This window comes from Acomys minous, assembly GCF_964271855.1.
Source record: "Acomys minous genome assembly, chromosome: 8".
NCBI classification, from domain to species: domain Eukaryota; kingdom Metazoa; phylum Chordata; class Mammalia; order Rodentia; family Muridae; genus Acomys; species Acomys minous.
In genome coordinates, this window is record NC_140489.1 from 14,544,747 (window position 1) to 14,666,642 (window position 121,896).

The following is a 121,896-nucleotide window of genomic DNA, read 5'->3' on the forward strand; positions in this document are numbered from 1 at the left end:
TGTTAGGTGCTGAAGCCCTAACAATGCCATTCCCCTTGCGCAAATCACAATCGGCTGTCTCTGGTTACAGTTTCTCTATTTATCAAAGGAACTTCACGGGCTGTGGAGATGGCCCCGCGACCCCGAGAAGTAGCTGCTTCACAAGCAAGAGGACCTGAGTTCGAATCTCCACTACCCTTGTTAAGAAAAAAAGAACTAGGTGTGGCGGCACATGCTTGTAACCTCAGTACTGTGGTGGAGAGTTGGAAACAGGAGGATCCTGGAGCTCATTGGCCAGCTAGCCAATAAGATCCAAGTTCAGCAAGGTGGCAGTGCCTCAAAAAGTAAGCTGGAGGGCATCCAATGAAGACACTGAATGTCCAACTCTGGCCTCCACCCACATGCACCCACAATGTATACACACACACACACACATATACACACACACCTACATATACACACACACCTACATATGCATATGCTGGCAGAGCCCTGGGTACCTGGGTACCTCTCTCTCTCTGGCCTGTGGGATGCTGTTGTGTGGTGAATGATAAGGAGCTCTGAGCACTGTCTCCGTGCTCTCCTTTCAGTTACTTGGGCTTGAGAGGCGGTTTTAATAAAATACTGGAGAGACGGCTCAGAGGTTAAGAGCACAGTCTGCTCTTCCAGAGGTCCTGAGTTCAACTCCCAGCAACTACATGGTCGCTCACAACCATGTACAACGTGATCTGATGCCCTCTTCTGACCTGCAGATGTACACACAGGTAGAGCACTATATAATAAATAATCATCATCATCATCATCTTTTTAAACATTCTGATTGCATTTCTTGCCTTAAGTTTTTGAGAGAAATGCTTGCCCGTTTTATGAAGTTTTAAAATGCTTACATGATTTGGTGGCTAAAGATAGGAGCGACAGGCACCATACTGCCCAAATGTAAACATCAGAAGTCCTTGGTGTGGACACTGCTGCAAGATCCCAGAGTTTGGAGGGACGAGAGGGAATTCAGTTGAGAAGGAAACCGAGGCTCAGCGGCCATGTGGTTGAGTGGGGATAGAGCTTTATGTGGGGGCACACACCTGCAATCCTAGTACCTGGGAGGTGGGAGCAGGAGAATCAGATGTTCACACCTCGCTTCAGTTAGGTAGCAAGTTCAAGGCCAGCCTGGGCTACGTGAGCCCCTGTCTTGTAAAACAACAGACACTTAGAGGCTAAACATAGGCCCACGGTGCTCCCTGCCAACCCACTTCTCAGCCTGCCTCCATCTCACAGCAGTTGTGCACCCCACTAAGAACACAGTGGACATGCCATCCCTCTCGTTTCCGAAGGTGTAGGATCCCCGGGTGTCAGGCATCGCCTGCCATATCTCTGTGCTGTGTGTGTGTGTGTGTGTGTGTGTGTGTGTGTGTGTGTGTGTGTGACCCACCATCTTGTGATGTAGCTGTGGGCATTCATCATCATCAGGGAAAGAAAAGGAAGCCTTAGGGAGATAAATCACAGTGTTCACTCCTTAAACCAAAGCCAATCTCCACAAATCATGGAGCATGCATCCCAGTGGGTCATCTTCTGAAAAACAAAACAAAACAAAACAAAACAAAATGGCTCTGAAGTTTCAAGAGGAGCTATTTAAGTCAGGGTGTCCATCTACCTGGCATTGATCAGCTCCTCCCATCCAGGACCTTGTAGGAAGGGTTAGAGACAGATCAAGGGATCTTCCCTAGCTGGTTTGTTAGTAGACAGATGCCTACCAAGTGCCTACTGTATGTCAGGCATCACTAGAGACAGAAACAGAAAGACAAGACAGGGCAAACATGGACCTTCATGCAGCCATGTGACACTGCTGTGACAATTAGCATAAGTTTACTGGCTTACAATGTAATGACTGTATTACTGCACAGTTTCTGCTGGACAGAAGTCTAGCACTCAGCTGAGGTCAAGTGTCACAGGGGCCGTGTTCCTTTCCTGGAGCTGGGGGGAGAAATTCAATTTTTATGTGCTCTCTGGTTGGCCTATTTTACCTCCTTTGGGGTTGCAAGACTGAGGTTTCTATTCCTTGCTATCAGGGATGGGTAATTTCCTTAGGTCCTCCACACCACACACACACACACACACACACACACACACACACACACACACATGAGTGATAAATCAAAATAGCCACAGCAAGATACCAAAATGTGTGATGGGAAAGGATGTACACAGGACAGTGGTGGAGTTTGTGGCAAACTAGAGAGTACAAACCAAGATGTTCAGAGCTATGTTTTTAAAAAAACCAACCAAACAAACAAACAAAAAATGGGCCAAACAAAATGTGTGTGAAGGCAGATATAACCAGGAGGCTTAGAATTCTCAACAAAATGAAAATTGTACTAGGTGCATGCTGCTGAACTATAAGAAAAAATGGGGCCTACAAGTGACTTCATCAAAAACACGTCACTTACTTACACTAAGCCTTGGTGAAGGAACACAGCACCAAGAGGAGGAGAGGTGCTGTAGTCAGAGTGTAAGCAAATGGGTGCAGAACACAGAGCTGCCATGCGTGCTGTGCAGCGGGCAGGAGCACAGGGCTCTGGCTGTAGCTAGGGCATAGAGGATCAGAAAGCTTCGCTGTTGAGAGAACAGTGGTGCCCACTGCAATACTCCCTGGGTCCATGCATCATGGGTGGGCAGGGCAGGTCCATGCTGGCAGCCTCAGACCAACCAGAGATCCAGTCCATGTTTCCTTGGGAGGAGCTGAGAGGAGTGTGGCCAGAATGGCAGGGAAGACCTTGCTGCCTCTGTGTGCAGTAGATGGTCTGAGCCCCAAATCAGGCGCGAGGTTGGAGGAGCTGGTCTCCTGGGGACCCGCACACCTGCTTTCCCCCACCTCACCCAACAAATATTCCCCTTAAAGCTCTACTTCTGTTACTTGAATTCTTGACACTCAGGGAAAACATTCATTTTTAAAAAAATCATAGTAAATCCTGCAACCCACTCAGGTGGCTGGGCAGTGCCCACGGAGAAGGGGCCACCTCCTAAGTAAGAGAGGAGGCTAGTCCCATTGCCCTCCTGACACAAGTTCCTCACATCTGAAGAACAATGGCCTGGGGCTGTTACTTTCCAGGCCTGTCTTTTTCCCTAGTTCTAATATTAACTAATTAAAAGACCCAAAGACCCAGGAACCCAGGGACCCAGAGACTTAGGGACCCAGGGACCCAGGGACCCAGAGCTTTTAGGGGCAGCTGGTGCCTGATCAGAAACTGCACCAAGAGTCTAGATTCCAGAACAAACAGTAGGATAGAGATTCAGGTACCAAGTACGGGGAGATAGAACCCTCAGCTTAGAAAGACAAAGTGAGGACAAATGACTTATTTATGTGATGTCTAAAGTTTTACCTGCAAGTTAGACATCTGCAACTTCCTAGTAACTGGGTATCATGGAGAACCTAGGAGGGACTGAGCCAAGTTCCTTCTCTTGGGCTCACCAGTTAGGCAAACACTGTCCACACACCCTTGCTGAGCCTTAAGAAGCATGAGGCACAGGTACCATGTGTTACACTAGTGGAAATCCCTCTGCACAGAAACACAAGGAATGAACAAAAAAGGTTCCCTCCGAGATCTAGTAAGGAGGGGTTACATGCGCTGAATGGCTAATGTTCCAGCCCCTGACAGGATTATCTTGATTTCACAAGATGCTCTCATGAGGTAGGTGTCTGGAAGTCTGAGATCAAAGGTCACTGTCCTGAGGGCCACTTGCCTGGTGAGTGGTAGGTAATTGTCCAAGCTAAACAGAGAGAGTGGGTTTCTTCAACAAATGGTGCTGGGAAGGTTGGATGTCCACACGTAGAAAATGACAGGATAGCAACATCTATCACCCTGCACAAAAACAACTCCAAATGGATCAAAGACTTCAGTGTGAAACATGAAATGCTGAAGAAACTGCTAGAAGAAAACATAGGCAGTACTGTACAGGGGTGAGTATGGGAAAGGACTTTCTGGAGAGGCCTCCATTCACTCTGGGATTAAGAACAACAGTGACAAATGGGACCCTGTAAGATGGAAACGCTCCTGTCAGTGGTGGAAGCAATCAACAGGGTGAAAGAGAAACCCGCAGACTGGAAGAGGAGCTTTGCCAACTCTACGTCTTACAGAGGATTAATATCCAGAATATATAAAGGACTAGAAAAATCAATCAAGAAAACAAATGACCAAACTAAAAAAACGGGCTGTAGAAGAGTTCTCAAAAAAAAAAAAAAATGGCTAAAAAATATCTCAAAAAGTCCACAACATCCTTAGCAATTAGAAAGAAGAACATTAAGACTTCTTTGAGATTTCCCCCTACCCCTGTCAGAATGGCTAAAAGCAAGAAAACAATTGACAACAAATGCTGACAAAGATGTAGGGAAAGGGGACCCTCATTCATTACCAATGGCTTTGCAAATGGATGTTGCCACTACGGAAATCAGTGTGGAAAATCCTCAAAATGCTCATGGTAGGTTTGCTACACGCCCCAGCAATACCTTGACATAGGCCAAAAGGGCTCAGCATCCACCCCATAGATCTTTTCTCCTCCATGTTCATTCTTTCTCCGTTCATGAAAGCTAGAAAGTGGAAACAAGCTAACCGTCCACCTGACAAGCACGGGGAGATTCATCTCCCCCATGTTTGCATCTGAGTCATGCGGGACTCCATCTGAGCGCAAGGTTGTTGTGAACTAAGCGACAGAATGCCCTGTCACTGTGTCACGGGTGCTCTGGGGGCCCCTGCCCTCCCCCCCAACCCCGACGCTCCTCCCCCGCTCCCCTCCCCCCCAACTTCATTCCACTCCCTGGAGCTCCTGTAATGTACGGCTTCAATAGCCACAGCCACAAAGGGGAGGTGGGCACCTCCATTACCCTCCTCTCCAACCCCACCTCCCATATATCTCTGCTGAGGTCTCTAGCCACACCCTTTCTTGTTATCCTGGATTTCCATCTAGAGGGGTCCCCACCACTCTTGGAACGCTTGCTTTCCTACCGATCTGTCAATGTGTCAGCGGAGGGCTGTGATTTCCCTATCACCATCCAGCCCACCCTTGGAACAGTGCTGGAACTACGGAGCTCACACAGTGATTCCCTAAGATGAACAGATGATGAACAGATGGCTGAGGATGAATGAACTCAACAGAGCCAAGCAAGTCTGGTCCCATGCAATTCCAGGGATGACCAACAGAGGGTGCTCTTCTCTGAGATTGACAAAACAATGAGTGGCCTGTGGCTTTTGGTATGCCCTATTTAATGCTACCAATGAGCTCCTGGCATGACTGTGGCACTGTAACAGGCACCATTTGGGCTGGGGAAAAAAATAGTTTCTTCATTTTGAAGATGGAAGTGCAAGTCCACTAAGATACTAAATGGTGTAACTCCATAGAGTTACATCAGAGTCTTTACTCAGGCATTAAAGGAGGGAGTCACACTAGCCTGGAAATCCCAGTTCCACGCTCATTTGTCTAATACCCTGGACAAGAGTCTCAACTCTTACTCATACATTCACTCTATTCACCTTGTGCTAGAGCTAAAAACCAAGTCCTTGTCCTTAGATACCTTAGTGTTGAAAGAAGGTAGAGAAAACACACACACACACACACACACACACACACACACACACACACTAAAACAACAACAAACCCACCAAGACATCTTGGGGACCATCGGATGACACAGGAGCACAGAGGAGGACCACCTACACCATTCCCAGGCTGGGGTCAGGAACATTCCCATGAAGAGGCAGCTTCACACTACATCTACAAGGACAAATAAATGGCCAGGTGTGGTGACAGTCCCAGCAAGAGGACAAGGAGGTTTGGAGCATGTGTCCCACCACAGACTTGCATGGGGCAGGTTCAGAGGAAAGCCTTCATGCAAAATATCTTCAGGCTTCGATTGATGCTACGATGTACCATGACTAAAAGCAAGTTCATCATTAAAGGAAGTCAGAACAGGAGTCCAAACAGGGCAGAGCCCTGGAGGCAGGAGTCAATGCAGAGGCAATGGAAGGGTGGTGCTGCTTACTGGCTTGCTCCTCATGGCTTGCTCAGCCTGCTTTTCTGTAGAACCCAGGACCACCAATCAGAGGATGGCACCGCCCACAATGGGCTGAGCATTCTCCCATCAATCTAATTAAGAAGATGACTTCCAGGGTTACCTACATCCAGATAGAGAGGAATTTTTTCACTCCTCTCAGACGTCTCCTCTCAGACGACTTTAACGTGTGTTAAGATGATGATGATGTTGATAAAACTATCCAGCACACAGGGCCAGCCATCTCAGGGATTTGTATGACGAGAGGCGTCGCTTGGTTGCAGGTGATGAAGGATAATTTTAATCAGAGGCATGGCGAGGCCAAGTTTGAGTGTGTGTGTGTGTGTGCGTGCGCGCGTGCCAGAGTTCAACACTGGGTGTTTCTTCAATCATTGTCCACTTTATTCTTTGAGACAGAGTTTCTCACGGAACCTAGAGCTGTTTTAGCTAGACAGTGAGTCCTGGGGCTATGCCATCTCTGTCCCCCAGTACCAGGGTTACAGAAGCATGTTACCCTACCTAACTGAGGTGTGTGGAAATTAGGGGTTCAAACCGGGATCCTTGTGCTTGCAACAACAGCTACTTTACCCCCTCAGCCATCTCTTCCACCTACACTTGAATTTTAAAAGGGCACTTTGTCACCCTCATAGAACACAGGCAGAGAAAGCTGAAGGCAAGACTACATAAGATCCTCACTGAGTTGCAGTTTTCTTAATTAGTGTGTAGCTTTGACTTTCAGCTTCCTCTGAGTTGAAACATTGTACTAGATTCAGGACCTATACAAAACTTACAAGACCCAGGAAGCTCCTGAAACTTACATGATCCACAAGGCCCTTCCCCAAGGCTGTATAAGCCCCGGTAGTTGCTATGAGAGAGTACTCTCCCATCCAGCTGCCTTCAAGTCCTGCCGGGAGCTCTAGGGAAGTAGGTTTCCTGAGCCACCATCTATGCTGGGGTGGGCTTTCCCAGGACACAGCTGCCTCTGAGCTAACCATGCTACAGTAAACAGCCTCTATAAACCCATTATATGCTAAGATAGACTCGGGCGGAACAGTTTCTTCCGTTTGTCATCACTGTCCAACAGATGTTTGCTCATTTCTATCTCCCCAGGAGAAGTCACACAATACCTGATGCATCAGAAGGAGGGGGAAAGTGGCTTCTAGGGTCCCTTTGGATGCAAAATCCTACTTTCTGCAGCTAGAGATAGATTTTGTCCTTCAGAATGGCTAGAGGTTACTACACTCACACCAGCATGGGGGAGGGGGGGGCCCAGAAAGCTGGGGATCTAAAAATACCAGCATATAACTGTCAGCCTGTCACTCTCTTCTTCTGGATGCCTGACGTGGTGTCTTTGTCAATCTCCAACTCCAGTTCAGGGGTGACCACGGGAGATGATCCTGTGAGTGTCACTCACCCAGCTTGACAGCTATTCTGCTGGGACAGCTCTGACACAGCCCCTGATGGCCGTGAGAGGTGACTCTGAGACAGACACTTGGTCCTGGTTTTCCAGAAAGAGCGTGTTTTGGGCTACCTCCGGAAACAGAGCTGGCCTGGAGGGAACCTGCCTTCCTCTAATGCTCAGGAAAAGGATTTAGGAAGAAATTTTTCTGCTCTCCATCCCTTCTAAGGAAACTCTGATCCCTGAACCACTGCTCAGGGGTGACCTTGACAGTCCTCCCAGCTCGGTCTGATTCAGATGCTAACCCCATCTAGAAACACCCAGTGCAATGTTCGGCCAAATGTCTGGGCACCCTGTGGCCCAACCAAGTTGACTCACAGAATGGCTCATCACAACACAGTACACGGCATTTTTTGAGCTCAGCTGTTTCTTCTCTTTTCCTGCATGCATATGAGAAGGCTGGTCATTTCAGCAGAGCCACAGGGGGTTTGTCAATTGTCTTTGGCTGCATTTATGTTCAAGGACAGCAGAAACGGGGAGCCAAGGTGGTAAAGCCATGAAGGAACCAGGCCCCTTAAGGACCCCCATTAAAGCCAAAGTCTGGGAAAATGTAAAAGTCAGTCTACTCAGTCCTCCCTTAAAGACCCCCATTAAGGCCAAAGCATGTACATTTCTAGAGGGTCCAGCTTGAACCAAGGACAGACAGCTATCAGATCACTGTATGTGTGTGGCAGGGACAGGAAAAACCTTGAAGAGTCCAACTTGACTCAAGGTTTCAGTCTGTGCTCAGGGTCCAGCTTGACTCAAGGACAACCAGCTGTGTTTAAATTTTCCACTACCCCTCCCCAACTAAAAAATTTCCTAAACACCCCCTGTGACTGCTTCATCCAATCTTTTCCATAGGTTAACTTGCCCGTCCACCCATTATCCAACCACCAAACGCCAAGACTTGCAACTCCCTGCTTGCAGCTTTTCTGCCCAAATGCCAACCAATCACATACTGTAAAACTCATTTCTTTGTCTAAAACCTATAAAAGGCCTGTGCAGCTTGAAAGAGCTGGGCAGACCCCATCACGATGGCTCAATAAATTCCTATTCCTATGCATTTGCATTGACAATGGACTCTGTCTCTTAGTGGGGACTCCGGGAATAGACTAGAGATCTCTCTAGAGGTCTCAGTCTTACAGCCAAGAGTGTTTTAGAACCAGAAATTCCATACAGACAGCTCCTGGCTCAGGTTGGTCTATGTCAACAGTTATTTGGAGGAGCCACAATGATCAAGACCATAATATGCCTGGCCCAGTAGAATACCAGCTGAAGAATGGTCCCCAAAGCATCCGTCCCATGCAGGATGGATCTGCCAGAGAGCACATGGGATGTGGCTTTGCCTCTCCCTGGGCTTCAACATTCTCATTTGAGGATGTTGAGGACCGTTGTAAATGGAGCCCACCTAGAAACTAAAGACAAGTACCCCCAGTCCCTGAACCTCAGTTTCCTACTAGAAAACAATGTTTCTAGGCATTGAGGCTAGAGAGTTGAAAATGCTCATGAAACAGTGTCAGCAGATGGTCAGTGCCTGCGATATGTACCCACCGATGTTCAGTGCCCGTGACAGGTACCCACAGATGCTCAATGCCTGTGACAGGTACTCACAGATGTTCATTGCTCATAACAGGTACCCACAGAACTTCCAGGTGCTGCTTTACTCAAAAGCTCATTTACATACTAAGAGGGAATTATCCAAGGGATCCTATGAACAGGGGCTGCATGGAAGATTGGAGAAACAGCAACAAAGAAAGTATAACTCAAAGAGTCTCCTCTCAAGGCAAACAAGGCAGGACCAGCCAGAGTGATGCCTAAATGGTAGGTATGACAGGTGCCATGAAGTCCAGAGGAAGAATGCCAACTGCAGGTTGCAGCTGTGTGATGAGCATACTTTTTTAAAATGCCTTTTAGACATATAGAAATATCTAAGTCAGAAACCCTACTAGACCCAAGGCTGCACCTGATAACCAGAGCTAGTGACATCACTTACTCAAGATAGCCAGGCACAAGACTGAGAAAGCGAACTCCATGACACCCACTTGACAGGATAGATGCCAAGACCAAGAGCAATGAGTGCATCGCTCTTTGCCTCTTTAGGATCGCAGGAGGCATCGGAGAGACGCCCCTTTGATCTGCCCTGCAGCTGGAGAGTCTCCCCCAGGGTCCTGACCCTTGAATCAGGGGCTACTATGAGAGATGGGACCCAGCCTTTGGCTAAGATACACCATCCAGATGACCAGCTCTGGGGAGATAAGCTTAGGTCAGTAGTTAGGAACCTGGAGTGTGAAGACCCTCAGCATAATAAAATAAAACCTGTGTTATACCAACTATGAGTACCTACCTTCTTCCTCATGACAAGCTGGGTGGCAGGCAAGGTCTCCCAGAAACAGTGGCTCTGGGCAGGATTATCACTGAATACGAAGAGGGTTATGGCCGGCTGGCAGCGTGTAGAGTTGAGTGCTAACTGTCTGTCCTCTTTCTCCTTTCACTGGTGTAGAGGTAGCTAAGTCTTTCTTTCATGGTGCTGGACCTCTGATTCCTAATGAACCCCCAGGGCCCTCTGAGGTTCACAGGAATGCCTAGGTGTGTCCAGGGTCAAACTGCTATCATGGAAATTTCTGGTAACTTGGAGAATGAAGAGCTAAGGGCACAAGAAGAGCTGCTCCCTCTGCTGTCCAGAAAGCACCCTGATACATTCAAAGACACAGAAATGTGAGAAAAGTTAGTGTCACACTGGAGGGACTAGAATGGATATTTGACAAACATCTGGAGAGAAAAGACTGTTAAGTGTAATAGTAATAGAAAAGAAGAGGTCCGAACAGCAGGTGGAGCCCAGTAAAATGTAAATCTTCTGCCCTACGCTGGGAGGGAGGAGCAACCAATAGGACGCTACTTGCAGTCAGGCACTATGGCACATACCTGCAAATCCAGCACACAGGAGGCTCTGGCAGGAGGATTGTTTGAGTCCAGAGATGTCTTAGGCACCGTTCTAGTGCTGTGAAGAGACACCATGACCAAGGCAGCTCTTATAAAAAGAAAGCATCTACTTGGGGGCTTGCTTACAGTGGTAGAGGGTTAGTGCATTATCATTTCGGCAGCATGCAGACAGACACGGTGCTGGAGAAGTAGCTGCCAGGCATGGTGGCACACGCCTTTAAGCCCAGTGCTTGGGAGGCAGAGGCAGGCAGATCTCTGTGAGTTCGAGGGTAGCCTGGTCTACAAAGTGAATCCAGGACAGCCAAGGCCACACAGAGGAACCTGGTCTCGAAAAATAACAAACAAACAAAGAATTCTACATGCTGATCTGCACACAGCAGGAAAAGGGAGCCGCTGGGCCTGACATGGGCATTTAAACCTCAGAGCCAAAGGCCAATGGCACCCTTTCTCCAATTAGGCCACACCTCCTAATCCTTATCATCTTTCCAGATAGTTCCACTCCCTGGAGACTAAACATTAAAAAAGATGAGCCTATGGGGGCAGTTCTTATTTAAACTATCACAAGGAGTTCAAGGCTACTAAGGTCATGGAGTGAGACCTCATATTAAAAACAAAGGCCCTGGAACAAAGAGGCAAAACCCTTTATTCTATAAATAATTCATATGGAAGAGGCTGAGATGTTTAATTGATCAAGTGACTCCCACATAAGAATGAGAACCTGAGGTGATTGTAAACCCAATACTGGGGAGGCCAAAACAAGCAGATCCCTGGGCCTTGGTGGCCAGGCAGTCTAGCTGAACCAGTGACCTCTATGCTCAGGAAGAAACCTTGTCTCAAAACAGAAGGTGGGGAGCCTCTGAGGAAGGGCCCTCAGGGCTCACCTATGACCTCTACAGGAGAATGCACACAGGAACATGGCCATGCCATGAATCCCCAGACACACAGTGAATTCATACAGATCAATAAAAAAACAAAACCATTGAACTTCCAGAGTTATTTCAGACAATTTCTCAAAATAAGGAAAGAAAGGAAGGAAGGATGGAAAGGAGGGAGGGAGGGAAAAAGAAAAGAGGCACGAATAGGGAGACGTGTGTGAAAATGTACCCCTCACACCTAGTGGGGCTGTCACAAATGGCCTGTCCCTGGGCTGGCAAATATGGAGCTGTGTTGTTTCTCTGCTGGCCTGTTGGAGGAGCATTGTATTAGAGTCTTTGGATTAGCACATCTAAAATTGAGGGTTTTAGATGGCAAGCAATTGGCCTAACCAACTGTTCCTCTGACGGCCAGAGGGTGTGTGTTAAGAAGGCAGTAGGGTCCTCCTGACATGACCCATGAATTCCTTCACACATTCCGCCATCATTTATTGAGTATCTACCACATGGAAGGTGTAACACAGGCTCTGTGGAGGCAGAAAAGTGGGACAGTGTCCCAGTCCTGCGTTCTCATTAGAATGTTTTACAAAGAGGGGCTGGGAAAGTGGCTCAGCAGGGAAAGTGCTTGTACACACTTTACAATACGTTCAGATCCCCAGAACTCATGCGAAAGCCTGCCATGGTGGTGTGTGTGTGTGTGTGTCTGCGATCCCAGCACTGAGAGAGAGGGATTACAAGAGTATCATAGGATGCTCGCTGGCCAGCCAGTCTTACCAAAATGGGTGTTCCAGGTTCAGTGAGAGACTCCCAACTCAAAGCTAAGGTAGAAAGTGGTAAAGGACACTTGGTGTACATCTCTGACCTTTGTGTGAGCATGCACGGGAGAGCATACATACACACATCACACACAGACACCACGTTAAAAGGAAGAAAATGTTCTATGAAGAATGCTTTGTGGGGGATCCTGGAAGAGGCGGAGACATTGATCTTGCCAAGCCAGTGGTAACTGGAGCTGCGCCTCTCTGAACTTTAGGATGAACACATTCCTAGGGGATATTCACCTGATAAAAAATAATAATAATAATTTGCCCTGCAGCCCCAGGAGGCCAGTGACCTGGATTCTTGACATGATCTTTCTTTCTGGATGTGGTCTAGCCATTGGGCCGTCCACGTGGGCAAACAGTAGGAATCCTAGGAATCCTAGCATGTTGCATTGGAATGTCTTCACAAGCTATGGCATTGTGGACTGTGAAAGAGAGTCTGTGGCTGGGGGTGCCAGGCTCCTCTCAAAGCTGCCCTTCTCCTAACACTCTAGAATGTGTCGGGTCCTTTTGGGCCTCCATTTGGACATGAGCTGCACCTCATGGAACTCAGGTGCACCTACAGCCTTGACTATTCCAAGAGGCCACTATTCCACGTTTCCTTCAGCACTTACAGAATTCTAAAGATCTCATGGCTGATTTTTGTCTGATTCATATATTGCTTAATTTGGATTTTTTTTTTTGTACCCTGGAACAGATGGCTGTCTCCATTCAATCATGATCCACAGGCTCTGACTGAAAGCAGCTGGCTTGGGGGATAGATGGCAATTCATTTCCCACATGTCAAAATAAGCCACGAGGAAAGGTATTCAGATGTGGGGAACACGGTTTGTTCCATTTAGTTTGTAACCTTAGAGTTAAGGGCTTGTTGATCTTTCTGTTGTTGTTTCCCCCTCGGGCTCTTAGTAGGACTGCACTGTGATCCTTACAGACCTTAAGCAGCCCGGGGAGGAGGGAAAAGTGCCTATGCCTGAGCCACTGGTGGAGTGGCCAGGTATGTGCACCAGACCAGCTTCCCAGGGCTGGGGAGCAGCTGGCAGCCGGACCGTGGGGCCACACCAGTTATGCTGGCCTGAGAAGCAGATTCATTACTCTTGGAAATTGCTCTTGCAGCTTGGCGGCAGTGGTAGTGGCAACACATGCCTTTAATCCCAGCGCTCAGGAGGCAGAGCCAGGTGGAGCACTGTGAAGTTCAAGGCCAGCCTGGTAACAGAGCTAGTTCCAAGACAGGCAAGGCTACACAGGGAAACCCAGTCTTAAAAAAATAAAACAGAGATAAACAAACAAACAAAAACAAGAGAGAGAGAGAGAGAGAGAGAGAGAGAGAGAGAGAGAGATTGCTCTTGTTTCTGTACTTGTATTATTTGTGCATATGTGTTGGTGTTCGTGTCTGTATTTGTACCTGTGGGTGCATATTTATGATGTGTGCACATGTGGGGTCCAGAATTTTACTTAGGAGTGTCTTTGTTTGCTTGGTTTCCAGGGTCTCTCCCTGAATCTAGAGCTTACCAATTCATCTAGATTGGCGGGTCAGCAATCGTCGGGTATCTTTCTGTCTCCACCTCCCCAGCACCAGGGTCACAGGAGCGCTGTGCTACACCTGCCTTTTGTACGGGTCATGGGGACCTGAACTCAGATCCTCACGCTTGCACGGCAAGCACTTTACCCACTGAGCCACGTCTCCAGCCCTTCATCTTCACTTTTCATCCTTTTGTGTTGCTTTATGGATGACATGGTAGGTCACATGTCCAAGATCACCAATTGGTTCTGGTGTAGGCCTGCCTCACAGCTCAAACCCTGCATTTCATCTCAGGAGCCCATCTGTCACCACCTGCATCACTTGGGCACTAGGGAGGGGACATAAAGGCCACCTTCAGTTCCCAGCTTGTGTCTATGCTGACTCTGCTTTTGGCTACGATCCTCAGTGACTGGTGCAGTCCTGGGCTTAAGACATTCAGCAGATCTTTCACCTGCTTTGCTACAACACTGAGTCTTTGTTCGGTTCCTTGTTCCAGGACACAAGGACCTGGGAGCCCTCTGGGGGGTACCTTCTAAACCCTCACATCACCAGACTCCTCTTGGAAGCTTCTTTTCCCAGGCCTGGAAACAGCAGGCACCCAGAAGCCTGCCTGTGCTCTGTGTGCCAGGTGCACTGTGTAACTTGTCACTGTTTCACGACCCTTGTCATCCCTCGGTGTGATGGTGTGACTGTGGGCCTGCCACTGTTTCTTTGTATGCAAAACAGGTATGACATTAGGATGACACGTATCAAATGTTCCGAGCATTGACTATTACTTAGGTTCTCGGGAGTGTTTGGGGGCAAGCAGCTTCTTTAGCTCTGGTGATTTACTGCCTGGAGTTCCGTGGCATAAGGTTCTGAACAATGAACAAGAAATGCCACCATTGGTCAAATTGCTGGGTGGGGGAAAGGCCTCAGTAACAGCTGCAGGTATATTGACGTTTCCGCCTCTTCAAATGATAAGATGGTCTTAGGGACTGGTGACATCGAGACTCCTCCAGAGCGGAGGGGCTGCATCGTCCCCTAATGCTGTCCCCGGCAGCAGAAATGGTGTTGTTCCATCCCTCCTTTCCTGGGAAGCACCTGTGCTCGGGTCATGGCGGCACATGCTCACTGGACCTGGTGCCATCCCTCAGGTGGATGGCCTGGTTGCCTGATAATCCTGTCAGGGTCTCAGATCCTTTCCAAGTCTCTCCCAAGGGTGTCTCTCTCTGGCCTTTCCTGCCTCATTTACTGTTTAATATCCCCAGCCTTGGCATCACCATAGTAATGACTTCGTAAATAGCAACAATATAGTTGGTGCTCTAGCTGAGATCTGGCCAACTGCTTCCCTCATATTCTCTCCCCTGGGCAGCCTGTCAACTTTGAGGCAGGGAGAGGGGTGGGGTGGGGATGAGGGGGGTTGGAAGGTTGGGGGTGGTGGTAGATGTCATGGTCCCTTCATATGACCTTGGGTACAATGGTACACAGTGGGTTCTCAGCAAGCCCCTACTGAGTGAGTGAATAAACACACACACACACACACGCACACGCACACGCACACGCACACGCACACGCACACACACACACACACACAGCACAGAACCAGGCCCCACGGCTTTCGATCCCCCAGCTGGTAGCATGGGTCTTCCTCCTTCTGGTGGGTTCCCCTTTACAGGGAGACAGAAAGGCTTCGGGGATACACTGTCACACCACACTTCTGGTATTGTCCCTGGAAGCTTCTGTGGAATAAAACGAGGGAGCAGGGGAGACAATGCTAGTGTCTCGGAGTCTCTGGCTGCTAAAAAGGTACTGTGATGAGTAGACAGCACTGTTGATTGGACTGGATTTAGAATTACCATGGAAACTCACCTCAGGTGATTCTGTATGGGTGTTTCCAGAAAGGTCTGAGACAGCAAGACCCAGTATCCTGTGGGCTGAGGTCTTAGGCTAAAGAAAACAGGAAACAGGAAGTCAGATGGGCAGCAGCATTCATCTCTCTGCTTCCGGCTCTGGATACAATGTGACCAGCTATCCATGGCTCTTGCCACCGTTCTTCCCCACCAGGATGGACCCAAAATAAACTCTGCCTTTTAGAAACTGTTTTTCTTACAGCAGTGAGAAAATTAACTAGTTAATTAATGCACCTTTCCTGCTCCCCTCCTACAGAGTCTGTAGCAGTTTGAACAGAATTGCCCCCATTGGCTCACATACTTGAATGCTTGGTCACTAGGGAGTGGCACTGCTTGACTGGGGTTGGGAGGTGTGGCCTTGTTGGAGGGGGACTGGCCTTTTCACAGAAAATGTGTCTTTGGGGGTGGGCTCTGGGGCTTCAAAGGCTCAAGCCAGACCGTGTCTCTTTCTTCCTGCTGCCTTTGAATCCAGATGTAGAATTCTTAGCTACCATGTCTGCCTATCTGCTGCCATGTTCTCTGCCATGATGCTAATGAACTAAACCCCTGAAACTGTAAAAGTTTCTATAAAAACTTTTCTGTGTTAAAAAAAAAAAAAGCCCCAGTTAAATGCTTTCTTTCTTTGATAAGAGCAGCCATGGACATGGTGTCTCATGCTGGCCTTCCTGCTTAGGTGGAAGGGTGTTGTGGGAGCCCAGAAACCACACAGCTGTGAGGTGAGACAGTGCCCCAATGGGAGGGCATCCTGGGACACAGTAACCAAGGAACCACACACCTCTGAGAAGAAGCCTCCACAACAGAGGGATCCCCAGCTGAGCCGAGAAGCTCAGGAGCCTCAGCTCTGCTCCACTTGTTCGTTTCTTCGGTCTTCTCTCCTTTGCTCCTCGGCTTCTTCCGATGAAAGAGTCACACCAGGCAGCAAATCTCACAAAAGAAATTTACTTGGAGGATCCAGGGAGTGGAGGGACAAAGCCAGGAGTGGCCACCTAGGCTCCCAGGAGAAGGCAGCAGAGAACTGAGCGGACACAGCCTTTATATAGGATTTTTTTTTTTTTAGGTGGCAGAGCTTTCTAGGGCAGAGATTTCCAGGGTGAGGATTGGTGGGATTTCAAGTACTGAGTTTAGGAGAGCTCGGGGATTGGTGGGGTTTCCTGCTCAGGAATTGGTGGCCTTTTGTTCAGACTTCTCACCTAAAATTAGCATATCTAGGAAGGGTCCTGTTAAAAAGCTGGAGATGACCTTTGTGATAGTTACAGCGGATGGAAACTCTGTTATGAGAGTTAGGGAGGTCGGGGGCGGGGATGGGGTGGGGGGGGGTCTGGCTGCTGGAGCTCCTGGGGTGGGGAGCTTGACCACTCCCCTGCCTTGAGGATTTACAAAGTATACAAAGTTTACAAAGGGAGTCCATGGCCCGGAAGCCTTTCCTTGTGGCTTGAATGGACATGAATAGCCAACACAGAGTCTCAGAGGTCAATTCTGGGGACATGCACTAATCACTGTCATCAGTTTACCTCTTACGACTGACATATTTGGAGACCAGAGAAAGCAAAACATTTCTTCAAGAGCAAACAGCTTGACACCACAGCCAGCACCAGGACCCAAGCGCTCCAATTCCTAAAGTCATCATCTCTGTGTCCTTGATCTGGACGCGAGGTAACCATGGTTACCTCGTTTCACAGGGGGAACTTCAAGGAAGATTTCACAATGCCTCTCCCATCCCATCTCTGCCATGTCCTACAGCGGGGATTACCTTCCTGTTTTGACTCTCCTTGGAACTTTTCTTAAACCTCACAGCCAGGCTTTAAGGAAAGCAATGACTTTTTTCCTGGGACACCCTGAATTTCTATTCCGCACTGTCTTTTCACACTCTCTCAAGTCCCAGCTTGAGCAGCAGGGACTTGGCTGCAGAAGCCAGAGTTCTGTTGGATCCACTCCCTGCTTCATCTGGTGTGTGAGTTCAGTGAGTATGGAAGGCCCAGGATGATGGATAGGCACTGTGCGGGTTCCAGCTGGTGCCAGCGGAGCGCTCTGCCTCATCATCAGGGCAGCCCGGTTCCTGGCCAGGAAGAGGTTAGCAGAGTGGTTTTATGACCCAACTCCACAGAAAGTCATTTGAGGGTCTGATTTGCTTCAGGCAAGCAGGAAGAGATTAAATAAGCAAATGAATGTGACAGCATTTTCTAAACTGTAAAGTGGTTGCGAAAGCAGTTTTCTTAACTGTAAAGTGTTATGTAAACGTGGCTGAGACGGGGGAATGGGAGCCAGGAGAGGATGCTGCCTGATGCCGGGGTGTGGTGAGGACCAATGGAAACACAACCCTGGTATTCATGGCTTCGGGCTGCTCACTCTGGCCAGGGAAGCCACTTCAGAACTTGGTGTGGCATGTGCTGCCCTACTGGGTGACCAGTGCTGGAAGGGAGTGAGGGTCACAGAGGGAGGTCTCCAACTCTGCCTTCCTCAAAAGCTGCCTCTACATGAACTAAGGCGAGTGCAGAAAACCCCTGTAGACAGAGTGACTGCTGAGGCTCTCACCAGACAGAGCAGTTTGATAAAAGTGCTTGATGATTTCTCTCCTCAGTGAGCGCTACCAGTGATTTCATGACTGCGTTTATTTGCCAAAACTCACGTACACGTGGCAAATTTACTGTGGGTAATCCATATTTCAATAAAGCTCATTTTGATGGCACAGGGACAAATATCTAGGGATACTCTGGTGGGTGTTAAATGGTGGTGACTTTGGGGTACATTTAACCTAATACTTCCCTAGTATTGTGTCAGAGGGGGGATGTTATTTCCTTGTTCACCATTAGGTTCAAGGTTGAGGCCCCAGTGTACTAGAAACTGCCCTTGCTAAGAAGCATTGACTCTTCGCCTGGGCCCACAAGGAACTCAAAGAAGATGAGCAGCATGCATCAGGCTAGGGAGGCAGGCAGCTTGCATGCTCTTCCACAGACCGGAACTGGACCCTAGCATCCATGTGGGGTGGCTCATAACAGCCTGTAACACACAACATCCTGTAACTCCTGGTCCAAGAGATCTGCTGCCCTCTTTTGGACTCTTCAGGGACCTGCCCTCCTGTGTGTGCATTTGCACATTTACACAGGCACACACAACTGAAGCTAATCCTTAAAAAAGAAAAAGAAAAAGAAACAAAGAAAGAAAGAAAGCCTGGTACCTGTCTTCATTCTGAATGCCTCATATTTTTGGTGTTTTCTTTTTTGTTGTTGTTTTTTGTTTTTTTGTTTTTGTTTTTGTTCAGACTCTGAATGGGCCTCTCATAGCTTAGGGAGTGTTTCTCTACCCTAGTGCACACACCTCAAGTATAAAGGCATGAGGTAAGCCATTGTCCTAAACCTGCCACCACCTTGGGGTCCAGGAGCAGAACCCCACAGAACACATGCCCGTAGATGGGACAGTTGTCCGTGACAGTGAGGCTGCACCCTGGAACATGTTACCATTTTCTAAGAACCACATTTTCCTTCAAGCAAGGGCAGCAGGGATGCCTGTGCCTACCCCACAGAACGGGGACCAGAGATGAGACTATGACCAGCCAGACCACATTGACTGCTTCATCACAGTCACTTTCCCCTTGCTCCAGTTCTTCCTCTATTTAAGCCTCAAGATCAGTACCCCAAAGGCAGACTTGGGGGATCCCTGTACCTACACTGACTCTGCTGCCGCCACTAAAGAAAGAGTGCAATTAATGTAGTCCCCTATGCCTCTTAATCCTGTCTATGTGAAGGAAGTTGCTAATGGCCTTTCTACTCTCCTTTACTCAAAGTCTCCCAGGCCCTGAAGTGACTTATTTGTTGTCAATGCAGAAAAACAAACCAGGTGTAGTCACACAATCTCCTCCAATCTTTATCTTGAGAGATTGCCTACAAACTGAAGCCCTGTTCCTCCAGCAAATGAAGGCTGCCTGGGAAGGTGCTCTTGGAAGGATCCAGAGTTCTGTCATATTATAGATCCTGGAGTTAGTTGCCAAGCCTGGGTGATTCTGGGGTTTAATTTCAATAAATCCGCTTCCTGGAGGACATAGTCCTCCACATCTGGTGTGTAACATCTTGGTGTTCTGTCCACCTCTTCCGGACAAGGAAGGGGTTACCATGGTTCCCAGGGTTCCACCTACTTCTTTCGAACAGGGAAGGGGCTACCACAGTTGAGCTATACTCACATATCACAGCCTTTTCATGAGAAGGAATTTGGCACTCGCTGCCTTCCAAGTCCTGTCACTTACCCAGACAACAGCTATTGAGTGACCCGGTTTCCAGTTTTGTTTTTGGTTTTGGTTTTTTTTTTTTTTTGAGTCTTCTTTTTAAAACATGGGGGATGTGAACACCAGCACCTAGGGCAGCGGTGAGCATCCAGTGAGGTTACTGAGAGCCAAGAGCTTGGACATCTGTACTAATGAGCCATGCCTGTGACCGTGTGACAGGGCCTTTATTACACAAATACACACACACAGACACACACATGCAGGGATCCAAGCTGTCGACCCAGCATCTGCCCACCTGGCACCTCACAGAGCCTCTAGGGTGGATAGGTGAAGGCATGGCTTTGTTGGACTCCACCCACAAGTGTAGTGAGGACTCGGTGTGGGCACTGGCGCCAAAGAGAATTCACTCCCAGCTCAAGCTCTCACTTCCCAGGTGTGTGAGAAAATCACTTCACTTCTACTCACCTGAAAAGTGAAGAAGACAAGTGAGGCTGATAATGAACCTGCTTTGTAGGGTACTGATGGGGACCAACTGAACACAATTTACAAATCCAAGCCCATCCCTGGCATTCACTATGTATGATCAGACATGGTAATGTCCACCCATCCATACCATAGCACATAGTGTAGTCATCATCCCCGGGCTGGCCAGGTGTCCCAAGAACTGCCTGTCAAAGTCCAGCCTCCTTCCTAACCCTTGGACCACTTAGCACTTTATGCATTTAGTTACACACACACACACACACACACACACACACACACACACACACACAGACACAGCCAACATGGCACACATGGTTATAAGTGTTACCCCTATGCTGGATAGTTTTATATCAACAAACACAAGCTAGAGTTATCTGAAACGAGTGAGCCTCAATTGAGAAAATGTCTCCATAAGACCCGACTGTAAGGCATTTTCTTAATTAGTGATTGATAGGGGAGGGCCCAGCCCTTTGTGGGTGGAACCATCCCTGGGCTGGTGGTCCCAGGTTCTGTAAGAAAGCAAGCTGAACAAGCCATGGGGGAGCAAGCCAGTGAGCAGCACTCCTCCATGGCCTCTGCCTCAGCTCCTGCCTCCAGGCTCCTGCCCTGCTTGAGTTCCTGTCCTGATGTCCTTTGGTGATAAACAGTGATGTGGAAGCATAAGACCAATAAACCCTCTCCTCCCCTAGTTGTTTGGTCATGGTGTTTTACCACAGCGATAGTGACCCTAACTAAGACACCACAAGGTCTGTGTGTGGAAGGTCTGGTGCACAGATAGTGGAGAGAATGAGAGGAGACTGGACCATAAGGGCCTTGGTTCCACCGAGGAGTAAGATAGAGCCTCGTTGGAGGAAGCAGGTCATCTGGGTCCTGCCTTTGAAGAGGCATAGCTGTTCTTAATCCCAGCTCCTTTTTCTTCTCCCCTTGACCCCTTGCTTCCTAGCTACCATGAGGCAAGCAGCTTTCCTCAGCCATGTCCTCCTGTGAGGCTCTGCCTCACCATAGGCTGACAGAAGGCAAGAGTATCCACCCCACTTACCCCACTCGTCCCAGCTCCCAAAAGGTCCAGCCATCCATCTTTTCATTCACTTGTTCAACATCCAGAGCATACCATCACGTCCTCCAAGCCAGGCTCTGAGCCAGGAAGTGTGTGGGGGGGGGGGGGCGGGGGGAACAGGGTCACAGAGGCAAATCAGTCCCATTTTGCAACCCTGGTAGAGTGCAGTGGCCTCACTCTAGAGCTGTCTGTGAGGCAGCACGGGGGGCACAATTTCTTCCAGAGAGGCCATGTTCTACTTGAACTTTAAATGCAGGTACAGGGGTGGGGGGATGGGGGGATACTTCCCAAACAGAGGGGAGGGGAGGAGCAGACAGAGGGAAAGCTGGAGAGAGCGCACCAGTTAAGAGCACTGCCTTTCCAGAGAGCCTGGGTTCATGTCCCAGCACCCAACATGGCGTCTCAGAACTATCTCTAACTCCAGTTTCCAGGGAATCCAATGACCCCCCCTTCTGTCTTCTGTGGGTGCTGCAGGCACATGGCACATACACATGTATGCAGGAAAACACTCATATACATATAAATAAAAATATTTTCACAAACGACAGAGGTAAGCCCAAGCATGGAGGTAAAACCACAGTGAATTGTAGGAGGAGCAAATGTACTGACCCGGGGCTTTGTGGAGAGAGAAGGACTTCACAATCTGTTCAGGCCTGACAGCTGAGCCCATGCCAGGCTCTGCAAAGCCCCGGATTCTGCGTGAGCCTCTCATACGCTACAGGAGGGCCACTGAAGGTGTTTGAGCCAGGGGTGTGTGAAAATAGAAGCAGTTCCCAGGAAAGTACTCACAGCAAGGAGGAATGTTGGAGTGGCAGTAAGGCAGGGAGGACAAGAAGCCTCTAGAAGGTGACAGGGCAGCAGCCTCCAGTCACTTGTCATGTGGTCATCCCAGAAATGGCTTGTGAAGTCCCTGGGTCGAGCAGCAGCTGTATCTGTGACTAGGATGCTGGACTCTTCCTGGGCCTCCATTTCTCCACATAGGAATGGCTGTCAGGCTCAGGGATTATGCCAAGCCCCGTGCACAGGCTTCTCCTGCTGCCTTGTGGTGTCTTCTATGGCCTCCAGGAAGCACTTTCTTGCACCTCGCTCTGCCAAGCTATCCCTTCTCGGATAAGATTAAAATACGAGGGCGGCCTTTCCCAAGCTCCTGTAGTTACCTACTGAGAACAGAGGCAGACACTTCCAGGTCATGTGGACATGCCTAGAAGATACTAGCTTAGAAACTGAACACCACACAAACAGCAACATCCTTTGAAAGAGTGATTCTCTAGACAAAAGGAACCAAACGTGCAAATGGGGGGGGGGGGAGGGCGGAAAGGTGTTCATGTATTGAACATTTGTTTTGTGGCTAAGGTCTTTAATGGCCTTCAGTTAACCTTCTAAGGATCCTGCGAATTACGTACTTGAACTCTCATGGTTCCCCAAAACTAGGCATTTCAATGACACACTGAGCTGGCACCACACACAGATGACCCTTAATTCTGGGTTCTTCCTGCCACACCTCACCTTGGAGTCACACTGGCCTTCGCTGTGAGCTAGCACCCATCACCTCTAGGGACTTGAGGTGACCTCTACATCTCTGAGGGTCCTCGGCATGATAGCTGCCCTCAGCTCAAGGGCTACTGTGGCAACGTGATTCGGGGAGGAAATACGCATTAGTGTGTCCCCTCTATCATCTATCCCTGAAGAAAAGACAAATTATTAAATGTGCCCTGTGTAACCTTCCGGACCTTGGTGGTTCTGGAACAATTAAACCTTTTTGTGGCAAGAGTTACCCTGGAGACAAGTGAAAAGAAATTGAATGTAGAAATGGAAGGGGAAAGAGATTTCTAGGAGGTGGGGGCTGGGATGAGAGGTCATCAGTGCTGGTCAGAGGGATGGTCATTTCCCAGAAGGCTAAGTCAACAGTCTTTAAATAGAAACACACAAGGGCAAGGCCAGAAAACACCTGGAGTATTCAATGAAATGAAGCGTGCTCTCTCTCTCTCTCTCTCTCTCTCTCTCTCTCTCTCTCTCTCTCTCTCTCTCTCTCTGTGTGTGTGTGTGTGTGTGTGTGTGTGTGCGCACATGTATGATGCACAACATCTGTCTTGTCTGTATACACCAACACTCTCTCATAAAGGTACTTCCTGGGCTGGGGAGATGACACAACCAGCAACATGGCTGCCTTGCAGGCATGAGGACCTGCATCCCCACAGCTGGGCACAGTGGTCTGTGCCTCTGATAATCTCAAGGCCCAGGAGGCAGAAGCAGGAAGTTTCCTGGGGTTTGCTGGCCAGCTGGCCTAGCATAATCTGTAAGGACCAGATTCAATGAGAGACCCTGTTTGGAGAAAAAAAAAAGTGCAGAGTGATAAAGGAAGACACCAGACTCTGTGCCCTGGCCTCCACAGACACGCACACACACACGTAACTACTCACCTGCACACACTAATGCACGTCTACACAGGCGTCCCTGACGGATGCATGTCCATACGGGCGTCCCTGGTGGCTCTATTCTCTCTCCCCTGCCCTGTCAACAGGAGCTTTTGGAAGTAGTCATGGCCAACATTTGATTCACTCCATTTTCACACATGGCCACTGTGATTTGAAAGGAAAGGAAATTACTGACTTAGTAACTGACACATGCCGGGCAGGTGCTTGTTGCCTGCCCTTGCAGCCTCATTTAATTCTTATTGTGACGCCTACATTCACTCTCACTGTCCTGGCCATAGCAGTGAGGGAACTGACCCAAAGCACACAGCAGCTTCCAAATGGGGAAGCCTGGACCCTACACTTGTCTCTGACAGACGGACACCAGAGTTCCTAGCACACTCAGGCAACTCAGCGGACAATTGCTCAGAATGTAACAGGGATGGTAGAGCAGGCACAGCACTGACCGGAAGCCTAGGCAGAATATTCACTGAGACTTGAGGGGACTCAAATGACAAACCAGGCAAAAGATTAGGCTGAAGAAAAGGATGAGATTGGGTTGCCTGTAGAGGTGGGAGTAGAATTTTGAAGTCCAGCTGGGCATGGCAGCAGCACGTGCCTTTAATTCCAGTACTCAGGAAGCAGAGGCAGGCTGATCTCTGAGTTTGAGACCAGCCTGGTCTATGAATCTAGGACAGCCAGGGCTATCACACAAAGAAAATATGTCTTGAAAACAGACCAATCAACAAACAAAAAATAAAAAATAAAAATAAAAAAAGAAAGATAAGAAGGAAAGAACTTTAAAAACCATCTAGAGGGAGATGAAGTAGCAGGTAGAGAAAAAGAAAAAAATTTAAAAGACAGAACCCCCCCCCCCCCAGAGCACAAAAGAGATGCGTTCAGTTAGCTGGAACTTGGGTGCGTGAGTGGAAGACAGGAAGTGACTCTGGAAATGAAATTGCTTGCCAACATTGAAGGGCAAAGGAAGGGCAGACGTGTAGCCTTCCGTGGAGAGGTAGGCACAGAGACTGCCTAACTGCTGCCGAGCAAAGGGTTGTGAGGGGACTTCCCTGAGGAGAAAGGAGGGATGAGCCATGTCAGAGACAAACAGAAAGAGTTAAGACTGCAGCGGCCTCTTTTCTGAGTCACAGCAGGTGTATGGAAGAGGGAAAAGACCCGGACCAGGGCAGGGGGAATGCAAGGGCCTTAGGCTCTATTGAGTTGAGTTTGAGGTGACCCTAAGGCATCCAGGGAGGGTGTCCTCTGGGTGTCCATGCTGAGCATCGGAAAGGCTGGTGTAGCACCTTCCAAACACCTGTCTGCAGACCCAGAGTCTGCCCCAGAATTACCCCTGCAACTCCTTAGCCTTCTGTCTGCCCATTAACCTTCCATCCAAGGACCCGTTGTGTCTTCATCGGGGAGACTTTCCCATTTAAAGGTTGTGAGTTCTGGTGTTTTCTACCCTGTGCAGCCCTCCCGTCTTCTCATACTTTGCTATTAGAGAGACCTCACCTGCATTCTCTTCTACCTAACCTCTCCACCCCTGTCCCTGTCCCACTGTCTCCGAGGAAATCACTGCATCCTGAGTGCACACCCTGCCCTCTTCTCTGTTCGTAGGTCTTGCTGTGACAGTTCATTCCACGGTCAGCTTTACTGGAGTGAAAAACTATCTAGGAGACACATCCCTGAGTACGTCTCCGAGGGCACATCCAGACGGATTTAGCTGAGGAAAGAAGAGGCACGCTCAATGTGGAGAGCGTTATCGCATGGGCTAGGGGCTCAGAGCTAATAAAAGGGGGGAATGGAGAAAGCAAGCTGAGCGCCCACATTCCTCTGTCTGCTTCCCGACAGTAGGACAAAATGCTGTCCCAGCTGCATCACGCTCCTGCCACCATGCCTTCCTGCCATGCTGCCATCCTCAAACCAGGGGACAAAGTCCATTCTTCCCTCCTTATGTTGTCGTCTCCACCGTGTATTTCATCACAATGTGAAAAGTAGCTAATATAATAATATAGTAATTATTTTATTTGATATAATCGAATTTTGTTGACTTACATGGTATTAATTATATTATATTGTAATAGCAAATACAACTCAATTATATTGAAATATCATGGCTTTATTTGACCGAATTTACCAAGAAATCATGGTCTTGCCTCATCTGGGTGCCCCACATGATTAGCAAAACCTCTTACTCATTCATCTGCAGATTTCTTTATAACTCTGTCTTCACTCTTCCTGCCCCATGGGTCGTTTCCACTTCTGGCTGCATCTTCACCCTCCCCACGTCAGCTGGCTCCAGGCTTCGATCTCCTCACTTCAGCTGCCCTCTACCCTCACCTGTTTTTCTCCCTGCCATTTATCAGAAGCACTCCTCAGTGCCAGTCACTGGCTTCCATCTCCTCAGCTCGTTGAAAATAGACATTACCCATATGGCCTCCCTAGAACTGCTTGTAGGAAGGTCATGGGGGACTTCCTAGGAACCGTCCATGGCATACTTTGCCTGTGCCTCATCAGTCTGTGCCTGTCTCTTACACTTCTCTATGACTGGGCCTTCCTTAAGTGCCATTCCGTGGCCTTTATTACACTGAAGCTTCTGGGTTTTCTTAAACCACTTTCGTTCTGCCCAGGATTCCTCATGGGCTCCTCCTCCTTTATCAGCCCCTAGTGTGTTATTCTCTGGCATGCTATCCTCGGGACATGGCTCTTCTGTCTTTATGCATACCCTTGCGTAGGTGTTCTTATATTGTTCAAATCACCATGTCACTAAAGACACTATCAGTAACTAGTACACTGTCTGCAAGACGGATTCAAAGATGTCAGCCTGCCTGATCCTCCACCTGGATACCTTCCACATGGGCGCCTCTCCACCTGGACACCTTTCTCGTGGGCATCCCTCCACCTGGGCACCCTTACATCTGGACACTCTACCACCTAGATACCCCTCCACATGGACACTCCTCTACCTGGGCACTCCTCTGCCTACACACTCCTCTACCTGGGCACCCTGCCACCTGGGCTCTCCTCTACCTGGGCACCCCACCACCTGGGCACTCCTCCACTTAGACACTCCTTCAATTGGACATCAATCCACCTGTATACTCCTCTAACTGGAAACCAGTCCACCTGGACACTCCTCCACTTGCCACTCCTCCACCTGGACACTCCTCCACCTGGACACTCCTCCACCTGGGCACTCCTCCACCTGGGCACTCCTCCACTTGCCACTCCTCCACCTGGACACTCCTCCACCTGTACACTCCTCCACTTGCCACTCCTCCACCTGGACACTCCTCCACCTGGGCACTCCTCCACTTGCCACTCCTCCACCTGGACACTCCTCCACTTGCCACTCCTCCACCTGGACACTCCTCCACCTGGGCACTCCTCCACCTGGGCACTCCTCCACTTGCCACTCCTCCACCTGTGCTCTCCTCCACCTGGGCACTCCTCCACCTGGGCTCTCCTCCACCTGGGCACTCCTCCACCTGGGCACTCCTCCACCTAGACACTCCTCCAACTGGACACCAATCCACCTGGACACTCCTCTAACTGGACACCAGTTCACTTGGACACTCCTCCACCTGGACACTCCTCCACCTGCACACTTCTCCACCTGGACACTCCTCCACCTGGACACTCCTCCACCTGGACACTCCTCCACCTGGACACTCCTCCACCTGGACACTCTTCCACCTGGACACTCCTCCACCTGGGCACTCCTCCACCTGCACACTTCTCCACCTGGACACTCCTCCACCTGCACACTTTTCCACCTGGACACTCCTCCACCTGCACACTTCTCCACCTGGACACTCCTCCACCTGGACACTCCTCCACCTGGACACTCCTCCACCTGGACACTCCTCCACCTGGACACTCCTCCACCTGGGCACTCCTCCACCTGCACACTTCTCCACCTGGACACTCCTCCACCTGCACACTTTTCCACCTGGACACTCTTCCACCTGGACACTCCTCCATCTGGGCACTCCTCCATCTGGCAATCCTCCTTCTGGGCACTCCTCCACCTGGACACTCCTCCACCTGGACACTCCTCCACCGGACACCTAACTGGTTTCTCAAGCTCAGCATGTATCTTACTTGGCATTACCACCTACCTGGTGGCACTTAGAAATCATCCTTAATTCTTCCTCCTCTTATTAATTACACCAAATGGATCCCCAGATTCTGATTATTTGACCTAAATATCTCTGAAGTCATTTCCTTCATCTGTACCCAACATTCCCTAGTGTTTGAGGCGTCCTTAACACTTTCTCCTGGATTCCTGTCGCCCTTGTCCCATCACTTCCTGCATTCAGCCTTGTCTCCTTCATGGCCTCCTCCCTGTGGAATTTAAATCTGTCAAAGACTACACTGCCTATGCGTTGTATTTGCCAAGGAGGTGTTTAGGGACTGGCTTTTCCTGGGATTAATTTTCTAAGACACATTTCAGAACTCATTAGTCTGCAGGCTAGAGTCAGAGCTCCAGAGAGCAAGCATTGAAGGGCCAAATGCTGCTGCTAAAGTCTGAATGTTAAATGTCTGCCCAAGGCTTCTGTGCTAAAGCGTGGCCCCTAACGTGGTGTTACTGGGAGGTGGTGAGGCCCTTAGGCAGCGGGCCTAGACCAGTGGCTCTCAGCCTTCCCAATGTTGATACCCTCTAATACAGTTCTTCATGTTGTAGTGACCTCCAACCATAAAGCTATGTTCATTGCTGCTTCATAGCTATAATTTTGTAAATTTGTTACAAATCATAAGTGTCTGTGTTTTGTGGTGGTCTTGGATGACCCCTGTGAAAGGGTCATTTGGCCCCCAAAGGGGTCTCAACCCACCAATTGAGAACCACTGGCCTAAGGTGGAGGTCTTTAGGTCATAGAGGATGTGTCCTTGAGGGAGACCATGCCATTTCACTTTCGCTCCCCGTCTCACCATGAAGTGACTAGTTCTGTTCTTCTCTGAGCCCCTCCCCCCACCATGATGTACTACCTCATCACAGGAATCACGAGCCCAAAGGAGCCTCTTCTCTTTACCAGGTAATGAACTCAGGCCTGTTGAAGGGACAGAGGGTGACTACCGACCGGTCCAGTCTGACCCCCCCCAGCACCCTTGCCTCACCCTACAGTGAGGGGGGAGCAGCTTTATCCCACGCTGGCCTCACCACCCTCTCTCCTCCTTGCTGTTGGTCATGTGGTGTCCCTTGTTGGCCTCGTTAGAACTCTTCCACACAGCTTTCCCAGGAAGCCTTCAAATCACAGAGTACACAAAAGAGCTGGGTCTAGATAGCAGACAGTTACCTAAACAGCTGAAAGACAGTTGGCACCCACTTACTATGCCAATCATAAAGAGAGCCGAGAAGGGTCCAGTGAACCGTTAGGACTGGCTTAGGCACCATCTAGGTCCACTCTTCCCTGAGGAGCACAGTAAAGGACAAACTGCCTTTAGAAAGATGAATGGGCTGGGTGAGGTGACACATGCCTGTCTCAGGGGTGCAAAGGCAGGCAGATCTCTGAGTTTCAGAACAGCCTGGTCTACAAAGCAAGTCCGGGACATCCAGAGCTACACATAAAAAACCCTGTTTCAAAAAACCAAAAGGAAAAAGGAAAAAGGATGGGCTGGGGGCTGGAGTGATAGATCAGCAGTCAAAAGCACTGGCTTTTCTCTTACATGAACCCTTTCTCAGATTCACCGTATTGTGGAAACAGGCCATTTTAACCCATCAAAGGAGTGAAACAGAAGCCGTGACCCTGCCAAGCTGCAGACAGCAGCTGATGCCTTCTGAGATTCTGTTTGTGGTTCCGAGCAGAGAAATCAACTGTCTAGAGATAGAAGGGCAGCACCAAAATGGCCTCCATTCCTGGCTTTAAGGGATGTGATTTGAGAAGTCTTCCTCAAGAGAGTTTTGTCATCATTAGGGTTAAATAATTCCCTGGTACTCTTCTTCCCTGTTTTCACTAAAGACCTTTGGCTATTCTCGTTGGAAGACACTTGGACCAACACCCAGCTTTCATTTCTCCCTTTCAGCATGATGCTGTGTAGCAGTGTCCCATGGTTGAAACATTTCTGCCACAGACAGAGGTCTCTTAAGATTCATAAAGTAAACTCACAAGTCTCAGTCCTTGAAACTTACAAGATTCAGCACCCTCTCCTCTTCCCTCCCCGAGGCTCTAACTAAGCAGTGAGGATTGCAGGGCAAAGAGGGAGCCTCCTGCTGGAGGTCCTGGGATGTAGCTTTTGTGAATCAACAACCACACTGGGATGATGCAAGCTGCCCTGGAGTCAGCCACCATGCTGCAAAAACAACAATAACAACAACAACAACAACAACAACAACAAAACCCCAACATTCTCATTGGTTTACTAAGTTGGACTCTGGTGGAGTTGTTAGTCTGTTGTCCATGCCCTATCTGGGGTGAGCAGGCATCTGTTCACACTGTTCCAACAGTGCATCCACCCAGCCATCGACTTCTCATGGACTGCACCTTCCGTTCACTGTTGGACCCCACCATATACTTATTCCATCTGGCTCCCTCACCTTTTTGTTTGTTTGTCTTTGTTTTATCTTGTGTTTTGAGACTGGGTATCTTTATGTAGCCTTGGCTGTCCTGGACTCACTTTGTAGACCAGGCTGGCCTCGAACTCACAGCGATCCGCCTGTCTCTACCTCTGCCTCCCACCACCTCTCTAATTAGGATCTATCTTCCTCAACTTGGATCCTCCACAGCCAGATGCAGAGTGTCACAAACTTGCTTCTTTGTCCACTACCTCGCCAGCCCATCTCTCAGCACAATGCCAACATCTGTCCTGTCCTCCATCCCAAGCCTGGCTTCCAGTTACCCACCTCTTTATGGGGCTGAAAACGAGACAGGCCTTCCATTATACACTGCTAGCAAATGTCAGCTTCATTTATGTTTTAGGCCTTTAACTTGTCCATCCTCAGTGTATCTATCTGCTATATGGGCATGATAATATACATGGCACAAATCCGTGGCATGTATTTGAAAGGAACTTCTGTACCACACAAGTCCACATCAGGCGAGGTGGAGTTGCCAGGCCCTTCTGGGGTGAATTCTCCTTACAGGGTAAAGTGAGGTCTAAGTCGAAGGCAACAGTTCACTCAATGCTCACTGTCCAATTGGCTGATGAGAGCTCCAGCTCAGGCCCCACCCCCTGGCCAGCCACACATACCACCGTCCTTCTGTCCTTCCATCTCTGGGACTATCAGAAGACACACAGGTGACCCTCTGCCTCCCGCTAAGCTGGGTCCCCACCCTCTGCACCCTCTCTTTGTTTTATCCTCTTGCCAGTTTGTGGGACTACAATTGCTTGTCTCATTAAAAATAGCTAAGCCAATAAATAATAATTCTCCTGAAAAAGAAGGAGCCACTTTCCAAGCAGGGACCATTTAAAGGCATCTGAGGCCACATTTGCAGGCAAACAGCTCAGTGGGGGCCGTCTCCTCCTTGGAACCAGGGAACTCTTTATAGATTTTAATCACATTTCTCAAAAAAAAACAAAAACAACACTTATTCCCGCATGAAAGACTCATCTCCAGCTTATGGTGAGCAGAGCCAGCTGAGTTGAAGAGCAGAGAAACAAAACCTACAGGGACAATTGTAGCGCAAGTGCGGTGGGGCACAAACCGTTTCCAGACAGCGCCGTGCAGACATTATGTTGTCCTCCACACGTGTAGAACAGAAGTTCCCTAAGAGAGTCAGAGCTCACCCTGGCAAACGACGGTGGGGGATCAACAGCACTGAACCCCTAGAAAGAACACACAGACTCCATCCGGTCCATGAAACCAACTCACTTGAAATTTGCATCCTTAGGAAATATACCACGTCTCAACAGCCTCACCCTGTAAAATGGGACCAATGCTCTCCATCTGACAACCTCTGAAAGCTGCTGCAACCCAGAAAGAGAACAGCCATGACACAGAAGCATCCCCCCCCACACACACATACATGTTACCTTCTGAACTGTGGAAGCTATGCTGTGGAATACTGTCTTCCCACTTCATTGGAAGGGTATACAAAGCAACCCAGTGATGCTATAGGGACCAGATGGGACACTGGCTTTTCTCCCTCGTGACACTGGGGAGGTCTCTGTGACCTCCTTCTCTCTACTGATGGGGGCCCACTAGAGAGCCCTCCCTGTGACTAGGACACTCATGTGTCTGCCGCCAGGTGTGACAAGATGAATCAAGCTTGCTGGAGCTTGGAGCAACCTGAACAGCTCACTACATCCTTTCAACCTGACCTTCTGCCTGAGGGTGGGGGTGGGGGTGTTGGTGACAGCTCTGATAGGATTCACAGCCAAGTTTCCAGTAACCATAGCTGAGGCTCAGGCAGACACCTTGTCAGAAATGATAGCGGGCGGTGATCCGTGCTCCAATGGGGGTGAGCGGGGAGGAGGCGATATGGCTTGTTCCTACGCTCTTCATCAGGGGATTTCTAGGATGGAGCTCTCTCAGGGTGGAGGGAGTACTCCCCAGAGGCATTTAGCAATGCCTGGAAAAACTGGTTTTCTCAACTGGCGGTGCTGCTGGCATCCAGTTTCTAAGAGTCAGGGGTGCAGCTAAGCATCCCACAAAGCACATGGCAGCTCTCTGCAGCAGGGAAAGATCTGGTTCAAAATGCCAATGGTACTGTGCCCTGGGTAGATGTAGTTCAGGCAAATGGTCTTGGAAGGGGGTTCCTGACCACCCACGGTGGTTACTATGAGCCTAGTAGGGGGGTTGTTATCAAAGTAAGGGTCTCTAGCATACAGTTGTGAGTGATGAGTTTTGAGGACTCATGCTGAAATAACACGCAAGCTCATTCAATTCTCTTTTACTATCAAGTGCAGGACTTCTCCAAGAAACATTTGTTTTAACTAGATGTTTCTTCACTCCCAAAGCCGTTAGAGGTCTCCATGTGTACAACCAAGCACACACATTTACAAATCAGGATGCCAGCTCGAGAGTGCGTGAAGTTGGAGCGAGATCCATCATTTGTGTACTCCTTAACCTGTCAAGAGAAACATGCCAAGTACCTTTTATGCCCAAGACACGATGCTGCAGCCTGGAATTCCAGATGAGCTCCAAGAAGGTGCACAGATGGGAGCAGACGTCCCTTAAGAGAGTCAGAGCTCACCATGGCAAATGTAGTCCTTGCAGAACTACATGGACTGGGGTTGAGTTGGTGTGGAGGCCAGTGGCAGAGGCTGGCTACCTGTCCCCAAAGTCTGTTCCTGTCCTCCTACACACATACACACACACACACACGAGAGAGAGAGAGAGAGAGAGAGAGAGAGAGAGAGAGAGAGAGAGAGAGAGACAGACAGACAGAGGCAGAGAGAGAGACAGACAATGACAGAGAGAGAGAGAGAGAGAGAGAGAGAGAGAGAGAGAGAACGCTATATTCTGTGTCCAGGCCCTCTGAACACTGAGCTGTGAGCCAGAAGAGATAAGCGCCATTTGCCTTACTCCATAACAGCCTCCGTGATTGGCCTCTGTTCTTTCCATTTCCTATCCAGATGCTGGGGACCCTGGCATGAGGCCCTGAAATGCCTTTGGGATTCACAGCTGCACTGTGAATGAACATTGAAACCTGAATGGCCCCTGGGGAAGATGACTCCTCAATTTGAACACATACTGCATTAGTCAGGTCTGGGGGAAACACAATGGGCAAGATGGATGGTAGATGGGTAGGTAGATGGCTCGCAAGGCTAAGAAGGCCCACAATCTGCTGTCCTAAGGCAGAGACAACTAATTCTGGTCATGTAACCCAGTCCAAGCCAGAAGGCTCAGACCAGAGGACTTAACACTGCAAGTTGTGGTCCAAAGACCTGACCCCCAGAGTGCAGATACCCAGGGCCAGGAGATGGAATACCTACTCACACATGCTGTCCTTCTTCTCTCTACCATTTTGTCCAATTTGAGCCCTCAACACAGCAGAGGTGATTTTCTTTGCTCACTCTACTGAGCCAAATACCAGTCTTTACAAATATCTTCAGACATTCCCCCAAAATGGTATTTCATCAAATATTTAGGTATTCCTTAGCCCAGTCAAATTGCTACCTAACGCTTCCCAGGCTCACACTAGAGGAAAGGATCGGTCAGCACTGTGTTATGCTACCGACATGTGAGGCTCTCTTTGTTATAGCAGCCAGTGTAACATGTACTGAGAATGAGACTTTGCCCCTAGGCCATCATTTCCAGTACAGCTGGTTGTCTTGTACAGGCCTCACTGCCCAGGGGAGGTTTGCCACACTCATGTGCACATCTTTCTGATTCTTTGCCATGGTTGCTACAGACTGTCTGGATAGGAGAAGCTTCAGGATGCCAATCTTCCTGAGAGGGGAGCTAGGAGACTTGCCTCCTTACATACCCTACAGAAGTACAGAGTCATCCTCAATCTGGGTGCAGAAGAGTTCTATAGATATTTACAATGCACAGAATGAGGGGTAAAATAATGCCTATCACTGCGTTTCAAAGGCAGTATGAGGCTATCCCTTTCCAAGACACCTGGTGTCTTAGTCATGTATCTATTGCTGTGATAAGACACCATGACCAAGGCAGCTTACAGAAGAGTTTCTTTGGGGCTTACAGTTTCAGAGGGTTAGAGTCCAATGACATCATGGCAGCAGGCAGGCAGGCAGGCAGCAGGCATGGCACTGGAGCAATAGCTGAGAGCTTATATCTTGATCAATAAGCATGAGAGAGAACTGAAAATGGCATGGACTTTTGAAACCCCAAAGCCTGCCCCCAGTAACACACCTCCTCCAACAAGGCCACACCTCCTAATCTTCCCAAACAGTTCCACAAGCTGGGCCCCAAGCATTCAACTAGATGAGCTCACAGGGGTCATTTACATTTAATCTAAACCATTGGGTTTGACTCCAGGCTCTGCAATGTAATGTGTGGTGTTAAACAAATTACTGGTGAGAATACGAACTAGAAACTGGTTTTAAAATTATAGGGTAAAAAGACTCCCTGCAAAAAAGAACAGGCTTTTAAATTTTCTTGGCTAAAAGCCAGAAATTTCCCCAGACCTATGGGCAACATAGTCCTTGCCAGAGCTGGAGATGCCTGAAGTGTTTAAGCCAAAATATCCCTGGTTTATCCCTGGCCAGAGAGTGTGGAGATACCAGAAGACGGGGTGTTTTATCCTTAACTCTTTTCCCCTAATGAAGCTGCCCCCTCCATTTCCTGGAAACCATACAGAGGAGGTCACTGAAACATCAGGGCACCTCAGCACCTGAAATGGAGACTTAGACCGACCAGTCTACCCCATCCATCTGGTAAAGCCTTGGCAACTAAAAGGTTCCCCAGTGCTAGTCCGCTTACAGGCACCTCCCTTGCTGGACAGGATCTCTGCTTACTGTCTGCTCAGCTCCCTATAATAAATATTATTTTTCTGTGTGAATTCCATTCCTTGTATCTGAAGGACAAGGACCTGAAAGACACTAGCTTGGGCTGGCTTTGGTGGTCATTCAGTTCCCGGGGACCCCTAGCTTCCTGAGCCAAGATCTCCAAAAGCTAGGAAAGGCTTTCATTGCTCTCAAGGTTACCCCAGGTTACCCCAATATTCCACTATCACTACACCATGTTGGACCCACTCCTGGCATGAGGGCAACATTCTTTTTGCATGAAGAGTGTCGACCCCAGGTCGGGGCCCTTCGTATTGGCCATCATCATTATCGTTCCCAAGCACTCAGCATTTAGCACAGCGTCTCAAAGCAGCGAGTTTGTTGATAGAATGAATAATTCATTAAAAATTATCCAAGGCAGTGAAACACAAGGGGGGAGAGAGAGATTGCTCACCCAAAGCTGATTCAGCTCCCGTAATTAATTCCGAAGATACATTTTGTTGGCGCCTTTTCAGCAAGGATTCTCCCCTAGACTTAATTAGAAAAGCAAAGTCAACATCTTATCAGGGTGCTTATCCTTTTTCATGCTCTTCTTTAAAAAAAAAAAAAAGAAAAGAAAAAGAAAAAACTAAGGCTAGGATGTTATTATGTCTAGCACAGCAAAAGTGTTACCCAGGGTCTTTGCAAAACAAAGAACCAGAGAAGTGTGCTGTGAGCTTCTAAAAGCAGAGCAGAGGAGAGGCAGCCTCAAAGATCCAAGAGACAGTGGGAAGCCCTGTGGAGTGACAGGACAGCTCAATGGCCACTCAAACAGGAAGGACCTAGCCTGGGGCGATGGTGCATGCCTTTAATACCAGGCTCTCGGGGGTCAGGGAAAGGTGTGCCTCTGATGATTTCCAGGCTCCCCAGGACTATAAAGTGAGATACTCTGCTGCTCAACAACAACAACAACAACAACAACAACAACAACAACAGCACAGCAACAAGGGACTGGGGGTTAAAAACATTAGTTGGTCTTCCAGAGGTTTGATTCCAAGCCCACATGACCATGTAGAACTTCAGTCTCAGAGGATCTGATGCCCCCTTCTGGTTTCTACCAGCACTGCATGCATGTGGTGCACAGATACATACATGCTGGTAAAATGCCCATGCACATAAAAACAAACAACAACAACAACAACAAAACAACCCACCACTGCAACAACAAAAAATCTCAAATCTTAACAACAATTGCAAGTCTAGGGGAAGTAAGGTCCTGGGCAGATTCGAATTACCCAAGCTTTCTTTCCGGGAGTCAGTACTACCCCTCTAAAGGCTCTATTTCTAAGCCCCTCCCTGAGAGACCATTGAACACACCTGGGTTTTCCCTCAGTACCTCTCTACCCAGGATCCTATGCAAATGGAATAGTTAATTCCCGCACCTCCATGGCGGGCAACCCTACCATAAGTCTGTGGTCACAGCCCGAAGCCCGCATGCTATATCAAAAGATTAATAAAACCAAGGAGCCGGGAAGAACTCAACAGCGAATGCTTCCACTCTTCCAGAAAAAAAAAAAATCTTGGAAGAGCAGTTGGATGTGTCTTCTAATTGCAAAGGGTGGGAAAAATCAATACTACCCTTTGGGATCAAATCAGTATTTCTAATGCTCTGTGTGTTCACATTGCTGGTGGAATAACATAGGGCTGGTGTAAAGATAGAGCCATCACCACAAGCAAAGCTCTGCTGGATGCCCCACAGCTGGGCAAGGCGTCCAGGTTCATCCAACTCCACCTGTGCTCTCTCCCAGTGCTCTCTCATGGGCAGGGGCCGGGCAGGCTGCAGTGGCCTTGCTGCAGATTCCCAGGGGCTTGGGAGAAGGTGCTTGTTTCCTCTTCAGCAAAAATGGAGCCAGCTGGTGAGGACTGGTGCAATGAGTCCTTGTGCTCTAATTGGTCGGAAATCCCGAGGAGGCGTGGCACAGTTCTTCAGCCAGCCCTGGGCCCTGGAATGCGGAAGGCTTATGGATTGGGACGGAGGAGTCAGAGACTCAGAGCCCTAACACAAAAACTAGGGACTTGACACTCCTGAGCTCAAAAACAAACAAACAAACAAAAAACAAAAACAAACAAACAAACAAACAAGGACTTAAAGCTCTAGATACACCAGTGGGAAGCTTACTGCTCTGAGTTCTGACTGTCAACAGCCTGGTACTAGGCAGCAAGAAAAGATGAGTTTCTCAGCTGAGCATCCTTTGGGGCTGGGGCGGCAGCCATCAAAGCCAAAAAGCGCTGCAACTCTGCAGTGTTGGGAGCTTGCAATACCTCACACACCAACCACCCTCTGCCTTCTGCAATCTTGACTGACTCTACTGCCTTGTCTTTATAACTTTCACTGTTGCCCTGTTCTGTCCTGGAATACCCCCCGCTGCTTCTCTTCATGTGACCAGAGCAGCCTTCTCTACTTACAAAAATCATAAACGTTCAGAGAGATGGAGCCTCTTATTTGGCCTTACTCAAAACTGGAGCTGTCCATCCTAGTTGTGCGGCAGGGAGAGTCCAGTATTCAAATGAGGGATTGTATTACCCCAATCACTGACCTCCTGCTGTTCCTGAGGAAGTGTTCCCTATTTTGTCTTGAATGAGCAAGGCCACAGGCTTACCTAAGGTTTAAAGCCTGTCTTGCCTGGTGCACAGCCTTGCAATGGCTGTCTACAGCAGCCGTGACTGAGGCAAGGCCTCCTGGAGCTGCCCCGGGGGCTTTGGTTGCACTGGTAGTCAGTGTCCCCGAGAGCTGGACATCCATGAGGACCAGGCCAGTCCCAGAGAAGGGGATACTCAGCTGACCCACTCAAGGCTGTTAGGTAGAAAGCTCTGCTGTCTACTATTCAAAGGCCAGAGTAGCTGCCCACTCCTGACAGCTTCACTCATCTCCCGAAAACAACCAAATTATAGGATACTTATAATAAGTATAATAAGACCTAAAGAAATAACCACACCTAACCATCATTCTAGCAAAACTAAGAGCATACAAGCGTCAGCAGCATCTGCAGTTAACAGCAAGTGTCCTCTGCCACAGTGCCCTGAGGACAGTTGGGTCCCTCAGTCTCACTCCTGCCTTATATTAGCACCAAGGATGAAACCACATGTGTGAACACACAACCGTTCTGCACAAAGGCCTCCAAATATACACATTATATACTTCCTTTAATAATTCCAAACACATTAGAATGTTTGCATCCTGGGCAGGGCATGGTGACTCACACCTTTAATCCCAGCACTCAGAAAGGAGAGGCAGGAGAATCTCTGACAGAGCAAGTTCCAAGACAGCTTGGCCTATACAGAGAAACCCAGTCTCAAAACCCAGTCTCAAAACACACACACACACACACACACACACACACACACACACACACACACACCTCTTTGCATCTTGACAGTGCCATGGAGCAGCTTTTAGGACACCAGAACATGTCATATGTCATCTGTGAATGAGGGTAGTCTCCTCACAGGGTCTTTGTAGGACTTAGAAAGTAAATTCATATCAAACGCTGACACAGAATAAGTAAGTTTTCAGCAATTAGCAGCACCAGCACTTGACTTTCTTCCCATGAAGCCGAGCACTCCCCAAGGGCAGAGACTATCTCTCTTCTGTCTTAGCATAGCCACTTTTTGCAGTGTGCATAGCTCCCGCCTTGCCCGCTTCCTGAGACGGTGTACAGTGTTCTCAGCCTTATCTTACCTGATCCAGTTGAGACAGCCAGTCCCGCAATGCATTAATTATTTTCTATTGCTGTGATAAACCCAATGACCGAGGCTCCTTACAGAAGAGAGTGCATTCGGGGCTTGCAGTTCTAGAGGGAGAAGGGTCCATCACTGTCATGGTGGGGAAGGATGGTGGCAGGCAGTCATGGCGGCTGGAGCCGGAAGCTGAGAGTTGAGAGCTTGTATCTGCAAAGGGGGAGCAGGGAGGATGCTGGGAATAGCTTGGGGCTTCTGGAACTCCTGGGACACACTTCCGCCAGCAAGGCTACCTCCTGATCTTCCTGAAACAACTCCATTAAATGGGGACCAAGAAGTGTCTGAGTCTATGGGGGACATTCTCGTTCAAAATACCACGTCCAAGCTGTGACTGACTTCACACTGGTGCCATTCCATAGCACTCTGTCCAAGGTCAGGCCATGTGACTCCGGTGCCCTATCTCAGGACCTGTCTCTGTGGCTCTCACTCTCAGGCACTGAGATCTGCAAAAGAAGAGCCGTGGGAGTTGACATCCTGGGAGCAGCTCTTCGCTAACAGAATAAGCAATGACTCTCCCCTACCTTCTCCGTGTGGGACAATGGTTCTCAACCTTCCTAATGCTGCGACCTTTGAAAACAGTTCCCCGTGTTGTGGTGACCCCCAACCATAAACTTATTCCCATTGCTACTTCATAACTGTAATCTTGCTACTGGTATGAACTGTAAATATCTGCTATGTAGGTTGTCTAATATGAGACCCCACTGTAAGGTCCATTTGACCCCCAAAGGGTCACGACCCACAGGTTGAGAACCACTGATGTGAGAGGCCAGTGCGCTAACAGCTTTAACACCCAGACAGTTTAATAATGCCTCCTGCACTGTGTTATCTACTTATTTTATGCCCATAGGCCCTCATTCTTGGCTTTTGACATTAAAATCTATAAAGTAAAAAAAAAAAACCTACGATGAGTCTTTCCATCCGCTGGCAGGGCGTGGGGAGAGGCAAGGGAAGCAGTTCTTCCTCCCATGTTCTCACCACAGGGAGCAGTGACCTCATCCACACAGGTCCATTCCTAGGAAGGGACCCAGCGGCAGGGTCTTCACTCTTCCTTTCTTCACCCATCTTCCACGCACCCAAGCAAATGCTTTTCCTCCTGTTGACTTTAATTTCCGGCAATTCTTTACTTCCTGCTGACTGTACTTCCTGTCAATTCTTTACTCCTGCTGACTGTACTTCCTGTCAATTCTTTACTTCCTGCTGACTGTACTTCCTGTCAATTCTTTACTTCCCGTTGACTCTACTTCCAGCTGTCTCTATTTTCTTGCTAGATTTCGCAGCAGCTCGTGCCAGCCATCCCTGTCCTTGTAGGGGCCGCCATCTTCCTCCTCTTCGTGGGCGGTGGCCATCACCAGCCACCCTGTTCAGTATTTTATGAAGCAAGACCTCGTTTAGTGTTATATAACCCACTCTGGAGTTTGTGACCTGCCGGATTCACAGTTTAAAAGACCTCACTGTGATGTCAGGGGTGATAAAGACAGGAGGAGAACGGAGACAAAATAAACCAGCCAATTTAGACAATTTTTAGGCTACTGAAAGAATGCAAAGAACAGAACAGAGCTGGCAACAACAATAACAACAACAACAACAAATCCCAAGCAGCAGGGGATTTGGCAGGAGAAGTTTTTTGAGTTCACCTTTTCTCTATCTCTTCTTCCCCGGGGATTCCTGCAACTCAGGGACCTCAGCTCCAGGATTTCAGTGGGAGGGAGCAAGCTTGCAGAGTCTAAACAAAACAAGCACTTTCAGCATCAGGGGACTCACGAACCCACTGTGAGCTGGCATCTCATCCTCAGATGAAAGTGCTGTTTCATCTCCAGGCAGAGCACAAAGCAGCCAAGGGGAATTAAATTAATAAGCTGCATAACGGACAAAGACCCGCTCCATCCTATCTGTGAGTCACTCCGGCACGGAGGAGGCCCCCAGCTCTGGAGCAGGTTAACAGGGGACTGTCACCTGGGGACAGGAAGCATGATGGCCGTTTGTATAATTATCCTTGTCATCTGCAGGCATCTGGAGTAGAGGAAGTCCAGGACCAGCTTGTCTACAGCTAGACCTAAAGTATAATATAATGATTATTCATGGAGTATTTAAATGCATCTGGGTTTTTTTTTAATGTAGGTTTTTTTTTTTTAAACAGCAACCATCATGTTTTGTTTTCACAGCTCTCCGAAGGTCATTTTTTTTTTTCTTTTCAATTTACAGATGAAGAAACCAAGGCACAAAAATGAAGGGGTTTCATTAGAATCATGTGATGGCTGCTTCTTTCCATAGCCTGATATCACATTGAAGTTCTTCTTTAATCTCTTTGAAAGATTATATTGCACAAGTTGGAAATACTTCCCTAGTCCAAAAGAAGGGGCCGTCATGATTAGCCTGATTTTGTTTTTTAAGTTTTTTAAAAATTATTTTTATTATTTATTATTTTAAGTTGTTTTTTTAAAGTTATTTCTCATCTGGGCCTCTTTCCTTTGGTTTACGGCTTTTTTGGTTGTGGTGGATGCATACCCCAGGATGATCCGGGTCACATGACTTTCAAACCAATGACTATCCTTTTCTCATAACTGTCAGCATCCCATGTGCCTTTTACTAAAACTTAATGGTCCTTTAACCTTAATGATGAGCATCCTTGAACTAAGTGACAGCAGACAAACAGCAAAGGGCCGGTGCTGTGAGCATACCCACCCTGAGTTCCCACAAGCAATACTGATGGCACATGTGAACAAAGCTACTGTGGATGTCTGTGTACACATATTTACATCCATGTACATCACACAAATAGAAAAGAAATCTCCCCCACCCCCAAACTCAGCAGCTCAAAGTACAAATGCTAATTTCCTCACCCAGTTTTTCAGGGCCAGGTGTGAGTTTCTCACCATGGTGGTTGAATTCACCTGTAACAGGGGGATTTGCTTCCTACTTACACCTGTGCTTTAGGCAGGCCTTGGATTTATCTCAATTTCGCTTGACACTCCCCTCCCTATACATCCACACAAATACCATTCATCCCTTTCATTACACTGGAAGAAACTAATGCGAAGATCCAGGAGAAATTCTTTGGGGGCAGCTTTTGCCTCTGATAGAACTTCACAACTCTAGTGTCAAATGCACAGTGCTCCTCATGCCACCGCCCTTATTATCTCTGCCTCTTGTTTTCCAACACTAGAAGCAGTTCGCAGCCCTGCCCCACCCATGTTACCAGTGTCCTGGGTACCACACTGTGTGTCGAGGGTGGGGTTCCCACGCATCACAGTTTAGTTATGCATTGCTTCATGAAGCAGATACAGAATTTTGAAGGACAATCTTGGCTCACAAGACGTAAATAAGGTTGGCTCTACTAAACAATCTATAATCACAGCTACTTGGGATGCTGAGGCCGAAGGATCAAAATTCAAGGCCAGCCAGCCTGGCGTGGTGGCGCACACCTTTAATCCCAGCACTCGGGAGGCAGAGGCGGGCGGATCGCTGTAGTTCTAGGCCAGCCTGGGCAACTTACCAAAGCCCTATCTTAAAGGAAAAGGTTTAAGGGTGTGTGTGTGTGTCAGGGGCTGAGAAACAGGAATATACAGTTCTGTAGTGAAAGGTAAAAGATCCCAGGTTCAAACCTGTATACATATTTAAAGTGGGCTGGAGAGATGGCTCAGTGGTCAAAAGCACTTGTTCTGACTGAGGACCCAGATTCGGTTCCTGGACCTACATAGTGGCTCCTAACCATCCCTAACTCCAGTTCCAGAGGGTTAGAGGCCATCTTCTGACCTCCATGGGCCCTGCATGCACATAGTGCACACCCATACATTCAGACAAAACATTCATACAGAAATCTAAAGTAATTAATAAACATCTTTAAAGTTGAGTAAAATTTTCCAATTTGAGCTGAAATCCTAAACTGCTCCCTCCTCTACATGGCAACACCAAGAAAGAGGCACCGGTCCTGTCAGATGTTAGGTCTTGGTTCTTAAAAATGAACTTCATCTCCATGGCCATAGAAATATTTTGACATTTTCCTCCCAATGAGTTTTTAAACTGTGTTCTTTGCTTGCTCATCCCTATGAATGAATTGTGAAAAAAAAAATAATATATAATATATATATATATATATATATATATATATATATATATATATATTTCCTGAAATGAAAGCATTGCTGGGAGAGATAAGTTACATGGCAATTGTTGGTGAAGATTTAATTCCTAACTGAAAAGTCAGTGTAAGGATGCCTCCCTGGGGTGAATTAGCTAAACGACAGAGAGAGATAAAAGCTAAGATACAGAGGGTAGACTTAAGCATCAATACTCTCTTACTAAGAATTGCAAAAGAGGAAATAAAGAAATGAGAGAAAGAGAACACTTGAAGATGTTATAGTTAAGAATTTTCTAGACCTAAAGAAATCCCATCTTAGGTCTCAGGCTAGAACAGACGTGCCACTACCCAAGCAAGAACTGCCTTAGACAGACCATGGTTTGGTTTGGTTTCTTAAAGATTTATTTATTATTTATACAGTATTCTGCCTGCGTGTGTGCTTGCCTTCCACAAGAAGGCACTGAATCTCATTACAGATGGTTGTGAGCCACCATGTGGTTGCTGGGAATTGAACTCGGGACTTTGGAAGAGAAGAGCAGATGGTACCTGTGCCTAACTCTTGTGTCACAAGGAAATACAGAGAAGAGGGCTTGGTGCTATGGGCAGACACCTGCCATCTCCCCTTTCTTAAGGCCCCACCCCCCTGGGTTCTTCTTCTAGAACAGTCTAACTCCAGAGGCCTGGAAGGGCTCCCAATCCATTCTCCCTCTCCCCCCCCCCCCACTCTCTCTCTCTCTCCCCCCCTCCTCTCCCCCCCCTCTCTTTCTCTCTCTCACTCATTCTTAAAGGATTTATTTATTATTATGTATACAGTGCTCTGCCTGTGTGTACACCAGAAGAGGGAGGGCATTAGATCGCATTATAGATGCCTGTGAGCCATCATTTGGTTGCTGGGAGTTGAACTCAGGACCTCTGGAAGAGCAGACAGTGCTCGTAACCACTGAGCCATCTCTCCAGCCCCTAATCCACTTTCTTTATGAGCTGCAGGTGTTGCTGCATGGTTAGCCCTAAGGGCCACGCCTGTAGTCCTAGAACAGGTCGTCCCTTTGATCACTGCTTGCACGCACGTGGAACCCAGACAAGGAGGTTGGCATCTTTGCACCTAGCTAGAGCACTCCACGAAATGCTTGGTGCAAAAATGTCATGCACAAAACTACAGGCTTTTCTGAGCTCACGTCCGGGGTTTCAGTCTCTCCACCACACCGTTCGACCATGAAGCGACGTTATTGGAGGATCAGAGACAGCTGAGAGGCCCGCTTAGACACAGCTTGCTGTACTCACTCATTGCAGGAAATGGGAGGCCCCGAGGCCAAGCTGGCAAAGGATTGACCGAGTTCACAGGTGACAGCAGTCAAGTGGAAATGAGACCTGAGGCAGGACACAGAGGCATCAGTTTAGGGTGACTGCTTTTGGGAAATACCCGGGCTTAGCCAGTGGGAGTAACGAGAGAAAGATTCAAAAGGGAATAGAAAAGACTAAAGCCCTGGCTCATGGGCCAGGGCCCTCAAACAATGAAGATAACAATCTTCCAGGCTCCTCCTGCTAGAGTCCACATAATAGCTATTGTTCCATTACCCTTCCCACCCACGCTCACCCACCCCTTTGTAGAATTTACATGACAAAAGTATCAAAGCCACCACTTGCCCCATGCCAATTTCATTTTTCTTGTCCCGGAACCCTTCTGAAACACCCCCACAAGAACGGGGTCTACTCTTGCTCAGTATTAAAAGGCCCTTGTACAAAGTTACAATAGTATTTTCAGAGTGAGGAGAAAAGAAATCATGTTAGTAGAACCCTTGCCTAACAATGTTTCCCAACACCACATAGGAAAGAAACCAACAAAGTCAGTGACATGCTCCTGGGGCCACGGATGGGCCTGGGATGGGCCAGCCTGGCTCCTGGGGGGGACTCTTCCACGCTTTGCCACAAAAGCTGTGCCCAGCAGCACAATTTAAACTGGACTGGTGGGCCAGTGGGAAGGCTCAGTGGGTGAAGGTGTTTGCACCGAGCCTAGGACATCCTGAGTTCCATCCCAAGGGCCACATGACAGAAGAAGGGACAACTGGCTCCACAGTGCTGTTTGAGACCCTCACATGCCCTACTCACATGGCACGTGCTCCAAAATACAGTTATTTGTTTGTTACTTATCAGTTATTTGTCCGTTATCTTCTGATCCCTAAGTCTGCACTCACCCAGAACTTTCCCGCCAAGCCTATTCTTCATCTTTCTATGCAGCTATCTGGGTGTGGAGACAAAGAGCCCAGCTACAGGGAAATGAGCTTGTGGGCCTTTTCTTCATCTGCATGCACCTGGCTGACCTCAAGCCATCTTGGCATGTCTGCGGGAGTCTGACCAGATGCCCACACTTGATCACTCACTGACCTTCCAAAGACCACAAATGGCTCCCTTGGTGTGTCCTCAGACAGAGGGAAAAGAACCAGAGGGTGAGGCGCAGAACAGCCAGCTGAAAGGTTGTTTGAGCAGCAGGCCAGGAGCTGGTTTTACATGGTTTTCATTCATTTCTTTAGTTGCCTTAATGGACATGTGTTACTGTAAAATAAAGGGAAGTTGTTTTTCCTTATTTGTTTACACTGAGAAAGTTTTGATTGAGCAATTCAGAAGGTTTCCAAAGCACTGCTCTTTGGGTTACTGTAAAGAAGGATTTCTTTTTAAACATGGGTCTGGAATGGCACGTTCATAAAGCCGGAGTACAAAGACAGAAACCCATTTCGCAAGACCTGTTAGAAGATCACAACCTCTTCAGAGCCATGGAAAAAGTCATGGGGGAAGAGGGAGGGGGCTGAACTTTGCAAAGGAAATTGCCACTGACACCCAAAGGCTGAAGGCGACAGAGAGAACCCTGGAGGGTCCAGGCGTGAGCAAGGCTTCTCGGGTTTCTGATCTCAGAAGATGTGTAGATGGACCTCTCTCTGGGTGGCCTGCCATCGGGGTGTGGCTTGAGTAGCAATTCACAGTGCAGTTGCTTTGGACCTTGGGGGGTCTCATTATAAAGGAAGCAGAGAGCAGTGTCTCCTAAGACACGTCTAGGTACCTTTGCTGCAGCCCAGTGTACCCGGAGGAGAAGGGCAAGACCGCCTGGGGCCCTTTAAGAAGCCCTCGGTCTGATGGGGTCAGGTCTACAGGCCTAGACCCTGCCCGTATTCCAGAAGTCCACCTGGTTGTCCTTCATCCCATCCTTGTGGTTCACCCCACCCACCCTGCCCAGCCCCTCTTCCGCCCCCCCCACCGCCCCGCCTCACTCCAAAGGGCGGCAGGCGCAGGTGCACACCTGGTGGCAATAAATAGCCCAGGTTCTTAAGCCCACCACCAGGGAGTAGCTTTTCAGAAACTGCCTTTTCGCTTTTCTGCTTCTTGCCCCGACCGGATGTCATGGCTGAACACCAGGCGCACAGGCCAGAAAAACCCAGACACCCCGACCGCCTATGGGTCTGGGAGAAGAACGTGTACTTGGATGAATTTCGTCGAAGCTGGCTCCCCATAATCCCCAAGGTACCAACCGCCTTGGGGTTGGGCCAGCAGGGTTGGGCAGTAGGGATGTGCTCTGCCTGGGCCTGGGAGCCCTGGCAGCTGGAGACAAGCAGACAGAGGGTTCTTGTGCCTGAAACAGGAGGACTAGGGAGGCCGCAGATGAAAGTACTCTGAGTTGGGCCTGGTGGGCCTGGAGGAGGGTGGGGGCACCCGGAGGACAGTGGACAAGCTCCTCTCACACACGCCCTGGGGTGTGGGACTATCATTTGGGGTGAAACAAAGTTTTCCTAAACCATAAAAATTGAAATATCTTGAAGTTAGCGGGTAGTATCCATGTTGGTAATAAGATTTAACTTTTGCGGGTGGAAGCCGGGGGGGGGGGGGGGCGGGGGGGAGCGGGGCGGTGTCTTTTGAATGTTGGTGTTTTCAAAGGAAATCTCGTCTAGAGGTGCTTTCCGGCAGAAATTACTGAAAGACGTTCCACTTGGAGAGCCAAGGGAAGCCATAAAAGCCAGATTAAACAGCTGAGACACTGCGATATGCTAGCAAGTAGTTAGGAACTGGGAGCTCTCTCCACTCCGGCAAGGTTGGGGCTGGTGAACCTCGAAGACATGGGGTGCTGCCAGCAGATGGTGGAACCCCAATCCAGGCTCTTAAAGTTACACTCCTGCTGTCATTTTACGATATTAAGTTTACATATATCTAGGTTTTTTAGAAAGTTAAATATGAACTTTTAAGTCGGATGGGTGAAAACAACATAGGTGGGTATTTGTTTGTTTGGTTGGTTTTTTGAGACAGGGTCTCTTTGTGTAGCCCTGGCTGCCCTGGACTCGCTTTGTAGACCAGGCTGGCCTGGAACTCACAGCAATCCGCCTGCCTCTGCCTCCCAAGTGCTGGGATTAAAGGCGTGCGCCACCACGCCTGGCGGTACTTCTTTTTAATATCAGGTTAACAAGTATCTTTTCACCTACACCATGAACCAGGGAGTATTTCAGAGCTGCTGTAGGTGTTGTCTGAACAGGAGCCGGACGGAAGGAAACAGGGTTCTTAGCTTGTAAACATTGACTTACGTTGATGAGGAAGAAGAAGAAAGCAATTTGTAACAGTTGTTAGGCTACTGACTTAAGTATTGGCTGAGACCTCCAAGTGCTTACACACCTGGCGTGGAGATCTAAACTGTTTCAATTTATTGAATTGGCAGAATGTTTCACAAAACTTTTCATCTTGGAAAACCACGGGTTAAACAAGTGTGAGCTCTTAGTGTAGATTCCAAGCCCAGGTCTGTGAGTCTGGGAGATCCCTATTATTGGGAAGGTGGTGTGATGGGGAATTGGGTAGCCAACGCAGTAATGAGGCAGGTGGTGAGTCCTGTGGGCAAAAGCAGAGATGGGGAGGGGAGGCAGTTGTACTGTGCTGCATCGTGAACCCACAGTTTATAGTTGCATGTCTTGGTTTGTTTGTTGTTTTTCGAGGCAAGGTTTCTATGTATCGTAGTCCTGGCTGCCCTGGATCAGGCTGGCCTGCATCATACAGAGATCCACCTGCCTGCCTCTGCCTCCCAAAGGCTGGGATTAAAGGTGTGTGCGTGTCATATTTTGGAATCATTTAGTTTGGAGTTTCAAATTGCTTTTTCTACCCCGCCCCCCTCTCCTCAGCCCAACAGTGCTGATGAGCAAACCCAGGCCTCTGTGCATAATAGATGATAATAGAGCCCAGCCATTATACACCACTTTTTGAGACTTGGTCTTTGTTACTTAGGTTGACCTTAAGCTGCCTTTATAAGTAGGCCTTGAATTTACAATCCTCCTGCCTCAGCTTCCTGACTAGTGCATTGCAGGCCTGTGCCCCTTGGCCCACCAGGTCTTAAACCCAGGGATCTTGTAGAATTTCATTGTACAGACTTCTTTGTTTTATTTGTGTGTTTGGGCAATGATTTGTTTGTTTTTGGTTTTTCCATTCCCAGATTGTCGGGTAAAACTCACTTTCAGGAGCTGGTGATTTAGGTGAGAAAGGAAAGGCTCTTGCCCCCAAACCTGATTGCCTGATTTGAGTCCCAGGACTCACATGATGGATGAGAACTGACTCTGAAGTTATAGCACATTTGTGCCTGTGTGGTGTTCACCCTTAAGTTCAGCACTTGGGAGGCAGAAGCAGGTGGATCTCGTAAGTCTGAGGCCAGCTTGGTCTATAGAGCAAGTTTCCAGGCCAGCAAGAGTGATATGGGGAGAGCCTGCTCCAAGACAACACATTTTAACTCATGTCGGTTAATAAAACTAGATATGGTTTTATGTGATATTCGTTTTTTCATAGACATATGTTTGAACAAAGGGCAGCCAAAAAGGAAGCTAGCTCTTGGTAGATTGTGGGGAGGCTTGCTGTAGACTGTAAGAGCCCCAGACATAAACAAGGCAAGGTGGCTGGAAGGAAGTAGACAGAGCTGAACAAAATGGTGGGAGAAGAGGGAATCAACATAGGCTTTGTGGATTTCTGTGGAACCCAGACTTGCTCTGCCCAGGAGGGGAAGACATCGTGAGTTCAGCAGGTAGGCATATGAGTCTCATAGCCCCACCCTGGCATGTAGAGGCAGTAGGTGAGGAGGTAAGTTGCCACAGCCCAGAACAGACATGCCAGTGATGGAGACATGCTGCCTGCCACCAGATTTAAAGTGTTAGAAATGAGAAAACGACCACACAATCCAAAGCATCCCACCAAGACATAGGTACTTCTGTAGGTTTCATAGCTGAGACAGAGGGGTCCTGTGTCCCACACTTCTTGGTCAAGAGTTCAGCCTCACATTCTTATGTGACCTGCAGATGATAAAGCAAAGTACAACTTTGAGAAGGGAATGCAATTTTTTTCTTTTTTTTAGGGAATGCAATCTTGAGTACATAGATAGTAAAAAAAAAAAAAAAAAGTTGACTGGAAGAGGGACTCTTGCCGGATGCACCATGCCAGCCTCTTTATTTATTTATTTATTTGTTTTATTTTGTTTTTTCGAGTCAGGATTTTTCTGTGTAGGCCTTGACTGTCCTGGACTCACTCTGTAGACCAGGCTGGGCCTCGAACTCATAGTGATCCACCTGCCTCTGCCTCCCAAGTGCTAAGATTAAAGGCATGCACCACCATGCCCGGCCATGCCAATCTCTTGAAAGATGGTGTTTCCTTTATCTCCCTCAACCTCGGATAAAAAAAGACAGTGTGGTTCATTTATAGTTTCCACAGGTTGGTCCATGGATAGACACCTCCTTTGAAAGAGGATAATGGACGAAATCAGAGTCAAATCCCTGGCAGGGCTGGGTGAGGTTAGGAAAGCTCTTGCCTTGCGACTATAAGGTCTTGAGTTCGATCCCCAGAGTTCAAGCTGAGAAACCCAGTGTGGTAGACATCGCTAGTGATCCCAGCATTGGGGAAGCCGGTATACTCAGACCTCTGGGCTCCACTGGCCAGCCAACATAGTCAGTTTGTTATTTTGTTTGTTTAGCTGGTTTTTGGAGGATGTTGTTGTTGTTGAGGTTGAGATTTTGCATTTTGGTGAGCTCCAAGTCACTAAGAGGTGCCTCAAATAAGTAAATAAGTAAATAAATAAATAAATGAAACAAAGAAAAGTATCTTAAGAAATGATACTGGAGGTTGTCCCCTCTGCTACCTACACACACACACTTGCAACCAAGCTGGAGGACTTCATGGCTTATGCTAGCAACAGGAGGGTGGGCCCCCTGAAGGAAGATAGGTGCCGGCCCAGCCAGAGTCCCTAAGACTGTATGCAACCTGCTGCGGAGCTGCTGCCAGGGGCAGAATCTGTGCTTAGTCTGCTGGGTCAGCGCCAGGCTGCTGAGTGACGGGGTGGACACTGCTCGCCGTGCCTGGAGGAGCCCTGCAATGGTAAGCAGGAGGTGAAGGTGTGTTCTGTTCCTTCCTCTTGCAGAATGAAGGGAAGTTACAGGTGCTTTTGCGCCAGGAAGATGTCCCCTTGGGCGCCGGTATGACCCCAGCACAGCTGGAGCCATATGAGCTGCCTTTAATGTGGCAACTATACCCAGAGGACCGGTACCGAAGCAGTGACTCCGGGTTCTGGAAATAGTGTACCACATGAAGGCAAGCACAGCTCACCCCAGGGACTAAGTGGGTAGTCTCAAGTGGTCTTCGTCTCTGGTCCTAGCATGGTCTAGCTCTATCTTCCCTCCATCCTAGCACCAACAGTTAAGCTGAGTGCAGATGTGTGTGTTTGTTTAAACTGGTTAGAGAGAGACAACAGGTCTTCGCCTAACCCCTTTGCACATCGAGCCTCTGAGGTAGTCATTGAGTGAGACCAGTAGAGAGAGCCACCTCAGGTTTTAGTGCTGCTCCAGGGCTACGAAAGCTAGGCCGGAATGAAAGGGGGGAAATCTCCATGCTGGTCTGCTCACTCTCTGGCCTCTCTCCCTTCCCCACCCTCAGTTCAAAAACGTGGAGGACCTGCTACTTGAAAAGATGGACTCCGATGATGACGACGGAGGCGGCAAAAAAACCAAGGACGACGACAACGACGATGATGATGACGATGAGTAATCTGCGACATGGTGAGCACTCTGGAGCTCCCTTAGGAGGAAGGGGGAGCACCCTTCTCCATGAAGGCTGTGTCAGCCCCCTCCCTAGCAGCTGTCCTCAGAGAGTGCCGAGGGTGGGACAAGCTTCCCGGAAGTGGCCTTTGTCTCTCTTTTACCACTGTAAGGAGCTCTGGCTCCAGCCATCTTTTACAGGCTCCACAAGTCACCACTGCTCACGATCAGTTGTCCATTAAGATACCAACTGGGCCATCCCACCACCTCAACTGGGGAGCCACAGATGTTATGTTAAGGAAGCGTCCTCCAAATTTTCTTACCCACTCCCAAGAGCTCATCCGAACCAGTTCCATTTCTTTCTTTATATTTTATTTATTTATTTGTTTGTTTTTCCGAGACAGAGTTTCTCTGTGTAGCCTTGGCTGTCCTGGACTAGCTTTGTAGACCAGGCTGGCCTTGAACTCAAAGCAATCCACCTGCCTCTGCCTCTCCCCAGTGCTGAGATTAAAGGTGTGCACTAGCACCGGCCGGCTCCATTTCTTAATACTACATGAGATATGAGGCACAGCATAGGGAGCCACCTGACACCCACCCAGCAGCCCTGCTACCTGCTCCTAGTCTGTGCCTCTTATCCTGCCTTCTTGCCTCTCCTCAGGTCCTGCAGCTCCTGTCTCGCTTGCCCACCCTGGGCCCTCAGTGGAGATGTTTGTACTTGTATTCACTTTGTTTGCCAAAACTCGTCCTCTGTCCCCTACGCTGGGCTCCAGGAAGAAAAAGCTGGCCAGAGGCTGCTCCTCCCATGATCCTACAGTTTGCTCAGCTGTCTTGGTGGTCCTCAGCTCTGCTGCCTCCCTGACGAGTGGCACCACAGCAGATCCGGTTCTTAGCATTTCCTCTGCGTGCCCAGTGGTATCTGTGTCTCTGATTTCTTAGCCTTTCCCTTTTGTCCCTCAGGACAACTAGTTTTGAACTTGCCCACTCCTTCATTGGTCCCTCGGCTGTACGTGCACCATGAGGAACAAGGCCTAATCATTGGAATCTGGCCAGGCACCAAGATGCTGTGCCTGTATCCACTTGACCTGTAAACCCCCACCTACTCAACAAACTTAGGCTTGGTTGCAAAGCACTGTAAGGCCTGAGAGCTCCACACCTCTCCTTAGAACCCAGGAGCTTACAGGCAGAGATGTGCAAACCTGGAGTCTACTGCCCTCAGTAGAGCAGGAGGCCAGGCAGTGGAGCTGGTTCAGATGAGCCCCCTCAGATTGCCCATTTGTGGGCTCCCCCTTCAAGAGTGACCATATACCTGGATGATGATGATGTATTTAATGTAAACACTTTATGTTGCTGATTAAATGTGTTCTTTGCCTAGCTTGTGCTGAATCAGCTTCCATCTTGACCTGGATGCTAATAATATAAGGGAGAAGCCAGGGTCTTCCTGTGAGGATGCTACCAGGGAATGTCTGGGGGATTTCGTGTATTTCTGCTTTAGAGATAAGGCTGGACTTGTAAAGTTTTACATAGCTTGATTCTCAAACCCCAGTGCTCTAGGAGTTCTGATTTGAGAACCATTAGAGGCAGCAACTTCAGAACATCCTTCTTTGGCCAGTCCTGGTACCCAACCCCTTGGTATGGTCCAACCTTCTCCTCATACCCTGAGTACCGTCAGGTCCAGATGCTCTGCTGTCTCCTGGAAGGCCCAGGGGGTATCGCTGCACATGGGCCTCCTAGTCTCAATGCCAGCAAGCGGTCTCTCACAGGAAACTGCGCCCACCACTCTACCACTCCAGTGCTAACAAAACATCCACTGCAGCCCATGGCCTGCAGTCACAGCCTTGCCTACCTGTGCCCTGTCCCCTGCTGGTTTTCATGACCGGCTGGCCCTCATTCTCCTTATGAGTAGGGCCTCAGAATACAAGAGACACCTTATAGAGAAAAGGAGCCAGAAGGGGCCTGGTGACACCCCGCTTTCTTCCTATCTCTGTGTTACTTTAGTCCACAGAGCTGTCCTGAAGATGCAGTTGAGTAAGAAAAGTAAAGTGCTCTGAACATACAACAAGAGTACAGTAATAAATCCACTTCCTCTCATTTACAGTCTGTGGACTAAAATCATGGTCACCTGTGTTCGTTAATTTGATTGTCACCTTGATAGGATCAAATTTTACTTAAGAGTCTAGGTGGTGGTGGTGGCTTTGGTGGTGGCTCACATCTTTTATCCCAGCACTCGGGATGCAGAGGCAGGTGAGTCTCTTGAGTTTGAAACCAATCTTGTCTACAGAGCTAGTTCCAGGATATCCAAGGCTACACCAGAGACCCTGTCTCAAAAACAAAAAACAAACAAATCACCTAGGAGGCAAGCAGAACTGATAAAATGAACACACATACACACACACACACACACACACACACACACACGGGCTTTATTTAAGATTTACTTCTTTATTATTTATACAGTATTCTGCTCCCATGTGTGCTTCCATGCCAGAAGAGGGTACCAGATCTCATTATAGATGGTTGTGAGCCAGCATGTGGTTGCTGGAAATCGAGCTCGGGACCTTTTGGGGGAACAGACAGTACTCTAAATTGCTGGGCCATCTCTCCAGCCCAACACATGAGCATTATTAGAGTGGTTTACAGGCTGTTGTCCAGATAGTGGAACAGGAGAGAGCTACAGACACTTGTCATTACCCCCAGGAAAGGAACAGTCATTTGCAGGACTCTTGTTGGACACACATCTGGCTGCCATGAACTGTCCTGGGTGCTGTGGTTACAGCAGCCAGCAAAGCAAGGGCCTTCTATGAGCATACAGATTCTGCTCTGAACAATGGTAAACTCAGAAGAAAATAAGAGTGAAGGATTCTTGCCTGAAGGTGGCTTTGTGGACATGTCTGTGTGCCGGGCATGCACTTGTATGCATATGTTCGAGTGAATGTGGAAAGCCAGAGGTCAACTTTCTCTGTTGCTTTCCACTTTCCTTTTTGAGACAAGTTCTCGTGCTGAACCTGGGGCTCCCTGATTGCCTAGACTAGGTGGCCTGCACGTCCCAAGAGAGGTAGGCAAGCACAGGAATGCCTGGCAATCCAAGGTACCCTTAGCCGTCCCTTCCCTGGTATGACAACACCTAGCACGTTCTGTCCTTGAAGTGACACCTATTAGGGAAGGAGAAACCCTATTTACCATCTCATGGACATGCATGACAGGTTGTAAATATGCTTAGAATTATGTATGCACCCCCCCCACACACACACAGGTCATCTAAAATTATATCTCATTTGTCAATTATCAGAGAATCACTCAATCTTCACCCCCATGGTCACCTCTGCTCAGAAAACTCACTCGGGCCTCCTGAAGGATGTGCTTTCTGAATCCAATTCTCATTCTGTAGAAAGCACTCTATGCTTTTTTTTTTTTTTACTATTACTTCTATGTCTTGTCTATTTGTTTGAGACACCAAGGACCCTGGACATCATGTCATGGGATGCCCTGAGACTCATAACTCAGGGATGCTTTTGACTCTGCCCCTTCTACAATACTGGGATTGCATGTGTGCCCTACTGGGCCCAGTGTTTAATGTGGCTGCCGAAGATCTGACCTCGTACTAATGTTTGCCCGGCAAGGACGTTACTATCTGATCCATCTCCCAAGCCCCAAACTCATTGTGATAAACAGGACCTAATATGAAATCTCTCTTTATTACTACACTTCTAAGGATATGGTGCGGTTTTGTTAATTTTATGAGCACACTTTTACAGCATGTTTTGAGACTTTTTTTTTCCCCTGGCGTGCCTTTTGAATGGCAGCTTTCTGTTTCCTGTTTTCCACAGCCCCCAGTAATCACCACTACATTTTCTGCTCCTGTGGTATGCATAGCTTTAGGTGTCTCCTGGAAATAGAAGCATGCGGCGGGATTCATTCTGTTGTGACTGGCTTGTTTCATTTAGCTTGATGTCCTTAGGGGTCTGGCCTCCCATACGTATATACCACACAATTTTTAAAAGTGATTACAGTGTGCTATTTTGTAATTATCATAAAGCATCTCTTTTAAGCCTTATGAAGAGATGAGATATTTGCAAGAGGCTCTCTGTTAGGATAGGACCACTGTGGAGGGGCCATCTGGCCACACCAACATGGAGTCATTCATGCTAAAGTAGACAACTACAGCTAAATTGCTTCTTGGTCTTCCAAGAGAATAGCCAAATCCTCATGAAGGAGAGATAAACCTGTTTTTTAGCATCCCAAGTGCGGGAGTCTTGTGAGAGAACAGGTGAGGTTAATCCACTAGAAGACCGACCACCTTGTGCAGGAGCTTGATTGTTGCCAGCTGAAAAGATCCTGTGAACAGAGTCTGGGAGGAGATATATGAGCCCAGAACTGGAGGCGGGGGCTTTTTGGAGACATGGGATAGTTTTGGCTGTTGATCACTGCACTTCGAGACGCTCCTAGAGAGAACCGCTCAAGGGAAGGCTTTGTGGCTCCAGCTCCTGCGGAGGTTCTGGGTTCTGGTTACTCTGGTTACTCTAGGTTCCAGCAGAAGAAATCCTGCAGATTGTGCCAGGAGAATTGTTCCTCAGAACTGATATCCTTACAGTTTTGTTATTGTGTCCTTTAATCCTCATTTCCTATTGTTTTGGTTAGTTGGGTTATAAGTGACATATGCTCGGTCACTAAGTTGTTAATAAAATATATTGGTGAATAAAATTGAGCATACATCCTCACACAGACATGATGAGGAAGTTCCTCCCAGGGGAGTCAAGGAAACTGCCAATCTACCTGTTTCTGATTTTGTCAGCCCTTTTCATGACCATAAGACATAAGACATAAAAATTCCCTCCTCGCCAGGTGTGGTGGCACACGCCTTTAATCCCAGCACTCGGGAGGCAGAGGCAGGTGGATCGCTGTGAGTTCGAGGCCAGCCCATTCTACAAAGCGAGTCCAGGACAGCCAAGGCTGTTACACAGAGAGACTCTGTCTCAAAAAGCAAAAAACAAACCAGAAAAAAAAATCCTCCTTTTGTCTTAAGACCTAAGGCAAACTGCTCCTAGAATTACCAAAGCCAACTGTGATCTTCAACTTCGTTGTGGCTTTGTTTTTCAATGGAGGTGGGGTACTTTCATTACCCACAATCTGCTAATGAGAAGCAGGCCCAGAGACCAGCAGTCACTTGCCCTGAGTCACTGGGTGGGGGTTGGGGGGAGGTCTGGCCTGTGTGTGGCTGGAATATGCCCTTGTGGCCACCAGTGTTCCCTTGCTGGGTTCTGCCTTCAGTTCAGAAGCAGATGAGAAGGCAGAGCATTTACTACAATGAAAAAGCACCATGAAGGAAGCAGGGCAGCGATCGAAGTGATCAGGATCCTTTGATGGCCTCTCTGAGGTGATAGAAACCCCTGTAAGCAGGCAGAGATGTGATGTCCAGTGGCCAAGGGTCGCTCAGGATGCCGGGCAGACATGAGCCTGGAGTGGGTGGATAGAAGTGCTGTCAGAACAAAGATTTATGCCAAGAGCCACAGGAAGCCAGGAAGTAAGGGGGTCTGGATGACCTCCAGCTGGTGTGTGGAGAATAGACTCTAAGAGGACAAGAATAAAAGAAGAGAAACTAATTAAAAGTTAAGCGTAGGGCAGGAATTGGCAAAAAAAAAAAAAAAAAAAAAAAAAAAAAAAAAAAAGCCTATAAAGGGCCAGAGAGTATTTGTGGCTTTATGGGCCATAAAGTCTCTATTGAAGCCATTCAATATTGCCATTGTTGTAAGAACCATAAATAATACATAAATGCCAAAAGTGGGTGTGTTCAATAAAACTTTATTTATGAAAACAATGTCTGACAATATTTGGCCCATAAGCTATTGTCTTTGACTCCTGGGACTCCTGGTCCAGGTATTACATACTAAGGCACAGAATTACTGGCAAGTGAAGGGATTCAGGTGAACATGTTGTGAAGCTTTTAAAAAGGTTCAGAGTGTGAGCCCCGACAGCCTCTTACTGAGACAGGCTCTCCCACTCTTCCTCAATAGACCAAGTAAACAACTAACCATGAAAAGCATAAAAAAGGAGATCTAATAATGAAGAAGAAGAAGAAGAAGAAGAAGAAGAAGAAGAAGAAGAAGAAGAAGAAGAAGAAGAAGAAGAAGAAGAAGAAGAAGAAGAAGAAGATCCAGTAATGCCCTGAATCTGCCTTGGAGTCCTAACATGGGATTGAAGAGTCACACAGAGGACCCGAGGAGAGCATCGCTGAGCAGTGGCTGCTGAGGTATGGTCCTGTGAGGTGGTCTGACAAGCTGTTGGAAGTGTGGGCAATCTTCCTGGAGCCAAGCTCTCCTCCTGGCTGGTGAGCAGGGGAACCCAGCATTGCCTCCCCTCAGATGACCACAACTTTTCATTGTTTTTTCTCCTCCTTTCTTCTTTGTTCTCCTCCTCCTTCCTCTGTTGATTTTGTTTTGGGTTTTTGAGACAGACACGTGTGTAGTTCTGACTGTCCTGGACCTTACTATGTAAACCAGACTGTCCTTGAATTCACAGCGGATCCACCTGCCTCTGCACTCTGGGTGCTGGAATTAAAAGTGTGTCACCATTCCAGGTCTTTTCCTCAGACTTTTTATATCTGGGCCACTGCCAGAAAGTTCCAACCATTCTGGGAGAGAGCCTCTCCCACTTAGCTAATCCTTCCGAGAAATATTCCCACAGCCCCACCCACACAGAGATGTGCCTCTTAGTTGATTAAGATCCAATCAAGTTAGCAGCTGCGCTCAACCCTCACAGAAGAAATGCTTCCTGGGAGCGAGTATGTCTGTTACTCACAGGGTGAGATTTTCACCAACATGGAAGAGGAAGTAGGAGCCAGGAGCTGTTGATGAGAGGAAAGATCCAAAGTCATCCCAGGGAGAGTGGGCCTGAATTGTGTGTCACACACATGTGCACACGAGCACACACGCACACATGCACGCACACACGGAGGTCCTAACTCTAAGTCCTGTAGAACACAAATGCATTTGGACAGGGGATCTTTGAGGGAGTGATGAGGGCAAAATGGGGTCATCTGGCTGGGCCCTATAATTGGTGTCCTGGTGAGGAAAGGTGACTGGGGACAGAGACTCTGAAAGGGAAGACACAGGGTAAATGGTATCTACAATCAAGGGGACAGTTCTTAGAAATAGCCAACTCTGTCCTCACCTTGTGATCAGTGTTCTGGCTTCCAGGAAACTCAGTCTGTTATAGGCCCGAGTCCCTGGGGCACCTGCCAGAGTATCCAGGTTCCTGTTCCAGGGCAAAGAATTGGACCAGGGACACATGATTAGAAATGAGAGAGAGAGAGAGAGAGAGAGAGGAGAGAGAGAGAGAGAGAGAGAGAGAGAGAGAGAGAGAGAGAGAGAGAGAGAGAGAGAGTGTGTGTGCTCGTTACGGAAGCGAAAGCAAGCCAGCTCGGAGGTGCACGAGTTTAATTCCAGCACTCAGAAACCCCACATCGAACTGCAGGGACCCTGGCATTCAGAGGTTTACAATCAAGATTTCAAAATGAAAACTACCCGCGTCTCTTGATTGTCGTTTTGTCTGCGTACTATATTTTTGTCTAGATTAGAAAACAAGGCAAATTGGATTCTGGCAAATGTGGCATGTTACCTGGCAATTCAGAAGAAGGGGCAGGAAGTCCATGTGTTTAGAGAGTCACGGCTGGGAGGGAGAGATGCAGGTGGAGCCTGGCAAGGGGTCTGCATATTGTATTCAGGGAAGAACTCCGTGCCTGAGGTCTATCCACGGTCTCATTTGTCCTCTTACTGTGGCTAACTTGTTTCTGAGACTTTTAAAAACTTTTGATTTTTTTCTTTCCCTATGAAGAAGCATTTTCATTTTAGAAATATAAACAATCAGGAGTTGCACATGCTTCTTTGTGTGCTCTATGCTTACTGTTTTTTGGTAAGCTTTTCTCTGCAATGTGGGGTTTATGTTTTTGTAAGTGCTTTGTAATTTCCTTTGTTTAAATCATTCGTCCAACTGGGATTCATTTTCATATGAGAAATGAAGTCATAACCATATAAGCAAGCTTTTGTAAATTTTTTGCTAGCCAATTTTTTCTTTTCTTTTTTTCTTTCTTTCTTTCTTGCAGTATCTCAATATATATGTAGCTGGCCTGGAACTTGCTATGTAGAATAGGCACTGGCCTCAAATTTCTCAGAGAACCACCTGCCTTCTGTCTTCTGGAATGCTGGGAATAAAAGCTAGCCATTGTTACAAATTGTATATTGCTTAATGTATCATTTACCAGCAACTTGAAATGCCACCTCAGTTGTATGGGGGAAACAAAATATCTCCTCTACCATTTAAAGGCTTTCGCCCTCCAGGAGAGTTCAGTTGACACAAAATACATTAATAAAAGAAAAGGAAACACATGTATTTAATATAAGTCTCCAATGAGGCAGGCTCTGAACCATGACAAGGAAATGGAGGGCCAAAGAAACAGAAGTAAATACTAAGAGGTGGACTGGGAAATGGACATGGTGGAAAAGTGACAAGCTAGGCGCGTGGGCTATGATAGTTGTTTGCAGAGGGGACTCATAAGATGGAGATGTGTTTGGGTAGATATCTCTGACTGTGGTTTGTGTTAGGATTTTGCTTCAGTCAGCCTACCTGTGATGTCATTGCCTACCTGCCATGGGGGCGGGGCCCAGCCCAGGGCTATATAAAAGGACAAACTCTCCTCCTGGCCCTCTCTCTCTACCCCCTTACTCAGTCTGTCTCTCTCTCTCTCTCTCTCTCTCTCTCTCTCTCTCTCTCTCTCTCTCTCTCTCTCTCTCTCCCCACCCCTCACCCTTTCCTTTTCTCCAGATGTTCACTTAAACCTCATAATTTCTGTTGCTTGGCATCTTATTGTCTTATTTTCTTACTTTTAAAATCATTACAGTTTGCCTTAAAGGTGAGTGTCCTTCACAGGCTCTTGTGTTTGGGCACACACACCCAGTAATGCATTTTGCAAGGTGGAGACAGTAACCCCCAGCTACATGAAAAGTTTGAAAAAAGGGGGAATGCCTTTGGAGTCACAGCCCAGCCTACTTCCAGTCTGATCTCTCTCTCATTCTTCCTGATTCAACCAAGATGACAGCAGGCAATCTCCCGCCACCTCCCAGGATGCCTTCCTCACCCTGATGCACTGTATCTCCTCAAACCATGAGCCAGAAGAGCCTCCTCTTTAACTTGTTTCTCGTCAGATGTTTGCTCAGTGATGACAGAGTGAGCAGTGAGCCTGGATCCCCATCCCTGGCGTTAATGGTGCATCTTACCTCTGGGTTAGCGCTGTCATCTTCCAGGCAGGGTCAGCAAGAAACAAGCTGTGAAGGATGCTTGTACTCATTGCCTGTCAGTATCCTTAGCACAGACTAACCTTTCTGCAAACGTGGGGTGTGTTGGACTCCACATTCTCCCACCTTTCATTTGTGTACCCCATTCCTCTGTGTGTGTGCCAGCCTTTTCTCTCAGCCTCTCTGTGACTGGAACCCAGGCCCTTGGCAGGCTATGACTGACACAGTACCTGCTGAGAGTCACTGTGTCGTGTCTATATTGCTTCTCTACCCTCCCTCCCTTCTCACCCAGAAGGTTCCCAGCTTTTCTCACACACACAACTCTCACAGTAATTTCAGGATCATAGCATGTAAGTAAAAACTCTTTTAAGTTTTGTTTTATTGTACTTATAAATTAGTTCAGAAAATACACCTTTACATGAAAGTTAAGTTATTATACTAATAGGTATCTGCTAGCTTTATTATCATTGCTTTAATTTTATGTATAACAACACTGAGGTATAGAAGTGAAATGCCCAGTTCACAGGAGTGGTCTACAATCCAGCCTCTTTCCAACAAGGTGTCTCGGAACTCCCTGTTTAGGAGTTTGGGTTTTTGTTTTGATATGAGGCAGGTGTTGTTTGGTATAACAGCGCTGTCTGTCCTGGACTTGCTTTGTAGACCAACATGGCCATGAGTTCTCAGAAATCTGCCCTCCTCTGCTGGGATTAAAGGCTTGCTGGCTGTACGAATGCTAGTTAATTTTTAAGTACATTATTTAGATCACATCTAATTGTTATCCCTTCGCTTGTGTCTTCCCGTTCCCCCTCTCTCCTTTTCTCATCCAATCCCCTCCCCTAGGTCAGTGACAGAAGGGGACTTCCTCCCCTATCATGTGATCACAGCGTATCAGGTCTCATCCTGGTAGCCTGCTTACTCTTTCTCTGAGTGCCACCAACAAGGTCTCCCCAACAAGGGGAGATTGTACCAGTGCTCTAAAATTCACTTCACAGATTTTCTGTTAGCTTTCCTTTTGACTATGTATGCAAAGGGAAGCAGAGGATGTTTATAGCTTGAATATATGAACATTTAACTTGCTAGATTCACTTGTTGGCTCAAGGAAACTTGAGAAGGTTATTTTCCTCATAAAAAACCATACACCCTTCACTATGGAATTGAGCTTCTTTTATGAGTAGTAAATTTCTTTTTTCTTTTTTCCACAAAAATTCTCTCACCAAAGACAAAAAATAGGACTTGGATAGTTTTCTCACACACCCAATGATGGTTTCTTCTTTAACAGGACTCACCTTACCTGGGAAACTGAGGCACACCTCTAGGCTGTTTGTGAGGGTGTTGGGGTGGGGTACATCATGAATGTAGTTATGTCATCCTATGGGCTGTGAGTTCCAGATGAATAAAGGAGGGAAGGAGAAAACAGGAACGCCTTCCTTTCCTCCATGCCCTGCCTCACAGTGATATCAACTGAAGTGCTTCCCACAGCCCTGCACAAACCAGAAAGTCCCTTCTCTTTCTCAAGTCATTGATATCTGGATATTTGGCCACAGCAGTGAACTAACACAAATTCCCAGTTCTTCTCTCCCACTGCTGGCTTGTCTGGGTCTTGTTCTTCTAGCAGATGCTGTTCTCCATGGAGTAATATGGTCTTGGATCTGTTCCTTTAAGATGGACAGTGTCTTCCCAATTTCCTCCAAGTCCAGGCTTGGATGCCACTTGAGAGGCAGAGGCAGGTAGATCTCCATGAGTTCAAGGCCAGCATGGTCTACAGAGATACTCCAAGATAGATAGTCAGGGACACACACACACACATACACAGAGACAAACCTCAGAATTCCACAAACAGCAACAAAAACAATCACCAAAAAGTTCTCATGCAACCCAGGCCGGCTTTGAACTCACTACATACCTAAGGATCAACTTGAACTTCTATTCTCTGGCCTCCCTCTCCATGGTGCTGAGATCCCAGCACTTGCTAACACAGTGTTTTGATCCCTTGGTTGTGCCATCCTGAGAGATAGAACTTACAGCTCTGTGTGCTAAACAGACACACTAGCAACTGAGCTCCAGCACCAGCCCTGTAAGGGCCTTTAGAGATTCATTCTGTAAAGTTAGGGCTTCTGTCTGTGGAAGCTTCGTGTGAAAGGAGGGAGTGCCTTCCTTTCCTTTGCATCAGATGAAGGACAATTTCACAGCACCTGGCCTCTGTCCCCTTCCTGCTACTCCCTTGATCATCTGGTGTCTTCACATGTAAGGACACTGTCTCCCTCTGGAATATGGAGCATTACTGTGCCTCCTACAGTGACACATTGTCACCTGTCACTGACCACTCCCCTTCCTCCATGTGGCACTACACCCTCTGACCTGGTGTCAGCTTAGCTCCATCCAGCTCCCGGGCAGCCTCCCTTCTAGACCTTTCCCAGGTACCCTGCTGCCAACATGGCCAGAAACCACTTCTCCTAATGTTCCTATAATGCTTGGGGCCAACATTTGCTTTCTCTACTAGAATATGGATAAAGACAGACCATCCAGCACAGAATCTAAGTAAAAGAAGTAAAGTTTAATTAGTTAAAAATCAAGTTGGGTGTGGGGTGGGGTTAGGGTCAGCATCACTTGTAGGAGGCAGGGATCTGAGCACATGGGAGGAGAACCCAGGTGCTCCCTGTCCATGTCGCACTGTGCCCTCAAGCTACTGAGCACAGTGTCCTCTACCCAGCACCAGGTGGACTTCCAGCCAGTGTTAGCAGCTCAAGGCACACAGGGCCTGGACTCCCTATCCGTACCTGCTCCTCAAGAACCTACAGACCAGAGCCACCTGAGGAGAAATGGGGCAGATGTCCAACCACAACAGTACTGGGAGCCCAGGCAGAGGATTCGGAGGGAGGAGGGTCCTAACAAGTGCCATCTCTGAGGTCCACGCCAGAGGCACAAAGTGGACAAGAGAAGCTTCAGCCTGTCCCCAGCCTCAGGATACACACAGGCCAGGCACACAGTAGCAGGTCATGTAAAGTGCAGATCTGAGCAGGCCAGGAAGGACTGCCATACTGGGAAATCTAGGAACAGGCAGAGGAGTGTATGGGCACAGTCTTCACTGAGGGCACTGGGGGCAGGAGCCTACTGGATTGCCATGAGCTGGAGAAGACAAAGGAGACACAGATTAGCGATTCCCTAAGAACTGGGTGCTGGCTCAAAGGCCTGGGCTCCAGTAAGCCCAGCTCTGTCCCTGCCCATGGGCCAAGCTCTACCTAGCCAGGGAGAGCTGCTGCCGAGCTGGGACAGATACCCAGTGTAGGTCTCTTGAGCCAGGGTCACACAGCACTGCGGAGTGACTGACCTTGATGGTCAGGGTCACACAGTTCCTGTCTCGTTGCAGCTAGAGCTCTGTGGTTTAACACCCACAATTCCAGCCCCGGGAGCCTGTTTGCAGCTGTAAAGTGTAAAGTGGACATCTTGACTTGTTCCCAGGGCTGAGGTGTGGTGACTGTGATTCAGTGAGGTCCTCTGCTCACTGTGGGGTGTTGCTTACAGTGTTCAGATCCAAAGGAGAAGGGTGACGGGTGGCCACACAAGGGAAGCTCAGGGATTGAGGTCACTACTGGCTTCCTATGAAGAGGGAAAGCCTGCTGGTGCCTGCCTGATCTCAGCAGTGAGGGGTGTGGTCCCTGACATACCAGCCAGTGAGTGACAGTCTTCATACTCCAACCTTAGGATCAGTTTGCTTGAAGCGTCATCCTGCAGAAGAGAGAAGAGCCATCAGGATCCTAGGTGACACAAATCTAGCCAGCTCTGAGACCTTGGCCCATTCAGACTTGAGGCACCAGGCAGGGGTAAGGGGCAAAAGGTAACCTGGTCTGTGGATTCCAAAGCTAGAGGGGAGCATTATTTCTGCACTCAACACACTGGACAGAGGTGCCACCATATTTCCCGCATGCATTCTCTCTCCTCTTTTGTTCCTGTCCCCCTCTCTTGTATAACAGCCTCCTCTGTAAGCAGGTCAACAACAACAAAAGTATCCTCAAGAACTCCCTGAAACTGAACAGATTCACCTCACCCCCATCTGCCAGAGGAAGCAAAGCCAAGCAGCAAGGACTCAGACCAGAGACCCCAGAAGCAGCAGAAACCAGCCAAGCTGCCTGCAGAGCTTTAGACAGCTGAGGGACCTGGACAAGACACTGCCCTGCAACCTGCTGAGCTGCCTGTAGGCTGTGCAGTGTGCTCCAGGGACCCAGCTCTTGTGAGCTGTCTGTTTATTATAGAATGTGCACATACCTCCACCAAATCATCCACTGGAAATGGATCAAGGCTCTAAAAAGAGCTCCTAAAGGAAGATTTCAATGAGGGGAGCTAAGAACCTCCCTGGGGTCGGCACAGGATGAAAACCATTTGGTACCTGTTGCAGCATTCCTTTTCAAGTTCTGAACACTTGCCTGGGTATATTCCAGTAATCTCCAGGATGTGTAGTTTGATGCCAAGTATGTCTCTGCAGTTGACAAATTCCATTTCATTGGTAGACAGTTCAAATTCTGGGTGCGGAAGGTCATAGGATCCTCATAAAATTCGTGGACCTTCCGCAAGTAGACAATCAAAGGAACTCCATGCTATAGGGAGTAGAGGGGAGAGGTACATTAGTGCTAGGATTCTGTCAGCCATGCGTGGGTACCAGCCAAGCATGTTTGCTTCAAGGGTCAAGCTCAGAGGTATATGTTTCAACAGCCTGACCTCAGCCTTGTCTCCAGCACCTCTGTCTTCCTCCCAAGGATCTGGGATGTCTGGTCCTCTGCTGTTGTCTCCGATCCCAGGACTCGTTCCAGCCATCCCTGCTCATCCCCAATGCATCTCCCACAATGTAGCCTCAGTTTCCAGGCCAGCAGCACCAGTCACTGGTTGTACACACACAAACAGTCATGCACCCATATCCCAGGCCAGGGGCCAATGGCTTTAGCAAAATAAATGCACTGTAGTGTTGATTTGTCATTAATAAATGCAAAACATAGGGCCCAGTCACCAGAGAAAGCTACAGTCTTGCTTTTGTGTTAAATGAAGTTTTACTCATGTCTCTGGATGCTTTTGCAGGAAGGTTGTGCAGGGGAGTGTTGCAAGTCTGCAGGCCTTGAACCTACGTTGATGTTCCAGCTTCTGCCATGTGTGTATATGTGTCTAGGAAAATGTAACAGTTAGGCCTATTTTTTAGTATACTAACAGAGGGGTTGGGAGGCAGAAGGGAAACATGGAAGGAGTGTGGGGAGCAAACAAAAGCCATCTTGCACCAAGTCTCTGTCTTGCCCCCCATGGTAAACTTACCCTTTTCCCCCAAGTTCCCCAAAAGCCTACAAATGTATGCCTGGTAGCATCTCCCTTGCACCTGGGGGCCAGCTAATTAGGTGCAAAACCACAATGTCAAATAGATTTATAAAAATCTCCCCTTGTGGCTTAGCCTAACCTTCCTACCTCAACCAGCTTGAAGGCCAATTTCCCTGTGACCCCTACACAATCATGTAACACCAAGGCTTGGAAAGTGCCCCTTTCAGCTTTTGCCTTTATAAACCCTGGACCCAAGGAGACTGGGCCTATACTTTCCTCCAAGTACTGGGGAACTGTTGGTCCAAGCTCTGGAGCTTGTTCAACAAATGACCCTGTGAGGATTGAATCCGGCTGGTTTCTGGTGGTCTTCGGTGGTAGGAGGGGTGTCTCTCAACTTGGCATAACAGGAGGAAGAGAGAGAGAGAGAGAGAGAGAGAGAGAGAGAGAGAGAGAGAGAGAGAGAGAGAGAGAGAGAGAGAAAGAAAGTGCAAAGCAGGATCCAGTGTTGTAACTTGGAATTCCAAACTACTCAGAAGGTTGAGGCAGGGGGATCCAGTTTCACTCGTATCTACACTATAAAGTGTGTCAAAGACCAACCTGGCCAATTTAGTGAGACCCTGTTGCAATATAAAACGTCAAAGGAAGGCTGGACCCTACCTCAATTTTAGAAATGTCCTAGCAAGTTGCAAGGCCCTTGGTAATCCCTAGTACAAGTGCTTTAAGGGTGGTGGTGGTGGGGACGACAGAGAGAGACAGGAGAGAGAAAGAGAGAGAGAGAGAGAGAGAGAGAGAGAGAGAGAGAGAGAGAGAGAGAGAGAGAGAAAGAGAATAAAGAATTATCTTAATTAGGGAAATGATTCCAGGGCTACCCTTGCCTCAATTACTCCATTTTTTTTCTATTCCTATGGGATCCTTTCATGGCCACTGTAGCTAGTGGCCTGCACAGTCACAGGAGAACCCGCCCCCTTCTCCAGAGTCTCTCCAGTCACTCACCCTCTAGACCCTGCACTCCCCCCTTCCTCCCACCACAGTGCTTTCAGTCTGTGACATCATCCACAGGGCACCCACAGGATGTGTCCCTCAGCAAAGCTCTGCCTGGGTCCTGAGCTGCATCCTTTCCCAGCAGCCTCAGATCCTCCTCCTTTCAAACTCAACTGTACAAGAAGCTCATCTGGTTCCTGCATGGTTCCTTTCTGCACACTGGGACCAGCAGCTGCTTTAGCACAGCCTGGTCCCAATAGTTGTATGGTGGCCAGGCATGAGATTATTTGGGTTTAATTGACTACATACGATTTCCCATGGAATCTGCCTCATTACACCCTAACTATCAGAATTCTCTCTAGGTTTTTTAAAGTGAAAATATTTTTTAAAGATTATTTATTTATTATGAGGTACACTATGGTCTGCCTGCATGTATGCCTGCAGGCCAGAAGAGGGCATCAGATCCCATTATAGATGGTTTGAGCCACCATGTGGTTGTTGGGAATTGAACTCAGGACCTCTGGAAGAGCAGTCAGTGCTCTTAACCTCTCAACCATCTCTCCAACCCCCTTAACTGAAAATATTTGATCCAAAACTTTTCTATTCTTTATTTGGTATAGGTAGAAATAAAAACACTTATCTGCTACTTTCATTTTTTTAATGGAGCTTCAGATGAAATACTCCCTGGTTATATGAATGTTCATTAACATATCAGAGTTGGCAAAAGATTAATGTAAAAAAAAAAAGACTAAAAAGAAAGGTAAGGACCTTTCCTAGGTATGGTAGAGGGGAAGGTTTATAGTAGATAAAAGAGCATAGACAAAAACAGAGACACTGAGAGAGTCCAGAGTGAACATAATCCTGAGCTGGGCCAAAGGAGGAGGGGAGGGAAGGGAGAGGAGAGCAGAGGAGAGGAAGGAGGGAGAGGGAACGGGGAGGGGAGAATCCAGCCTGGACAGCCTGGGTCAAGAGACTGGCACAGCCAATGGCTGAGTTATTCAGGGCCCAGAGGAGCTGCAGCTGAAGAAGGTTAGGACAGGGGGCAGGGGATGCCAGCTATTCCCAGTAACAAGCCAGGACTGGGGAACACCAGGAGAACCTGGCATTCAGAGTCCGCTTTGATGCATTATTAGGCACCTCAATGAGACTAAACGAGTCCTCCATCTGTACCTCCAATACAGGGCATGGGACCCACAGTCTCTGCCACACCAAGCACTGGCTTTGCCCTCTAACAACATCCTTGGTCCTTGTGGAGAAGTTTTGATACCTACAAACCTCCATTGCACAGTATGTTATGCTCCCAGGTTCCTTGTGGTCTGCAGCCACAGCCCAGGGCAGTTTTCAATCAGAGTGATGATCTACAGCACAGCAGATCACGTGACCCATTAGAACTTCCCCCAAGTCCCCTGGTCACTTTCCAGGATAAGGACCCCTTGTCTGTTCATGGCTTCCCCAGGCAATTCAGTGTGGGAACAACAGCGGCAGATGAGTTCTTATATTCAGAAAAATCAGATACCAGTGTGTGTTTGCATTCACATCTGCCCCCTCCAGGTCATGGGGCTCCTCCTGGACCTGCCTTTTTCCTGACCTGGAGAACTCCTTCTCATCCCACAAAGCCCAGCTGTGTGTAAAGCTCTCCCAACAGGCTCCCTCTGACCACCTGTACCTCAGGCCTCAGCACAAGGGCTCCCTTCATCTGTGCAGAAGCCTGTGCTGTGAGGCCTCCAAGCAGAGGCTCCAGAGATGGGAGTAAGTATAGACACAGCTTAGTTCAGGGACCATTATGACAATAGCTCCTACACACCGCCCCCCCCCACACACAACCACACACACGCACACACACACACACAACCACACACACACACACAACCACACACACACACGCACGCACGCACGCGCACACACACACACAACCACACACACACACACACACACACACGCACGCACGCGCGCACACACACACACGGGCGCGCGCACGCACACACACACACACACACGCACACAACCACACACACACACACATGCATGCGCGCGCACACACACACACGCACGCGCGCACACACACACACACACACACACACACACACACACGCACACGCACCCCCACACACTCACTCTCCCTGGCCACAAGGATAATCACCCGGGTGCAGGATGTCTGGAGCTCTAGAACTCACCATATGAGCAGGCCGGTTGGGACAAATCGCAGTACGTGTAACTAGCCACTTTTTTTCATATTCGTCTTGATAGCAGCCAGGTCTCACGCACTGCAATTGCCATGGGGGAGACCACAACAACCGATCAATAATATTTGCAAAAGCCATATTATAGGAGCTGATCGAGTTGGCTGCCTCCTTAAAATACAGTCCTGAAGGGGGCAAGACGAAGAACTCACCACAGCTTGCAGCAGGGCCAGGAGGGAGTAAACCCAATTCACCTGTGCCTGGGCCAGGAGCTCAGCTCACCAGATGCCCTGTGCTCTCAGGCTAGCCCTCTGTAGAGCGCTCTCTGTTCCTTGCCCACACTTGAGGGAATTATTCTGACCAGCACGTGTCCAGCAGGTCTTCATCAGCTCCCTCCTGTCAGCTGACCCTCTGCATGTAGGCAGTGGTTCTCAGCCTTCCCAGTGCTGGGGCCCCTTAATGCAGCTCCTCATGTTAGGGTGACCCCCAACCATACTTATTTTCCTTGCTACATCAAATTGTAACTTTGTACTGTTATGAAAGCTAACGTATATATTTGGGGAGCTAGAGGCTGCAAAAGGGGTGCTACTCCCATGTTGAGAACAGATGCCCTGGGGTGATCTGGGCAAGACACACCTGGGGTAAATTCCTTCTCCTGGAAAACAAGCAGACACACCTCAGATATTTGGGATCAAGATCAAATAAAATGAACTTGTGTTTGGCGTGGGACTGTGATGCTTCTTGCTGTCCTTGCCATTGGCCCTAGAGTCTGACTGCCCACGTGGTCTGGCCATCTCCTTAGCTCTGCTTTGCTGAGACCACCAAGGGCTGTCCTAAAGCATCCTGGTGATGGCAGCACCCTGTGCTCTGAAGACAGGGTCACTGTGCCCTTCTCCTTTGAGAGCCCAGAAGCCAGATTCTTCCCATCCTGGCCCAGATCATGTGGAACACCTGTGTCTCCATCTTTTTCATCCTCCTCCCCATTTCCTCACATCCATCCATCCATCCCTCCTTCCTCCCTTCATCTCTCTGCAGTGTCTCATGCAGCCCAAGTTGTCCTCAAACACACATTGTAGCTGAGGATGACCATGAATTCCTCATTCTCCTGCCTCAGCTTCTCTAGTGCTGGGATTGCTCACAGAGCACAGTTCTGTGTGGTGCTAGCGACCCAACCCATGGCTCAGCACATGCTACACACCGTTCTATCAGTTTTTCTCTACCCCTAGTCCCACGTCAGGCATTTCCTTGGTGTCCTGGCTATGTTTAAGTCAACTTGGCACAGGCTACCATCACCTGGAAGGTAGGAACGTCAGTTGAGAAAATGCCTCCAAAAATGAGGCTGTAGGCAAGCCTGTAGGACATTTACTTAATTAGTGATTGGTGAGAGAGGGCCCAGCCCATTGTGTTGTGGCCATTCTTTGAGCTGGTTGTCCTGGGCTCTGTAAGAAAGAAGACTGAGCAAGCCAAGGGGAGCAAGCAGGAATCAGATCCAGCCTCCAGGTTCTGGCCCTGTCTAGGTTCCTGTCCTTACCTTGAGTTGTGCCTTACGATGTTGGAGTGTAGGGCAAAGAAACCATTTCTCCGCCGTCTTGCTTGTGGTCATGGTGTTTCATCACAGCAGTAGTAACCCTAACCAAGACGCTAGGCACTGCTGACTGTGTCTCCCTACAACTGTAGCCTAGAGCGTGCCAACCCATTTCCCAGAGGAAGAAACCGAGGCATGAGTGCTGTGACTTCAGTGAGGTGCGTGGCACTGGGAAGCTGTGACCCACCTACTTTTGGCTCTGACTCTTTGCTGCCAGCCTTAGCTGTGCCCCTGTCTGATGGCCTCCAGGTGGAGGCTCAAATATTTCTCTGAGAAGCTGGAAGGTGAGAGAAGTCAGGCCCTTTCTCCTCCAGCTAGTCTTTGTTCAAATCATGGCTGACAGGCGCTTATGTCTCCTGGCCAACTTGCCCCTCTCTGCTGCCTGGCATGGGAAGATTTTGAGCAGTGCAGGCTTCTCTCCAGGTCCTTTCTTGCCCAGAGATGAGCTCTGTCCTGCAATGCTGGGCTCCACCAGCAGAGGGAGTCCTCCCCAAGCCCCAGGTACTAAGTGTGGTTGGTTGCAGGGAGTTCCAGACCACAGAAAGTGTCACTGTGCTGGCTTTGGGGGCTGAGGCAGGGGCACTGTGCTGTGAGCACACCTTGCTCAGCCACTCCAGGTGACTGGGCCTAAACACCAGGCACACTGAGGTAGAGCGCCTAAAGCACAAGGCATGGCTGGATGGGAAGTGAGCCAGCAGCAGTGGATGGAGAAACACAGAGGGAACTGAGGGTGTGCAGAGACCACACAATGGTCAGGCTCCTGTGACAAAGGCTCTGACCTGTCTGTGTCTCCTTGCTGCCTGATTCACCAAGATGGGAGCAGGCAACCTCACATCCCTCCCACCACCTCCCACCACCTCCCAGGATGCCTTCCTCATCCTGATGCACTGTATCTCCTCAAACCATGAGCCAGAAGAGCCTCCTCTTTAACTTGTTTCTCATCAGATGTTTGGTCAGTGATGACAGAGTGAACAGTGAGCCTGGGTCCCCATCCCTGGCGTTAATGGTGCATCTTACCTCTGGGTTAGCGCTGTCATCTTCCAGGCAGGGTCAGCAAGAAACAAGCTGTGAAGGATGCTTGTACTCATTGCCTGTCAGTGTCCTTAGCACAGACTACTAACCTTTCTGCAAACGTGGGGTGTGTTGGACTCCACATTCTCCGCCCTTCATTTGTGCACCCCATTCCTGTGTGTGCGCCAGCCTTCTCTCTCTCAGCCTCTCTGTGCCTGGATGCCCAGGTCCTTAGCAGGCTGTGGCTGAGACTCTACCTGCTGAGAGTCACTGGGTCATGTCTATGTTGCTTCTCTACCCTCCGTCTCTTCTCTCCCAGAAGGTTCCCAGCTTTTCTCACACACTCACACACCACTTTCACAGTAATTTCAGGATCATAGCATGTAAGCAAAAACTCTTTTTAAAAAAATTTGTATTTAATTAATTTCTTCAGATTACATCTTAATTGTTATCCCCTCACTTGTATCTTCTCGTTCCTCCCTTCCTCTCTTTTCCCCTACTCCCCTCGGTCTGTGGCAGAAGGGGACCTCCTTCCCCAACATATGGTCACAGACTATCAAGTCTCATCCTGGTAGCCTGCTTATCCTTTTCTCTGAGTGCCACCAGGCCTCCTCTACGTGGGGGAAGTGGCCAAATATGGGGTACCAGAGTTCAGGTCAGAGTCAGTCCCTGCTCTCTACACAACTGTGGAGAATGTGCTGTCCATTGGCTAGATCTGGATAGGGGTTCTAGGTTTACTGCATGCATTATCCTTGGTTGGTACAGTAGTTTGAACAGACTCCCCCCCCCCCCCCGCCCCATGTCTAGAAGCCTTATTTGTAATAGCCAGAACCTGGAAACAACCTAGATGTCCCTCAGTTGAAGAATGGATAAAGAAACTGTGGTACGTTTACACTATGGAATACTACTTAGCAATTAAAAACAAGGAAATCCTGAAATTTGCAGGCAAATGGATGGAACTAGAGATCATCATCCTGAGTGAGGTAACGCAGACCCAGACAGACTCACATGGTATAGACTCACTCATAAGTGGGCACCAGCCCAACAGAGGTGTCCCCTGAAAGTCTTCACTTAGCTGGAGATTGGGATGTTACTGGGACTTCCTATTGATACTCTAGGTATGAGAGGTAAGGAAGAATGGGAAAATAGAAGGATCCAGAGGGTCCTAGAAATTTACAAGTAAAAACTTCTGAAGCCTTGTTTTATTGTACTTACAAATTACTTCAGAATATACACCTTTACATGAGAAGTGCTGAAATATCAGCTCAAACTATTATAATCCTTGTCTGCTAGCTTCATTATAATTCCATATATATATATATATATATATAGATCTGAGGTGTAGAAGGGAAATGCCCAGTTCACAGGACTTGTCTATAATCTGGCCTGTCTTTTCATGTAAGGAGTCTATTAACTCCTTGTCTGGAGGTTTAGGTTTTTGTTGTTTATCTTGTTTTTGTTTTGTTATGATACAGGGTTTTTTTTCCCCCTATATAACGGCACTGGCTGTCCTGGACTAGCTTTGTAGGCCAGGCTTGCCATGAACTCTCAGAAATCTGCCCTCCTCTGTTGGGATTAAAGGCTTGCTGACTGTACCAGTATTTTAAAGTTCACAGATTTTCCGTTAACATTCTTTTTGACTTTGTATATAAAAAGAAGCAGAGGTGTTTATAGCATAAATGTATGAACATTTAACTTGCTAGATTCTCTTATTGGCTCAAAGGTATTTGAGAAGGTTATTTTTTTCATAATAAATGACACAACCTTCACTATGTCACTGAGCTTATGTATGAGTAGTAAATTTCTTTTTTCTTTTCTCATAAAACATCTCTCAAGCCTCACCATAAGAAAGGAAACAGGACTTGGTTAGTTTTCTCATTCATCCTGTGGTCGTTTCCTCTTTGATTGGACTAACCTCACTTGGGAAACTGAGGCACACCTCTAGGGGTGGGGTCACATCATGAATGTATGCATGCATCCCATGGGCTGTGAATTCCAGATGAATAAAGGAGGGAAGGAGAAAACAGGAACGCCTTCCTTTCCTCCGTGCCCTGCCTCACAGTGATATGAACTGAAGTGCTTCCCACAGCCCTGCACAAACCAGACAAGTCCTTTCTCTTTCTCAAGTCGTTGACATCTGGATATTTGGCCACAGCAGTGAACTAACACAAACTCCCAGTTCTCCTCTGCCACTGCTGGCTTGTTTAGGTCTTATTTCTTCTAGCAGATGCTGTTCTCCATGGAGTGATATGGTCTTGGATCTGTTCCTTTAAGATGGACAATGTCTTCCCTAATTCCTCTAGGTCCAGGCTTGGGTGGAACTGTCTCCTCCACCAATCGCTGTGTCCCCTTGTTTCTGAGGAGGAATTGAGCAGCTCACCCTCAAGGCCAGGGAACATTCTCACTAGAGCAGGCCATGCAGGCAGCAGGAGCCTGCAGCAAGGGGAAGCTGCTCACTTCAGGGTGAGGAGGAGGCTGGATCTCAGCTGGCTCTCCTTCTCCCTGGTTTTTATTCCATTCAGACCTGCAGCCCATGGAGAGGACACCCTCCAGTGAGTGTGCTCTTCCCTCTCTTTGGAAACACACACAAGATGCACCTAGAGCCATGCCTCAGTAGCACCCTAAGGGATTCTGTACCTAGGCAAACGGCTAAAGAGGGGAACAGAGTTTCCTATGGACCAGTCTCCCCCATGACCTCACCTTCTTCCAAGAAGGGGCAGGACCAGGCTGTAAGGATAGGTCACTCCTGCATGCACCTTGGAACAAATGCTGAGCACCCTCCCTGTACTGATCTCCTTCCCACATGGACCAGTATATCTCAAGGGTAGAATTGTCAGCTGGAAGCAACCTCAACTCCCAACCCATGGTAATGTGGTGGTGTCTAGAGACATCTGTAGTGCAATGGGCAGAGGGCAGGGATGTTATGTTCACCCTGTGTTCTCACCAGACTTTCCCAAGACATAGCTGAATCTGACCCAAATGCCCTATAAGGCCACTTATGAAAGCCTGCTTCACATAGAGGCCCAAAGAGTGCCTTGGGTTGATATCAGACCTACCAGACATCTGCCTATATCCAGAATTGTCTCCAAGACCCAGACTTATTACCCAGCACAAGAAAAAACATCTCTGGGTTTGAAAACCTGCCATCCTCCTCCCTGTGGTCCTGTCTCCTCTTGCGTGAGTCCCTGCCCTCTGCTCATCTCTCTGTTCTCAGGGAACCCCTAGAGCCACTGGTGAAGGTGAATTTCAGGGCTGATCTTACAATCCTCTTATTTGTCTTGTTGTGGGGTTTTCCTTCCCATAAAGCATGAACATATTTCCCTATTTTTCTACAAACACTTTTCTATAATAACAACATCTCAATCAGGCGGTGTTGGCACAAACCATCAATCCAGCACTTGGGAGGCAAAGGCAAGAGGATCTCTGTGAGTTTGAGGCCAGCAAAGTCTACAGAGATAGTTGCAATATAGCTAGGGACACACGGGCACACAGACACACACACACACACACACACACACACACACACTTCTCAAAATATAAAAAAAACCCTAAACTGAACAACCCCAAAAGAAGAGGTCTCACATAGCCTGGCCTAGCTTTGAGATCACTACATAGCCAGGCATCACCTTGAATTTCTGATTCTCTGGCCTCCCTCTTCAGAGTGCTGAGATCCTAGCACTTGATAATGCCCTGGTTTGATCCCATGTTTATGCCGTTATGACAGTTGGAACTTGTAGCTCTGTGTGTGCTAAACAGACACACTAGCAACTGAGCTCCAGCCACAGCCCTATAAGGCCCTTTAGAGATTGACTCTGTAAAGTTATGGCTTCCATCTGTGGGCATCTTCTTGTGAATCCTGTGAGGGAGGGAAGGCTTTTCTTTCTTGTGCATCTGATTGTGGAGGAAGGCCTTGAGTGGATGTAGCACTTGTCAACGAAGTGCATTTAGCCAATCACCTGGGCAGAAGGACAGGAGGGGAAGATGGGGCTTCCCCGGGGGTGGGAGGGGCCTGGAGAAAAGCTGACAATTTTCAGTTGGCAGTTGGTGGGGAGAAGCCACCCTAGGAGGATCAAATTGGTGGGTGATTGGGATAAACATAGGTTATGAGGACACAGGATTAGAGTAGTTTATTTTACTTTACTAGTAGATTATTTTTAGTTTAGCTTCTGCCCAGCGTAGTGCTTGCAGGTTTGGATTATTTTTCAGTCTCTTTGTGCTACTTATTGGCTTCCTAGGCGGTACAGATATACAATGCCTGCAACATCAGATGAAGGACAATTTCACAGCACCTGGCCTCTGTCCCCTTCCTGCTACTCCCTTGATCATCTGGTGTCTTCACATGCAAGGACACTGTCTCCCTCTGGAATATGGAGCATTACTGTGCCTCCTACAGTGACACATTGTCACCTGTCACTGACCACTCCCCTTCCTCCATGTGGCACTACACCCTCTGACCTGGTGTCAGCTCTGCTCCATCCAGCTCCCAGCCTGCCTCCCTTCTAGACCTTCCCCAGCTACCCTGCTGCAGAAGTGGCCAGAAACCACATCTCCTAGTGCTCCTATAATGGTTGGGGACAAACATTTGCATTCTGGACTAGAATACGGGAAAAGATAGACCAGCAAGGACAGAACCCAGAAAAATGCAATAAGTTTAATTAGTTAAAACACAAGTGATGGTGGGACATGGTTAGGGTCAGCATCACTTGTAGGAGGCAGGGATCTGAGCACATGGGAGGAGAACCCAGGTGCTCCCTGTCCATGTCCCACTGTGCCCTCAAGCTACTGAGCACAGTGTCCTCTACCCAGCACCAGGTGGACTTCCAGCCAGTGTTAGCAGCTCAAGGCACACAGGGCCTGGACTCCCTATCCATACCTGCTCCTCAAGAACCTACAGACCAGAGCCACCTGAGGAGAAATGGGGCAGATGTCCAACCACAACAGAACTGGGAGCCCAGGAAGAGGGTTCGGAGGGAGGAGGGTCCTAACAAGTGCCATCTCTGAGGTCCGCGCCAGAGGCACAAAGTGGACAAGAGAAGCTTCAGCCTGTCCCCAGCCTCAGGACACACACAGGTCAGGCACACAGTAGCAGGTCATCTAAAGTGCAGATCTGAGCAGGCCAGGAAGGACTGCCATACTGGGAAATCTAGGAACAGGCAGTGGAGTGTATGGGCACAGTCTTCACTGAGGGCACTGGGGGCAGGAGCCTACTGGATTGCCACGAGCTGGAGAAGACAAAGGAGACACAGATTAGCGATTCCCTGAAGAACTGGGTGCTGGATCAAAGGCCTGGGCTCCAGTAAGCCCAGCTCTGTCCCTGCCCATGGGCCAAGCTCTACCTAGCCAGGGAGAGCTGCTGCCGAGCTGGGACAGATACCCAGTGTAGGTCTCTTGAGCCAGGGTCACACAGCACTGCGGAGTGACTGACCTTGATGGTCAGGGTCACACAGTTCCTGTCTCGTTGCAGCTAGAGCTCTGTGGTTTAACACCCACAATTCCAGCCCCGGGAGCCTGTTTGCAGCTGTAAAGTGTAAACTGGACATCTTGACTTGTTCCCAGGGCTGAGGTGTGGTGACTGTGATTCAGTGAGGTCCTCTGCTCACTGTGGGGTGTTGCTTACAGTGTTCAGATCCAAAGGAGAAGGGTGACGGGTGGCCGCACAAGGGAAGCTCAGGGATTGAGGTCACTACTGGCTTCCTATGAAGAGGGAAAGCCTGCTGGTGCCTGCCTGATCTCAGCAGTGAGGGGTGTGGTCCCTGACATACCACCTAGTGAGTCACAGTCTTCATACTCCAACCTTAGGATCAGTTTGCTTGAAGCGTCATCCTGCAGAAGAGAGAAGAGCCATCAGGATCCTAGGTGACACAAATCTAGCCAGCTCTGAGACCTTGGCCCATTCAGACTTGAGGCACCAGGCAGGGGTAAGGGGCAAAAGGTAACCTGGTCTGGGGATTCCATAGCTAGAGGGGAACATTATTTCTACACTCAACACACTGGACAGAGGTGCCCCCATGTTTCCTGCATGCATTCTCTCTCCTCTTTTGTTCCTGTCCCCCTCTCTTGTGTAACAGCCTCCTCTGTAAGCAGAAGGTCAACAACAACAAAAGTATCCTCAAGGACTCCCTGAAACTGAACAGATTCACCTCGCCCCCATCTGCCAGAGGAAGCAAAGCCAAGCAGCAAGGACTCAGACCAGAGACCCCAGAAGCAGCAGAAACCAGCCAAGCTGCCTGCAGAGCTTTAGACAGCTGAGGGACCTGGACAAGACACTGCACTGCAACCTGCTGAGCTGCCTGTAGGCTGTGCAGTGTGCTCCAGGGACCCAGCTCTTGTGAGCTGTCTGTTTATTATAGAATGTGCACATACCTCCACCAAATCATCCACTGGAAATGGATCAAGGCTCTAAAAAGAGCCCCTAAAGGAAGATTTCAATGAGGGGAGCTAAGAACCTCCCTGGGGTCGGCACAGGATGAAAACCATTTGGTACCTGTTGCAGCATTCCTTTTCAAGTTCTGAACACTTGCCTGGATATATTCCAGTAATCTCCAGGATGTGTAGTTTGATGCCAAGTATGTCTCTGCAGTTGACAAATTCCATTTCATTGGTAGACAGTTCAAATTCTGGGTGTGGAAGGTCATAGGATCCTCATAAAATTCGTGGACCTTCCGCAAGTGGACAATCAAAGGAACTCCATGCTATAGGGAGTAGAGGGGAGGGGTACATTAGTGCTAGGATTCTGACAGCCATGCGTGGGTACCAGCCAAGCGTGTTTGCTTCAAGGGTCAAGCTCAGAGGTATATGTTTCAACAGCCTGACCTCAGCCTTGTCTCCAGCACCTCTGTCTTCCTCCCAAGGATCTGGGATGTCTGGTCCTCTGCTGTTGTCTCCGATCCCAGGACTCGTTCCAGCCATCCCTGCTCATCCCCAACGCATCTCCCACAATGTAGCCTCAGTTTCCAGGCCAGCAGCACCAGTCACTGGTTGTACACACACAAACAGGTATGCACCCATATCCCAGGCCAGGGGCCAATGGCTTTAGCAAAATAAATGCACTGTAGTGTTGATTTGTCATTAATAAATGCAAAACATAGGGCCCAGTCACCGGAGAAAGGTACAGTCTTGCTTTTGTGTTAAATGGAGTTTTACTCATGTCTCTGGATGCTTTTGCAGGAAGGTTGTGCAGGGGAGTGTTGCAAGTCTGCAGGCCTTGAACCTACGTTGATGTTCCAGCTTCTGCCATGTGTGTATATGTGTCTAGGAAAATGTAACAGTTAGGCCTATTTTTTAGTATACTAACAGAGGGGTTGGGAGGTAGAAGGGAAACATGGAAGGAGTGTGGGGAGCAAACAAAAGCCATCTTGCACCAAGTCTCTGTCTTGTCCCCCATGGTAAACTTACCCTTTTCCCCCAAGTTCCCCAAAAGCCTACAAATGTATGCCTGGTAGCATCTCCATTGCACCTGGGGGCCAGCTAATTAGGTGCAAAACCACAATGTCAAATAGATTTATAAAAATCTCCCCTTGTGGCTTAGCCTAACCTTCCTACCTCAACCAGCTTGAAGGCCAATTTCCCTGTGACCCCTACACAATCATGTAACACCAAGGCTTGGAAAGTGCCCCTTTCAGCTTTTGCCTTTATAAACCCTGGACCCAAGGAGACTGGGCCTATACTTTCCTCCAAGTACTGGGGAACTGTTGGTCCAAGCTCTGGAGCTTGTTCAACAAATGACCCTGTGAGGATTGAATCCGGCTGGTTTCTGGTGGTCTTCGGTGGAAGGAGGGGTGTCTCACAACTTGGCATAACAGGAAGGAGAGAGAGAGAGAGAGAGAGAGAGAGAGAGAGAGAGAGAGAGAGAGAGAGAGAGAGAGAGAGAAAGTGCAAAGCAGGATCCAGTGTTGTAACTTGGAATTCCAAACTACTCAGAGGGTTGAGGCAGGGGGATCCAGTTTCACTCGTATCTACACTATAAAGTGTGTGAAAGACCAACCTGGCCAATTTAGTGAGACCCTGTTGCAGTATAAAACGTCAAAGGAAGGCTGGACCCTACCTCAATTTTAGAGATGTCCTAGCAAGTTGCAAGGCCCTTGGTAATCCCTAGTACAAGTGCTTTAAGGGTGGTGGTGGTGGGGACGACAGAGACAGAGACAGAGAGGGAGAGAGACAGGAGAGACAGGAGAGAGAGAAAGAGAGAGAGAGAGAGAGAGAGAGAGAGAGAGAGAGAGAGAGAGAGAGAGAGAGAATAAAGAATTATCTTAATTAGGGAAATGATTCCAGGGCTACCCTTGCCTCAATTACTCCATTTTTTTTCTATTCCTATGGGATCCTTTCATGGCCACTGTAGCTAGTGGCCTGCACAGTCACAGGAGAACCCCCCCCTTCTCCAGAGCCTCTCCAGTCACTCACCCTCTAGACCCTGCACTCCCCCCTTCCTCCCACCACAGTGCTTTCAGTCTGTGACATCATCCACAGGGCACCCACAGGATGTGTCCCTCAGCAAAGCTCTGCCTGGGTCCTGAGCTGCATCCTTTCCCAGCAGCCTCAGATCCTCCTCCTTTCAAACTCAACTGTACAAGAAGCTCATCTGGTTCCTGCATGGTTCCTTTCTGCACACTGGGACCAGCAGCTGCTTTAGCACAGCCTGGTCCCAATAGTTGTATGGTGGCCAGGCATGAGATTATTTGGGTTTAATTGACTACATACGATTTCCCATGGAATCTGCCTCATTACACCCTAACTATCAGAATTCTCTCTAGGTTTTTTTAAGTGAAAATGTTTTTTAAAGATTATTTATTTATTATGAGGTACACTATGTTCTGCCTGCATGTATGCCTGCAGGCCAGAAGAGGGCATCAGATCCCATTATAGATGGTTTGAGCCACCATGTGGTTGTTGGGAATTGAACTCAGGACTCTGGAAGAGCAGTCAGTGCTCTTAACCTCTCAACCATCTCTCCAACCCCCTTAACTGAAAATATTTGATCCAAAACTTTTCTACTCTTTATTTGGTATAGGTAGAAATAAAAACACTTATCTGCTACTTTCATTTTTTTAATGGAGCTTCAGATGAAATACTCCCTGGTTATATGAATGTTCATTAACATATCCGAGTTGGCAAAAGATTAATGTAAAAAAAAAGACTAAAAAGAAAGGTAAGGACCTTTCCTAGGTATGGTAGAGGGGAAGGTTTATAGTAGATAAAAGAGCATAGACAAAAACAGAGACACTGAGAGAGTCCAGAGTGAACATAATCCTGAGCTGGGCCAAAGGAGGAGGGGAGGGAGGGGAGAGGAGAGCAGAGGAGAGGAAGGAGGGAGAGGGAACGGGGAGGGGAGAATCCAGCCTGGACAGCCTGGGTCAAGAGACTGGCACAGCCAATGGGCTGAGTTATTCAGGGCCCAGAGGAGCTGCAGCTGAAGAAGGTTAGGACAGGGGGCAGGGGATGCCAGCTATTCCCAGTAACAAGCCAGGACTGGGGAACACCAGGAGAACCTGGCATCCAGAGTCCGCTTTGATGCATATTAGGCACCTCAGTGAGACTAAACCAGTCCCCCATCCATACCTCCAGTACAGGGCATGGGACCCACAGTTTCTGCCACACCAAGCACTGGCTTTGCCCTCTAACAACATCCTTGGTCCTTGTGGAGAAGTTTTGATACCTACAAACCTCCATTGCACAGTATGTTATGCTCCCAGGTTCCTTGTGGTCTGCAGCCACAGCCCAGGGCAGTTTTCAATCAGAGTGATGATCTACAGCACAGCAGATCACGTGACCCATTAGGACTTCCCCCATGTCCCCTGGTCACTTTCCAGGATAAGGACCCCTTGTCTGTTCATGGCTTCCCCCAGGCCATTCAGTGTAGGAACAACAGCAGCAGATGAGTTCTTATTTTCAAAAAAATCAGATACCAGTGTGTGTTTGCATTCACATCTGCCCCCTCCAGGTCATGGGGCTCCTCCTGGACCTGCCTTTTTCCTGACCTGGAGAACTCCTTCTCATCACACAAAGCCCAGCTGTGTGTAAAGCTCTCCCAGCTGGCTCCCTCTGACCACCTGTACCTCAGGCCTCAGCACAAGGGCTCCCTTCATCTGTGCAGAAACCTGTGCTGTGAGGCCTCCAAGCAGAGGCTCCAGAGATGGGAGTAAGTATAGACATTGCTCAGTTCAGGGACCATTATGACAATAGCACACACACACACACACACACACACACAACCACACACACACACACACACTACACACACACACACACACAACCACACACACACACACACAACCACACACACACACATACACAACCACACAACCACACACACGCGCACACACACACACACGTGCGCGAGCACACACATACACACACACAACCACACACACACAGACAACCACACACACGCACCCAAGCACGCACGCACACGCGCACACACACACGCGCGCGCGCGCAGGCGTGTACAGACACACACACACAAACACACACACACACACAACCACACACACACACACAACCACACACACACACACACACACGCACGCACGCGAGCGCGCACACACACACACACACACACACACACGCACCCCCACACTCACTCTCCCTGGCCACAAGGATAATCACCCGGGTGCAGGATGTCTGGAGCCCTAGAACTCACCATATGAGCAGGCCGGTTGGGACAAATCGCAGTACGTGTAACCACCCACTTTTTTTCATATTCGTCCTGATAACAGCCAGGTCTCACGCACTGCAATTGCGATGGGAAAGACCACAACAACCGATCAATAATATTTGCAAAAGCCATATTATAGGAGCTGATCGAGTTGGCTGCCTCCTTAAAATACAGTCCTGAAGGGGGCAAGACGAAGAACTCACCACAGCTTGCAGCAGGGCCAGGAGGGAGTAAACCCAATTCACCTGTGCCTGGGCCAGGAGCTCAGCTCACCAGATGCCCTGGGCTCTCAGGCTAGCCCTCTGTAGAGCGCTCTCTGTTCCTTGCCCACACTTGAGGGAATTATTCTGACCAGCACGTGTCCAGCAGGTCTTCATCAGCTCCCTCCTGTCAGCTGACCCTCTGCATGTAGGCAGTGGTTCTCAGCCTTCCCAATGCTGGGACCCCTTAATGCAGCTCCTCATGTTAGGGTGACCCCCAACCATACTTATTTTCCTTGCTACATCAAATTGTAACTTTGTACTGTTATGAAAGCTAATGTAAATATTTGGGGAGCTAGAGGCTGCAAAAGGGGTGCTACTCCCAGGTTGAGAACAGATGCCCTGGGGTGATCTGGGCAAGACACACCTGGGGTAAATTCCTTCTCCTGGAAAACAAGCAGACACACCTCAGATATTTGGGATCAAGATCAAATAAAATGAACTTGTGTTTGGCGTGGGACTGTGATGCTTCTTGCTGTCCTTGCCATTGGCCCTAGAGTCTGACTGCCCACGTGGTCTGGCCATCTCCTTAGCTCTGCTTTGCTGAGACCACCAAGGGCTGTCCTAAAGCATCCTGGTGATGGCAGCACCCTGTGCTCTGAAGACAGGGTCACTGTGCCCTTCTCCTTTGAGAGCCCAGAAGCCAGATTCTTCCCATCCTGGCCCAGATCATGTGGAACACCTGTGTCTCCATCTTTTTCATCCTCCTCCCCATTTCCTCACATCCATCCATCCATCCCTCCTTCCTCCCTTCATCTCTGCAGTGTCTCATGCAGCCCAAGTTGTCCTCAAACCCACGTTGGAGCTGAGGATGACCATGAATTCCTCATTCTCCTGCCTCAGCTTCTCTAGTGCTGGGATTGCTCACAGAGCACAGTTCTGTGTGGTGCTAGCAACCCAACCCATGGCTCAGCACATGCTACACACCGTTCTATCAGTTTTTCTCTACCCCTAGTCCCACGTCAGGCATTTCCTTGGTGTCCTGGCTATGTTTAAGTCAACTTGGCACAGGCTACCATCACCTGGAAGGTAGGAACGTCAGTTGAGAAAATGCCTCCAAAAATGAGGCTGTAGGCAAGCCTGTAGGACATTTACTTAATTAGTGATTGGTGAGAGAGGGCCCAGCCCATTGTGTTGTGGCCATTCTTTGAGCTGGTTGTCCTGGGCTCTGTAAGAAAGAAGACTGAGCAAGCCAAGGGGAGCAAGCAGGAATCAGATCCAGCCTCCAGGTTCTGGCCCTGTCTAGGTTCCTGTCCTTACCTTGAGTTGTGCCCTACAATGTTGGAGTGTAGGGCAAAGAAGCCATTTCTTCGCCATCTTGCTTGTGGTCATGGTGTTTCATCACAGCAGTAGTAACCCTAACCAAGACGCTAGGCACTGCCGACTGTGTCTCCCTACAACTGTAGCCTAGAGCCTGCCAACCCATTTCCCAGAGGAAGAAACCGAGGCATGAATGCTGTGACTTCAGTGAGGTGCGTGGCACTGGGAAGCTGTGACTCACCTACTTTTGGCTCTGACTCCTTGCTGCCAGCCTTAGCTGTGCCCCTGTCTGATGGCCTCCAGGTGGAGGCTCAAATATTTCTCTGAGAAGCTGGAAGGTGAGAGAAGTCAGGCCCTTTCTCCTCCAGCTAGTCTTCGTCCAAATCACGGCTGACAGGTGCTCATGTCTCCTAGCCAACTTGCCCCTCTCTGCTGCTTGGCATGGGAAGATTTTGAGCAGTGCAGGCTTCTCTCCAGGTCCTTTCTTGCCCAGAGATGAGCTCTGTCCTGCAATGCTGGGCTCCACCAGCAGGGGGAGTGCTCCCCAAGCCCCAGGTACTAAGTGTGGTTGGTTGCAGGGAGTTCCAGACCACAGAAAGTGTCACTGTGCTGGCTTTGGGAGCTGAGCGATGGGCACTGTGCTGTGAGCACACCTTGCTCAGCCACTCCAGGTGACTGGGCCTAAACACCAGGCACACTGAGGTAGAGCGCCTAAAGCACAAGGCATGGCTGGATGGGAAGTGAGCCAGCAGCAGTGGATGGAGAAACACAGAGGGAGCTGAGGGTGTGCAGAGACCACACAATGGTCAGGCTCCTGTGACAAAGGCTCTGACCTCTCTGTCTCTCCTTGATGCCTGATTCACCAAGATGGGAGAAGGCAACCTCACATCCCTCCCACCACCTGCCACCACCTCCCAGGATGCCTTCCTCACCCTGATGCACTGTATCTCCTCAAACCATGAGCCAGAAGAGCCTCCTCTTTAACTTGTTTCTCATCAGATGTTTGCTCAGCTTTGACAAGAGTGAGCAGTGAGCCTGGGTCCCCATCCCTGGCATTAATGGTGCATCTTACCTCTGGGTTAGCGCTGTCATCTTCCAGGCAGGGTCAGCAAGAAACCCCACGTCTGCAAACGTGGGGTGTGTTGGACTCCACATTCTTCACCCTTCATTTGTGCACCCCATTCCTGTGTGTGTGCCAGCCTCTCTCTCAGCCTCTCTGTGCCTGGACGCCCAGGTCCTTAGCAGGCTGTGGCTGAGACTCTACCTGCCGAGCGTCACTGTGTCGTGTCTATATTGCTTCTCTACCCTCCCTCTCTTCTCACCCAGAAGGTTCCCAGCTTTTCTCACACACACACACACCACTTTCACAGTAATTTCAGGATCATAGCATCTAAGCAAAAACTCTTTTTAAAAAAACTTTGTATTTAATTAATTTCTTCAGATTACATCTTAATTGTTATCCCCTCACTTGTATCTTCTCGTTCCTCCCTTCCTCTCTTTTACCCTATTTACCTCGGACTGTGGCAGAAGGGGACCTCCTTCCCCAACATGGTCACAGACTATCAAGTCTCATCCTGGTAGCCTGCTTATCCTTTCTCTGAGTGCCACCAGGCCTCCCCTACGTGGGGGAAGTGGCCAAATATGGGGTACCAGAGTTCAGGTCAGAGTCAGTCCCTGCTCTCTACACAACTGTGGAGAATGTGCTGTCCATTGGCTAGATCTGGATAGGGGTTCTAGGTTTACTGCATGCATTATCCTTGGTTGGTACAGTAGTTTGAACAGACCCCCCCCGTAAGTCTAGAAGCTTTATTTGTAATAGCCAGGACCGGAAACAACCTAGATGTCCCTCAGTTGAAGAATGGATAAAGAAACTGTGGTACGTTTGCACTATGGAATACTACTTAGCTATTAAAAACAAGGAAATCCTGAAATTTGCAGGCAAATGGATGGAACTAGAGATCATCATCCTGAGTGAGGTAACGCAGACCCAGACAGACTCACATGGTATATACTCACTCATAAGTGGGCACCAGCCCAACAGAGGTGTCCCCTGAAAGTCTTCACTTAGCTGGAGATTGGGATGTTACTGGGACTTCCTATTGATACTCTAGGTGTGAGAGGTAAGGAAGAATGGGAAAATAGAAGGATCCAGAGGTTCCTAGAAATTTACAAGTAAAAACTTCTGAAGCCTTGTTTTATTGTACCTACAAATTACTTCAGAATATACACCTTTACATGAGAAGTGCTGAAATATCAGCTCAAACTATTATAATCCTTGTCTGCTAGCTTCATTATAATTCCGTATATATATATATAGATCTGAGGTGTAGAAGTGAAATGCCCAGTTCACAGGACTTGTCTATAATCTGGCCTGTCTTTTCATGTAAGGAGTCTATTAACTCCTTGTCTGGAGGTTTAGGTTTTTGTTGTTTATCTTGTTTTTATTTTGTTATGATACAGGGTTTTTTTTCCCCCTATATAACGGCACTGGCTGTCCTGGACTAGCTTTGTAGGCCAGGCTTGCCATGAACTCTCAGAAATCTGCCCTCCTCTGTTGGGATTAAAGGCTTGCTGACTGTACCAGTATTTTAAAGTTCACAGATTTTCCGTTAACATTCTTTTTGACTTTGTATATAAAAAGAAGCAGAGGTGTTTATAGCATAAATGTATGAACATTTAACTTGCTAGATTCTCTTATTGGCTCAAAGGTATTTGAGAAGGTTATTTTTTTCATAATAAATGACACAACCTTCACTATGTCACTGAGCTTATGTATGAGTAGTAAATTTCTTTTTTCTTTTCTCATAAAACATCTCTCAAGCCTCACCATAAGAAAGGAAACAGGACTTGGTTAATTTTCTCATTCATCCTGTGATCGTTTCCTCTTTGATTGGACTAACCTCACTTGGGAAACTGAGGCACACCTCTAGGGGTGGGGTCACATCATGAATGTATGCATGCATCCCATGGGCTGTGAGTTCCAGATGAATAAAGGAGGGAAGGAGAAAACAGGAACGCCTTCCTTTCCTCCGTGCCCTGCCTCACAGTGATATGAACTGAAGTGCTTCCCACAGCCCTGCACAAACCAGACAAGTCCTTTCTCTTTCTCAAGTCGTTGACCTCTGGATATTGGGCCACAGCAGTGAACTAACACAAACTCCCAGTTCTCCTCTGCCACTGCTGGCTTGTTTAGGTCTTGTTTCTTCTAGCAGATGCTGTTCTCCATGGAGTGATATGGTCTTGGATCTGTTCCTTTAAGATGGACAATGTCTTCCCTAATTCCTCTAGGTCCAGGCTTGGGTGGAACTGTCTCCTCCACCAATCGCTGTGTCCCCTTGTTTCTGAGGAGGAATTGAGCAGCTCACCCTCAAGGCCAGGGAACATTCTCACTAGAGCAGGCCATGCAGGCAGCAGGAGCCTGCAGCAAGGGGAAGCTGCTCACTTCAGGGTGAGGAGGAGGCTGGATCTCAGCTGGCTCTCCTTCTCCCTGGTTTTTATTCCATTCAGACCTGCAGCCCATGGAGAGGACACCCTCCAGTGAGTGTGCTCTTCCCTCTCTTTGGAAACACACACAAGATGCACCTAGAGCCATGCCTCAGTAGCACCCTAAGGGATTCTGTACCTAGGCAAACGGCTAAAGAGGGGAACAGAGTTTCCTATGGACCAGTGTCACTCATGACCTCAGCTTCTTCCAAGAAGGGGCAGGACCAGGCTGTAAGGATAGGTCACTCCTGCATGCACCTTGGAACAAATGCTGAGCACCCTCCCTGTACTGATCTCCTTCCCACATGGACCAGTATATCTCAAGGGTAGAATTGTCAGCTGGAAGCAACCTCAACTCCCAACCCATGGTAATGTGGTGGTGTCTAGAGACATCTGTAGTGCAATGGGCAGAGGGCAGGGATGTTATGTTCACCCTGTGTTCTCACCAGACTTTCCCAAGACATAGCTGAATCTGACCCAAATGCCCCATAAGGACACTTATGAAAGCCTGCTTCACATAGAGGCCCAAAGAGTGCCTTGGCTTGATATCAGACCTCCCAGACATCTGCCTATATACAGAATTGTCTCCAAGGCGCCAGACTTATTACCCAGCACAAGAAAAAACATCTCTGGGTTTGAAAACCTGCCATCCTCCTCCCTGTGGTCCTGTCTCATCTTGCGTGAGTCCCTGCCCTCTGCTCATCTCTCTGTTCTCAGGGAACCCCTAGAGCCACTGGTGAAGGTGAACTTCAGGGCTGATATTACAATCCTCTTATTTGTCTTGTTGTGGGGTTTTCCTTCCCATAAAGCATGAACATATTTCCCTATTTTTCTACAAACACTTTTCTATAATAACAACATCTCAATCAGGCAGTGTTGGCACAAACCATCAATCCAGCACTTGGGAGGCAAAGGCAAGAGGATCTCTGTGAGTTTGAGGCCAGCAAAGTCTACAGAGATAGTTGCAATATAGCTAGGGACACACGGGCACACGGACACACACACACACACACACACACACACACTTCTCAAAACATAAAAAAAAACCTAAACTGAACAACCCCAAAAGAAGAGGTCTCACGTAGCCTGGCCTAGCTTTGAGATCACTACATAGCGAGGCATCACCTTGAATTTCTGATTCTCTGGCCTCCCTCTTCAGAGTGCTGAGATCCTAGCACTTGATAATGCCCTGTTTTGATCCCATGTTTATGCCGTTATGACAGTTGGAACTTGTAGCTCTGTGTGTGCTAAACAGACACACTAGCAACTGAGCTCCAGCCACAGCCCTATGAGGCCCTTTAGAGATTGACTCTGTAAAGTTATGGCTTCCATCTGTGGGCATCTTCTTGTGAATCCTGTGAGGGAGGGAAGGCTTTTCTTTCTTGTGCATCTGATTGTGGAGGAAGGCCTTGAGTGGATGTAGCACTTGTCAATGAAGTGCTGTTTAGCCAATCACCTGGGCAGAAGGACAGGAGGGGAAGATGGGGCTTCCCCGGGGGTGGGAGGGGCCTGGAGAAAAGTTGACAATTTTCAGTTGGCAGTTGGTGGGGAGAAGCCACCCTAGGAGGATCAAATTGGTGGGTGATTGGGATAAACATAGGTTATGAGGACACAGGATTAGAGTAGTTTATTTTACTTTACTAGTAGATTATTTTTAGTTTAGCTTCTGCCCAGCGTAGTGCTTGCAGGTTTGGATTATTTTTCAGTCTCTTTGTGCTACTTATTGGCTTCCTAGGCGGTACAGATATACAATGCCTGCAACATCAGATGAAGGACAATTTCACAGCACCTGGCCTCTGTCCCCTTCCTGCTACTCCCTTGATCATCTGGTGTCTTCACATGCAAGGACACTGTCTCCCTCTGGAATATGGAGCATTACTGTGCCTCCTACAGTGACACATTGTCATCTGTCACTGACCACTCCCCTTCCTCCATGTGGCACTACACCCTCTGACCTGGTGTCAGCTCTGCTCCATCCAGCTCCCAGCCTGCCTCCCTTCTAGACCTTCCCCAGCTACCCTGCTGCAGAAGTGGCCAGAAACCACATCTCCTAGTGCTCCTATAATGGTTGGGGACAAACATTTGCATTCTGGACTAGAATACGGGAAAAGATAGACCAGCAAGGACAGAACCCAGAAAAATGCAATAAGTTTAATTAGTTAAAACACAAGTGATGGTGGGACATGGTTAGGGTCAGCATCACTTGTAGGAGGCAGGGATCTGAGCACATGGGAGGAGAACCCAGGTGCTCCCTGTCCATGTCCCACTGTGCCCTCAAGCTACTGAGCACAGTGTCCTCTACCCAGCACCAGGTGGACTTCCAGCCAGTGTTAGCAGCTCAAGGCACACAGGGCCTGGACTCCCTATCCATACCTGCTCCTCAAGAACCTACAGACCAGAGCCACCTGAGGAGAAATGGGGCAGATGTCCAACCACAACAGAACTGGGAGCCCAGGAAGAGGGTTCGGAGGGAGGAGGGTCCTAACAAGTGCCATCTCTGAGGTCCGCGCCAGAGGCACAAAGTGGACAAGAGAAGCTTCAGCCTGTCCCCAGCCTCAGGACACACACAGGTCAGGCACACAGTAGCAGGTCATCTAAAGTGCAGATCTGAGCAGGCCAGGAAGGACTGCCATACTGGGAAATCTAGGAACAGGCAGTGGAGTGTATGGGCACAGTCTTCACTGAGGGCACTGGGGGCAGGAGCCTACTGGATTGCCACGAGCTAGAGAAGACAAAGGAGACACAGATTAGCGATTCCCTGAAGAACTGGGTGCTGGATCAAAGGCCTGGGCTCCAGTAAGCCCAGCTCTGTCCCTGCCCATGGGCCAAGCTCTACCTAGCCAGGGAGAGCTGCTGCCGAGCTGGGACAGATACCCAGTGTAGGTCTCTTGAGCCAGGGTCACACAGCACTGCGGAGTGACTGACCTTGATGGTCAGGGTCACACAGTTCCTGTCTCGTTGCAGCTAGAGCTCTGTGGTTTAACACCCACAATTCCAGCCCCGGGAGCCTGTTTGCAGCTGTAAAGTGTAAACTGGACATCTTGACTTGTTCCCAGGGCTGAGGTGTGGTGACTGTGATTCAGTGAGGTCCTCTGCTCACTGTGGGGTGTTGCTTACAGTGTTCAGATCCAAAGGAGAAGGGTGACGGGTGGCCGCACAAGGGAAGCTCAGGGATTGAGGTCACTACTGGCTTCCTATGAAGAGGGAAAGCCTGCTGGTGCCTGCCTGATCTCAGCAGTGAGGGGTGTGGTCCCTGACATACCACCTAGTGAGTCACAGTCTTCATACTCCAACCTTAGGATCAGTTTGCTTGAAGCGTCATCCTGCAGAAGAGAGAAGAGCCATCAGGATCCTAGGTGACACAAATCTAGCCAGCTCTGAGACCTTGGCCCATTCAGACTTGAGGCACCAGGCAGGGGTAAGGGGCAAAAGGTAACCTGGTCTGGGGATTCCATAGCTAGAGGGGAACATTATTTCTACACTCAACACACTGGACAGAGGTGCCCCCATGTTTCCTGCATGCATTCTCTCTCCTCTTTTGTTCCTGTCCCCCTCTCTTGTGTAACAGCCTCCTCTGTAAGCAGAAGGTCAACAACAACAAAAGTATCCTCAAGGACTCCCTGAAACTGAACAGATTCACCTCGCCCCCATCTGCCAGAGGAAGCAAAGCCAAGCAGCAAGGACTCAGACCAGAGACCCCAGAAGCAGCAGAAACCAGCCAAGCTGCCTGCAGAGCTTTAGACAGCTGAGGGACCTGGACAAGACACTGCACTGCAACCTGCTGAGCTGCCTGTAGGCTGTGCAGTGTGCTCCAGGGACCCAGCTCTTGTGAGCTGTCTGTTTATTATAGAATGTGCACATACCTCCACCAAATCATCCACTGGAAATGGATCAAGGCTCTAAAAAGAGCCCCTAAAGGAAGATTTCAATGAGGGGAGCTAAGAACCTCCCTGGGGTCGGCACAGGATGAAAACCATTTGGTACCTGTGGCAGCATTCCTTTTCAAGTTCTGAACACTTGCCTGGGTATATTCCAGTAATCTCCAGGATGTGTAGTTTGATGCCAAGTATCTCTCTGCAGTTGACAAATTCCATTTCATTGGTAGACAGTTCAAATTCTGGGTGTGGAAGGTCGTAGGATCCCCATAAAATTCGTGGACCTTCCGCAAGTGGACAATCAAAGGAACTCCATGCTATAGGGAGTAGAGGGGAGGGGTACATTAGTGCTAGGATTCTGTCAGCCATGCGTGGGTACCAGCCAAGCATGTTTGCTTCAAGGGTCAAGCTCAGAGGTATATGTTTCAACAGCCTGACCTCAGCCTTGTCTCCAGCACCTCTGTCTTCCTCCCAAGGATCTGGGATGTCTGGTCCTCTGCTGTTGTCTCCGATCCCAGGACTCATTCCAGCCATCCCCGCTCATCCCCAACGCATCTCCCACAATGTAGCCTCAGTTTCCAGGCCAGCAGCACCAGTCACTGGTTGTACACACACAAACAGGCATGCACCCATATCCCAGGCCAGGGGCCAATGGCTTTAGCAAATTAAATGCACTGTAGTGTTGATTTGTCATTAATAAATGCAAAACATAGGGCCCAGTCACTAGAGAAAGCTACAGTCTTGCTTTTGTGTTAAATGAAGTTTTACTCATGTCTCTGGATGCTTTTGCAGGAAGGTTGTGCAGGGGAGTGTTGCAAGTCTGCAGGCCTTGAACCTACGTTGATGTTCCAGCTTCTGCCATGTGTGTATATGTGTCTAGGAAAATGTAACAGTTAGGCCTATTTTTTAGTATACTAACAGAGGGGTTGGGAGGCAGAAGGGAAACATGGAAGGAGTGTGGGGAGCAAACAAAAGCCATCTTGCACCAAGTCTCTGTCTTGCCCCCCATGGTAAACCTACCCTTTTCCCCCAAGTTCCCCAAAAGCCTACAAATGTATGCCTGGTAGCATCTCCCTTGCACCTGGGAGCCAGCTGTTTAGGTGCAAAACCACAATGTCAAATAGATTTATAAAAATCTCCCCTTGTGGCTTAGCCTAACCTTCCTACCTCAACCAGCTTGAAGGCCAATTTCCCTGTGACCCCTACACAATCATGTAACACCAAGGCTTAGAAAGTGCCCCTTTCAGCTTTTGCCTTTATAAACCCTGGACCCAAGGAGACTGGGCCTATACTTTCCTCCAAGTACTGGGGAACTGTTGGTCCAAGCTCTGGAGCTTGTTCAACAAATGACCCTGTGAGGATTGAATCTGGCTGGTTTCTGGTGGTCTTCGGTGGTAGGAGGGGTGTCTCTCAACTTGGCATAACAGGAGGGAGAGAGAGAGAGAGAGAGAGAGAGAGAGAGAGAGAGAGAGAGAGAGAGAGAGAGAGAAAGAGAGAGAGAGAGAGAGAGAGAGAAAGTGCAAAGCAGGATCCAGTGTTGTAACTTGGAATTCCAAACTACTCAGAGGGTTGAGGCAGGGGGATTCAGTTTCACTCGTATCTACTCTACAAAGTGTGTCAAAGACCAACCTGGCCAATTTAGTGAGACCCTGTTGCAGTATAAAATGTCAAAGGAAGGCTGGACCGTACCTCGATTTTAGAAATGTCCTAGCAAGTTGCAAGGCCCTTGGTAATCCCTAGTACAAGTGCTTTAAGGGTGGTGGTGGTGGGGACGACAGAGACAGAGACAGAGAGGGAGAGAGACAGGAGAGAGAGAGAGAGAGAGAGAGAGAGAGAGAGAGAGAGAGAGAGAGAGAGAGAGAGAATAAAGAATTATCTTAATTAGGGAAATGATTCCAGGGCTACCCTTGCCTCAATTACTCCATTTTTTTTTCTATTCCTGCGGGATCCTTTCATGGCCACTGTAGCTAGTGGCCTGCACAGTCACAGGAGAACCCGCCCCCTTCTCCAGAGTCTCTCCAGTCACTCACCCTCTAGACCCTGCACTCCCCCCTTCCTCCCACCACAGTGCTTTCAGTCTGTGACATCATCCACAGGGCACCCACAGGATGTGTCCCTCAGCAAAGCTCTGCCTGGGTCCTGAGCTGCATCCTTTCCCAGTAGCCTCAGATCCTCCTTTCAAACTCAACTGTACAAGAAGCTCATCTGGTTCCTGCATGGTTCCTTTCTGCACACTGGGACCAGCAGCTGCTTTAGCACAGCCTGGTCCCAATAGTTGTATGGTGGCCAGGCATGAGATTATTTGGGTTTAATTGACTACATACGATTTCCCATGGAATCTGCCTCATTACATCCTAACTATCAGAATTCTCTCTAGGTTTTTTAAAGTGAAAATGTTTTCTAAAGATTATTTATTTATTATGAGGTACACTATGTTCTGCCTGCATGTATGCCTGCAGGCCAGAAGAGGGCATCAGATCCCATTATAGATGGTTTGAGCCACCATGTGGTTGTTGGGAATTGAACTCAGGACCTCTGGAAGAGCAGTCAGTGCTCTTAACCTCTCAACCATCTCTCCAACCCCCTTAACTGAAAATATTTGATCCAAAACTTTTCTATTCTTTATTTGGTATAGGTAGAAATAAAAACACTTATCTGCTACTTTCATTGTTTTAATGGAGCTTCAGATGAAATACTCCCTGGTTATATGAATGTTCATTAACATATCAGAGTTGGCAACAAATTAATGTAAAAAAAAAAGACTAAAAAGAAAGGTAAGGACCTTTCCTAGGTATGGTAGAGGGGAAGGTTTATAGTAGATAAAAGAGCATAGACAAAAACAGAGACACTGAGAGAGTCCAGAGTGAACATAATCCTGAGCTGGGCCAAAGGAGGAGGGGAGGGAGGGGAGAGGAGAGCAGAGGAGAGGAAGGAGGGAGAGGGAACGGGGAGGGGAGAATCCAGCCTGGACAGCCTGGGTCAAGAGACTGGCACAGCCAATGGCTGAGTTATTCAGGGCCCAGAGGAGCTGCAGCTGGAGAAGGTTAGGACAGGGGGCAGGGGATGCCAGCTATTCCCAGTAACAAGCCAGGACTGGGGAACACCAGGAGAACCTGGCATTCAGAGTCTGCTTTGATGCATATTAGGCACCTCAATGAGACTAAACCAGTCCCCCATCCATACCTCCAGTACAGGGCATGGGACCCACAGTTTCTGCCACACCAAGCACTGGCTTTGCCCTCTAACAACATCCTTGGTCCTTGTGGAGAAGTTTTGATACCTACAAACCTCCATTGCACAGTATGTTATGCTCCCAGGTTCCTTGTGGTCTGCAGCCACAGCCCAGGGCAGTTTTCAATCAGAGTGATGATCTACAGCACAGCAGATCACGTGACCCATTAGAACTTCCCGCAAGTCCCCTGGTCACTTTCCAGGATAAGGACCCCTTGTCTGTTCATGGCTTCCCCAGGCAATTCAGTGTAGGAACAACAGCAGCAGATGAGTTCTTATTTTCAAAAAAATCAGATACCAGTGTGTGTTTGCATTCACATCTGCCCCCTCCAGGTCATGGGGCTCCTCCTGGACCAGCCTTTTTCCTGACCTGGAGACCTCCTCCTCATCCCACAAAGCCCAGCTGTGTGTAAACCTCTCCCAGCTAGCTCCCTCTGACCACCGGCACCTCAGGCCTCAGCACAAGGGCTCCCTTCATCTGTGCAGAAGCCTGTGCTGTGAGGCCTCCAAGCAGAGGTTCCAGAGATGGGAGTAAGTATAGACATAGCTCAGTTCAGGGACCATTATGACAACAGCTCCTACACACACACACACACACACACACACACACACACGCATGCACGCACGCACGCACGCACACACACACACACAACCACACACACACACACACACACACACAACCACTCAACCACACACACGCACACACACACGCGCGCGCGCGCACACACAACCACACACACAACCACACACACACACACACACAACCACGCACGCACGCACGCACGCACGCACCGAGCACGCGCGCACACACACACACACACAACCACACACACGCACGCGCACACACACACACACACTCACTCTCCCTGACCACAAGGATAATCACCCGGGTGCAGGATGTCTGGAGCCCTAGAACTCACCATATGAGCAGGCCGGTTGGGACAAATCGCAGTACGTGTAACCACCCACTTTCTTTCATATTCGTCCTGATAGCAGCCAGGTCTCACGCACTGCAATTGCGATGGGGGAGACCACAACAACCGATCAATAATATTTGCAAAAGCCATATTATAGGAGCTGATCGAGTTGGCTGCCTCCTTAAAATACAGTCCTGAAGGGGGCAAGACGAAGAACTCACCACAGCTTGCAGCAGGGCCAGGAGGGAGTAAACCCAATTCACCTGTGTCTGGGCCAGGAGCTCAGCTCACCAGATGCCCTGTGCTCTCAGGCTAGCCCTCTGGAGAGCTCTCTCTGTTCCTTGCCCACACTTGAGGGAATTGTTCTGACCAGCACGTGTCCAGCAGGTCTTCATCAGCTCCCTCCTGTCAGCTGACCCTCTGCATGTAGGCAGTGGTTCTCAGCCTTCCCAATGCTGGGGCCCCTTAATGCAGCTCCTCATGTTAGGGTGACCCCCAAACATACTTATGTTCCTTGCTACATCAAATTGTAACTTTGTACTGTTATGAAAGCTAACGTATATATTTGGGGAGCTAGAGGCTGCAAAAGGGGTGCTACTCCCATGTTGAGAACAGATGCCCTGGGGTGATCTGGGCAAGACACACCTGGGGTAAATTCCTTCTCCTGGAAAACAAGCAGACACACCTCAGATATTTGGGATCAAGATCAAATAAAATGAACTTGTGTTTGGCGTGGGACTGTGATGCTTCTTGCTGTCCTTGCCATTGGCCCTAGAGTCTGACTGCCCACGTGGTCTGGCCATCTCCTTAGCTCTGCTTTGCTGAGACCACCAAGGGCTGTCCTAAAGCATCCTGGTGATGGCAGCACCCTGTGCTCTGAAGACAGGGTCATTATGCCCTTCTCCTTTGAGAGCCCAGAAGCCAGATTCTTCCCATCCTGGCCCAGATCATGTGGAACACCTGTGTCTCCATCTTTTTCATCCTCCTCCCCATTTCCTCACATCCATCCATCCATCCCTCCTTCCTTCCTTCATCTCTCTGCAGTGTCTCATGCAGCCCAAGTTGTCCTCAAACCCACGTTGTAGCTGAGGATGACCATGAATTCCTCATTCTCCTGCCTCAGCTTCTCTAGTGCTGGGATTGCTCACAGAGCACAGTTCTGTGTGGTGCTAGCGACCCAACCCATGGCTCAGCACATGCTACACACCGTTCTATCAGTTTTTCTCTACCCCTAGTCCCACGTCAGGCATTTCCTTGGTGTCCTGGCTATGTTTAAGTCAACTTGGCACAGGCTACCATCACCTGGAAGGTAGGAACGTCAGTTGAGAAAATGCCTCCAAAAATGAGGCTGTAGGCAAGCCTGTAGGACATTTACTTAATTAGTGATTGGTGAGAGAGGGCCCAGCCCATTGTGTTGTGGCCATTCTTTGAGCTGGTTGTCCTGGGCTCTGTAAGAAAGAAGACTGAGCAAGCCAAGGGGAGCAAGCAGGAATCAGATCCAGCCTCCAGGATCTGGCCCTGTCTAGGTTCCTGTCCTTACCTTGAGTTGTGCCTTACGATGTTGGAGTGTAAGGCAAAGAAACCATTTCTCCGCCATCTTGCTTGTGGTCATGGTGTTTCATCACAGCAGTAGTAACCCTAACCAAGACGCTAGGCACTGCCGACTGTGTCTCCCTACAACTGTAGACTAGAGCCTGCCAACCCATTTCCTAGAGGAAGAAACCGAGGCATGAGTGCTGTGACTTCAGTGAGGTGCCTGGCACTGGGAAGCTGTGACTCACCTACTTTTGGCTCTGACTCCTTGCTGCCAGCCTTAGCTGTGCGCCTGTCTGATGGCCTCCAGGTGGAGGCTCAAATATTTCTCTGAGAAGCTGGAAGGTGAGAGAAGTCAGTCCGTTTCTCCTCCAGCTAGTCTTTGTTCAAATCACGGCTGACAGGCGCTTATGTCTCCTAGCCAACTTGCCCCTCTCTGCTGCCTGGCATGGGAAGATTTTGAGCAGTGCAGGCTTCCCTCCAGGTCCTTTCTTGCCCAGAGATGAGCTCTGTCCTGCAATGCTGGGCTCCACCAGCAGAGGGAGTCCTCCCCAAGCCCCAGTTACTAAGTGTCGTTGGTGCAGGGGGTTCCAGACCACAGAAAGTGTCACTGTGCTGGCTTTGGGGGCTGAGCGATGAGCACTGTGCTGTGAGCACACCTTGCTCAGCCACTTCAGGTGACTGGGCCTAAACACCAGGCACACTGAGGTAGAGCGCCTAAAGCACAAGGCATGGCTGGATGGGAAGTGAGCCAGCAGCAGTGGATGGAGAAACACAGAGGGAGCTGAGGGTGTGCAGAGACCACACAATGGTCAGGCTCCTGTGACAAAGGCTCTGACCTGTCTGTCTCTCCTTGCTGCCTGATTCACCAAGATGGGAGCAGGCAACCTCACATCCCTGCCACCACCTCCCACCACCTCCCAGGATGCCTTCCTCACCCTGATGCACTGTATCTCCTCAAACCATGAGCCAGAAGAGCCTCCTCTTTAACTTGTTTCTCATCAGATGTTTGGTCAGTGATGACAGAGTGAGCCGTGAGCCTTGGTCCCCATCCCTGGCGTTAATGGTGCATCTTACCTCTGGGTTAGCGCTGTCATCTTCCAGGCAGGGTCAGCAAGAAACAAGCTGTGAAGGATGCTTGTACTCATTGCCTGCCAGTGTCCTTAGCACAGACTAACCTTTCTGCAAACGTGGGGTGTGTTGGACTCCACATTCTCCGCCCTTCATTTGTGCACCCTATTGCTGTGTGTGTGCGCCATCTTCTCTCTCAGCCTCTCTGTGCCTGGATGCCCAGGTCCTTAGCAGGCTGTGGCTGAGACTCTACCTGCTGAGAATCACTGTGTTGTGTCTATATTGCTTCTCTACCCTCCCTCTCTTCTCACCCAGAAGGTTCCCAGCTTTTCTCACACACTCACACACTACTTTCACAGTAATTTCAGGATCATAGCATGTAAGCAAAAACTCTTTTTTAAAAAATTGTATTTAATTAATTTCTTCAGATTACATCTTAATTGTTATCCCTTCACTTGTATCTTCTTGTTCCTCCCTTCCTCTCTTTTACCCTATTCCCCTCGGACTGTGGCAGAAGGGGACCTCCATCCCCAACATGGTCACAGACTATCAAGTCTCATCCTGGTAGCCTGCTTATCCTTTCTCTGAGTGCCACCAGGCCTCCCCTACGTGGGGGAAGTGGCCAAATATGGTGTACCAGAGTTCAGGTCAGAGTCAGTCCCTGCTCTCTACACAACTGTGGAGAATGTGCTGTCCATTGGCTAGATCTGGATAGGTGTTCTAGGTTTACTGCATGCATTATCCTTGGTTGGTACAGTAGTTTGAACAGACCCCCCCCTATGTCTAGAAGCTTTATTTGTAGTAGCCAGAACCTGGAAACAACCTAGATGTCCCTCAGTTGAAGAATGGATAAAGAAACTGTGGTACGTTTACACTATGGAATACTACATAGCTATTAAAAACAAGGAAATCCTGAAATTTGCAGGCAAATGGATGGAACTAGAGATCATCATCCTGAGTGAGGTAACCCAGACCCAGAAAGACTCACATGGTATATACTCACTCATAAGTGGGCACCAGCCCAACAGAGGTGTCCCCTGAAAGTCTTCACTTAGCTGGAGATTGGGATGTTACTGGGACTTCCTATTGATACTCTAGGTATGAGAGGTAAGGAAGAATGGGAAAATAGAAGGATCCAGAGGTTCCTAGAAATTTACAAGTAAAAACTTTTGAAGCCTTGTTTTATTGTACTTACAAATTACTTCAGAATATACACCTTTACATGAGAAGTGCTGAAATATCAGCTCAAACTATTATAATCCTTGTCTGCTAGCTTCATTATAATTCCATATATATATATATATATATATATATATATATATATATATATATATATATATATATATATATATGGATCTGAGGTGTAGAAGGGAAATGCCCAGTTCACAGGACTTGTCTATAATCTGGCCTGTCTTTTCATGTAAGGAGTCTATTAACTCCTTGTCTGGAGGTTTAGGTTTTTGTTGTTTATCTTGTTTTTGTTTTGTTATGATACAGGGTTTTTTTCCCCCTATATAACGGCACTGGCTGTCCTGGACTAGCTTTGTAGGCCAGGCTTGCCATGAACTCTCAGAAATCTGCCCTCCTCTGTTGGGATTAAAGGCTTGCTGACTGTACCAGTATTTTAAAATTCACAGATTTTCCGTTAACATTCTTTTTGACTTTGTATATAAAAAGAAGCAGAGGTGTTTATAGCATAAATGTATGTACATTTAACTTGCTAGATTCTCTTATTGGCTCAAAGGTATTTGAGAAGGTTATTTTTTTCATAATAAATGACACAACCTTCACTATGTCACTGAGCTTATGTATGAGTAGTAAATTTCTTTTTTCTTTTCTCATAAAACATCTCTCAAGCCTCACCATAAGAAAGGAAACAGGACTTGGTTAGTCTTCTCATTCATCCTGTGATCATTTCCTCTTTGATTGGACTAACCTCACTTGGGAAACTGAGGCACACCTCTAGGGGTGGGGTCACATCATGAATGTATGCATGCATCCCATGGGCTGTGAGTTCCAGATGAATAAAGGAGGGAAGGAGAAAACAGGAACGCCTTCCTTTCCTCCATGCGCTGCCTTACAGTGATATGAACTGAAGTGCTTCCCACAGCCCTGCACAAACCAGACAAGTCCTTTCTCTTTCTCAAGTCGTTGACATCTGGATATTTGGCCACAGCAGTGAACTAACACAAACTCCCAGTTCTCCTCTCCCACCCCTGGCTTGTCCAGGTCTTATTTCTTCTAGCAGATGCTGTTCTCCATGGAGTGATATGGTCTTGGATCTGTTCCTTTAAGATGGACAATGTCTTCCCTATTTCCTTTAAGTCCAGGCTTGGGTGGAACTGTCTCCTCCACCAATCGCTGTGTCCCCTTGTTTCTGAGGAGGAATTGAGCAGCTCACCCTCAAGGCCAGGGAACATTCTCACTAGAGCAGGCCATGCAGGCAGCAGGAGCCTGCAGCAAGGGGAAGCTGTTCACTTCAGGGTGAGGAGGAGGCAAAGCTGGGGAGGCTGGATCTCAGCTGGCTCTCCTTCTCCCTGGTTTTTATTCCATTTAGACCTGCAGCCCATGGAGAGGACACCCTCCAGTGAGTGTGCTCTTCCCTCTCTTTGGAAACACACTCAAGATGCACCTAGAGCCATGCCTCAGTAGCACCCTAAGTGATTCTGTACCTAGGCAAAAGGCTAAAGAGGGGAACAGAGTTTCCTATGGACCAGTGTCCCCCATGACCTCAGCTTCTTCCAAGAAGGGGCAGGACCAGGCTGTAAGGATAGGTCACTGCTGCATGCACCTTGGAACAAATGCTGAGTGCCCTCCCTGTACTGATCTCCTTCCCACATGGACCAGTACATCTCAAGGGTAGAATTGTCAGCTGGAAGCAACCTCAACTCCCAACCCATGGTAATGTGGTGGTGTCTAGAGACATCTGTAGTGCAATGGGCAGAGGGCAGGGATGTTATGTTCACCCTGTGTTCTCACAGACTTTCCCAAGACATAGCTGAATCTGACCCAAATGCCCCATAAGGACACTTATGAAAGCCTGCTTCACATAGAGGCCCAAAGAGTGCCTTGGCTTGATATCAGACCTCCCAGACATCTGCCTATATCCAGAATTGTCTCCAAGGCCCCAGACTTATTACCCAGCACAAGGGAAAACATCTCTGGGTTTGAAAACCTGCCTTCCTCCTCCCTGTGGTCCTGTCTCGTCTTGTGTGAGTCCCTGCCCTCTGCTCATCTCTCTGTTCTCAGGGAATCCCTAGAGCCACTGGTGAAGGTGAACTTCAGGGCTGATCTTACAATCCTCTTATTTGTCTTGTTGTGGTGTTTTCCTTCCCATAAAGCATGAACATATTTCCCTATTTTTCTACAAACACTTTTCTATAATAACAACATCTCAATCAGGCGGTGTTGGCACAAACCATCAATCCAGCACTTGGGAGGCAAAGGCAAGAGGATCTCTGTGAGTTTGAGGCCAGCAAAGTCTACAGAGATAGTTGCAATATAGCTAGGGACACACGGGCACACGGACACACACACACACACACACACACACACTTCTCAAAACATAAAAAAAAAACCCTAAACTGAACAACCCCAAAAGAAGAGGTCTCACGTAGCCTGGCCTAGCTTTGAGATCACTACATAGCCAGGCATCACCTTGAATTTCTGATTCTCTGGCCTCCCTCTTCAGAGTGCTGAGATCCTAGCACTTGATAATGCCCTGTTTTGATCCCATGTTTATGCCGTTATGACAGTTGGAACTTGTAGCTCTGTGTGTGCTAAACAGACACACTAGCAACTGAGCTCCAGCCACAGCCTTATAAGGCCCTTTAGAGACTGACTCTGTAAAGTTATGGCTTCCATCTGTGGGCATCTTCTTGTGAATCCTGTGAGGGAGGGAAGGCTTTTCTTTCTTGTGCATCTGATTGTGGAGGAAGGCCTTGAGTGGATGTAGCACTTGTCAACAAAGTGCATTTAGCCAATCACCTGGGCAGAAGGACAGGAGGGGAAGATGGGGCTTCCCCGGGGGTGGGAGGGGCCTGGAGAAAAGTTGACAATTTTCAGTTGGCAGTTGGTGGGGAGAAGCCACCCTAGCAGGATCAAATTGGTGGGTGATTGGGATAAATATAGGTTATGAGGACACAGGATTAGAGTAGTTTATTTTACTTTACTAGTAGATTATTTTTAGTTTAGCTTCTGCCCAGCGTAGTGCTTGCAGGTTTGGACTATTTTTCAGTCTCTTTGTGCTACTTATTGGCTTCCTAGGCGGTACAGATATACAATGCCTGCAACATCAGATGAAGGACAATTTCACAGCACCTGGCCTCTGTCCCCTTCCTGCTACTCCCTTGATCATCTGGTGTTTTCACATGCAAGGACACTGTTCTCCCTCTGGAATATGGAGCATTACTGTGCCTCCTACAGTGACACATTGTCACCTGTCACTGACCACTCCCCTTTCTCCATGTGGCACTACACCCTCTGACCTGGTGTCAGCTCAGCTCCATCCAGCTCCCAGGCTGCCTCCCTTCTAGACCTTCCCCAGCTACCCTGCTGCAGAAGTGGCCAGAAACCACATCTCCTAGTGCTCCTATAATGGTTGGGGACAAACATTTGCATTCTGGACTAGAATATGGGAAAAGATAGACCAGCAAGGACACAACCCAGAAAAATGCAATAAGTTTAATTAGTTAAAACACAAGTGATGGTGGGACATGGTTAGGGTCAGCATCACTTGTAGGAGCCAGGGATCTGAACACATGGGAGGAGAACCCAGGTGCCCCCTGTCCATGTCCCACTGTGCCCTCAAGCTACTGAGCACAGTGTCCTCTACCCAGCACCAGGTGGACTTCCAGCCAGTGTTAGCAGCTCCAGACACACAGGGCCTGGACTCCCTATCCATACCTGCTCCTGAGGAACCTACAGACCAGAGCCACCTGAGGAGAAATGGGGCAGATGTCCAACCACAACAGTACTGGGAGCCCAGGCAGAGGATTCGGAGGGAGGAGGGTCCTAACAAGTGCCATCTCTGAGGTCCGCGCCAGAGGCACAAAGTGGACAAGAGAAGCTTCAGCCTGTCCCCAGCCTCAGGATACACACAGGCCAGGCACACAGTAGTAGGTCATGGAAAGTGCAGATCTGAGCCGGCCAGGAAGGACTGCCATACTGGGAAATCTAGGAACAGGCAGTGGAGTGTATGGGCACAGTCTTCACTGAGGGCACTGGGGGCAGGAGCCTACTGGATTGCCACGAGCTGGAGAAGACAAAGGAGACACTGATTAGCGATTCCCTGAAGAACTGGGTGCTGGATCAAAGGCCTGGGCTCCAGTAAGCCCAGCTCTGTCCCTGCCCATGGGCCAAGCTCTACCTAGCCAGGGAGAGCTGCTACCGAGCTGGGACAGATACCCAGTGTAGGTCTCTTGAGCCAGGGTCACACAGCACTGCGGAGTGACTGACCTTGATGGTCAGGGTCACAGAGTTCCTGTTTCGTTGCAGCTAGAGCTCTGTGGTTTAACACCCACAATTCCAGCCCCGGGAGCCTGTTTGCAGCTGTAAAGTGTAAAGTGGACATCTTGACTTGTTCCCAGGGCTGAGGTGTGGTGACTGTGATTCAGTGAGGTCCTCTGCTCACTGTGGGGTGTTGCTTACAGTGTTCAGATCCAAAGGAGAAGGGTGACAGGTGGCCACACAAGGGAAGCTCAGGGATGGAGGTCACTACTGGCTTCCTATGAAGAGGGAAAGCCTGCTGGTGCCTGCCTGATCTCAGCAGTGAGGGGTGTGGTCCCTGACATACCAGCCAGTGAGTGCCAGTCTTCCTACTCCAACCTTAGGATCAGTTTGCTTGAAGCGTCATCCTGCAGAAGAGAGAAGAGCCATCAGGATCCTAGGTGACACAAATCTAGCCAGCTCTGAGACCTTAGCCCATTCAGACTTGAGGCACCAGGCAGGGGTAAGGGGCAAAAGGTAACCTGGTCTGTGGATTCCAAAGCTAGAGGGGAGCATTATTTCTGCACTCAACACACTGGACAGAGGTTCCCCCATGTTTCCTGCATGCATTCTCTCTCCTCTTTTGTTCCTGTCCCTCTCTCTTGTGTAACAGCCTCCTCTGTAAGCAGAAGGTCAACAACAACAAAAGTATCCTCAAGGACTCCCTGAAACTGAACAGATTCACCTCGCCCCCATCTGCCAGAGGAAGCAAAGCCAAGCAGCAAGGACTCAGACCAGAGACCCCAGAAGCAGCAGAAACCAGCCAAGCTGCCTGCAGAGCTTTAGACAGCTGAGGGACCTGGACAAGACACTGCACTGCAACCTGCTGAGCTGCCTGTAGGCTGTGCAGTGTGCTCCAGGGACCCAGCTCTTGTGAGCTGTCTGTTTATTATAGAATGTGCACATACCTCCACCAAATCATCCACTGGAAATGGATCAAGGCTCTAAAAAGAGCCCTTAAAGGAAGATTTCAATGAGGGGAGCTAAGAACCTCCCTGGGGTCGGCACAGGATGAAAACCATTTGGTACCTGTGGCAGCATTCCTTTTCAAGTTCTGAACACTTGCCTGGGTATATTCCAGTAATCTCCAGGATGTGTAGTTTGATGCCAAGTATCTCTCTGCAGTTGACAAATTCCATTTCATTGGTAGACAGTTCAAATTCTGGGTGTGGAAGGTCGTAGGATCCCCATAAAATTCGTGGACCTTCCGCAAGTGGACAATCAAAGGAACTCCATGCTATAGGGAGTAGAGGGGAGGGGTACATTAGTGCTAGGATTCTGTCAGCCATGCGTGGGTACCAGCCAAGCATGTTTGCTTCAAGGGTCAAGCTCAGAGGTATATGTTTCAACAGCCTGACCTCAGCCTTGTCTCCAGCACCTCTGTCTTCCTCCCAAGGATCTGGGATGTCTGGTCCTCTGCTGTTGTCTCCGATCCCAGGACTCATTCCAGCCATCCCCGCTCATCCCCAACGCATCTCCCACAATGTAGCCTCAGTTTCCAGGCCAGCAGCACCAGTCACTGGTTGTACACACACAAACAGGCATGCACCCATATCCCAGGCCAGGGGCCAATGGCTTTAGCAAATTAAATGCACTGTAGTGTTGATTTGTCATTAATAAATGCAAAACATAGGGCCCAGTCACTAGAGAAAGCTACAGTCTTGCTTTTGTGTTAAATGAAGTTTTACTCATGTCTCTGGATGCTTTTGCAGGAAGGTTGTGCAGGGGAGTGTTGCAAGTCTGCAGGCCTTGAACCTACGTTGATGTTCCAGCTTCTGCCATGTGTGTATATGTGTCTAGGAAAATGTAACAGTTAGGCCTATTTTTTAGTATACTAACAGAGGGGTTGGGAGGCAGAAGGGAAACATGGAAGGAGTGTGGGGAGCAAACAAAAGCCATCTTGCACCAAGTCTCTGTCTTGCCCCCCATGGTAAACCTACCCTTTTCCCCCAAGTTCCCCAAAAGCCTACAAATGTATGCCTGGTAGCATCTCCCTTGCACCTGGGAGCCAGCTGTTTAGGTGCAAAACCACAATGTCAAATAGATTTATAAAAATCTCCCCTTGTGGCTTAGCCTAACCTTCCTACCTCAACCAGCTTGAAGGCCAATTTCCCTGTGACCCCTACACAATCATGTAACACCAAGGCTTAGAAAGTGCCCCTTTCAGCTTTTGCCTTTATAAACCCTGGACCCAAGGAGACTGGGCCTATACTTTCCTCCAAGTACTGGGGAACTGTTGGTCCAAGCTCTGGAGCTTGTTCAACAAATGACCCTGTGAGGATTGAATCTGGCTGGTTTCTGGTGGTCTTCGGTGGTAGGAGGGGTGTCTCTCAACTTGGCATAACAGGAGGAAGAGAGAGAGAGAGAGAGAGAGAGAGAGAGAGAGAGAGAGAGAGAGAGAGAGAGAGAAAGACAGAGAGAGAGAGAGAGAAAGTGCAAAGCAGGATCCAGTGTTGTAACTTGGAATTCCAAACTACTCAGAGGGTTGAGGCAGGGGGATCCAGTTTCACTCGTATCTACTCTACAAAGTGTGTCAAAGACCAACCTGGCCAATTTAGTGAGACCCTGTTGCAGTATAAAATGTCAAAGGAAGGCTGGACCGTACCTCGATTTTAGAAATGTCCTAGCAAGTTGCAAGGCCCTTGGTAATCCCTAGTACAAGTGCTTTAAGGGTGGTGGTGGTGGGGACGACAGAGACAGAGACAGAGAGGGAGAGAGACAGGAGAGAGAGAGAGAGAGAGAGAGAGAGAGAGAGAGAGAGAGAGAGAGAATAAAGAATTATCTTAATTAGGGAAATGATTCCAGGGCTACCCTTGCCTCAATTACTCCATTTTTTTTTCTATTCCTGCGGGATCCTTTCATGGCCACTGTAGCTAGTGGCCTGCACAGTCACAGGAGAACCCGCCCCCTTCTCCAGAGCCTCTCCAGTCACTCACCCTCTAGACCCTGCACTCCCCCCTTCCTCCCACCACAGTGCTTTCAGTCTGTGACATCATCCACAGGGCACCCACAGGATGTGTCCCTCAGCAAAGCTCTGCCTGGGTCCTGAGCTGCATCCTTTCCCAGCAGCCTCAGATCCTCCTCCTTTCAAACTCAACTGTACAAGAAGCTCATCTGGTTCCTGCATGGTTCCTTTCTGCACACTGGGACCAGCAGCTGCTTTAGCACAGCCTGGTCCCAATAGTTGTATGGTGGCCAGGCATGAGATTATTTGGGTTTAATTGACTACATACGATTTCCCATGGAATCTGCCTCATTACATCCTAACTATCAGAATTCTCTCTAGGTTTTTTAAAGTGAAAATGTTTTTTAAAGATTATTTATTTATTATGAGGTACACTATGTTCTGCCTGCATGTATGCCTGCAGGCCAGAAGAGGGCATCAGATCCCATTATAGATGGTTTGAGCCACCATGTGGTTGTTGGGAATTGAACTCAGGACCTCTGGAAGAGCAGTCAGTGCTCTTAACCTCTCAACCATCTCTCCAACCCCCTTAACTGAAAATATTTGATCCAAAACTTTTCTATTCTTTATTTGGTATAGGTAGAAATAAAAACACTTATCTGCTACTTTCATTGTTTTAATGGAGCTTCAGATGAAATACTCCCTGGTTATATGAATGTTCATTAACATATCCGAGTTGGCAAAAGATTAATGTAAAAAAAAAAGACTAAAAAGAAAGGTAAGGACCTTTCCTAGGTATGGTAGAGGGGAAGGTTTATAGTAGATAAAAGAGCATAGACAAAAACAGAGACACTGAGAGAGTCCAGAGTGAACATAATCCTGAGCTGGGCCAAAGGAGGAGGGGAGGGAGGGGAGAGGAGAGCAGAGGAGAGGAAGGAGGGAGAGGGAACGGGGAGGGGAGAATCCAGCCTGGACAGCCTGGGTCAAGAGACTGGCACAGCCAATGGCTGAGTTATTCAGGGCCCAGAGGAGCTGCAGCTGGAGAAGGTTAGGACAGGGGGCAGGGGATGCCAGCTATTCCCAGTAACAAGCCAGGACTGGGGAACACCAGGAGAACCTGGCATTCAGAGTCTGCTTTGATGCATATTAGGCACCTCAATGAGACTAAACCAGTCCCCCATCCATACCTCCAGTACAGGGCATGGGACCCACAGTCTCTGCCACACCAAGCACTGGCTTTGCCCTCTAACAACATCCTTGGTCCTTGTGGAGAAGTTTTGATACCTACAAACCTCCATTGCACAGTATGTTATGCTCCCAGGTTCCTTGTGGTCTGCAGCCACAGCCCAGGGCAGTTTTCAATCAGAGTGATGATCTACAGCACAGCAGATCACGTGACCCATTAGAACTTCCCGCAAGTCCCCTGGTCACTTTCCAGGATAAGGACCCCTTGTCTGTTCATGGCTTCCCCAGGCAATTCAGTGTAGGAACAACAGCAGCAGATGAGTTCTTATTTTCAAAAAAATCAGATACCAGTGTGTGTTTGCATTCACATCTGCCCCCTCCAGGTCATGGGGCTCCTCCTGGACCAGCCTTTTTCCTGACCTGGAGACCTCCTCCTCATCCCACAAAGCCCAGCTGTGTGTAAAGCTCTCCCAGCTAGCTCCCTCTGACCACCGGCACCTCAGGCCTCAGCACAAGGGCTCCCTTCATCTGTGCAGAAGCCTGTGCTGTGAGGCCTCCAAGCAGAGGTTCCAGAGATGGGAGTAAGTATAGACATAGCTCAGTTCAGGGACCATTATGACAACAGCTCCTACACACACACACACACACACACACACACACACGCATGCACGCACGCACGCACGCACACACACACACACAACCACACACACACACACACACACACAACCACTCAACCACACACACGCACACACACACACGCGCGCGCGCACACACAACCACACACACAACCACACACACACACACACACAACCACGCACGCACGCACGCACGCACGCACCGAGCACGCGCGCACACACACACACACACAACCACACACACGCACGCGCACACACACACACACACTCACTCTCCCTGACCACAAGGATAATCACCCGGGTGCAGGATGTCTGGAGCCCTAGAACTCACCATATGAGCAGGCCGGTTGGGACAAATCGCAGTACGTGTAACCACCCACTTTTTTTCATATTCGTCCTGATAGCAGCCAGGTCTCACGCACTGCAATTGCGATGGGGGAGACCACAACAACCGATCAATAATATTTGCAAAAGCCATATTATAGGAGCTGATCGAGTTGGCTGCCTCCTTAAAATACAGTCCTGAAGGGGGCAAGACGAAGAACTCACCACAGCTTGCAGCAGGGCCAGGAGGGAGTAAACCCAATTCACCTGTGCCTGGGCCAGGAGCTCAGCTCACCAGATGCCCTGTGCTCTCAGGCTAGCCCTCTGGAGAGCGCTCTCTGTCCCTTGCCCACACTTGAGGGAATTGTTTGACCAGCACGTGTCCAGCAGGTCTTCATCAGCTCCCTCCTGTCAGCTGACCCTCTGCATGTAGGCAGTGGTTCTCAGCCTTCCCAATGCTGGGGCCCCTTAATGCAGCTCCTCATGTTAGGGTGACCCCCAACCGTACTTATTTTCCTTGCTACATCAAATTGTAACTTTGTACTGTTATGAAAGCTAACGTATATATTTGGGGAGCTAGAGGCTGCAAAAGGGGTGCTACTCCCATGTTGAGAACAGATGCCCTGGGGTGATCTGGGCAAGACACACCTGGGGTAAATTCCTTCTCCTGGAAAACAAGCAGACACACCTCAGATATTTGGGATCAAGATCAAATAAAATGAACTTGTGTTTGGCGTGGGACTGTGATGCTTCTTGCTGTCCTTGCCATTGGCCCTAGAGTCTGACTGCCCACGTGGTCTGGCCATCTCCTTAGCTCTGCTTTGCTGAGACCACCAAGGGCTGTCCTAAAGCATCCTGATGATGGCAGCACCCTGTGCTCTGAATACAGGGTCACTATGCCCTTCTCCTTTGAGAGCCCAGAAGCCAGATTCTTCCCATCCTGGCCCAGATCATGTGGAACACCTGTGTCTCCATCTTTTTCATCCTCCTCCCCATTTCCTCACATCCATCCATCCATCCCTCCTTCCTTCCTTCATCTCTCTGCAGTGTCTCATGCAGCCCAAGTTGTCCTCAAACCCACGTTGTAGCTGAGGATGACCATGAATTCCTCATTCTCCTGCCTCAGCTTCTCTAGTGCTGGGATTGCTCACAGAGCACAGTTCTGTGTGGTGCTAGCGACCCAACCCATGGCTCAGCACATGCTACACACCGTTCTATCAGTTTTTCTCTACCCCTAGTCCCACGTCAGGCATTTCCTTGGTGTCCTGGCTATGTTTAAGTCAACTTGGCACAGGCTACCATCACCTGGAAGGTAGGAATGTCAGTTGAGTAAATGCCTCCAAAAATGAGGCTGTAGGCAAGCCTGTAGGACATTTACTTAATTAGTGATTGGTGAGAGAGGGCCCAGCCCATTGTGTTGTGGCCATTCTTTGAGCTGGTTGTCCTGGGCTCTGTAAGAAAGAAGACTGAGCAAGCCAAGGGGAGCAAGCAGGAATCAGATCCAGCCTCCAGGTTCTGGCCCTGTCTAGGTTCCTGTCCTTACCTTGAGTTGTGCCTTACGATGTTGGAGTGTAGGGCAAAGAAACCATTTCTCCGCCGTCTTGCTTGTGGTCATGGTGTTTCATCACAGCAGTAGTAACCCTAACCAAGACGCTAGGCACTGCTGACTGTGTCTCCCTACAACTGTAGCCTAGAGCGTGCCAACCCATTTCCCAGAGGAAGAAACCGAGGCATGAGTGCTGTGACTTCAGTGAGGTGCGTGGCACTGGGAAGCTGTGACCCACCTACTTTTGGCTCTGACTCTTTGCTGCCAGCCTTAGCTGTGCCCCTGTCTGATGGCCTCCAGGTGGAGGCTCAAATATTTCTCTGAGAAGCTGGAAGGTGAGAGAAGTCAGGCCCTTTCTCCTCCAGCTAGTCTTTGTTCAAATCATGGCTGACAGGCGATTATGTCTCCTGGCCAACTTGCCCCTCTCTGCTGCCTGGCATGGGAAGATTTTGAGCAGTGCAGGCTTCTCTCCAGGTCCTTTCTTGCCCAGAGATGAGCTCTGTCCTGCAATGCTGGGCTCCACCAGCAGAGGGAGGCCTCCCCAAGCCCCAGGTACTAAGTGTGGTTGGTTGCAGGGAGTTCCAGACCACAGAAAGTGTCACTGTGCTTGCTTTGGGGGCTGAGGCAGGGGCACTGTGCTGTGAGCACACCTTGCTCAGCCACTCCAGGTGACTGGGCCTAAACACCAGGCACACTGAGGTAGAGCGCCTAAAGCACAAGGCATGGCTGGATGGGAAGTGAGCCAGCAGCAGTGGATGGAGAAACACAGAGGGAACTGAGGGTGTGCAGAGACCACACAATGGTCAGGCTCCTGTGACAAAGGCTCTGACCTGTCTGTCTCTCCTTGCTGCCTGATTCACCAAGATGGGAGCAGGCAACCTCACATCCCTCCCACCACCTCCCACCACCTCCCAGGATGCCTTCCTCACCCAGATGCACTGTATCTCCTCAAACCATGAGCCAGAAGAGCCTCCTCTTTAACTTGTTTCTCATCAGATGTTTGGTCAGTGATGACAGAGTGAACAGTGAGCCTGGGTCCCCATCCCTGGCGTTAATGGTGCATCTTACCTCTGGGTTAGCGCTGTCATCTTCCAGGCAGGGTCAGCAAGAAACAAGCTGTGAAGGATGCTTGTACTCATTGCCTGTCAGTGTCCTTAGCACAGACTACTAACCTTTCTGCAAACGTGGGGTGTGTTGGACTCCACATTCTCCGCCCTTCATTTGTGCACCCCATTCCTGTGTGTGCGCCAGCCTTCTCTCTCTCAGCCTCTCTGTGCCTGGATGCCCAGGTCCTTAGCAGGCTGTGGCTGAGACTCTACCTGCTGAGAGTCACTGGGTCATGTCTATGTTGCTTCTCTACCCTCCGTCTCTTCTCTCCCAGAAGGTTCCCAGCTTTTCTCACACACTCACACACCACTTTCACAGTAATTTCAGGATCATAGCATGTAAGCAAAAACTCTTTTTAAAAAAATTTGTATTTAATTAATTTCTTCAGATTACATCTTAATTGTTATCCCCTCACTTGTATCTTCTCGTTCCTCCCTTCCTCTCTTTTCCCCTACTCCCCTCGGTCTGTGGCAGAAGGGGACCTCCTTCCCCAACATATGGTCACAGACTATCAAGTCTCATCCTGGTAGCCTGCTTATCCTTTTCTCTGAGTGCCACCAGGCCTCCTCTACGTGGGGGAAGTGGCCAAATATGGGGTACCAGAGTTCAGGTCAGAGTCAGTCCCTGCTCTCTACACAACTGTGGAGAATGTGCTGTCCATTGGCTAGATCTGGATAGGGGTTCTAGGTTTACTGCATGCATTATCCTTGGTTGGTACAGTAGTTTGAACAGACTCCCCCCCCCCCCCCCGCCCCATGTCTAGAAGCCTTATTTGTAATAGCCAGAACCTGGAAACAACCTAGATGTCCCTCAGTTGAAGAATGGATAAAGAAACTGTGGTACGTTTACACTATGGAATACTACTTAGCAATTAAAAACAAGGAAATCCTGAAATTTGCAGGCAAATGGATGGAACTAGAGATCATCATCCTGAGTGAGGTAACGCAGACCCAGACAGACTCACATGGTATAGACTCACTCATAAGTGGGCACCAGCCCAACAGAGGTGTCCCCTGAAAGTCTTCACTTAGCTGGAGATTGGGATGTTACTGGGACTTCCTATTGATACTCTAGGTATGAGAGGTAAGGAAGAATGGGAAAATAGAAGGATCCAGAGGGTCCTAGAAATTTACAAGTAAAAACTTCTGAAGCCTTGTTTTATTGTACTTACAAATTACTTCAGAATATACACCTTTACATGAGAAGTGCTGAAATATCAGCTCAAACTATTATAATCCTTGTCTGCTAGCTTCATTATAATTCCATATATATATATATATATAGATCTGAGGTGTAGAAGGGAAATGCCCAGTTCACAGGACTTGTCTATAATCTGGCCTGTCTTTTCATGTAAGGAGTCTATTAACTCCTTGTCTGGAGGTTTAGGTTTTTGTTGTTTATCTTGTTTTTGTTTTGTTATGATACAGGGTTTTTTTTCCCCCTATATAACGGCACTGGCTGTCCTGGACTAGCTTTGTAGGCCAGGCTTGCCATGAACTCTCAGAAATCTGCCCTCCTCTGTTGGGATTAAAGGCTTGCTGACTGTACCAGTATTTTAAAGTTCACAGATTTTCCGTTAACATTCTTTTTGACTTTGTATATAAAAAGAAGCAGAGGTGTTTATAGCATAAATGTATGAACATTTAACTTGCTAGATTCTCTTATTGGCTCAAAGGTATTTGAGAAGGTTATTTTTTTCATAATAAATGACACAACCTTCACTATGTCACTGAGCTTATGTATGAGTAGTAAATTTCTTTTTTCTTTTCTCATAAAACATCTCTCAAGCCTCACCATAAGAAAGGAAACAGGACTTGGTTAGTTTTCTCATTCATCCTGTGGTCGTTTCCTCTTTGATTGGACTAACCTCACTTGGGAAACTGAGGCACACCTCTAGGGGTGGGGTCACATCATGAATGTATGCATGCATCCCATGGGCTGTGAATTCCAGATGAATAAAGGAGGGAAGGAGAAAACAGGAACGCCTTCCTTTCCTCCGTGCCCTGCCTCACAGTGATATGAACTGAAGTGCTTCCCACAGCCCTGCACAAACCAGACAAGTCCTTTCTCTTTCTCAAGTCGTTGACATCTGGATATTTGGCCACAGCAGTGAACTAACACAAACTCCCAGTTCTCCTCTGCCACTGCTGGCTTGTTTAGGTCTTATTTCTTCTAGCAGATGCTGTTCTCCATGGAGTGATATGGTCTTGGATCTGTTCCTTTAAGATGGACAATGTCTTCCCTAATTCCTCTAGGTCCAGGCTTGGGTGGAACTGTCTCCTCCACCAATCGCTGTGTCCCCTTGTTTCTGAGGAGGAATTGAGCAGCTCACCCTCAAGGCCAGGGAACATTCTCACTAGAGCAGGCCATGCAGGCAGCAGGAGCCTGCAGCAAGGGGAAGCTGCTCACTTCAGGGTGAGGAGGAGGCTGGATCTCAGCTGGCTCTCCTTCTCCCTGGTTTTTATTCCATTCAGACCTGCAGCCCATGGAGAGGACACCCTCCAGTGAGTGTGCTCTTCCCTCTCTTTGGAAACACACACAAGATGCACCTAGAGCCATGCCTCAGTAGCACGCTAAGTGATTCTCTACGTAGGCAAAAGGCTAAAGAGGGGAACAGAGTTTCCTATGGACCAGTCTCCCCCATGACCTCACCTTCTTCCAAGAAGGGGCAGGACCAGGCTGTAAGGATAGGTCACTCCTGCATGCACCTTGGAACAAATGCTGAGCACCCTCCCTGTACTGATCTCCTTCCCACATGGACCAGTATATCTCAAGGGTAGAATTGTCAGCTGGAAGCAACCTCAACTCCCAACCCATGGTAATGTGGTGGTGTCTAGAGACATCTGTAGTGCAATGGGCAGAGGGCAGGGATGTTATGTTCACCCTGTGTTCTCACCAGACTTTCCCAAGACATAGCTGAATCTGACCCAAATGCCCTATAAGGCCACTTATGAAAGCCTGCTTCACATAGAGGCCCAAAGAGTGCCTTGGGTTGATATCAGACCTACCAGACATCTGCCTATATCCAGAATTGTCTCCAAGACCCAGACTTATTACCCAGCACAAGGGAAAACATCTCTGGGTTTGAAAACCTGCCATCCTCCTCCCTGTGGTCCTGTCTCCTCTTGCGTGAGTCCCTGCCCTCTGCTCATCTCTCTGTTCTCAGGGAACCCCTAGAGCCACTGGTGAAGGTGAATTTCAGGGCTGATCTTACAATCCTCTTATTTGTCTTGTTGTGGGGTTTTCCTTCCCATAAAGCATGAACATATTTCCCTATTTTTCTACAAACACTTTTCTATAATAACAACATCTCAATCAGGCGGTGTTGGCACAAACCATCAATCCAGCACTTGGGAGGCAAAGGCAAGAGGATCTCTGTGAGTTTGAGGCCAGCAAAGTCTACAGAGATAGTTGCAATATAGCTAGGGACACACGGGCACACAGACACACACACACACACACACACACACACACACTTCTCAAAACATAAAAAAAACCCTAAACTGAACAACCCCAAAAGAAGAGGTCTCACATAGCCTGGCCTAGCTTTGAGATCACTACATAGCCAGGCATCACCTTGAATTTCTGATTCTCTGGCCTCCCTCTTCAGAGTGCTGAGATCCTAGCACTTGATAATGCCCTGTTTTGATCCCATGTTTATGCCGTTATGACAGTTGGAACTTGTAGCTCTGTGTGTGCTAAACAGACACACTAGCAACTGAGCTCCAGCCACAGCCCTATAAGGCCCTTTAGAGATTGACTCTGTAAAGTTATGGCTTCCATCTGTGGGCATCTTCTTGTGAATCCTGTGAGGGAGGGAAGGCTTTTCTTTCTTGTGCATCTGATTGTGGAGGAAGGCCTTGAGTGGATGTAGCACTTGTCAACGAAGTGCATTTAGCCAATCACCTGGGCAGAAGGACAGGAGGGGAAGATGGGGCTTCCCCGGGGGTGGGAGGGGCCTGGAGAAAAGCTGACAATTTTCAGTTGGCAGTTGGTGGGGAGAAGCCACCCTAGGAGGATCAAATTGGTGGGTGATTGGGATAAACATAGGTTATGAGGACACAGGATTAGAGTAGTTTATTTTACTTTACTAGTAGATTATTTTTAGTTTAGCTTCTGCCCAGCGTAGTGCTTGCAGGTTTGGATTATTTTTCAGTCTCTTTGTGCTACTTATTGGCTTCCTAGGCGGTACAGATATACAATGCCTGCAACATCAGATGAAGGACAATTTCACAGCACCTGGCCTCTGTCCCCTTCCTGCTACTCCCTTGATCATCTGGTGTCTTCACATGCAAGGACACTGTCTCCCTCTGGAATATGGAGCATTACTGTGCCTCCTACAGTGACACATTGTCACCTGTCACTGACCACTCCCCTTCCTCCATGTGGCACTACACCCTCTGACCTGGTGTCAGCTCTGCTCCATCCAGCTCCCAGCCTGCCTCCCTTCTAGACCTTCCCCAGCTACCCTGCTGCAGAAGTGGCCAGAAACCACATCTCCTAGTGCTCCTATAATGGTTGGGGACAAATATTTGCATTCTGGACTAGAATACGGGAAAAGATAGACCAGCAAGGACAGAACCCAGAAAAATGCAATAAGTTTAATTAGTTAAAACACAAGTGATGGTGGGACATGGTTAGGGTCAGCATCACTTGTAGGAGGCAGGGATCTGAGCACATGGGAGGAGAACCCAGGTGCTCCCTGTCCATGTCCCACTGTGCCCTCAAGCTACTGAGCACAGTGTCCTCTACCCAGCACCAGGTGGACTTCCAGCCAGTGTTAGCAGCTCAAGGCACACAGGGCCTGGACTCCCTATCCATACCTGCTCCTCAAGAACCTACAGACCAGAGCCACCTGAGGAGAAATGGGGCAGATGTCCAACCACAACAGAACTGGGAGCCCAGGAAGAGGGTTCGGAGGGAGGAGGGTCCTAACAAGTGCCATCTCTGAGGTCCGCGCCAGAGGCACAAAGTGGACAAGAGAAGCTTCAGCCTGTCCCCAGCCTCAGGACACACACAGGTCAGGCACACAGTAGCAGGTCATCTAAAGTGCAGATCTGAGCAGGCCAGGAAGGACTGCCATACTGGGAAATCTAGGAACAGGCAGTGGAGTGTATGGGCACAGTCTTCACTGAGGGCACTGGGGGCAGGAGCCTACTGGATTGCCACGAGCTGGAGAAGACAAAGGAGACACAGATTAGCGATTCCCTGAAGAACTGGGTGCTGGATCAAAGGCCTGGGCTCCAGTAAGCCCAGCTCTGTCCCTGCCCATGGGCCAAGCTCTACCTAGCCAGGGAGAGCTGCTGCCGAGCTGGGACAGATACCCAGTGTAGGTCTCTTGAGCCAGGGTCACACAGCACTGCGGAGTGACTGACCTTGATGGTCAGGGTCACACAGTTCCTGTCTCGTTGCAGCTAGAGCTCTGTGGTTTAACACCCACAATTCCAGCCCCGGGAGCCTGTTTGCAGCTGTAAAGTGTAAACTGGACATCTTGACTTGTTCCCAGGGCTGAGGTGTGGTGACTGTGATTCAGTGAGGTCCTCTGCTCACTGTGGGGTGTTGCTTACAGTGTTCAGATCCAAAGGAGAAGGGTGACGGGTGGCCGCACAAGGGAAGCTCAGGGATTGAGGTCACTACTGGCTTCCTATGAAGAGGGAAAGCCTGCTGGTGCCTGCCTGATCTCAGCAGTGAGGGGTGTGGTCCCTGACATACCACCTAGTGAGTCACAGTCTTCATACTCCAACCTTAGGATCAGTTTGCTTGAAGCGTCATCCTGCAGAAGAGAGAAGAGCCATCAGGATCCTAGGTGACACAAATCTAGCCAGCTCTGAGACCTTGGCCCATTCAGACTTGAGGCACCAGGCAGGGGTAAGGGGCAAAAGGTAACCTGGTCTGTGGATTCCATAGCTAGAGGGGAACATTATTTCTACACTCAACACACTGGACAGAGGTGCCCCCATGTTTCCTGCATGCATTCTCTCTCCTCTTTTGTTCCTGTCCCCCTCTCTTGTGTAACAGCCTCCTCTGTAAGCAGAAGGTCAACAACAACAAAAGTATCCTCAAGGACTCCCTGAAACTGAACAGATTCACCTCGCCCCCATCTGCCAGAGGAAGCAAAGCCAAGCAGCAAGGACTCAGACCAGAGACCCCAGAAGCAGCAGAAACCAGCCAAGCTGCCTGCAGAGCTTTAGACAGCTGAGGGACCTGGACAAGACACTGCCCTGCAACCTGCTGAGCTGCCTGTAGGTTGTGCAGTGTGCTCCAGGGACCCAGCTGTTATGAGCTGTCTGTTTATTATAGAATGTGCACATACCTCCACCAAATCATCCACTGGAAATGGATCAAGGCTCTAAAAAGAGCCCCTAAAGGAAGATTTCAATGAGGGGAGCTAAGAACCTCCCTGGGGTTGGCACAGGATGAAAACCATTTGGTACCTGTTGCAGCATTCCTTTTCAAGTTCTGAACACTTGCCTGGATATATTCCAGTAATCTCCAGGATGTGTAGTTTGATGCCAAGTATGTCTCTGCAGTTGACAAATTCCATTTCATTGGTAGACAGTTCAAATTCTGGGTGTGGAAGGTCATAGGATCCTCATAAAATTCGTGGACCTTCCGCAAGTGGACAATCAAAGGAACTCCATGCTATAGGGAGTAGAGGGGAGGGGTACATTAGTGCTAGGATTCTGACAGCCATGCGTGGGTACCAGCCAAGCGTGTTTGCTTCAAGGGTCAAGCTCAGAGGTATATGTTTCAACAGCCTGACCTCAGCCTTGTCTCCAGCACCTCTGTCTTCCTCCCAAGGATCTGGGATGTCTGGTCCTCTGCTGTTGTCTCCGATCCCAGGACTCGTTCCAGCCATCCCTGCTCATCCCCAACGCATCTCCCACAATGTAGCCTCAGTTTCCAGGCCAGCAGCACCAGTCACTGGTTGTACACACACAAACAGGTATGCACCCATATCCCAGGCCAGGGGCCAATGGCTTTAGCAAAATAAATGCACTGTAGTGTTGATTTGTCATTAATAAATGCAAAACATAGGGCCCAGTCACTGGAGAAAGGTACAGTCTTGCTTTTGTGTTAAATGAAGTTTTACTCATGTCTCTGGATGCTTTTGCAGGAAGGTTGTGCAGGGGAGTGTTGCAAGTCTGCAGGCCTTGAACCTACGTTGATGTTCCAGCTTCTGCCATGTGTGTATATGTGTCTAGGAAAATGTAACAGTTAGGCCTATTTTTTAGTATACTAACAGAGGGGTTGGGAGGTAGAAGGGAAACATGGAAGGAGTGTGGGGAGCAAACAAAAGCCATCTTGCACCAAGTCTCTGTCTTGCCCCCCATGGTAAACTTACCCTTTTCCCCCAAGTTCCCCAAAAGCCTACAAATGTATGCCTGGTAGCATCTCCCTTGCACCTCGGGGCCAGCTAATTAGGTGCAAAACCACAATGTCAAATAGATTTATAAAAATCTCCCCTTGTGGCTTAGGCTAACCTTCCTACCTCAACCAGCTTGAAGGCCAATTTCCCTGTGACCCCTACACAATCATGTAACACCAAGGCTTGGAAAGTGCCCCTTTCAGCTTTTGCCTTTATAAACCCTGGACCCAAGGAGACTGGGCCTATACTTTCCTCCAAGTACTGGGGAACTGTTGGTCCAAGCTCTGGAGCTTGTTCAACAAATGACCCTGTGAGGATTGAATCCGGCTGGTTTCTGGTGGTCTTCGGTGGAAGGAGGGGTGTCTCACAACTTGGCATAACAGGAAGGAGAGAGAGAGAGAGAGAGAGAGAGAGAGAGAGAGAGAGAGAGAGAGAGAGAGAGAGAAAGTGCAAAGCAGGATCCAGTGTTGTAACTTGGAATTCCAAACTACTCAGAGGGTTGAGGCAGGGGGATCCAGTTTCACTCGTATCTACACTATAAAGTGTGTGAAAGACCAACCTGGCCAATTTAGTGAGACCCTGTTGCAGTATAAAACGTCAAAGGAAGGCTGGACCCTACCTCAATTTTAGAGATGTCCTAGCAAGTTGCAAGGCCCTTGGTAATCCCTAGTACAAGTGCTTTAAGGGTGGTGGTGGTGGGGACGACAGAGACAGAGACAGAGAGGGAGAGAGACAGGAGAGACAGGAGAGAGAGAAAGAGAGAGAGAGAGAGAGAGAGAGAGAGAGAGAGAGAGAGAGGGAGAATAAAGAATTATCTTAATTACGGAAATGATTCCAGGGCTACCCTTGCCTCAATTACTCCATTTTTTTTCTATTCCTATGGGATCCTTTCATGGCCACTGTAGCTAGTGGCCTGCACAGTCACAGGAGAACCCCCCCCTTCTCCAGAGCCTCTCCAGTCACTCACCCTCTAGACCCTGCACTCCCCCCTTCCTCCCACCACAGTGCTTTCAGTCTGTGACATCATCCACAGGGCACCCACAGGATGTGTCCCTCAGCAAAGCTCTGCCTGGGTCCTGAGCTGCATCCTTTCCCAGCAGCCTCAGATCCTCCTCCTTTCAAACTCAACTGTACAAGAAGCTCATCTGGTTCCTGCATGGTTCCTTTCTGCACACTGGGACCAGCAGCTGCTTTAGCACAGCCTGGTCCCAATAGTTGTATGGTGGCCAGGCATGAGATTATTTGGGTTTAATTGACTACATACGATTTCCCATGGAATCTGCCTCATTACACCCTAACTATCAGAATTCTCTCTAGGTTTTTTTAAGTGAAAATGTTTTTTAAAGATTATTTATTTATTATGAGGTACACTATGTTCTGCCTGCATGTATGCCTGCAGGCCAGAAGAGGGCATCAGATCCCATTATAGATGGTTTGAGCCACCATGTGGTTGTTGGGAATTGAACTCAGGACTCTGGAAGAGCAGTCAGTGCTCTTAACCTCTCAACCATCTCTCCAACCCCCTTAACTGAAAATATTTGATCCAAAACTTTTCTACTCTTTATTTGGTATAGGTAGAAATAAAAACACTTATCTGCTACTTTCATTTTTTTAATGGAGCTTCAGATGAAATACTCCCTGGTTATATGAATGTTCATTAACATATCCGAGTTGGCAAAAGATTAATGTAAAAAAAAAGACTAAAAAGAAAGGTAAGGACCTTTCCTAGGTATGGTAGAGGGGAAGGTTTATAGTAGATAAAAGAGCATAGACAAAAACAGAGACACTGAGAGAGTCCAGAGTGAACATAATCCTGAGCTGGGCCAAAGGAGGAGGGGAGGGAGGGGAGAGGAGAGCAGAGGAGAGGAAGGAGGGAGAGGGAACGGGGAGGGGAGAATCCAGCCTGGACAGCCTGGGTCAAGAGACTGGCACAGCCAATGGGCTGAGTTATTCAGGGCCCAGAGGAGCTGCAGCTGAAGAAGGTTAGGACAGGGGGCAGGGGATGCCAGCTATTCCCAGTAACAAGCCAGGACTGGGGAACACCAGGAGAACCTGGCATCCAGAGTCCGCTTTGATGCATATTAGGCACCTCAGTGAGACTAAACCAGTCCCCCATCCATACCTCCAGTACAGGGCATGGGACCCACAGTCTCTGCCACACCAAGCACTGGCTTTGCCCTCTAACAACATCCTTGGTCCTTGTGGAGAAGTTTTGATACCTACAAACCTCCATTGCACAGTATGTTATGCTCCCAGGTTCCTTGTGGTCTGCAGCCACAGCCCAGGGCAGTTTTCAATCAGAGTGACGATCTACAGCACAGCAGATCACGTGACCCATTAGGACTTCCCCCATGTCCCCTGGTCACTTTCCAGGATAAGGACCCCTTGTCTGTTCATGGCTTCCCCCAGGCCATTCAGTGTAGGAACAACAGCAGCAGATGAGTTCTTATTTTCAAAAAAATCAGATACCAGTGTGTGTTTGCATTCACATCTGCCCCCTCCAGGTCATGGGGCTCCTCCTGGACCTGCCTTTTTCCTGACCTGGAGAACTCCTTCTCATCCCACAAAGCCCAGCTGTGTGTAAAGCTCTCCCAGCTGGCTCCCTCTGACCACCTGTACCTCAGGCCTCAGCACAAGGGCTCCCTTCATCTGTGCAGAAACCTGTGCTGTGAGGCCTCCAAGCAGAGGCTCCAGAGATGGGAGTAAGTATAGACATTGCTCAGTTCAGGGACCATTATGACAATAGCACACACACACACACACACACACAACCACACACACACACACACACTACACACACACACACACAACCACACACACACACACACAACCACACACACACACATACACAACCACACAACCACACACACGCGCACACACACACACACGTGCGCGAGCACACACATACACACACACAACCACACACACACAGACAACCACACACACGCACGCAAGCACGCACGCACACGCGCACACACACACGCGCGCGCGCGCAGGCGTGTACAGACACACACACACAAACACACACACACACACAACCACACACACACACACAACCACACACACACACACACACACACACGCACGCACGCGAGCGCCCACACACACACACACACACACACACACACACGCACCCCCACACTCACTCTCCCTGGCCACAAGGATAATCACCCGGGTGCAGGATGTCTGGAGCCCTAGAACTCACCATATGAGCAGGCCGGTTGGGACAAATCGCAGTACGTGTAACCACCCACTTTTTTTCATATTCGTCCTGATAACAGCCAGGTCTCACGCACTGCAATTGCGATGGGAAAGACCACAACAACCGATCAATAATATTTGCAAAAGCCATATTATAGGAGCTGATCGAGTTGGCTGCCTCCTTAAAATACAGTCCTGAAGGGGGCAAGACGAAGAACTCACCACAGCTTGCAGCAGGGCCAGGAGGGAGTAAACCCAATTCACCTGTGCCTGGGCCAGGAGCTCAGCTCACCAGATGCCCTGGGCTCTCAGGCTAGCCCTCTGTAGAGCGCTCTCTGTTCCTTGCCCACACTTGAGGGAATTATTCTGACCAGCACGTGTCCAGCAGGTCTTCATCAGCTCCCTCCTGTCAGCTGACCCTCTGCATGTAGGCAGTGGTTCTCAGCCTTCCCAATGCTGGGACCCCTTAATGCAGCTCCTCATGTTAGGGTGACCCCCAACCATACTTATTTTCCTTGCTACATCAAATTGTAACTTTGTACTGTTATGAAAGCTAATGTAAATATTTGGGGAGCTAGAGGCTGCAAAAGGGGTGCTACTCCCAGGTTGAGAACAGAT

General features: G+C 48.8%; 3 protein-coding genes and 2 long non-coding RNA genes across 16 annotated transcripts; 1 reads left to right on the plus strand and 4 right to left on the minus strand.

Annotated features, from left to right (window-relative positions):
* The first annotated feature begins 46,173 nt into the window (after positions 1–46,173).
* On the plus strand, positions 46,174–52,273 carry TCL1A (TCL1 family AKT coactivator A). Of its 2 annotated transcripts, none has more exons than XM_084792564.1 (3): positions 46,174–46,385; positions 50,290–50,459; positions 50,802–50,854. In XM_084792564.1, the coding sequence occupies exons 1-2, from the start codon at positions 46,266–46,268 to the stop codon at positions 50,443–50,445; spliced, it is 276 nt and encodes a 91-aa protein (XP_084648690.1). In that variant the 5' UTR covers positions 46,174–46,265; the 3' UTR covers positions 50,446–50,459; positions 50,802–50,854. The 2 variants fall into 2 exon arrangements, with proteins under 2 accessions (XP_084648690.1, XP_084648689.1); XM_084792563.1 differs by lacking the exon at positions 50,290–50,459 and adding an exon at positions 51,561–52,273 and having other exon boundaries at positions 46,177–46,385; positions 50,802–50,923.
* A 10,452-nt stretch (positions 52,274–62,725) lies between these two features.
* On the minus strand, positions 62,726–108,447 carry LOC311602828 (protein TCL1B2-like). Of its 5 annotated transcripts, none has more exons than XR_014780862.1 (4): positions 108,063–108,447; positions 104,073–104,243; positions 103,314–103,374; positions 62,726–63,312 (listed from the first exon to the last, which is right to left on the minus strand). XR_014780862.1 is itself a non-coding variant. In XM_084791439.1 (4 exons), the coding sequence occupies exons 1-4, from the start codon at positions 68,781–68,783 to the stop codon at positions 63,269–63,271; spliced, it is 423 nt and encodes a 140-aa protein (XP_084647565.1). In that variant the 5' UTR covers positions 68,784–68,950; the 3' UTR covers positions 62,726–63,268. The 5 variants fall into 5 exon arrangements, 2 of the variants coding, with proteins under 2 accessions (XP_084647565.1, XP_084647566.1); XR_014780863.1 differs by lacking the exons at positions 103,314–103,374; positions 104,073–104,243; positions 108,063–108,447 and adding exons at positions 63,852–63,912; positions 64,608–64,778; positions 68,855–68,950; XM_084791439.1 differs by lacking the exons at positions 103,314–103,374; positions 104,073–104,243; positions 108,063–108,447 and adding exons at positions 63,852–63,912; positions 64,608–64,778; positions 68,637–68,950.
* On the minus strand, positions 75,874–83,814 carry LOC311603484 (protein TCL1B2-like). Of its 6 annotated transcripts, XR_014781097.1 has the most exons (5): positions 83,651–83,812; positions 81,875–81,964; positions 77,760–77,930; positions 77,001–77,061; positions 75,874–76,460 (listed from the first exon to the last, which is right to left on the minus strand). XR_014781097.1 is itself a non-coding variant. In XM_084792425.1 (4 exons), the coding sequence occupies exons 1-4, from the start codon at positions 83,479–83,481 to the stop codon at positions 76,417–76,419; spliced, it is 348 nt and encodes a 115-aa protein (XP_084648551.1). In that variant the 5' UTR covers positions 83,482–83,642; the 3' UTR covers positions 75,874–76,416. The 6 variants fall into 6 exon arrangements, 1 of the variants encoding a protein (XP_084648551.1); XR_014781096.1 differs by lacking the exon at positions 81,875–81,964 and having other exon boundaries at positions 83,651–83,814; XR_014781098.1 differs by lacking the exons at positions 81,875–81,964; positions 83,651–83,812 and adding an exon at positions 82,093–82,181.
* Positions 89,637–95,128, minus strand: LOC311604160. Its single transcript, XR_014781381.1, has 3 exons — positions 94,919–95,128; positions 90,914–91,084; positions 89,637–90,215 (listed from the first exon to the last, which is right to left on the minus strand). It is a non-coding gene; the product is annotated as an uncharacterized lncRNA (long non-coding RNA).
* Positions 108,448–115,293: 6,846 nt separating the features above from the next.
* Positions 115,294–121,517, minus strand: LOC311602831. Of its 2 annotated transcripts, XR_014780869.1 has the most exons (5): positions 121,501–121,517; positions 121,283–121,372; positions 117,180–117,350; positions 116,421–116,481; positions 115,294–115,880 (listed from the first exon to the last, which is right to left on the minus strand). It is a non-coding gene; the product is annotated as an uncharacterized lncRNA (long non-coding RNA). The 2 variants fall into 2 exon arrangements; XR_014780870.1 differs by lacking the exon at positions 121,501–121,517 and having other exon boundaries at positions 121,283–121,473.
* Positions 121,518–121,896: the final 379 nt, after the last annotated feature.

What these genes read in the sequence shown, in the direction of transcription:
- TCL1A (XM_084792564.1), top strand. Translation starts at nt 46,266, where the DNA reads ATGGCTGAACACCAGGCGCACAGGCCAGAAAAACCCAGACACCCCGAC. An exon ending in GGCTCCCCATAATCCCCAAG is followed by an intron (nt 46,386 to 50,289) that starts GTACCAACCGCC and finishes TTCCTCTTGCAG; the next exon opens with AATGAAGGGAAGTTACAGGT.
- LOC311602828 (XM_084791439.1), bottom strand. Translation starts at nt 68,783, where the DNA reads ATGGCTTTTGCAAATATTATTGATCGGTTGTTGTGGTCTCCCCCATGG. An exon ending in GATTACTGGAATATACCCAG is followed by an intron (nt 63,913 to 64,607) that starts GCAAGTGTTCAG and finishes TCTCTTCTGCAG; the next exon opens with GATGACGCTTCAAGCAAACT. An exon ending in AGACTGTCACTCACTGGCTG is followed by an intron (nt 63,313 to 63,851) that starts GTATGTCAGGGA and finishes TGTCTTCTCCAG; the next exon opens with CTCATGGCAATCCAGTAGGC.
- LOC311603484 (XM_084792425.1), bottom strand. Translation starts at nt 83,481, where the DNA reads ATGACCACAAGCAAGATGGCGAAGAAATGGCTTCTTTGCCCTACACTC. An exon ending in ATTGTAGGGCACAACTCAAG is followed by an intron (nt 77,931 to 83,409) that starts GTAAGGACAGGA and finishes TACTCCCTATAG; the next exon opens with CATGGAGTTCCTTTGATTGT. An exon ending in AGACTGTGACTCACTAGGTG is followed by an intron (nt 76,461 to 77,000) that starts GTATGTCAGGGA and finishes TGTCTTCTCCAG; the next exon opens with CTCGTGGCAATCCAGTAGGC.